Here is a 138,053-nt window from a genome sequence, read left to right as displayed (position 1 = left end):
ACAGGGAACAAGCATCACATGGCAAACTAGATAAGGGAAATTTCTTACGGAAAAAGTGGCCACCTTGTGCTACAAGGCCACGCTGTCCATATGCAGTCTGCACACACTGAAAAGGAGGGATCCAGGGCTAGGCAGGGAGGCAGGCTGGGGCTGCTGCCCAAGGGTGGCTGCTCTATGGCTGAAAGCAGGGCTCCGGGCTGGCCACCACAGCAGCTGCAGGGTCTTCAGCTAAACATGTGCCAGGAAATAAAGATTTGGATGCATTTAACCTCATAGTAAACTGCTGTCAAACTTGTGTAATTGTTGGAAACTGGAAGCTTAAAAAAAATGAGTAAATCCCTTGTTTGGGATTTAAAGGAAGATTTCACCCCAGAAAGATGTTTCATTTTGGAATTTATGCATTTGTTGTTAAATGGAAATTGAAAACATTTTTCATTTTTTAAAAAAAATGTACATTTGGATGTTGAATAGGGAAACTTGATTTTTCTGTATTTTTCCATACACAGAGAGTGACGATTCACAGCAATTTCTTTTTTATTTTTGGGCAGTAAACAAAGAAACTGGCTATTAATCCAGTGAGCTGCTGAATGCTTTTCATTCTGTCTGATGCTGAACATCTCTGAAGACCGAGTACTGTATTCCCTTGGTTACTTTTTAATTACACTGCAATAAAATTGCAAGGAATCTAATTTTGTCAGATGAAGCCCAGGGACTCTGTGGAAGGTGATGGGGGTCCAGCTATTTTATACACTAATTACACCAGCACAGGCCCTGGAATACTGTGCTATTTTTATTCATTCATTGAAGAAAAAAAAAAAAAAAAAAAGGCAGCTCTTTCGTCTAAATCTGAGTGATTGCCATTTCATTCTCAAAAACAGTCAGTGTGCTCTTCATTTCTCAAAAAAACAGCTGCCCTCTTCTGTTTCCAAGGGATATTACCACCGTTTGAAATCCTAATGGGTGAGCTGTTGAAATCAAAATAAAATACTATCACTTCACCTGCCTCAGAACAACAAGCCAATATCAATAAAGCCCCGTCACCTTTGTTAAAACCTCTGAAAACGGGGCAATATTAAATAATAGCTTGAAATATGGCTTTAAGAAGGGAATTGTTTGGGATTTCTATAAGTATGTCTGCAGTGCCATCAGGAGGTGTGATGACAGCAAGGGAAAGCTGGTGTGAGCTGAGGCTGAGCCAGCTCAGGTCGGCAGCACAGCTGTCAGGACAGACTGACCCTGATGCATGGATGTGGGGATGGGCATCCTGCACACATCTGTCAAGGACAACTGCATCTTGGCAGCTCCAGGTCCCCATGAGAGCCACCATAAGGTACAGCCACGGCCTGGAACCACCTCAGAGCCTCAACCTGCCTGAAGACTGGTGGAGCTTCTGAGATCAGAAGGTTCAAAGGCATGGAAACCTGTGGCCTCCTAAGGGGCTACAAGACTTTTCAAAATTTCATTCTTGATTTTTTGGTAGTCAATTAGGAAACCACAGCCTGAATCTGCAATGGGTGTGAGGCTGTTTGATGCTTCCCAAGCAGCACATCACAACACCCAGCAAAGATGCTGAACCCGCAGGTAGCTGAGAAAAACACAGCCTGGGGAAAGTGGAAAACAACAAGTATGAGTTATTTTGGAATTATGAATTGCTGTGACCCATTTCCTCCGAAACTGGCCTCAGTTCTGTTTTGTTCTAGATTCTTCAGTTACTACAGCCACTTCTCCAGGGAATAAAGACTGAACACTTGTTAGAGCATTTCAGGAGGGTGACATGATCTCACACAAGTGCTCACCTGTCTTCTCTGGCCCATAAAACACCTCAGAAAAATGCCTGAGCTGTCCAGTAAAAGTTCTTAGAAGAACTATCAAGTGCATCACTGCATGTATGTGAATATTCAGCACAGTCAGATTTGCCACTCATGTATTACACCTCATATATTACTCATATTCTTATAAAATAGCAATTACTCCAGTCAGTTCGCACTTGCTCTTTCCCCAGAAGGACAGGCAAAATTCCCCTGAGACAGAGAAATATCACAGCTTCACAAAGGTCCCATTAAAGACAAAGGGATGGTTGGAACAGGAGAAGATGGAGAAACAGCTGCTCCCCATTCTCTGCTCTGAAGACTAGGCACAGGGATGCTGATTACATCTGGCCTCTTGCTGTGTACATAGATACCTTTCCTGAGTCATAGAACCTGTCTGGACTCAGTGCACCTGGCTTTGTACAAGTCCTGCAAATGAACATGATTACCCTCAAAAACACTACATTTCACCACCAGTTTAACTTCAGAACAAGAACCTCCACTGTGGTTGGTGATTCTGGTTTAAAAAAGATAAAACAATAAAAGTAGAAAAAAAACAGAGTGAAGGTAGGTGGACATACCCCTGCTCAGCTGGGCTTGGGCCAGCACAGCCCTGGCATCCCTCAGCTCCTGTTTTGCATTTCCTTCCATGAGCTTTCCATGTGCTTCGCTTGACTTCCAACACTTCCTGCAGCCTCAGCAGCAGACTTCCATGCTTTGAGGGTGTAAAAGGGAAACTATTTGGATACAGCCTCAAAGCACACAGGCTTTGTGTCTCCAGTTTGCTTTGGTCCTACAGCGACTCCATGGAAGCAAAGCACTGCAGCCAAGATTTTTCCACAATGCTGTAGGTGGCATCAGCTGTATCAGGTTAAAGGCAGCAATTCCAACAAAGATAAGTCATTTCTAATAAACAGAAATTGGAAAAGCCTCCAGCATCAAAACAATATTAAAGATTGAATCCTTCTGGGAAAGACACATGATACTTGTCTGGAAAAATTGCTGCCAGCCATCCGACGCTGTAATTGAAGAACATTAAGTTTCATCCCAAATGCCAAACATAAGTGATGCGACGCAACTTCATTTCCTTCTGGAGGAAATCTAGATCATCTCCAACAGCACCTGCTGAGAACAGGGTGACCTCAACCAGTCTCCAGGAAGATATTAAAATATTTATAATTTGACTGGGCAGCACTGAGATGATGGGTTTCTACAAGAAACACGTAGCTTGAGATGGGTAAGCAGTGCTGCACCCCCATAGAGATGGGGACCTGCAGTCCTTAATTTTGATGTAGGCAGTACAGGCTTCCTGCAGAGAATTGTCCTGGCAAACTCTAGCTAGGCTCAAACGCTACAACTGTGCCCACTGCAGTTTCATAACCATATGCTAATGACTCCCCTTGTAGGGGTAAATTTTGTAAAAGACAACACACTCAGGTGTCTAAGCCTTGTTTCCGAAGACTTGCAATCAGATTTACAAAAAGTCTACAGCAATTTAAAATGTCTGCTGAGATTTGTGAAAGCACACAAGCAGATTAACGTGCCAAAAGTTGTTAAATGTTACCCATGATCTATGGCAGTCTTGTGTTCAAGGGTTGGCAGGATCCCCCAAGGGAACTTTACATTTTCTGTCTTTCTGTTTCTATCCTAATTTATTCCACTGGCTATTACATTTCCCTCTGGGACATGTACATTATATTCCTTTTTAAGTATTGCAGGTCCTGAAATTTCTCGGGAGGCATGCTCTGATTTGGAAGACCTGTGCTGTGTTCACAGTGGGAATACTAAGTTGTATGCCAATGACAATAAACGTTGGCTGGCATTTGGTAACCTCAAAGCTCTCAGGAACCATTCCCAAGAGCTTGGCTGCCCACCCATTTACCAGGCAGTCTGTGAAGTGGGCAGCCTGACAGTGGTAGTGGTACAGCTTCACTTTCTTCTAATGTCTTCAAGACACTGTTTCTTAAATCAATACAATGCCTTTGAAGTTAGTGAGAGGAGAAGGCAATGCTGGCCTTGTTACCACAATCAGAAATGCAAGTTAGAAGTATGCATGCTAATTGTCAAGACTATTGCCATAGAATTAGCATATAGGGTCTGTACCCAAATTAAGAACAACTCCCTTGGAAGCTTATTATGTCCTAATATATACGCAGCACGCACATACATAGAGCTATGGTCTGATCCATCCTTGCATTTCTTAGCAGCTGTGAGAAGCTGAGTGAGGATCAATGCTAATCTAGATTGACAATGTGTCTTCAGAAATCTGTCCCACTTATTAGATACTAGGCGATGAACAAAAGGACTCCAGGCTGATGTAACTGCCTCTCAAACCAGAGACCTACTAAGAGGAGAGACACCATTCCACCTGTCCACACCCACCTTGGACTTCTAGTGCCTCCCTTCGTACTCTGTTCACCTGCAACCTCTGACACCTCCTTCTAAGCTTCAGGTATGTGGCTACATCTTACTTTTTAACAATTGTACAGCTCAGATTTTATCAAGAATTATTTCAAGGGTATAAATGAAAATATGGCAGCTGAACACCCAGCATGTGTCTTGACACTGTGGAATTGGTGAAACACAGACTAGTACTATCCACTGCTGCCTCCCATTTCTACCTGCCTGGGGTCACTGCAACCTTGAAACATCTCCCTTGTTTTTATTTAAATTCGTCAGTTACCACTTTTGTTGTACTTTTCAATAACACTCATTTGAAATTACTTGGGTTTTGCATAATGAAAATCCATGCTTCACACAAATGAACAAACTTTAAATCAAAGTCATTAAACAAACAAATGATAAAAGCTGTCCTATTAATTACATTTCTGTGACTGTGTGACAAGGTAAATCAAAGACAGACTAGTCAAAAATATACCTCCCCAAAGATATATTCACAGAGAGAAGTCGTAAGAGAAGAAATGAGAAGCACCTGACTCTCATGCCTGGCTGCTTTGGTGCCAGCTACCAGACAGACCAGCAGAATGTACAGCAGCAGCCCATAATCCCACCTGACATAAATGCACGTAATACCCTGGGTATTAATTGCATTGTTCCTCTGTCTGAATTTGGACCTGCTAATCCAAATAAGCTCCGAGTATTCCTGTTACATGAGTAGCAGGTGCTCACCAGCTTTCACAAACAGAAACTACTTGTCTAAGACTCCCATGTATTTGGTAGTTTGGCTATTTCCTACTTAAGCCCAACTTGCTGCTTCTGAGATACTGCAAATAGTACTAGAAGTAGCTGCAATAAGGAGCTACTGGAAAATGATCTCTTATAAATAGTGGATAATACCATGGAGGAAGAGTCCTTAAAGCGACTGCAAATCCTCCCGAGTCTGTGTCCAGCCCTGCCTCACACAAGCGCTTCTGCTCTTTGCCAAACCAACCCCACCAATACAAGCTCACAGACCAAAAATGAGCCATTTTCACAAACAAGATCACACTCAGCTCCAAAACTCTGTAGTCAGCTGCAGTCATAGGTTTTTGGCTTCCCGCTGCTGCTTGTTACAAGTCCCTGACTCCGAAGGTTTCTTTACAAACTCCCCAAAACATCAGGTATTAACCCATACATCATCATCTGGTGCACGGGGACTTTGCCATTTGACTTTTAACAGGCTATTTCATACCTATGTTTCATCTTTTAAAACCCAGGGTAATACAAAGGCTCATGTATAGTGTTTTTCATACAATTGATCTCATTGCATTTAGTTATGTACATAGACTGACTTCTCCAGGTAAATACTGCATCCCTGCATAGAACTCCACAGACATATCGGATGCAGCGCATCTGTTTTATCATGCAGCTGTGTTCATATCTTCTTACAATCCTACACCTTGTTTTTTACTTCACAGTACCTCTTTGTACCTCGATACTGAGAAACAAGCCTCAGATTAATACTTTTTAAACATCTTTATATGTGCAGCAAACACCAACCAAAGACATTGTCTAGTCTCAGATAATGCACTGTCTTTACACTTGTGTAATTCCACCGACTTTAAGCAGATCCACACTTACTTCCTGCAGGTAGAGGTGAAACAAGCCCAGTGGAACAAGGCCAGTTGAGTGTCATTCACTGAAGGATTAGGCCAATGAATCCTAGGTCTTATCTGTTACAGCAGCTCATTACTATTCCAAAACAGCAAGTAGCATTCAATCCAAATGCTTTGGGAGAACTACAAGTAGGAATAGAGAGATTCTGTGTGAAGTGAACGTAAATGAATTCAGAAGAGGCTCCAGAACCCGCACTTAGCAAACACAGACCCTCTGCAATCCTCATAAAGAGCTGTTATTTTTTCACCTTTCCACCAAAATTCAATGGCAGAAGCAATTTGGAGAGCTCTCTCTGCCAAGTTTTGTTGTTTTTAAACCACATGCTAAAGTCCATTTCCTAATGTATTGTAACTCCATTATATAAACAACAAAAAAACCCAAACTATTATTAAATATATTTGTTTAAAAAATCCACTAATTTTCATCAGTCTGTGAACAGAGAGGCTGAATGGAGATGTGACAGGGTCAGGAGTCCAGTATTTAAAGACCTTGGGTTTTCAGCCACAGACTTTCTGGGTCAATCACTTATTTTTTCCAAACTTTACTTCCTCAGCTGTAAAATGTTCAAAGCCACTAAATGAGATCCTTAGACACCAGGTTAATTACAGAAGTGGTAGGAGAGCTATTTATGCTTTCAAATCATACAATTAGTGTTAGATTTTGGTCCATTTTTATATTATTTTATTTGCTGCCTAATTTAACAAACACCTGCGAGTCTGAATTAGGTTGCCCAGGATTTTTCACATCACTATGGTCTGGCTGTACCAGATTGCTATAGAATTAATATAAAATACAGCCACCCCGTGTAAATATTAAAAAGGCAGTGCCTTAACATCTGGTAACAGGCATATGCTGCTCTGTGGAGGTTTGCTCCTTTCTGGTTCCAAGGATAACTGAAAATTACACAACGTGCTTGGGCACAAGACAATGAAGGGCTGGGGTCAGATTTAACATTAAGCTCCACTTACAAATCTTTATGACCCTACTTACTATAAATGAGAACACATAAAACCTCCTATATTTCATTGTTAGCACAGAAGAAGTCACCTACGCACTTAGGCAGCTTCCAGCCCAACAAAACAGAAAATCAGACTAATTCCAGCCCCGTGTCACTATTCCCAATGCCTGGAGGACAGGGGAGTGCAGGGACACATCTCTGTTCAGAGTTGCTCATACACTCAGAGCTGTGCCTCAGTGGCAGCCACACACCCTGGATGTCTTTTGTGTGCCACCAGGATACTGCCCCTGAGGTCAGCGGCTCACTGCACTAACAGCATGGCTGCTGCACCAAGTGAGGGCAATGTTCTTCTCTCACCCAAGTTGAATCCATCCAAGCCCAGATTTTCTCTGCTTCAAGGATCCAGTTCAGAATGTCCTTTCTCTTTAGAAAGTCATTTATGCCGCATAAGCATACGCTCTTCTGGAGTCCTCCAGTAATGAAAGAGGGAAAGAGCACACTGGCAAAAAATGTGCAAATGTAAGTACTGGGCTCAGCTTGTTCCCACCTTTGTACAGTTTGAGTTGAAAGTCAGTCTGTGGTTCAGCCTGGGGCTGTTCCAGGGCCTGTGATGTCTACTCAAGAGAAAAGCACAGACAGAATCAACCATTCCCATACCTTCTGGTTCCCATCCTGTCAGATGCTGAGTGCTCCCAACGTTTCCTGAAGCTCAGAGGGAGAACTCAGTTGGCTTTCAATAATAGTTAATAATAAGAAAGTAATAATACTTTCAAGTACACTGACCCCACTCTAGAGTAACAAATGGCCCATACTCCTTTATCAGTGTATAAAAACGTATTACTCATGTAGTGGCACTCAGTACTAGGCTAAAATCAATTCAGTCATGCATAGTCTAGCCATATCACAAGCAGTAGCAATTCCAAACACTAAGGCTGTACAATGATAAGAGCAAGATTATTTATTATATTCCCTCACAGGGGTCAGTACCATATAAAGAAAATAAGGACAAATGTACAAAACCAACCTGACAAGAAGGCTCTAGATGAAACACGTTCAAAGCACTTGCAAATGATGTTGCTGGACAAATGCAGAAGGAAATTAAATCAAGTAACTTTTCCCCTGAAAAACAGACCGAAGAACTGATTTTATATTTTTTAAAAATATACAGTCCTGCCTTTATCTGCAGATACTTCAAATAAAAAAATGAAATAAAATTGTAACTTTGATACATTTTTTAAAGGAAAGATTCCCAAAACTACTGTTTGACCACATTTATTTGAAAGTAGATTTGATTTTCACTTCCAACTTTATGCAGATGGCAAAGAAGTCAGCCCAGCTCAAAGCAATAGGATCTTAGCCACTAACTTTCAATGAACTAGGTTCGTACTTCTCCCATTTTCTATCAAAACTTTGGCAACCATGGCATTTGTTTTTCCATAATCAGCAACAGATGACCATCTCATCCAGAGCATCCTTGTATATATGGATTTAAAAAAACCTAACAACAAAACCAAAAGAAAAAACACATATATGGGAAAACATCAGCAGTATTAAATTCCTGAAGGGTTTCAAGGCTTGCTCCTACTCAATTAAAGTCAACGTACTTCAAACAATTTTATCTGGAGCAGGACCAAATCTGTACAGAACCAGATACACATTCCTCAAAAAGCAAAACCTTAAGAGTTGTTGTAACCAAAACATAGGAGTCAAAGACAAATTTTAGCACTGTACCTTGCCTGGCCCTAGCCAACATACTTAGCTAGGCTATTTAATTTACTCCTGATTTGGGCAAGATTCCCATTGGTTACAGTGAGAGTGTTACCTCAGTAACCTAGCTAAAGGACATCATGCACTAGTAAGCTAAAATATCTATCTGTGCTCATGGCAATAGCTTTCCCTTCTAATTCCCTATAATGGGCATCTAGAAAAGGAAAAGAGAAGAAGCTGTACAGGAAAAAAAATAAAATCTGCATTTTACTACTTTGATGACCATCCTAAGAAACTCCACAGAAGTTTTCAGGCTTCCTTTTGATGTGCATGAAGAAAGCAAAAAGTCAAAACCAGACCAATGTTACGCAAGATTATAACACATTTACTCAGTGCAGAATGCAAAATAACAGCTAATGCTTCATACAAACTAAAGAGTAGCACTTTCATATTCCTCACAAATACATGAATTCCACATAGCTTACTTCCTTGCCTTAAAATAAATGCTTAAATGTAGAATGAACTTTGTGTGTCTAAAAGTATCATTAGGAGTTACCAAAGGAACCATTGCAGGAAAGAAAAAAACAACACCAACTCCAAAACAAACCAGAAATTGACATTTAGGAGCAAGCTGCAAGGAAATCCCCATTTTGATTGGCTAGAAAAGAAACAAAGAAGATGCACTGCTTGGATTTGGGGTTTGTAGTTGTTGTATTGGGGTGAGGTGGTTTATTTTTCTTTTTTTTTTTTTGCATCAAGGGAAAGAAAACAATACATAGGTTGGAAGGAAAACATTTTCACAAATACAATAAATACCTGTTCTGATTCAAAAGCAAAGTGCGATGTAGAGTTTTCTATTTAAACCAAAACAACCTACAGAATAATGCCTTAAATATTAACAAATCAATTAGTGGTCAGCACAGTAAAATAAATATGAATACACTGAGTTATATTTTGTTTCTAGCAGCAAAGGTCATTAAACTACTGGCCAATGTGACAGCGTCACAGAAGTCCTGTTTCTTAGGTTTGGTACTTTGTTTAACACAAGAAAAAGATTCAGTGGGTCTGGAAAATGGTACTACAGGTGTACAGTATTCTCCCCAGCCCATATATGTCAAATAGGGTTTGGCCAGGATGTGTTTTCAATATGTTTTGAATACTGATTTACAGAACAGCTCTCATCAAAAAAAAAACAAAACAACCCAACAAACCCTAGATCCACCCAGTTTCTCATGGTGACAAATATGATTTTGGATTGGCCTGAACCCTAGTATTAGTGAGGCAGGGTGTTTTGTCTTTGCAGTCAATAATTTTCTATGCTGGAGGGAGAGTGGGGAGATCACAAACCATTAAGCAATGCTAAAGAGGGAGAGGTGAGCTTTGGTCACTTGTAGGGAAGCGCCACAACAGAGCACTAGGACAAAGCGATGTCTCAGCTGCTTCTCCCAGCAAACATCTTTCCTCCCATGTAGGAAACCAGTCCTACTCTTGTTGCTCGAGTCCACTGTCTGCTGTATACCTGCTATATAACCCACTGCTTTGAAATTCTCTGGATGATGTCACTTGTACTTCCTTGAACAACATAAAGCAGCTACAGGCCTCTCTGCTCAGGGCAGACTCGAGCCATTCCTCAAAACCAGACTCAGCCCCACGCAGAAAGGAGCCTGCAGGAACAGCCCCTGCACCTCCCTTGCACACCCTCCTGAACACACAGGCATGCTGTGGCACCTTGGAACCAGCTTGTACCAGGAGGTAACAGCACTTGGAGCAAACAGTTTTGGTACCTCCAGCAGTTGCTGGAAATGCCACATGAGGAACAGATTGCTGGGCTGGGAGCAGGAGCAGCAACCAAAGCAAAGTTGTGAACAGTTGCTTTTTGGGACACATGAAAGCAGACAAAGATGCTTTCTTGGTCCTAGCAATAAGCTAGATAACATCAGTATCTACAACTCATCCAGCTCTTATTTTTACAAAGTGTTGTTTTGCTGCTACTAATTGCAGCCTGTGGGAAACGCCATGCTTTAATTTACAGCAGGAGAGATGTTTAACCATAATGCAGGGATCCCTCTGGTGAGACACACTATGGAAAGGCTCATCCAGCTCCCTCTGTGCCCGCACAGTGGTGTCAGACTAGCAAAACAAAAGATAGAAAAAAAACAGAGCCCTTCTTTGACTGCCAAAGATGAGGGGAAAAGGCTGACAAGATTTTTTGCAAGGGGAATGTTCTTCAAGGCAACACAGGGTGAGCCAGGGCCAGGAAAACAGAAGAAACAGACTCACAGGCTGTCAAAACTGTTCAACTGGTGCATTGCAACCTGGGCACCTGTTCTCCTACCTTCTAAAGTACTCCAGTGCACAAACCCTATTTAATTGGGCTTTGCACAAAGGAGAGGAGGGAATCCCATTCAAGAGGATGGCCACTGCTCTGCCTGTATCTGCAGAATAAGAATCAGGACAGAATGATATAGTGGGTTCCTTTCAACTACTGTGCAAGAGCTCACCTTGTCTGGATTTAGGAAGGCTGTGCTAAGGTTGCATGGCTATCTGATTCTCAGGTAGCTTAAGATAACAATACTTGGCTTCTGAGGAGCAGCCAAGTGCAACAAACCTTTTTGTGGTGGACAAGAAAGATGAAAAAAAACTGCCTGGATTTTGTTTACTCATTTTTCATTTTTTAAGGCAAGCAGAAAATACTTCTGGAATGCAAGAGGCAGGATCAGAATGACAAAAAGAGGAGGTGGAGGAGCTACCTTCAACTTTATGCACTAGGTAAAATTTAACCCTGTTAAAATAGTACTGAAACCACTGGAGCTGCATCTAATTCAACTTACTGCCTGAAGAGGAGCAAGACAAGCTATGATGCTTCCTTGACTCCCCATCTGCACCTGCCACTGAAGCCAATGAAGCTCTACCAGTGTACAGCTGTAGCAGCACAGTGGTGAGTTAGGTCCAACAGGGGTTACCTACAGGTGCTGGGCTTAGCACTAGCACAAACAGTTTAGAAACACTGTCAGCTGGATTCCTATCACAGCTCCTCACATCTACTGAAATGAGTGGAAAAATAAATGTCAGCCCTGCTCCTTCCTGCTGCTGTTAAGGAAAATCAAAACAGACACACACCCTTTGGGTTTGTCTACACTTATCAAGTTGCTTAACAAGTTTCATTAATACTTCTTCATGGCTAAAAAGCTGTTACTCAAGCCATTAACCCTGACATTTAATTCCTACCTAACTTTGGATTGTTGATGGTCCCTAGAACAGTGAAGTTCACACCAAGGAACAGAATTAAAACCCATTCTGAGATGGGAAAAGAAAGAGGGGAAAAAAAATGAATCCAATATTGATAACTCTAGTCCAAAGGAGCATTTCATCTCTCCTCTACAACTCATTGGGTTTTGCGTAGGACATGGAATCAGGATATAGAGGTACCTGCTCCTCAAGGCCCAGGCAGCCCTACTCTCCCAGAGCAATAGAGCTGCAGGCCAGAGACCAACATTTGCTCTCTCCTACATTAGTGTGCAAGGAAATTACCACTGTAAGTTCCTTTCAACCTAATTCTCAACCCTAGCCAGTCTAAGGTAGAATCAGAGCAGAGCACATCTCATCTGAGCAGGTTTGCTTTCCGATTCACTTAATTAAGCCACTGAGATGAGCTACACCCATGGTGCCTCAAAGTGCCCAGCCAACAACACTGAGAATCTTTTTTCATTGTTAACTGGTATAAGAAACTATTTCTGGATGTGGCTAATCAGCTGATATCCAATGTCAGATCTTCAGAATGAAATTTGCATCACAGAGGATGTGGCAAGAGGCATGACCCTCCAAGGAGGAAAGGTATGCACAGCCTTTCTACAGGGATGTGGAAAGAACTTACTCTGAGCTGTAATGGAGGCCAAAGCAGCAATTTGTTGTGGACAAGTAGACCACCTAATTCACACATTCACAGGCCCCATTCTTGCCCCTTCTTTACAAGCTGCCCAGAGATTCAGTCTGGTGCAGGGAGGCATTCTGGAGCACTGCTCTGGGGTGTGCAAAGAGGGGCGTGGGCTTTGCACAAGGTCCACCTGTGTAGTAGAACCACAGAAGTTCCCAGCACTTCTTGGACTTTGCATATTCATGCAGAAGGCTGGGGAGAAGACATTTAAGTCCTCCTCCACCACTCAATACAATGAAGAGCCTTAGATAATTAGCAAACAAACACCAAAAACACTTCATGTCCCGCACAGCATCATCCTGCCAACTATGACAGAAAAAAAATCTAACCATACCAGTAAGTTTGCAGGTGTTACATGTATAGCTCGAGAGCATACTCCTATCAAATGGAGCACAAAGCAGGGCATGTGGCAAACAGCAGGCGAGAGACAAGCTGCTCTATTTGCAAACTACTACCAAGGGTGGTGCGTCATTGTACGTAGCCTAGGTTCTCCATCTCGTTCCTGTACCGCTGCTCCGACACCTTGCTTTTGTGCTGCTTGCTTTCTAAGTGCTGTCTGAACTCCATCTCCTCGCTGGCTCCAGCGTTGCACATGGAGCAGTAGAACTGGCCACTGGGGGTGACACACATGGCCAGATCCCGAGGAATCCTCTGGCGCGAGCGGGGATTGAAGTAGGGACCTGAGGAGACAACAGAAAAACTTGTTTAATCTATAAGAAAGGAAAGCTAGAGGCAGCTCAGCAAGAACTTCTAAACCCAGCCAAATTTTATAAAAAAAGCAGTCCAAGACTAGCTTCTTGAAACAATTAATCTAAACCTTATTGACTTCTCTACTGAGAACCAGGGGTGCAGCACATAGGGGAGCAGTACTTGCTGGTATTTTATAAAGTAGCAGAGTGGGCTTAGTGTCCTGGTCTTATCAAGAATCAACAGAGAGTTGAAAATTAGGAGTCTAACCATTTAACTGATGAGTCAAGTTTTTTGGTTTTTCCCTTAACCCTCTAATTACAGAATTAGAACAGTCTTTTGATTAGAATAAGCTGCCTCAGTTTAAAATTTTCAGAAAATTGTATTTAAAAGAATTTTTAAAGATTCATCTTTTCCACATTGACAGTAGTTAGAATCACACAATTAAACCAAACTTCATCAGGAATCAGGGTTTCAGCTAATATGTGCTCATAACAACTTAAAATTAAAAAGAGAAACAGATGCTGTACTGGACACTATAAAAACAATTTAAATCATAGTAAAGAGTATCTAACACCTGAGGATAGACTCTACTCTAGGAACAGATGGTCATAGAGGGAGGCTAACTCACACATTCTGGTCATGGGAGTGGAAGTACAGGTTGATGTGCTACAGTAGGAGTCAAAGCACCTGGCTGCTTGCCAAGAAAATAAAGCAGGAAAATTGTCACCACTTAGAGCAGCCTTAGAGACAGGCAGATGGCAAATGAAGTTACAAACTGAGAAACCGAACTAACAAGCAGGCTGACAAAACAAAGCAACTTTAGCAGCTGGGAAAAAAACATGCAGAAATGAAAGATCAGCAGAGTTAGGACCAGCTTCTTTCACAACCTGTCTGCTAAAACAGGCCTCAGAAAGAGAAGAAAAACAAGCTTGTTTATTATTCATTATTATTCCAACTATAGAACAGATGCAAGCTCACAGTTACCTGTGTTGTTTTGAACTGTATACATATTTCTTCTGTTCTGCATCATTTTGTATTCATTCCCTTCTTTCCTTGCCCTCCGTTTGCCTAGTTCTGATGCATCCCTAAAGATTAAACAAATACGAACAGCTGCAATTCAGAGTTTTCTGAGAAAAAGACTGCCAGAGACACTGCCACATGCTTTCAGCCCGAGCATGAAGTTGAACAATACCTACGAGAATGAGTTATTCTGTGCTTCTGCAAGACGCAGCCGTTTGGCATGATTTTTCCCTTGGTAGTGAGCCTGTGCCACAGCTGGAGAACTAAAGGAGGCATCACAAAGCTTGCAGTAATCATTCTCTGTGGCCAAAATCACTCGGCCACCTGGTTTACTGGATCCCATCTAGCAGCAAAGGGAGAGACAGCATGTGAAACACAAGAAGGTTAAATCGTTGAAATATCTGAATCACAAGGACTGAGACCAGTATCATCTCCACCAGGCAACAAGAGAGCTGGAATTAGAGCATATGGATTAGGACACTCTCAAACACTCCCCACACTGTTCTTACAGGAACTTCATTTTCCCTGCCCCAGCCTCCAGGAGAATCTGCAAATTCCTCAAGACCTAGGCAAATCCCTGGCCTCAGATGGAGAGGAAAGCAACCTGAATAAACACCTTGTACCTCTGCAATAGCTCCAGAGGTTTGTTTTCTTCACAGTAATGATTTAACTCCTCTACCGACTGCTTGGAGCTGATGAACAGTGACTTTCACACTGCAGAAGACCCACCAAAAGGTAAAGGTTGCTCCCATATCCTATTTACATGAGTATTTAATCTCTCCACAGTACCCTGTCTCTACACAGCTCCCTGACCACTCTAGAAGATTTTTTAAAAGCCACCAATATCAGAGCTGCCAAATCTCCTGTCCTTAGCCTTTAGGTAGGAGGACACCTGGATCAAGACCTCAGAGGAAGGACCCAGCATCACATGAGCAGTTCCTGCCATATAAAGGATACTCTCCCTGTCAGGCCAGACCACACAGTGCTCAGAGCAGCAACCATGTCTCCTCACTGTGTATCATCCATAGAAAAGAGCTTTGAAACCAGTGCAGCAGCAGGGATTCACACAGCCACGTCACTGCAGCATTTGCCAAGTTGAGTTTCTTTCACATCTCTTTTGGTACTGTTCAAGCTTACAGACACACACACACACTTCTGACTTGTATGTTACAACATGAATCCTCACAAGGCCCCAGAGTGATCTTCTTGTTGCCATGGGCCATTTCTCCTTTAAAAAAAATGCTTCAGATACCCTAGCAGGTACAGCACCCACGTCCCACTGCCTAGGACTGTATCCCAGGCCCCCTCGATTCAGTTTCATGAGCCACAAAGTCATTTTACATGGGACCGAGTCTCCCTCTGCTGGCTTCGACAGCAGGTATAACAATCTGCCGTTCACAGAGAACACTCCTGGCTTTCATACAGACAACCAGAGGCTTTTGCTTTTTGGAAATGACAGACACAGCTTCGATCCCTGCAGCCCTGCTGTGGTTCCCTGCACAGTCACATGCAAAAGCCAGGTTAGCTGTTATGTCCCCACGACAATAAGAAGTGATGAATTCTAGAAGAAAGGAAGAATCATCTCTTTTGCTTCTAATACGGCTGAGACAGAATTAATCCAGATCACTAAGGGAACCATCCGTTCACCCTACACACTGCAAAAGGCACAAAAGAGGAATTAGGTAACAGCCCTGGGCAATGGGTGTAGGAGCACCTAAGCACTTTTTCCATGTAGGCTTTCCTCACACAATGGAGGGAATGATTCTGCAGGGTGGATGCCACACCCTCATGTTCAAATCCAGCTCCAACAATGCTGTTTTATACCTGCCCTTAAACAACCATAATCAGCAGCTCATCAGACTTACCTAGGAATCAAAATATTTGCCATACAGAAATAGAACATTTCAAGTCCAATATTCTGCTGCAAGGGCAGATCAATATCTGCATCTTCAAAGGAAAGCAAACAGCTGCCAACAGGCCATGGGCACCATCCTATGCCATCACAAGGAAAATTCTTTCCCAACTCCTGCAGTAATCCTCAAAGCATGAGATCTAGTTATCCTCACTGGGGGGTTAGGTGACAAGTAGGCAGCATGATCTCGTCACCTGCCTATGCCTTACCTGAGCTGGAAGGGAGACAACCTGAGGTGGGGCAGGCTCAACCGAATTACTCATTCTGGCAGGTGCTGGACAGCTATTGGCAGCATAGTAATTTCGGAGTTTCTTACTGTGGTTTTTACCCTGGAAAGAGAACCCAGATTAATCACTGTCCTAGTAACAGTATCTTACATTGGAGAAAAAAAAAAAAGGAAAAAAGAAAAAAAGAAAAAAAAAAAAGGATCCAGGGACCTAAATGAGAAAGTGGCCATGAATGAAGATGGTGTCTCAGGTAAAGGAGCTGTCACTCAGAAAATAACAGCTCTGAACTGCAGATGCTGGCATCCCCTTTTCTTCAAAATGCTCCTTATCTAGAACAATTTGGTCTCATTTTCAACCAATTTTCTCAAATCAGTAAGGTTACAATTAGTACGTCAACATGCTTCCACTTCACTTAAAACCAGTATTTTGTATTTTAAATGTAAAACATTTACTGCTTTGCACAGTTTCTTGATAAGCCTGAACACACACGCACCCTCCTTCATGAGACTGCAAGTATTAGTTACAACATGAGATTGAATGCAAAAAACCTCTTTAAAAACATACCCTATAGTTCCTTTCTGTTCTGAAAACTAGACAAAGCTACATAAAACTATGCATATGCAGTGTGGATATATAGTAAGGCATATGCATAAATTCAAGTTATCCACTATAAATGCACTTCTGTCCTCTCACGGCAGAAATACTGCAAAAATCAAATGCTGAAGTGTAACACTAACTCAACCTACCCCTTCACTGGCAGGATGCCACTTTTTCAGGGCCAACAGCAAATCTGAGATCTGCGTTTGGTGTCCTGAGGGCATAAACAGTCAACCTTTTGGATTCACTGGTGGAGAAAGTCACTATCTCCACATCTCACATGAATATAGCACTGGGCAGAAAGGGTACTGGTAAAATGGGGTAATGTAAGACTATGACATATTCAATCTCTCAGCAAAAAAGGGTATGTAAATAGTCCCCAACCTATTTCAGGCAAGTCAACCAGATCAGCTTGAAAAAAACTAATTTGGTTTGAGCCAACCCTGCTGATGAGAGCATTTGCATAAATGGCCTCACCAGATCAGTGGTGTATGTAATCCCAAAAAGGAGACAGTGATAAGCACATGGCAATAGCCCTCTTTCCTAGTGGCATAGCTGGATGCAGCAGAAAACATCTGTCCAGGTCTTACAAATTTAGGTATGTGGAATCAGAAGTTCAATTTTATTGGAAGAGTGTAAAAGGTGAAAAATAGGCCAGATGAAACAAAGGAAAAATCACAACTGTCTCCTTTTTCACCCATGCTATCTTGGTACTACTTCTCTGTCCCTGTGCACAAAGATTTTGCAAAAAGCCTCAGTGGTGACACTGGAAATGAAAGCACTGCAGCACGTCTGGACAACCAGCAAATTCAGGCAGGGTGAAGATATGTCTACAGAGCCATTTCAGTCCATTAGTTGATACAGAGGTAGCTCCAGATGAACTAACTTCACGGCTGCTGCTGGTGTGCAGCCACTTCAACACAGCATTCCAAACCCCCTTGAGAAGCTGTTAGTCCTTGTGTGTCAGCCCACACTTGGCTCTGTGCTACCACAGCAACACACTGGCAGTGCACACACTGGCACAGGAATGTCTACATAAGCTGCAGAAGCAGCAGCCCTGAAATCTGTGCCTCCTGCTACTCTCCTCACCTGGTAATGAGCCTGGGCTTGTTGTGCCGAGTTCAGAGTGACATTGCAAAGCTTACAGCACAGAGGCTTACATAGTTCCTCCAACATAGGGTCCTGCTCCACCACCTTTGCAAGCTCTTCTTCTTGTGTGTTATGAAAGGAAGGCCCCAGTCCGAGAGATTTTGGTGGGGACAGTGGTGAGCTGGCTCTTGGCCTTGTAGCCACTGACATAGGAAGAGATGAAGGCTTCTCAGGATGAGGAAGAAGTCCTGCTTGCTGTAGAAGAATCATTGGCCAGGAAGACTGTGGGCATGCTACTTCTGAAGGATGAGGAGTCTTCTTCAGATCTAGACCAGAGAGAGACAAATGCTGAAATAACCAGCACTCACAGGAACATCAACAATCCAGCGGACAGCTCCTGTAATGTCACTGTCTGTACTTTATGCCTTTTCACAATGCCAAGCAGGATACAGTCAGTTCCTAACACTTGACTCTACAGGAACACCAGCACCTCAGACAACCAGACCCAGGTTAAAAGACAGGCATGTAGGAAGCAGATTGAAGTCTGAACTGTAGTACCCTAGGGCACCTCCTGCACAGGTGAAGATTACTAGCCACCCATAGTACCAGACTGACAGCATGCACACCCCAGTGCTCCATGAGCATGAGAAGATGAGACACACAACCTGCACGGCACATCAGCTGTGTTAATGGGAACAGGAGGGATACAACCATTAACCACATCCTCTTTTGGCAGCCTAAGGACAAGCTCACACTCCAAGGCCTAAACAAATATTACAATGTATTACTGCCACTGATGATTTAAGAAGAACCTAAAAATTTCAAAGCAGATTTATCTGATATAGGTAGATATAAAATACAGGCAGTCACATGCATCCCTCAAATACTCAAAAAGACCTGAGGAAAGATATTCTACAGTTAACATTTTAAGTAACTCAACAAAAGCAGAAGATTGTGAATCAACCTGAGCACACCCTTGTTGTACACAGCTCCCAAGGACTCTCTTCCATGGTCTTGTTGAATGACCTTGAGCTATTTCTCCTATTCCCTTTACTAACTAACTAAAACCTTTGCAACATTTAAAGCTGTATCTTCTGCAAAATGGAGAGCTCATCCGACATTAACCTCTATTTAATTATTTCTCAGTTAATTCAATTCTTAGAACTAACCCTACTTTTCCAACAAGGGGTTCTGAGAGGCTTATTTAATTAAAGTTTATAAATCACATCTAAAGCCTGGATGAACACTCCTGGAAGAACGCATAGCAGTGATATTATGAATCAAGGCTCAGCTACTTTTGTTAATGTCTTATTAGCTTCTTATCATAACAAATCCTGTTCACTGCTACACTGGGATCCAGAGAAGCATTATCTTGGCCTTTGCAGATCACTTCCAGCTGGGGCTGCATTGGTAGCAACCATGCTTCTGCTATGGGCTTTATTTGTTTGTTCAAGCAAATAACGAGCCACATCTACATATTGCAAAAATAACACTTCTGGAAAATTAAGGAAAGGTACTCTAAATGCCACCTCAGACCTTTGTTCCTGAGTGGCTTTTGAAAATAGAATTTGATTTCAAAGTAATTTAGGACCCTGAAGAAGCAGAGAGCATTTATCTGGGATAACTTCTGGGATTTACAATCTGCTAAAATTAGCAGGTGATAAATACCTTGCTACATTCAAGTGCTGAAAAATCCCAGTTGATGCCTGCAGTTTTAGGTACTGTAGTGCCTTTGAAAGTCAGGCTCCAGAGAGGTCTAGTTCTATTAGCAAAAACAAAACAATAATTAAAAAAAAAATAAATAAGAAGATCAGTGAGACTGAAGCATTTCTGTGCTTCAGTGAGACAAGATTTCTGTAATGTTTACATCTACAAATAATTGTAGATTGGAGGCAGTTTAGTTCTTACTAGTAACTAAAGGTAAAGAAAAAAGACATGGAAAACAAACAAACAAACAAAAAATGAGCACTCACTGCTTGTGGACAAGCTTTTAAGACTGTAATAGAGACACCAGGATTTTTTATGTTTTTCAATAGCCCTCCACCACCAAGGCCCTGAGAAATTCCAGGAGAGCTATACCTAACATGAAGTAACCATAAAAACAAAAATCAAAACCACCATCGTGAAAACTAACCAGAACAAGATTAAATGGAATCCACCATAAAGAAGGGAGTCAGGACTCAGGAATGGGGTGGTGAAAGTCATCTATCAGCAATGTAAATGCTGTAGTGTTAACTAACTTCTCTCCAACACACAACATATGCTTTCCTGGTTATGCAGAACTATGGAAAAAGATTTTGTTATTTTAGTTTCATAGACAGTCTAATTGATTTTTGTGGGGCTACTGCTACTAATGGAAGAAGTTCATATTCATGATGGTTAAATATACCGCAGGTCTATCAAGGTAGTTTGGATCAATTATGTGAGCAGGTAAGCACGCCATCCAGTTTCAAAGTTTTATTACACCAACACAATGTGCCTCCTACCTTAAAATGGGAGTAAGTTACAAGTAAATACTCCACAGAGTAATATAAAGAGATCTACAGTAAATGGCAATCAAGATCCATCTGCTTAATTTTGTTTGAGTGTTTGTCGCATCAAGTCTTCTATAATCAACTGTCCCATATGACACGGGATTTGTCATATACAAGACAGGACACAGGGCTTACAGGATCTGCATCCACGGGGAAAAAGGTATAACATGACATTCTTAGAAAATTTGTCATTGTGAGGTTATTTACTGTTTCTCAAAGTAAACAGTAGTCTGAAGATAAAATTAAGGCTGCATGGGCAATTTTGAAATTAGAACAACTTGACCTGGTGTATACAACTCCGATTTTCTCCTAGTGGTCATCTTTCATTATTGAAATTGCAAAAATTTAGTTGGTTTTATTTCTTACAGATGCTATTTAAAAGAAAAAAAAAATTTAAAAATCACTCAATTTCTCCTTGCCTACATTTCCCTTTAACCCTCCACTGCTGTTGGCTACAGATACCCCTCCAGAAGATGGTAACAGGACATCTTTGACTCCACCTTTCCCTTCACATGAGAAGCTGCAGAAACAGCAAAGGAATGAGAAACTTCCATCACCAAGGACAGCTGAGGCAGGATTAGGACCAGCAGCTCTTCAGGGTGAGCCCAGGAGATACTCTGCTTCAAGACAGCATCTCTCAGATCCCAACCATGCCTCCCACACGCCGTACAGGGAACAATACACTTCTACTCTGTGCCAGTTGTTGTCAGGTGGGTGCAAGGGAGACAGGCGTGCAGCCCTCACTGCTTTCAGGTTGGGGCATCCCAAGGGCAGCACTGCAGGAGAAGACCCAGCCTCCAAGCCCTGAGTAACACAGCCTGGTAGTACCTAGGTCTTGCTAGTGGCACAGGTAACATGGGAACAACCTCCCCAGCTGCCAGCAGCACAGTTCTGGGGAAAAAAAACTGGTCTGGCTTTACAATGGGGCATGTACACAATGTGACCTTCCTTGGCCATAAATGTAAGCCCCAGTGAGTCACCTGTATGCTGTGTGTTCCCCCCAGAATTAGCTTTTAAAAGCAGCCAAAACAACTAATAACAGCTGATGGAAATCTATACAAATGATGAACCAGATGTGGGCTTGATGTTAGCTTTTTTTCCAAGACAGGAAGCATATTTCTTCTCAAGTCCACTTGTATCTCAACACACTGACATCACTTAACCTAACTTTACCAAAAAGTTTACCTTTGGCCATAGACTAGGCCTACAGAACTTCATCCTGAAGACAGCACATCAAGACAAACATGCATCACACACACCTCTACCTTAGGGCACAGGGCCCACTAACCCCCTCACGATGAGGATATGTACTTAGCAACCCAGAAGCAGAGGGCATTCAGCATCTCCTACGTCAACGAGCTATCAAGCCACAGCGTAAACCCTGACATCCCAGCAGACATTTCTGAAAAGTTGCCTGCCTTGCAGTCCTGATGATGGAGTCTAAGGGAATTAAATATATATAGAGATAGATATAAATAAATAAAAGCCCCGGCAACCTGAGCAAGAACTCGAGGCGTCAGCACTCCATGCTGGCAACGCAGAAATAAAACTAGCGCAAAGGAGAGGAAATACCGACGCCCGCGCCCCCGAAGCGGCTCAAGCACGGCAGGAACACGGCGAGCCGCTCGGTAACACCGCTCAGCCCCCAGCCCTGCCGCCGCCCGCCGCCCCCGCCGAGCCCAGGGCCCGGCCAGCACCTACCGCGCGGGCTGCGAGCGGCGGCCCCGGCCCCGCGGCGCCTCCGGCCGCTGCCCCCGCACAAGCGCTGCCGAGGCCGCGGGAGGGCCGGGGCCGGCGGGGCGGGCAGCACCGGCACCAGCTGCAGGAAGTGACCGCAGCGCGGCGGGGCGGGGCGGGGCTGGCGGGGCGGGCCGAGGCGCGCACGGGCGGCGTCGCGCTTCCGGGCCCCGGCGGGGTCCGAGCGCGTTCCGTGCCGGCCTCGTTCCGTGCCGGGCGCTGCGCTGGCGGCCCGGCAGCTCTCGGTGTCACCTGGCACCGGGGGCTTTTCGCTGCGCTGTGACCCTGGCACACCGCCGGACACTTCCATGTTCCCCTCCACAGTCCCAGCCAGCTCCTCAGACCCGGCTTCTTTTGAAATAATCTCACAGGAACACGCACGCGTTGAAACACGCTTTTTTTTTTTGGCTTTACAGGCTAAAATGGGGTTGAAAAGTTGCTCCACGTATTTAACGGCTCGATTTAATCCCGAGCTGTGACTTTGCACAAGGTTATTTAATCTCTTTTTGCCCTGGTACTTTGTGTTGGGCAGCAGAAACTGCAGCTAACCTGAATTTGTACATCTGAACATCACCAGCCAGTGCACGTTCCTCCAACCCACCTCTGATGGCAGCGCAGGCCTCGCCTTGACAGCTGGGCCACCCTGTTTCAAAGCATTAAGAGTTCCTGTTTATTTTCTCCCATTTCACTGGAACAACAAAGCACTGAAGGGTTGCTACAAGCTGGAACCATCACCGGTGGAGATCTCTTCCAGTACTTGAAGAGCTTCAGGGAAGCTGGGGAGGGACTTTTAGCAAGGCCATGTAGTGGTAGGAGGAGGGACAACAGTTTTAAGCTGAAAGAGGGTACATTTAGATGAGATATTAGGAAGAAATTCTTTAGCGGTGAGACACTCAAACAGGTTGCCCGGAGAAGCTGTGGAAGCCCCATCCCTGGAAGTGTTCAAGGGCAGGTTGGATGGGGCCCTGAGCATCCTGATCTAGTGGGAGATGTCCAGCCAGGGGGGTTTGATCTAGTTGATCCAACCTGTCCATGCAGGGGGGTTGGATCTAGATGATCTTTAAGTCCTTTCCAACCCAAACCATTCTACCATCCTATGACTCTGTGTGATTCTGTGTTTGCTGGGGTACGTTTTACAGTGGCCTGCAAGGCTGGTGCCTTTGCTCACAACTTGGCTCCTAAACTCGCTTATGCCATCTCTCCTGGTGAAAGGATAAATATCCCTTGAAAACAGAATGATTAATCAAGATACCTGACTGATTAATCACCCAGGTTATCCCTGCACCCTCCCTCCTGTCATCACCTCAGTAGGATCCTCACTGTTGCATCTCGGCTCTCACAAAGATAAGCCAAGCCCAGCATTCCTACTGCAGACCCGAAACACCAGGAAGCACACATTTAAAATGCTTCAGAATAATGGAATAATAAAATCGTTTTGGCTGGAAAAGCCCTTTAACGACACCCGTTAACCCGGCGCTGCCGAGCCCCGCGCCGAACCTGCCCCGGCACACCTGCGCGTCTCCCCAGCACCTGCGGGGATGGTGGCGACTCCACCGCTCCCCTCGGCAGCCTCTTCCAGGGCCTGGAAACCCTCTCGTTTCAACCTAAACTTCCCCTGGCACAACTCGAGGCCGTTTCTTGTCCTCTCACTTGTCACCTGGGAGAAGAACCTCCCTGCAGGGGGTCACAGAGAGCGGCAGCGCGTCCCCGCACGCTCCTTTCCCACAAAGAAGCCCAAGCTCTCTCTCTCTGCTCTCCCATTTCTACGGGCATTCACCTGCGCGCCCGCCCTTGTTGCAACAGAACACCAGAGTCACGCACAGTGACCTCAGCCCAGCGGCAGCTCCGATGTTGAAGAGAATCCGAGGCGTGATCCAGCGGGGCAGGGGGCAGGAGCGCGCTGGACTCGGCCACTCGCGCCCTCCCGTGCCTGGCGCCGGGCGCAGCGCCGCGGTCCTGGCGTTACAACAGTGAACGGGACAGAAAACTCGCCTCCAGCCGGGTCACTTCCCGGGCCCCGGTGCTACGATCCTGCGGTCCCGGCAGCTCCGGCCACGGGGAGGGCGGAGGTCTCGGCGCAGGGCCCCGCCGCGCCAGGGGGCAGCAGGGGAGCGCGGCGGCCGCGGGGCACCGGAGGGCGCGGACGGGGGAGGCCGGAGCGGAGCGGAGCCGGAGCGGCCGCCTCACCGCGCGGTGGCGGCAACCGACCCGCCGCGCTGCCCGTCCCCGCCGTCCCCTCCGCTTCCGGCGGGCGGCGCCATCCCCATCCGGGGTCAGGGCCCCGCTCCCTTCCTGTTATTGCCCGTGCGGGCGGTGTCTCTGCGGGAGCGGTGCGGGGGCTGCGGCGCCGCTTCCGCCAGCGCCCAGCGGGACGCTCACCCGCCCGGGGCTGTCGCCGTGGCTGCGGGGCGGATCGAGGGCCTGCGAGCTCTGCGGGGCGCGGCCCGGCCCGGCCCAGCCCTGCCCTGCCCGTCGGGGCGGCGGCTGCGGGCCGGCAGGGAGGCCGCGCTGTGCGGTGAGTGCGGCGGGGGTCGGTGCTGCCCTCCGGCAGCGCGCTCTGGGCGGCCCGCCGCGGTGTCGGGGCTTCCCGGCGCTCCGGCTGGGCGGGGGCGGAGGGGAGCTCCGGGCTGCGGGGCGTCCTGCGGGGCTTGGGCAGCCGGAGGGGGAAGCGGGACCCTGGGGCCGGCGGGGAGGCGGCCCGGAGCCCGTCTGCGCCCTCCCGGAGCAGCGCTGGGAGAGCTCCCCGCCTGCTCCGCCACAGCCCGGGATTTGGGGTCACCCTTCCTAGGGACGTGCCTTGGAGGAGGAAAACCGTAGCGGGTTGTTGTTGCTTTCGAGGGTGGCTCCCCCCCTCCCCGCCCCCGAAGTATTCCTGTTTTTTATAAATGTGTCTCGGCGGTTGGTGGGATGGAGGGAGTGTTGGCTGGTTCCCGGCGCCGGGAGCAGCCTCTGCCGGCCGGGAGCGTGAGGCTCCCGCTCCTGCAGCCTCCTTGCAGGAGCCGTGCCACATCTCTGCTGCTCGTAAGGACGCCTTTCTGGTGTCACGCCATCTAGAAGTACGTTTTTATTTACGTTAAATATGAAACTGCTATGTCTTCCCAGGGTTTGTGTGTTCTTTGGTAGACTGGATGTTGACAAACTTTGAACAAATTGATACAAACTGCATGTTTTGTTTTTCTTTGGGGCTTTGTTGCTGTTTAGATATTCCTGAAGTTACTAAGGTATCAGGCCTCTTACTGTTGTGTTTCTCTGTTGTTTTTTTTTCCTCTGTAACTCTTCTCTTGTTGACTTTAAAAGCATGATTGAACAGAGGTTGCTTTATAAACACTGCATAGTCAGAACAAGCACAGGGAAAGTGTATGTTTTGAAGTAGAGGGTATAGACTGTAAAGCTTTGTTTGAGTTAAGTCTGCGGTTGTGAGCGTTCTACAGCAAACTTGTAAAGGAGAAAACTAGTTTCTGACTCTGGACTTTGTAGTACTTAACAGAAGAAAGCTGGTCTCTGATCTGGTAGTTACTCATGCTTTGAGCTATAGCAGGCTTTCAAATTCATCACAGTAGATAAAGTCAGAAACTTCCCCATAATTATCTGAAACATTCTTGAATTTATTCAGAGTTAATTTATAGAGATGTTTTCATGCTTGTTGCTTCCATGCTGCAGTTCTGTAATGCAGTGTAATAATCAAAGTCCACCTCCTGTGTGTAAACATCATTAGTTCCTAGGAATATTCCAGTAGTCAGGATGATGGGATTTAATGGTTTCTCTACTGTGGGGAACTGACTAGATAAACTGTTCTGAAATAAAGCCCCATGGGAACTCCAGTTTCACAACAAGTAACTTTATTCTCAAAAAAATTAAATAGACAAGCTTTTCCAGAGTGCTCAGTTATTTGGAAGCGTATTTTAGCCAATGTAATCACGTAGACAAACCACACATCAGCCAAGCTCATAGTGTTTACAGAGGAATTAACGAAACCATGCAATTCTTTATGCCATCTGTGAAATACTCTGTTTTTTCTTTAAGACAATAAAGAAGGCCTCAGAGCTGCTGTTGAAGTTTGGCTGGAGCAGATGCGCTTCATTTCTTAGGTGTTAACTTGATGCCAGTCTTAGCAACCTGGAGAGAATGCTTTGTGTTTTTTTCAGAGCACACTGAGCCCAGCATACAGATCCTTACCAAGGTGCTTTAGTTCTTTGGCTGCTTCAAGTTGTCATTCTGTGTTAATAGGAAATCTGGTTTTGCTCCTTGTTGCAGTTTACTTGCATGAAAAGTGAAACTGAGAGGGTTGTGTTTTTCTGGAGTATTCTTTGGTAAAAAAAAAAAAAATAGGTGTAGCCTAGCTGTTTGCAAAGCAATTGTGCTTTATTGGAAGTAATAAAACAGTTCAATACTTAGGTAACTGTTTCTCTGACAACCAGTCTATACTTGCTTTCTGGAAGCAAACAGGGGAATAGTTATCCTAGGTTAACTCACTTTTTCAAAGTTGATGGAAGCTGTAGAATATGAATTCTTACTGCAAGCTTTTATGCTTCGTGCTGTCTCTCACAAGACCAAGTAGATCATAAGAGGCTTCCAGTTATCGCAAGAAAATAGCATCCTTAGAAGTTGTTACTGGCTAAGGAATCTAGTAAATCTCTCAGTTGATGAAAAATGTGGCGTATGTGCTTTTTCTCTGTGTGTGATTGAGTTGGAGAGGGAGCATTGTGAATTGGCTAACTGAAGAAACAGACTTGTGGTTGTTGTTTATGCTAAGGTAGTGTTTGGTTGGGTTTTTCTGCAGCTTTTTGTGCTTTACATTCCATGTTTGTTGGAGTTTTGTCTCATCCTTTTTACAAGGCAAACATCCAGCTGCTCCAAATGATGCTGCCTGTCTGAAACTGTAACTATGACTAGAAGAGGCCACAAAAATACTTATACTAAAACTGGATGGGAATTTTCTTTTGCCTTTTAAGTTGAATGTGTCATGGCAAAGAATTCTGTTACAAGTTTCTCTTTGTAGTGTCCTAATCCAAGTGTGAGCAGGGGAGAGAGATAATGGATTTATTTCTCTAGATATTTATTTGGAAACCAAACACATCTGAGTTCTTTTGAGTACCACGTTGGTCCAGATAAATTCGGTTGGAAGGAACCTCTGGAGGTTATTCTATAAAACTATTTCTGAATGGTTAATGGAGTGTTAAATGAACCAGAAAAAAATGCTCTGAAATATTAACTGTTGTTTTTGTTGATTTTTTTTTTTTTTTTTTCTGCAGCACTGCTCTAGTTTTAACTATAAGAACAAAACAAAAAACAGGCAAGATAACCCAATGCCAAAAAGTCCAACTGGGGGTTAGAGGGAATTAGTGTTTGAAAAAAAAAAGGCATTTTCATAAATTTTGTGAGTTAACTTGTGGTCAAGGGGAAATGCAGCAGACAGAGTAGGGTTTATGTAATTCTGGATCTGTCTTCTCAGTCTAAGCAGTACTTAATGGTTTTGCAGCCAGTATGTTGTATTATTGTATATAGCTTGCACTTTAATTATAGAAGAGCATTTTTTCTAGTTAATTCTATGTGCAGATCTTGTGGAAGGCCATTTAAGAAGCCTGTGTATTTCAAACAAGAAATGAGAGGGACAGGGGGCATCATCACTCGTTCTCTGTTAAAAGTGTTCTTAAAGCCAGTAAAGCAGGGAAGAAAGGCACTGAGCAGGCATAACTGCACAAGTCCACCCGCTGGGAATATTTGGAGTCTGGTTTTGAAAAACTGCTCAATGTCTGAACTCCAGAAATATAAAAACAGAATTCAAATAAACCAGCTTACCTCAATGAAATGGAAGGGTAGAGAGTGATGGAATACTGATGAAGAAGCTTTTGCCTCTCTGGTGTGTTGCTCACTTGCAGCAGTAGAAGTAAATGAATGCTTGGGTCAAACACAGAACTTAAGGTTCAGTGATCTCTTGTTTCATGCCCCATTGCTTTTTACTCCTAGGATGTTAGATATACTTCAAAGAGATTGTTTCTTAGCTTGCGCTTGGTGTTGTTTTTTTTGTCTACCCGTTAACACTTTCCTTAAATTAACTTACCTAAATGGATTTCATGTAAGAAAAGTTTGGCAGTTTTGCTTACAGCTTCTGATTAAAGAAATGCTTGCAGATGTAGCTTTTGAGGATTATGAACCACAAAGCCTATTTGTCGAATACAGGAGACTTAGTGAGTTGACTAAGACTTACTGTAAAGTTTTCTGAAATATTAAGTCAGCTGAGTCACCATATTGGCTGTACATTATGACCCTCTTCTTCGGCAAAGAAATGGAGAGAAAAATCCCTTGGGTGTTTTCTTTTAAAGTCCAAACAGAAAAGAAAGAAAACTGGAAAGCTGCCTGCTAGATTGTACAACACATCAAAAAAACTTATCTGTCACTGAGACTTAACTGGTTTTGTTATTCCCATACTAATTAGTCAGTTTTTTGCCAATACTTATTGTGGCAGTTCGTGGTGATGAATGACTCTTGCCCAGTGTGTTCCAAGACTGTTCCTGATTTTTAACTCTTGTTGTTATTTTGGTCATGGTCCTTCCAGAAGTGTGGATTTTCTGCTGAGGTTGCATTTGTTGCCTTGGAAAAGTGTCCTAAACTATCAGCTCTCTAGCTGTGGTTCCTTTCAGAGGGCGCTAAATCTGTGAGCAAAAAAAAGTTGCTTCTTGTTGCAACCTTGTTCCTTCTTATGGCTATTAGCAGTCAATGAAGAAACAAGTTCTTGAACATCCTCAAAATGCATGGAACCTTGAATGTAACTAAAAAGAAAATATTCAAGATTCAGCATTTCATCTCGGACTAATCAAGCATAAGTAGAAATACCTGCCTCTCCTGTGATCTGAATCTAACAAAATAAAATTTTCTGTGCTTTGGGGCTTTGACATCTAATATACTAGAAAAGTTACGAGACCAATCTCTGGAAAGATGTAGACAAACTAACCACTTGAAAATGCAAGCACAAAAAATTAAGAATGAGCAAAGACTGGTGTACTGGGCAAGCAGAGCAGAGAGGAATTGTTACTTTCTCAAACTCAACAAATATGCTTTGTGTAATGAGGTAATTTATTACCCTACTTGGGTGCTTGTGCTGTTAAGTTACTTTTCCTGAAGAAGGGAAAAGACAAACTCGACTCCTGACTACAGACATACTTGAAAAGATTAAAGTTAGTAGTGCTAACATAAGGAGAAGTTTCTAGATAGAGCTAGCTTCCTTTGGGAAAAGGGAAGTAAAAACTTCCATTCCAAATAATACTCTAAAATATGCTGCTTGTGGTTATGAAAATGCTTAGATTATAAACATTCCACTTATTCTTTAGTTTTGTATTTATGTTCCCAGCTCTTAGCAGAATAATCAGCAAATGTTGTGGCTGGATTATAAAAGTGGAAGTGAGACTAATAAAACTGGAAATTGCTCTCTGAAAAAATGTTCTGTGGATGTTGAGCAACCAGTTCCAATTAGCAGTTCATTAAGGCAATCTCCACAGGTGGGAGGAAAGTGATTAGTATGTTGTATTATCTTCTTGCAGTTTCGTGCTGTCACCTCTGAAATCTCCTTCAGTGTTGACATTAAGTACTGTAGAAGAGCAATATGTGAAAGAGCTAATTTTTAAGCAACATCCAGACCTTTTGCATAATCTTGTGGTGTACGGAGGATGTGTCCAAATAGGATGCTGTGAGTGCCACATTTAGTCTAGCAAGTTTCTTATAGAGAGTGATTTATCATGACACATGTTTGTGTTTCGGTGTGGGAGAGTGATGTGTGAAATTGAAATGCTGTCAGTGCGCATGAGAACCAGTTATGTGAACTTTTTGAAAAGTGGTCACCAACTGAAAGAGAGCACTTCAAGTTGATTTTTAACATTTTCATCAAAAAGGCCAAGTTTAACTTTTTTTGATGTTTTAACTGCTTACCAAGGCTATGGTGAGCAAAATTCTAAAAACTTGGCTTCCTTTTCACCTTGCTCTGAGATGGAGGATAAAGCACATCATCACTCCTCAGCAGCACTCCCTTGATCTTAGATACTCCAGCGTGGAATGTTTTGACATGTAGAGGAAAGATGGCATGACTACCACCCAGAGATAAAGGGTGGAAACAGAAGCCAATGAGCAATGAAACAGCAAAGTTGATAGATGAAGGATAGCAAAGCCAATTCCTGACTGTGGAGACTCTTCTTAAATGTGTTGTCAAATTAATTTGCAATCCAGCTCTTCAACTCTTCTTTCATCACCTCGTTTTCAAGCCTCTCATTGTACATCACCAGACAGGATAGTATCAGAAACTGCTGCAAGGTGATACGAGATGTGTAACCATTATTATAGTTTCAGATTCCTTGCTGTCCTGTGTGTGAGCAGGTTATTTATGTGAAGAACAAAAAAATTATTTGTAATATAGTCACCCTTCCCTAATTGGTGAGTTTTTATGAGTTGAAATGAAATCCAAAACATGTGTGCTTCTGTGGTCTCCTGTTTTATCCCAGGGCTAAACTTCACTAGGTTGAAAACTGCTTTCAATCTTCTTGAATATACACACCTATAAAAACATGAACAAAATGTTTCCAAAGAACCATGTATTGAAATACTTGCTTGTTTATGCAGTTGTGTAAAGTTCTCTTAATAGCAGTGGCTGACTACTACCAGTATCTTTTTGGCTTTTTTAAACTAAGTCTTGGTTTTTTATGTATCCCTTTTACAGAGCTTTGATTGTAGTAGTAGGCAGCATGTACCTTAGTCTCAAAGTGTTTAATATGGATATGAAAGCAACTTTCCCAGCTGGCAAGTTGAGAAATCTGTAAACTATTATGGAGATGTTGCTGGTATTCACTGTTTAAATACCTGTGAGCTTATGTCACTTTCTTCTTTGGAAAGTTCATGTTAATTGCAAACATTGTCTATTTAGGCAAATATTAGCTATTTCTTTCAGATGTAGTAAACACAAATTCCTGGTACCCTGACCTCGTTGGAGAAACTATTTGGGTAACAGCTTGAAGTACAGGAAAAAGAGATGCACTAACAACAAGCTTAATGTCTTAGCAGCCCCACACTTGAGATCATGATGCCATGTTTGCACAGCATAGGGTTTGCAAAGCAGATGCTTCTAGCAGATGCATACAGAAGTCATAAACATGTGATTAAACATGCTGAAGAACCATTTGTCACAGTTTACCGTAGCTGTTTTTATATTTCAGGCTGAAGCATGAAGGATGGACACGCAGTCACAATGAATCATGTTTGTTTGCGCTTCTTGAATGCAAATGTAAATATGTTAGTGTCTCAGAGTCATGGTTGTTGCTGGGGCATTCAACCTGTAAATGCAGAGGAGTCTTATTCATCCAGCCTCAACAGCTAGAACCTGAATAAACCTGCACTCCATAAGGTCTTACGGAAACTTTGGTTTCTTTGTAACTTATTTGAATCAGTTAAATGTACTTCCAAAATAAGTAATTCTGTCAACAGGATTGTTTCACATAGAAGGCCCATTTTTTTGATGCACTTAGGTGCATCATTTTTTGATGCAATACACCTATGTGATCTGTGACCTTTAGGGAGAGAGCCTGATGGGAACATGTAGTGGTGCTAACTGCTTTGCAGCTGGATAGTTTCCCACTGTGCCACTTGCACACTTGCTGTGTGGTGTAGGCAGGACAGGCTCAGTCTGCTGCTGCAGTAATTAAAGGTCTGTTGATAATCTTTTATGGATAACTGTTGGTGCTTACCTTTCAAGCAGGGTTATAATCTACTGCTAAATAAATACTGAGTTAATCAACGTAGACTATCACAAACAAGTCAACTACGGAGTAGTGCTTCATTATATCTAACTGACTCTTGAAAAGCCATTATATCTTCCTGTTGTGATTATAGCTTATGTGGAAGTAGGCAGCTACTACAGGGCAGAGTTTGCAAAGAACTGCGTTTGTTTGCCTTCCATTTTGTGTCTTTGTATAGGACAATGTACTAAGAACTGCATTAATTTCAGCTGTTTATAGGGCAAGAGTATTTAGCTGCAGAGTTGTTGTTTTTGTTGGGTTTTTTTATGGCTGTCTTTGTGTTAACTCTGCCAGAAACTTCCTTTTCTCAACAAGTGGTTTTAAAAAGGGTTAAAAAATAGCTCGGAGGAGACTGTGTTGTTCTGTTTTTTGCGGTGTAGGAGCTGAAACAAAGAAAAAAAGCCAACACTTCCATGGCTCTTGCTGAGACATGTGGTCCTTAAAAATGCTCTGTCAAAATTGAAGCTCCATCCCATCCTCAGTTTGCCAGTAAATAAAACATAATTATTTTTGCTAATGGAAATCAGATAGTCCATACAGACTAAACCATACTTTTTTCTATAAATGCTATTTGGCTACATAAGTTAGTTCAGATAGAATAAATAGAAAGCTATTTTATATCTGGGTTACGGAACAGAAACTTCTGTCTTCCAGTTCACTGCTCTATACTTAAAATTTAAAATTTGCAAAGTGGTGAAAATACTGCTATTCACTGCCACTGGAATCCGTCTTGTTTGTTTTTTAGACATTAGTTGCTTTCAGGATCTGGAGTAACTTAATGCAGAAGAAATCCTTCCTCTCCATTTTAAGTTACTCTCAGACTCCATCCTAAGAAATGCTGTGGGAACTACACCGTATGCTTTAAGTCAGGCTGAGTTTGATGTCTTTCTCAGCTGCTGTTTAGTAAGGGGAGGGCTCACATGGTGGATCTTTTGAGTAAAGATGGAAGTAAATTAATAAAGAGAAATAGGTCTCATCTCTGAGATTTTCTTAGGAACATACATTGCTCTCTGTGCCCTCCACCCGGAGGAGCTGGTCGGTTGAGCATTGTAGATGGAACCCCCTTGATCCTGTTGCTTGCAGCAGAGAGACAAGGGTAGCAGTGTGAGGACTGTAGTCTCCTGTGTTCTACTGCAGTTCTTTCCCTGCCCTTCTAGGTACAGACAGTGCAAGAGGCAATCTTCCCTCTTTTAGTACAACTGGATGCTCGATTTGCTGCAGCAGAGATACTTCTAAAAGATAAGTTGATGTGCCTGGGGGAGATGAGCATCAGGAAAGGCCCATTAGCCGAGTTACAGCTCTGCTGCACAGCTGCTCAAGTTAGGTGAAGATTCAGGCTAGACCAGAGCACAGGACACCTGGATTCACTCTGCTCCGGCTTCTTGTCCTTGTCTTTGTGCCAGCACTTCCTGTTTTTAAAGATCCTGTTTACTGTCTGGGTTCCAAATATCCCAGGAAGGTGGGAGGATGGGAAGAAACATGGAAAGAAAAGTAAACAGCATTATTTAAGGTGGAGTTTTATATTTTTATACATATATCCACTTGTTACCTATCTAATTTAGTTTCACAAAAGATGTTTTAGGGTAATCTATTTACGTTATCTTGCCCTAATTTCCAAAAGCAGAACATCTCTGCATGTGAAAGCTGACAGTGAAGTCCTTAGTACTTGTAGCAGGGAGCAGAATATGGTTTGTTTTGTGTTTTTACTTCATGTTCTTTCTGATGTTTGTCACTCTTATAAAACAGTATTAAAGAAAAATATCTAATCAGAGAGAAGCCTCAGTTATTTTGGTACAAAATAGCATGTTGCTCTGATTTTATTGTCAAACTTCAAGGCCTTTGATTTAAAGAGCTGGAAAGAATTTGAGTGCTGCTCACTGAGCTTCAGAGTGTGCATGTTGCTGTGGAGGAGCAGCTCCAACCAGAATGGAGCCAGGTGGGAGACTAATTCTCATCCTGCTACACAGTAAGCCAAGCTAATAATTGAAATAATGAATAGGCAGGGATGTGAAGTGTAAAGAGTTGCATTGCTTTTCTAATTCTTTGTTGTGCTTTATGACTACTAGTCTTCTATAAATAACAAAATCCTTTCCTTTGAGATGAAGCTAGAAATGGAATTACTGCATGGTTTCAGACTAAAAGGAATATTTAATTCCAGGCTTTTCTTTGTGTAACAAAGAGAAAAAAATCCTTCTTTAACTGGAAGAAAATGTTCTAGGACAGACATTACGCTCTTGGTATATCATGGAATCCCTGGGGAAAAAGCACAATTGTAGTGGGAGTTGTAGAGGTCACCAGCAACTTGCAAATGTTTCTTTCTCGTGATCCTGTTTTCATGGCTTCCAGATAGTCAGCGAAGCTATAAACAATATGTGCATGGATGGGGGAGGGTGAGCAAGGGGATTTGAACATGACAAAGGTCTTCTGGCTTTCTTGGAGGAAAGAGAAAAAAGACTCCAGCAATAATCTATTGAAATTGTTAACCTTGTTTTCATTCAGCTCTTTGAGCCTATATTTTTTTCTGTAACAGATAACATATGTTAGCTTTTGGATAACACTTTATAGTGAGTTGGTTTTTTTTCAGGATGACCTCACCATTAATTTTATTCACTCTATATGAAAGTCACTACAACCAGAATCCAAGAGTATTATATTCTGAAACAAAAATAATGAAATCTGTATGTCAGATAACTTTAAAGAAAACAGCTTTGAAATGTAGTCAGCTCATGTTCTCATATTGTAACTAAACTTGTTTTAAACTTCTTTTCACTAATTTCCAGTGAAATTTACATGCACAGGAAAGAATGATCCTGAATTTCTGCTGTGCTGTAATTCTACAGATGCTACCAATTACATTAGGTTTTTTAGCACTGCCTAGACCAAGTCCGAGGTGCTTGGCACTGGTTTAGGCAGGGGGAAAGAAGTAGGTAACTACAAATAAAATTGGTAGTGTTTGGAAATACTTGCCTGTTTCAGAAGGAAATGAAATGCTAAGAAGATGTGGTTTTGACCATTAAAGCCTTGTGTTTGTTTGTGTTTCTTGAGCTGCTGTTTGTGATCAGATAAGCAATTCTGCGTATCTGTGCCTTTTCTGTGAAATGAGGAAAGTAATGCGTAAGAAACATGAAGACGTAACTGCACTACAGCAGTCTCCTGGTTTCTAGTCAAAATAAAGCAATATTGCTACTGTTTAAATCTGCATGTAATAATGTTTCCATAGAGGACAATTTCAGACATCTTTGTACTAGTCTTCCTGGGTTTTGGAAAGACACCAGCTTGGCAAGCAGGAAAATGACAGGGCAGTACTGAAAATATCTAGTCTGGGACAATCTTACTGTCACCACACAGCAGGTTTGCACAGAAGCAAAGTTGGACAGGAGACTGCCCAGTTTTCTTAATGGTGAGTTTTGGAGTGTCTGATGTGTCTGAAGATGAGAATAAAGCATTTTGGTCTTTAGAAAATTTGAAATATCTGGGACATAGTGGAATATGGGTTTCACGTTCTGAAGTGTTACTCTTGTCTCAGGAATTTATTATTGTTTCCTCTTACAACCCCTGTAACTTTTGTTGTGGGGTTTTCACAAAAGTTAGAGGAAAAAAAAAAAGCTTATTTGGGGACATATCTGTATTTGATGTTCCTGTCAGTTTGCTAGAGAATCAAGAAAATTGTATAACCTACATGGAAATGCACAGGAAATTGCAATCTATAAACATAGTTGGGTTGTTTAATGAGTAGAAGACTCTTTCTTAAGACAATGTTAAGAATCTAGAGGAAATGTCTACTTGGAAAAGACATCAAATCTAGACACTAATCCTAATGAACAGCTCTTTGATACTAAAGATACTGCAAATTATTATAGAACTTTATGCCCTGTCTTTGAAAGCAATGTAATAAGATTTGTCTTATGACTGTAAACACTAATGGACTGCAATTAGAGTGTAGTAGTTAACTGAAAGAGTAATCCAGCTTCAAGTATGGACTGATAAACTAAATACTCGATACAATTTTATCCTTTTGATACTGAATCATTAGCTAATGCTTATAGCAGTTTTTTTGCTTATAGCAAAAAGTTCTCTATCAGTGGAATGTGTATCTCTGCGTAAGTGTATCTGGAAGCAAGTAGGAATCAGTATTGTGGGAGGTATGTTTGACTTCCCTCTTTCTTACTCCATCTGAATTGAGTGGAGTTTCAAAATTTGATCACTTCTAGGCTGGGTGCTCAGCAAGTTTAGTGATGTGCTGAATGGATTGGGAAGGCTGTAATGAGTTTAAAAGAATGCAATTTGATCAGTGAATGTATTTGAATTTGGCCTTTCTGATCATCTGTGCTATCTTAAAGCTTTTGGCAGGGGAATAAAAAGATTAAGGTAGTTTCGAAAAGTCAAGGATTGCAGGTGTGATGCGTGTTGGCGTGTGTCCTTCATTGGCTTTAAATGACATCTCTCTAGAATTCTCTTAAAATGGTGGTCCTTTTACTGTCAAAGAACATAATTAATTCTGTTTATTCCAGGCAGCCTTCCAGATTTGAAAGTGTACACAGAAACACAAGCTGCCAACTATACTTCAGAACTGTTTCTGTTTACGTTTTTGCTTTCCAAATCCAAAGCCTGGAGGTGTGCTTACATGTGCAAATAAAATGAATGTGTACACAGAATGACTGCACCATTCCAGCACGGCTCTATCCCACTTTAAAACAAAAGCTGCTGTTTTGGTGCAGTTGCTCTAAAGAGAGTATATAATTTGGGTTGTCATTTCTGGGCTGTTAGCAAGGATGAAAAGAAATGGTACTGAGTTGGCAGTTAATGTTTGGAATTTTTAAAAAGCCAAGGTTGAGGTTTATTTTGAAGAGATACTTGTCTAAACCAATTTAACATGTGTCTTTTAGCCCTGTATTCTCTTCTTTGTTGGCAATTATTGATGGGGAGGGAAGGAAAATTTGCAATGGAACCTCCATTTTTTGAAGCTGAACTGGCTCAGTGCTGCTCCAGTTGTCTTCAGTCTCTAGTGTAGATCCAGGTATTCTGACCCCTTGGTGGTCACAATAAGGCAGCTAAACCAGAAGAAGCTAACCCAAGAAAGGAAAAGTGAGTAGTTCTCTGCCACTTTAATCCATCTGACCCTGTAATGAGCTGGTTCAGGGACCCCTGGTGCCAGCATGAGGGGACACACCTTGTGCAGGGAGGAGATGGGCTCTTACAACCATTAGTTCAGAGGAGCATCATCGGGACTGTGGAATTGGATTTAAAAGGCTGCGGGTACACACTCAGTCCATGTTGTCAATAGTTAATTTGGTTGTGGTCCATCTATATTACCACTGTATGTGTGGACAGAAAAGTTCTTAGGACTGCATGTTCTTGTCTTGGTGGGTTTTTTCAAGCTGGTATATGCCTTAACAGTAAGGGGTTTCTGCCCATGCTTGTAATTAAGAAATGTGATTCACTGGTATGGAGAAGGAGTCTTGTTCGTACTTTTCCTGATCAAAAAGATGTTTAACCTGTGTGTATTTCTTCTTGTCTGTAAACTGAGGTTGTTTATCAATGGTGTTACTTGAGTTCATTTGTAATGTAGTGTAACTGGTAAGCTTTCCAAGTTTGGCTCTTTAAATACACTGAGTGTGCTTAGAACTTTCCATTTCAGCATCCGCTTTCTGAGACTATTGCAACAATAAGAAAAATAAAACAGCTTCTTTAAGCTTTTTTTAAAAAAAGAACACAACTCAGTTGCAAAGCCCTTCTAAATACGCATGAGGTGTTACTGGGGAAGTGTTTTTTTAAACCTTCAGTGGCGCTTTAGTACTTTTGTTGATGTTTTTAAAAGCCTAAACTACTGCTACAAAGGAGGGATAAAAAAGACAACCCTTATTGCTACTCTGAGTTGCTTAGGAAGCAGTGGATTTGGGGAAACAACATTTTCATTCTAATGCTTCTTAAAAAGAACTGAAGTGTGGCAAAAGCAGGTACTGGATGTACTTGGAAGAAAGCCTCTCAGAAAATATGTACCAAGGCATGGAAGTGCAGAAATTAGAATAATTATTTTATTACGTATATATGTATTATATATTTATAAGGTTATATATAGATATCTATACATATTCTCTATATTTATATACATAGACTTTTTTTTAATAGCTGAGCAAGGGCAAGCTGAACTTTCATTGCTTTTCCACAATTGGAGCTTTTAGAAAGCTGATGAAACAGAAGAGGTGTGAAGCTGTTGTTTTGGGGTTTCTCTCCTACTTTCTGCTATTAAGAAAAGAAACTAAGAGGGATAGAGAGAGATAATCCTGAGAGTGTTCTTGACTCAAAAGAAGACTGAGAGTGGCTTTAGAATAGTAGCCTGGTAGTTATCCTTGCCATGTGCTTTCAGGACAGTGGGCTGACGGGAGGAGGTGTGATGGATGATGGTCTGCCCTGTAGATGTCTGTTGGTATTACCTTCTCTGATAATGTACATGCTGAAGTTAATGAAATTATGGAGTAAGTGAAAGTGCATTATTAGAGATTTGCATAATGCATAATTTGCCTCTCTGGTTACTTACTGTTCTGTACTGACTGTTTAGGTTTGTGGTCTTAGCTCAGTGAAAATGTCTTGCTGCACAGTGACAGTCAGGAAAGCAACTTACTAGGAAGGCAATAGAAAATGTCACTTTGTAGATGTGTGCTCAGTTTGGACCTTGAATGTAGTTTGCAGATACGGTTGTTCCACCTCTACCTTGCAAAAAAGGTATGGTAAAGGTGGAAGAAATACAGAGAAAGTGGCAGGGATTAACAAAAATATGGAATGAGTTTCGGGCAGAGAAGGACAAAATAATCTTTACTGTTCTGGAAAAGAAGTGCAGAGGTCTTGATGGATCTCCATAAAATTAAGAGCAATTAATGCAATAAGGAACTTGGTTTCGTTTAGGAAATCTAGGATGTCAGGTTAAAGTAGCAGGCTTCAGAAGAACAAAATGCAAATGTTTTTTTTAATGTGGAATGTTCTTCACTGTTCTCACAGGATGCCCACAGTTTGTGTATGAAAACCTCTTGGACAAACTCAATAGTTATTGATGGATATAAATCTTGCCTCTAGTTAAGGAAATTAAAACTAGCTAGCAATTAGGAGAGTTTATTGATGAAACAGGTGTGCCTCCCTATTTCTTCTGCTCTTTGTTTGGCATCTGTTTTTGGCCACTGAACTCCAAGACATCTGCTCTGTCCAGAGACAGTATTTCTTGTACCTGCAAAAAACCTGAAGCATTAATTTGCCTAACCTGAGCAGAACTGATTATTTGTATCTCATCTAGCCTAAGGCAGTGCTGCTAGAAGGTCAGACACGTGTTCCCCTCCTTTCCTTTGGCTCGGGAAAGATATTTGTGTGGCTGCCAAAGGGAACTAGACCAGGGAATTGATCCTAAATAGAACAAGCCCAACCAAAAAGTATTAATGGAGCTCAGTTCTTCCGTCTTACTCGTGGGAAAAAGTTTGTTGCTGGTGTAAGTGTAAGCTGAGGCCAAGTTTTGTGCGTACATAGATTCTTAAAATCAAGTTTAGAGGGTCTAGTAAATGTTTTTATGTTAGTGGTGTGTGAATACTTGACAGGATTGAGATGAGAAATTAATATTTATTTGTTTTAAAGTAAAGCATTGATTTGACTGAGCTGAGCAGAACTGATTATTTGTATCTCATCCAAATGTTAATGTTTCCCTTTCCAATTTAAAAATGAGAAGAACTGGGTTTGAGATTTGCTTCAAAATGCTGTATAATAATCTGAATATCAGATTTTTTCATCCCCCATGCTATTTATTTGCTTTAATCATAAGTTATAAACTTCAGGTTAAAAAAAAAAATCCTCTCTTTTAAAAAAAAGAAGTGTTGGCATTTTTTCCGAACTGATCTGATTCTCCTCTTAACTGTATTACTTGAGTATATGTTTATATTAAATACAAGTTCCTTAGACATCAGTTTTGCCAAGTTTTTTTATGAATTAAAATAGAGCCATGAATATTAATCTACAATTATAAGCAATATTTGAACAATGTTATCTGAAATTCCTGTGATGTTCGTATTTTAAATTTTAATACTTAAATATCTGATTTTTACCCAGGTTTGCTTGCACGAATCACTGCTTGACAAACTTTCAGTACCAAGTTATCTAAAGCCTTCAAAATGCCTCCACGACCATCATCTGGGGAACTATGGGGCATCCACTTGATGCCACCGAGGATCCTTGTGGAGTGTCTTCTCCCAAATGGAATGATAGTGACTCTAGAATGCCTCCGTGAGGCCACCTTACTAACTATTAAACATGAACTCTTTAAAGAAGCAAGAAAATACCCTCTTTATCAACTCCTTCAAGATGAATCTTCTTACATTTTTGTAAGTGTTACACAAGAAGCAGAAAGAGAAGAATTTTTTGATGAAACGCGGAGACTTTGTGACCTGCGATTATTTCAGCCTTTTCTAAAAGTCATCGAACCAGTAGGTAACAGAGAAGAAAAGATTCTTAATAGAGAAATAGGTGAGATTGAAATTCAAACATAGCTAACCTGTTTAACCTCTTTCTCCTCTTAAAGATCAAACAACTGAGTTGTCACCTGTATCTCTCAGTCTACATTTTGTAATTGTCACTTGTTGCATCAAATGTTCAAAGATGCTGAACATAGTAAAGCCAAAATTCATAAACTGTGAATTGGTCTTTTGCTATTGTGTTTCATTCACATGTTAAGTCTTTGCTTTGTAAATGTTTGTAGTTGTATGTGGGTTAGAGCATGTTTTTTGCTTGTCTTTTATTAGCAGGATTTCATATTATTACAGAGTGAAGCCTAGTTGTACCTGTTCTGTTGTTTGGGAAGTCAGCTTGTCTTCAAGCTCACAGAATTACAAATTCTGGATTTAATTACAAGTCTTAAAACACATTTGCAATAGCACATGTTTTAATACTGCTCTATATTGTTTAGAAAGTAAAATTTCAGAAATGCAGTGTTTTTCCCCCCCTTCATAGAGAAGGGAGGGAAACAAAAACACCTGCTGTGAGGCAAGAAGATGAATTGTGATGTTTTGAATCATCTCTAGAGTTTATCGTTTTCCATTATATGTTGAGAATGCCCAGGGAGACCAGCAGGCATTGCAGCATCTAACTTAAGCACCTAAACTCAGTCAGTGCAGGCATACCTACCTGTTCAGATTCTAACAGATGTGTATTGCAGTGGTAGAGATTTGTCAGCTGGAAATACTTGTTTTGGGGTGATCCTAATTGTTAAATAATTTAGTTGTTGCTAACACATCATAGGTAAACTGCTTCTGTTTTGTGAAGCTTAACCTGCTCAGGTCTCGGGGAGAACAGTTGTTAGCTAACCATGCAATAGGACAACTGAAAGTTTTCATTTGAATATTGGTGCATATATTATTATTTATGCAAGCAATCTCATTAAAGTCAATGGAATTACATCTGAGGCTGAGGACCTGAGAAAAATAGACTCTTTGTCCACAACAATAAGAGTTCATTTAATACTTCCATTAAGTTCAGTATCTCTTGGAGTATTTGTCACATTCTTGCATAGCATAGTTTGTTAAAAAAAAAAAAAGATTTAATAGCTATCACTTGTTGTAAGCGAAATTGATTATGGTCCTCATAGCTACCAATAATCCTTCCAATGTTTTTGAAAAAATCTGACATAACAACTGCCCTCGTCCACTTAAGAAATGTTGTGCTGACTTCAAAGGAAGCTTGTTCCTGGTCCTTTTTCTCCAGGAGTGTTAGTTGTGAGAGTGGTGATTTAAAGCTTCCAGGATCTTCGGTGAATATACACCTGTGTTCTAACCTTTTTTGTGACTGCTGTGTGCACTTAACTTTAGAACTGTGTTCTTGAATGTTATAAAATAATTATGTATATGAGTAGAAGCCAGTGGTCAAAATATTTTGAGTTGTGTTTTGCTTAAAGCGTGTTTTCTCTGCTGCTCATAGGAGTCTTTAGCTTTAAATATCAGCCCTAATTATTTCCTCATGCTTCTTCAATACTGTAGGTTTTGCTATTGGCATGCCTGTCTGTGAGTTTGACATGGTTAAGGATCCAGAAGTACAAGACTTCAGAAGAAACATTCTTAATGTTTGCAAAGAAGCAGTGGATCTCCGAGATGCAAATGCACCGCATAGTAGAGCATTGTACGTCTGTCCTCCAAATGTAGAGTCTTCATCTGAGCTCCCCAAACACATATACAATAAACTAGATAAAGGTAAGATCAATATCTACAGTAGAAACACTGATTTTTTTATTTTTTTTTTTCGGTGACTGAAATCAGAGTACAGCTGGTGACTCAGGAAATTACTGTTAGGTACTGTATTTAGTACACTCTTGCAGTGTCTTACACCGTATCAACTTTCTTGATAGTGTCAAAGGAAGACAACAACACTTAAAATGACATTTTACTAATTTAGTAACTAAATCTTAAAATGCAGCTTGGTAAAAAGAGGTGTGGGTTTTTTTAATGTGCAGAAACAGTTTCTATGCTTCGGATTTTTCTTTTTTCTAGCATTCAGAAATCAGGAATTAAATAATGCTCAGTCACTGAGTTACCTTGCAGTCCTTAAATATGAAACACTACTGCTGTTTTCTGGAAGGCTAAATAGTCAGTAGTATTTGGTTAATAAAAATATTCTTAACCTCAAGGCATAGAAGTTTTTTGAATTTACACTAGAGTCAAAAATAAGCTGAACACATGTAGTTCCTTGCAGAATTTATAAGCACTCTCTTGGTTTGGGTTATGGGTGAGAGGTGAGTTTGGGTTTTCTGGAATTTGTTGTTTTGTTTTGAAACTGTGTACTGAAACTGATAGGCCTAACATTATTTTACATTTATTCTAGGGCAAATTATAGTGGTGATATGGGTAATAGTCTCACCAAACAATGATAAGCAGAAATACACCTTAAAAATCAATCATGACTGTGTGCCTGAGCAAGTTATTGCTGAAGCCATTAGGAAGAAAACACGAAGTATGTTGCTGTCAACTGAACAACTAAAGCTTTGTGTCTTGGAGTACCAGGGCAAGTATATTTTAAAAGTTTGTGGCTGTGATGAATACTTGCTAGAAAAATATCCACTGAGCCAGTATAAGGTGAGTAACACGATGGATTTATTTTGACACTGAAATAATCCAAAGTTGTGAGGGTGAAAAGTGATCAATTCTGTGACTGACTTGCTTTTTCATTAATCCAAAACATAGAAGGGAAAAGTGTGTGCTTCTTTAACTGGCTAATGCATGGATGTAGTGTGCCTATTTGTTGCTGTATGTGCTTCAAAAAAGGAGAGGGACGAAAAGGCAGTTCAAACTAGGATTTACATCACTGGTGTAATTTGTCTTCTTTGAATGAGCAGATTACCTCTAACATTAGTGATAAATCAGTAGCAGGTACTTTCAGAAATACCCTAGATTTCTGATGGCAAGGGATGAGTTATACTTGAATGGGGCTGATGTAATACGAAGGAAATTTGATCAGCTGTGGAATTATGAAGTAACAATTGCTACTATTGAATATATGAATACTGTGAATCCCTTCCCACTTTAGGGGGTGGAAAGATCTTAAACTGTGTTCCTCTTACTTACATCTTCAAACTTTTTGATCTTATCAAAGGAGTAATAAAGTTCCAGCATTATATAAATCATTGTTAAATCTTCTTTGTGGCTGTCTGCCCTTCATTGCCTGGGTTTTGTTAGTGCTGTGAGTGTGAGACAGAACTGCTAACAGAGGGGCCATCTGAGCAGCTGCCTCTGGAGCAGACAACAATGTTACCCTGTAGATTTCCTGACAGACTGCTGCTGCTTCCTCTTTGAGGAATGCATTGTTGTAATAAACAGCTTCCATTCCTTAGTCTAAAATGGTTGATGATCTGCTCTCCAGAGCAGTGGGGGAGAGAGAGAGGATGGGGGATCCTGAATAATGGGAAAAGCAGCTCTGTTCTACAGGAGCTGAGGGGCAAGTGCAGACATACATGAATGATTTGCACAGTCATCTTGAGATCAAACACTGGCTTCTTCAGAAGTATCTGCTGTGCCTTTTCTATGCCACAAAAGAGCCTGCTAATTACATTCCAGGGCTGGACCTGTCCTAACACATTGTATTTTGAGGTGCAGTTGCCAGCCTAAATGCTCTTGGCACTCAGCCCTGAATGGACACCATGCAACCCTACAGCTAGTGTCTGTCAGGATCAGCGCTGAGTTGAAGGTAGTAAACACAACTGAACCAAAAGTTAGTGCCTCTGCCATTTGTTGTGTGCTCTCTGTCTGCTGCTAGGAATACAAGAGTCACCAGAGCTAGGTCTGCGCAGCAGCCTGGTCCAGCAGCTCTGCAGGCACAGCTGAGCTGCTCCCAGAACAGCTCTGATCTGGCAGCAGTCACTTGGTTCGTGCTGCGCTGGAACGGAGGAGCACCACCAGAAACCTGACTGGTCATTTTGACAGCTCTGTTTTGTCTCCAGTTCAACCTTCCACTATCATAGATGTTGTTCAGGATCTGTATGAAGCCCCAGTGAGCAATCCTACCCAACAATATATTTAAACTGTTGGATGTCATAACTGCAAACGCTGTACAGGATGTGCATACAGGGACAATGATAAGCTTTTAAATATACTTTTATAATTTCCTGAATATCTTTAGAGTGCCAAGAGTGTACACTTTCAAAACATACTGAATGTAGGTTTTGTTTTCCTGCAGTATATAAGAAGCTGTATAATGCTTGGTCGCATGCCCAATCTGATGCTGATGGCTAAGGAGAGCCTGTACACCCAACTACCACTGGACACCTTTACAATGCCATCTTATTCCAGGCGTATCTCTACAGCTACACCCTACATGAATGGAGAAGCTACAGCCAAATCCCTCTGGACTATAAATAGTGCTCTCAGAATAAGAATCCTCTGTGCAACCTATGTAAATGTGAACATTAGAGACATTGACAAGGTAAGGCAAATGCTGTATGGCATCATGTATGATTTTCAGCCAACTCGTACTTTCCCTCCTGAGTTTTTTGTTCCATTTGCATTGGAAAAGAGGTGTTATTTAACATGGTAAAAAATTAGACCAGTTATTAATTTTTAATGGGGAGAAGAACAAAACCCATGTTATTCATATTCTGTTATTATAATGTCTAAGAATGTGTTACAGTAATTGGAAATATTTTTTATGAGGGGATGTTGGATATTGTGCTGCTATCTTTGGTTTTAAAATGGATATAAGAGAAGATCAAGGAGAAAAGGCAAGTAGGCTTCAGTCATACTAGAAGCTGGGCTCTCAACTTCTGCAGAATACATTCGGCCTTTGCTATAGGTAGGCACAGGAAGAATTGAAAAGAAATTCCAGAGGTTTTTTTAGAGTTCCTTTCAAGTTTATTACTGTATTTTTAAGAACTAGTTTGGCAATTAATGTGGAAAAAGACTGAGCCATTTTTTCTAGAAGGGCATGTTTATATACCGTGCCTCATCCCTTGCAGAGCATGAATTAATTTGGGTTGAGGGTGGTGGGGCTGTTGGGTTTTCAGTTTTGTTTTTTGTTTTTTGCTTAGTGGAAATTAAGGGATAATGTTTTGTAATTATAGTGTGTGTTGATAGCAGTTTAAAAGTTTGTTTATAGTGACATTTCAAAGATAGTACTAATATTAACATTGTTTTCAGATCTATGTTAGAACAGGTATCTATCATGGAGGAGAACCTTTGTGTGACAACGTGAATACTCAAAGGGTACCTTGTTCTAATCCCAGGTAAGCTAGCTAAGTACATCAATAGCTACAGAGAATCTGACTTCCAGGGCATCATAAACAGTAGTGCTGATGAACACGCAGAAAATTTATGCTGTTCTTGGAAACTGCTGTGTTTTCCCACTGAGAAAATTCAGTGTGGCAATCCACTTAGGAAAGCAAACAAATGAGAAGTGCCATGTCAAAAACGTAGCTCTACCACTTGAGAGCTAAAGCCTACTTAGAGAAATTAATTTTTAAAAAGCATATTCCTGTAAAACCAATCTGTGCTCTTACAACTATGCTAAATTGAGTAATATCTGAGCTAGGAATATTGTTTTGGATTTCAGTGTTACATTTTTGTGTTGTATTCCTATCTTGGAATTATCTTTTTTAACAGTTCAAACTTAGATGAGTTCTGAAAGTATGCCACAGTTTTTTCCCACTGGCTTTTTTTTTTCTTCACGAGCTAAACCTCACAGTTGTGTAACACACGCAGATCCAGTGTCTTGTGGTTATACCTGAGCTCACAGCTGCAGGCAGGAGAGAAAGTGACCAAAGCTATTACCAAATTTGCAGGAAGTGAACCTATTATGACTTTTTTAAACAGTGTTGGTGCTAAAATGCTAACTGGGGAACTTCCCATTCCCAGAAGCAGAAGTTGTCAAACCTGTGTAGGAAGAACCTTCTAAAGTAAGAAAGTGTACTCTTCATGCACCTACACAGTTGAGGTAGGAATGTATAACAGTTGTCCTTTAACCTGGTTGTGTTCTGCTTGTTAACTGTTCCAGGTGGAATGAATGGCTGTCGTATGACATGTACATTCCTGACCTTCCCCGCGCCGCTCGGCTCTGCCTTTCCATCTGTTCGGTTAAAGGCCGGAAGGGTGCGAAAGAGGTAAAATGGCTTTCAGACACTGATGAACAGGAGCTAATTAAGTTTAGGAAGATACTCAGTAAATGCTGTCTTGGCAATGAGACTTAGTGTGATGCTTCAGTTGAATCTTACTAAAATAGGGGTTTTCTTTTGTATCTTATTCAGACAACCACTTTTTGTGGTCAGTAACTAAACAGCATGGAAAAAAGCTTATCCATTCAATAATGTAAATCATATCTGTCCTGTGATGCCAGACACAGATCAGTGTTAGTGTTTTGAGGTGCCAGTGCCTTTAGACTCACATTTCTAAGCCCATATGTTACTTACCTATTTATTAAAAAAGAGCAGTGTCTCTATTTGCTTAGAGTTGATTTTTAAAGTAAAGGAAACTTGTGTTGCTTTAGCATTTGATGCGAGATCCTAAACTTTAATTTTTAAGAATACACGTACAGTATCTAATTCTAGCCACCTGCATCATGATGTTCTGAGTTTCAGAGTGTGTCACATATTATATAGATTTTTTTTTTTTTTTTTGTCTACAGACAGGTTCACAAATTGGATAGAATCATAGAATGGTTTGGGTTGGAAGGGATCTTTAAAGATCATCAGAGTCCAACCCGCCTGCATGGGCAGGGACTGTTTCAGTTAGCCAGGTTACTCAGAAGTCCCACCCAACCCAACCTTGAATACTTCCAGTTGATGGGACATCCACAACTTCTCTTGGCAACTTGTTCCAGTGTCTGACCACTCTTATAATAAATGAAAAAAAAAATTATGTCCAATATACACCTATTGTATTTCAGTTTAAAACTGCCCCTTTTTCTGTCACTACAGGCTTTGGTCAAAAAAAACCACCTGTCTCCATCATCTTGAGTTGATTTTATGTGGGGAGAGTGTTAGCCTATGTTTGCAAGTGTTTTGATATCATTCTGCAGAATGACTGCCATTACAGGCATCCATAGAAAAATACAGCACTTCTTTCTGCTGATCTGGGAATGTAACAACTTGCTCTGGGGTTGAAAATCTTTTTCCTGACTTGCTCTGCAGAAATTAATAGATAACACAGAAAAAAATAATCCTTTAATCTCTTTAAGGAGCACTGCCCATTAGCTTGGGGAAATATAAACATGTTTGACTACACAGACACTCTCGTCTCTGGGAAAATGGCTTTGAATCTTTGGGCAGTACCTCATGGACTGGAGGATTTGTTGAATCCTATTGGCGTTACTGGATCAAATCCAAATAAGGCAAGTATTTGCATGCCAGTTTCCTCTTCAGGAGTACATTTTGAAAAATTATAATTAGTATTAGTCAACAGAAAAAGTAATTTAAATTCCCTTTACATAGGAAACTCCATGTTTAGAGCTGGAATTTGATTGGTTTAGCAATCCTGTAAAGTTTCCAGATATGACGGTGATCGAAGAACACGCCAATTGGACAATATCTCGGGAACTGGGGTTTAACTACAGCTATGCGGGGCTGGTAAGGCAAACTCTCCTTCTCAGATTAGCTACTGAAATACAACAGTATTGGTTATTTTCCTTGGTTTGTTAGTGATAAAGAGCCTTTTTTCATGTATCCTGATTTATTGTAAAAGTGAGTAATCAAATTTTTGTTTTGTGTTATTAACGGAGTAATATATTCTCCTTTCTTTGTGTCACCAGTAAACTGACCTAGGGCTTCATTGACCAACCAAAACACTTCAAAAAGAAGCTTTCTCACTGTGCAAGCTCTTAGGGCCTTTTTGACATTTTTATATTGTGAATTCAGATGTCTAAACTATTTAGTGGAACTTTTTACAAGTTGTAATCCTCCTTCAATGGTGCTGTTTTATTTTGTTGCAGTTTCATGTCTATAGGTAGGCTTTCTTTTGTAACCTCAGGGTGCTTATAAGTCTTCACTGGCTGTTGACTGGGCTAGTTATGACCATAAGAACAAGGAATTCTGAGGGAATTAATTGGCATATATCTGAGCATAGTCTTTTATCTCTTCCATGAAGAAGACCTGTGCATTGAACGTTGTCTTTTTGGTGAGGTTTGGAGCTTCCTTAAAAGCAGATTTTTTTTTTTAATGATTAGAAGGAGAAAAAAAGGGAAGCAGTAAGCTAAAAACTGGGCTGTGAAATTACTTTGTATGTTTTTACGTTTTCTTTGGGAGGCTGGTTCAAAGACTTGAGAGTTTCCCCAAGAGAACTTTGTGGTCTGTGAAGAAAAGTCTCTGGGTGGAAAGTTTTGCTGTGCCAAAAAAGTGCGTAGGTGTCAGCTTCCAGTTTGGGAATTCTTAGGATATTTATAACAGTCCCATCTCAACGTTCTTTCAACAAAGGGCTGTAGGCCATTTGATTTCTCTTAATACTCTACAGGAAGTCCATGACAGTGGTGTATCTCCTTCTGTTATATATTGTGACTGAGCAGTGCTTTAAGTGTTTAAGGACAGCTGGCTTTATGGTAAATAACATTCCTTTGCTATGAACCAGCCAATTACCTGGGCTTATATGGGCTCAACTCATGGTTTTGTTCCATCTGTAGGCAAAAACAGAAAATGGTGAGGAGAATAAGCTCTCACTTCAGTGACAAAATAATGATCAACTTAGAGTTTACAATTAAAAAACCCCAACATTCTGAGGTAGTCTAAAGTCTCATTATTGCCTTTTATTTTTGTGATAACTCTTACAGCACTGTAGAAGAAAGTCATAGTAGTGAATATGGAGAAAGCCTAAATGCATCAATGACTAAGTTGACAAGGAATATGTCAACTGCTTTCTTTGTTCTTTCTCATTATTCATGCTGCTTTTCATTCAGCCCACCTTGTTGTCTGCCAAAGTCCTCTTATTATCGTTTCTCAAATAATTTAATTAAATGTTTTATAAGTTGGAACATGACTAGTTATCTCAGTATTGTGTTGTCCCCTTTATCTTGTAGTGTGGGGTGTGTTCAGGTCTGAAGCCAAACTTTCTGTATTTAGGTACTGTCCATATTTATAGTTGTCTGTATTATCAACTGTGTTTAAGGAGTTAAAAGGCAATGTGTTACTAATTAAAAAATCAGATACTAGATTACTATGTAGCACTGCCCATATCTGAAAGAGCTTAGAAAATGCTTGTCTGAAATGGTCAAAATCAGCAAAGCAGTCACTAAGGTATGATTTTTATATAAATGTTTTTATGATACAAAGAACATAACTTTTTTGTTTAACTTTGAAATGCATTACCCTGCATTTAAAAATCTATTAATACCTACTTATAAGAGATCATTCATAGGTCCATAAATACCTCAAATATGAAAGAATTTTTCAATCTTAAATCTAATTTACTGTCCCACAATTCATAGAATGTCAAGTTTTTGATGTTGACCGCAACAGGATAAATGCATTTTCCTTCTGGGCTTGACCTAAACTATGATCTTTGTGACTCACTGTGCAGGTACATTTTCTACTTTTTTGACTTTCACTTACTATTTAGGATGACTCTTTCAGAATCAAGATGAATATGTACAATTGATCACTTGTTTGATACAAGTATTTGATCTTACGTCATAAGAGTAGGGTGGTTATGAAATCATTTATCTGTTAACTTCCTTACAGAATTACTCTGTTTGTTACTTGCTTTGTTACTTGCACTGGATCTGTTTTCATAATATTTGAGAATGTGTTCTCAACATTTTCCCGTGCCATGTAGACTCTTGACTAATTTCCTCCCACATCCAAGTCCAGTCCATGTGCTTCAGAACAGTAATAAAAAATAGTGTTGGTGCAGTAAGATCTCCTACTAGCACACTACTAACAGGGCAAGGTACTAAAGATCCTGTGAGTTGATTGTTTTATATCTTAATATTGGCAGATGAAAGCTTCAAGGCCAGAATATTCTTGTCCCATGTAATAGTAGTGAATCCATCATGAAAACATACAAATTATGTAATTAAAGATAGATGTGAAGTAGGGAACTTTCAGTCTGAAGTAGGTATGATGTGGTACGATCTGGCAATTCTGTCTATAAATGTGCATATTCTTAGAAATAACACCACTCCACTTTTTAAAGGGTGCCTTGATCTCCGACCTGGAAATTTCACATGGTTCTTTTCTTCGACCTTTGTTTAAGCTAGATGTGTTGGAAAGCTGTTCTGTAAATGACATGTGGGTATTTCTGTTTCTAAAGAACTTGTTCAACCTGTTGAAAATCTCCATCAACAAAACGGGCAGACCAAGCTTAGTTTCTTCTGATTATCTTGTTTAATGTGCTCAGACAAAATTGCCTGGGGAAAGAGCAGGGTGAGGATTCAAATACTGTGGTTCTACATTTTGTGATTTAAACATTTTGAACTTGGAAAAGTTACCTTATTCTTCTGTAGTAGTAAGTGTTACACAGGTGTGAAAATACAAGTTCATTATATAGCCACTCTTCAACTCCTCTAGAATTCCTGGGATTTCAAAAATTCTTGGGTATCAAACTTGTTTATTACAGTTGTATTTTAAAGTAAAGGCAATAATAGAAGCTGCTTATGATTCCTCTTCTGCAGTGCAGTAGATTCTGTAGTTGGAACTTCAGGAACTGTGTAATTTCATTTGTTGCTTTATGGAAAACATATTAAAGGAACTAAGAAGCGGAAAGTATAGGAGAAAATGAGCTTGGAACATGAGCTGTGAAAAAACAAGTAGCAGTACTTTCAACACCTCTGCTGTTGGTCTAAGCTGGTTCTAATAAATGAAGTCTTATGTAAAATTTCAGCATCTACCATCTGTGTTTTCTGTACTTTTTGGGGACTGTCTTTTACTAATTCTGGTTAATGTTTTCCAGTCTTCCTGTTATTCAGCCTTTCCTACAGTGTTCCACCTTTTATTTGCCTAGCTTCATTCCCCATATCCTGCTTTTTCAGTTCCGATTCTTTTTCACTCCTTTCAGCAGCTCTCAGCAATCTCAAAACAGGAGTCAGAAATGACCTGTTTCATTTTGTGCTACATTATGTTGTTCATCAGATGTCAACTCCTGCTATTTCCCCACACAGCTGATTTAGTTAAAATGTACCTCTTCTTGTCCCAGTAGTCAATAAAAGCAGTTGCAAAAATAAAAGGTCTAGTCTTTAATCTCTCTCTGTTTTTATGTTTTAAGTCCTCAGTTATAACAAAAGGAAATACGATAGTATTGCATGTCATAGGCTGTAAGAGTTGATGCTGTTGAAATGCTTGATGTATCTTGTATGAAAACAGAAGGAAACGTGTGGAGGGTTAATGGATCACTTTCTCTCTGCAGAGTAACAGAATAGCTAGAGATAATGAATTAAGAGAAAGTGACAAGGAGCAACTGAGAGCCATATGTACACGAGATCCTTTGTCTGAAATCACTGAGCAAGAGAAGGACTTCCTCTGGAGCCACAGGTATTCAAAAACTAAACCAATGAAAAACCTGTGTTGGCCCCATCACATTTCACCCCATTCACTTCAAATTTGTCTGATTGTCTTGTGTTTTGCTCCCTTTATTCTGTTTTGTTGGTGTATGTCTTGGCTCATAAGCCCATGAGGAAATGTAAGTTGATGAATTAGCTTAGTTTTCCCTATTACTGCAGTCTTCATGGATGGATCCTGACACCACCTTATTGTATTGATCAGATTCTGCTTGGCAAAGGAAGAAAAAAGGTGCAAGACTGAGTAGATGGCTATGGAAGCAAAAATGACTTCCTGTACATACAACTTTTCTCTCTTTTGCAGACACTACTGTGTGAATACTCCAGAAATTCTGCCCAAATTACTTTTGTCTGTTAAATGGAATTCTAGAGATGAAGTGGCCCAGGTAACATACAGCACTGAAGAAGTTTTAAGTTTTGAAGAAGCTTTTTAAAATATGCTACTGTAAAGAAAACTGCTGGAAGTTAAAAAGATGTTGTGTGTGCATGGCACATTGAAAGTAAAGGTTGAAGTTGCCACTATACTGGCTGGTCAGTCTGGTCCATAGTTCTTTAGCTCGTTTTGAGTCTTAGTATTTCCTCTCAGGGGCATTACTTGAATCCTTGTTATGTTACTCATTTGTCAATTACAGTTAAATGTGAAATTTTGTTTTCATTCTTTATATAGTGGATAAAATAACAAAGCCAGCTGGCAACTAAAACAAAATTGTTAATTAGAGAAGACTAGTAAGTGAACAGCTTCTACTCAGAAGCAGTTTGTCTGATGATATTTCCTAATGGCTGTGTGTTATAACTACTTTCTAATCTATGCAAACATGTAATGTGCTTGGACTTCTTGTCCACAGATGTACTGTTTGGTAAAAGATTGGCCTTCAATCAAACCAGAGCAAGCAATGGAGCTTTTGGACTGTAATTATCCAGATCCAATGGTGCGAGCTTTTGCAGTCCGGTGTCTAGAGAAGTCCTTGACAGATGACAAACTGTCTCAGTACTTAATCCAGCTAGTACAGGTATGTAACATTTTGATACACTTGATGTCTTGTGTATATTTAATGATCATAGAGGCTTAAAATATAACAAAATGAAGATTATGTGAAAAAGAGGTAATCAAAAGTATGTTTGCATTGCAGATTGTTTAGTGGGAGATGAAATGTAGTTCATTGTCTGTAGTGCTTGTGGTTTCGCTTGTTGATTTGAAATACCAAAAATCTGTAGAGATGCAGAATATTCTACCAACTGGAATAGGCAGCTATTTCAGCTCTCTTAACATATGGGAAAGTATGAGCAGAAGCATGTTCTTCAAATTTTGAGCAAGTTGAGACTAAAATATTTGGTAACTGTAAAGGAAGCATCAGATGGTGAGTTTGTGAAATAGAGGCAGCTAATGCACTGTTAGCAGATACTGCTCAAATCCTAGCATGTGCAAGTATTAATACCAGATCATTGTTTTACAAAATCTCATGTAAAACATAGATTGCTTTTTATTTAATTGTCTTTAATCTCTTTGTTGTTTACAGAAATAATAACTGCAGCTGATACTTTTTGTTTTCTTTTTCCTTAACTAGGTTCTCAAATATGAACAGTATTTAGATAATCAGCTTGTGAGGTTTTTACTCAAGAAGGCACTGACCAATCAAAGGATAGGACACTTCTTCTTTTGGCATTTAAAGTAAGCTTAGTATCATGGTAAGGGTTGGTGGGATTCCTATTAGTTGTAAACAATCAGTTGTTCTAGAGGCTTGGCATACTAAATGTTCTTTTTTAGGATAAATATTACCACTTAAAGTTTACATTGGTTAAAGAGTTTGAATGCATAGTTTGGTAACAGGAGTCACCTCTTACAGTTTCAAAAGCTAGTCAATAATACTTGGTCTTGTACTTCTTTATCTAATGATGATTATTCTAAAAGCATAGTAGTCTTAAGATTGCTGGAAGCCTCCCATGTTTTTAGCTGTTTAGAACTTGGACATTTTTCTGCTGTTTGAACTTCATTTTTGTATGCCAGATCCCCCAACTAGTTTTTTCCAGAAAGTTTTAGAAATGGTTGAGGCCACCCAAGTTGAGCGATAAGGCTTTGAAAAATAACTGTTGATACTTGCTCATTAAAGACTTTTTAGAACTTGATATCCAAAGTATCTCAGTGTTCTTCCCTATGTATAACATGGGCTTTTGTAGTTCCTGGTGTTGAGAAGGCTGAGCATAAATCAACCTGCAGCATCCTGGATTGTAGCTAGGTCTCACCTAGAAACGCTGTTCTAAGATAGTGTGATCAGACACAGAAGTAGAAGCAAGGAATCTTTGTTGTGCTTTCCATTTTCTACTACCTTTGGTAATCATCAAGGATAATGGAATATGTTGCCTGGTTAACTTGTTTGAGAAAATGTATTTTTAGGACTGTGTGAGAACTGAGTAGATAAGAACAAAGAAATTAGAGGGAGCACAGCCTGGGACTGGCTGTGAGACAAAGAGTAAATGAAACAGGTTAGCTTTGCTCTGGAATTTGAATGGTCTTGTCTTTCAGCTATAACTGTTCTTTCTCTCTGTGTAGGTCTGAAATGCACAATAAAACTGTAAGTCAGAGGTTTGGTTTGCTTCTGGAGTCCTACTGTCGAGCATGTGGAATGTACCTAAAGCATCTGAGCAGGCAGGTGGAAGCTATGGAGAAGTTGATTAACCTCACAGATATTCTCAAGCAGGAAAAAAAAGATGAGACCCAGAAGGTATTTTAAGCTGTCCATATATCAAACTATTCCTGTTGAGTCTCAGGAGTTACAGAACTGTGCTTTATTTCATTAACTAGAAAAGTATTAATGCTGAGTTCAGTAGATAGTGTGTTATCCTAGAAGCTGTAATACTTTGTGTGTTGCCACTGTCTGCCTCTTAAGGCAACAGAACTAAAATTAAAGGTTTCAGCTGATGTAATATGTGGCTAAGCAGAGTTGCATATGTTGGAACTGTACAAAACCATGCTTTAAATTCAAAACTAAAACCCAATACTTACCTTCACTTTTGTGTAACTGGTGTTCTGAAAACTTGAATGTGATTTTATTATCAGGTACAGATGAAGTTTCTTGTTGAACAAATGAAACGGCCAGATTTTATGGATGCTTTGCAAGGTTTTATCTCTCCTCTTAATCCTGCACATCAACTGGGAAATCTTCGGTATTGTTTTCCATTTTGAAATGTATCTAGATACTTAAATGCTTAGTAATGTTGACATTAACACTGTTAAGGTTGAATGCTAACATACTAAATGTAAGTACTGTCCAAGGTAGCTGGATAAAATTTGTAGCAGAGTAATTCAGAGTTTTTGAAGTAGTTTCAATCTAATTGTGTGGTGAATTAGGGAGCAACTTGACAGGTATCTGGTCCTTTAAGGTGATGGGAGCTTTTCCATTTATAAGGAAATGTACACAGAGTAGATATTAGCCAATCTGCAGTCCTTTTTCCATTTCTAAGCAACACACTCTGCTGAAGGAAAATTTGCAGTATAGCCAACTGATCCGTTGGGCTTAGCAAATGGTTAACATTGCACTTACCAATTTAACTTTGAAGCTAAAAATAAGTGGTTGAATGTTGGTTCCCCATGCATATTTAATTTGATACAAGCTGAAAAAGCTTGAAAAAACAGGGAGAACTTAATAGTATTACAGAAATGTGGTATGAGAATCAATATGTGCCTATTTCATAGAAATTTTATCTCTTTTATTATAGGCTTGAGGAATGCAGGATAATGTCCTCTGCAAAAAGGCCCTTGTGGTTGAACTGGGAAAACCCAGATATTATGTCTGAATTGTTATTTCAGAACAATGAAATAATCTTTAAAAATGGAGATGGTAAGGAAAAATAGCTGTAATCTCTTTATTTTTCTAACCTACTGTTTAGTATTTTTCCTAAGCATATAACATACACATTGAAATAACAAAAAAAACCCACCAAAACAAACAAACAAAAAACCCCAAACAATTTAAAACAATAAACTCATCTGGACAAAGCAGTTTTCTTTTCCAGAAGAACTAAGTATCCACAAATAAGTATTTGTCCCAGTCGTACAAATTTTGTATGTTCCAAGATGCTCAATCTGTTGAGTTTTAGTGTATTATTTAATATTTCACTTTTTTTACTTGAACATTACAGATGTGTAATCTGTAATTCCATTGTCATGGTTTGAGTGTATACTTCTAAACAGCTTTGAAATCACCTCCACAAATTTTATATATTAATTCTCCATTATTTTAAAATCTGCGTTTCTCTAAACAAAAACCTACACTAAACTATGCAAGCCTCATTTCCTTTAGACATACTTTTTGGGGGAAAAGTAAAATAAGATGTAACAGTGTTTCAAAATCTGCAATCTCTGTGTATTTGACTATTCCAGACTTGCGTCAGGACATGCTGACACTTCAGATTATTAGAATTATGGAAAACATCTGGCAAAATCAGGGTCTTGATCTTCGGTAAGCGTGGGAGGTCATTCTCAAGCAATACTGTTCTTAATGGGGTTTGCATTGCCTTGTTACCAGAGGTTGCTTCTGTTGTCTGCAGGGTGATAAAGGAAATGCTATAAATAGGCATGTTAGTACATGTTAGAGCAATTTTAAAATTATTTCTTAAATCTTCAGTTAGCTACACTATTGGATTCTGTAAAGATAAGACTGTATTTGAAACGATATTTAAGTTTCAAGTGGGTATGAGGAATCTACAAGCCAGGAATGGCTACAAGAGCAAATACACTGGCCACACTGGCCCACTGATGGTGTCTGTGGGATTTGCTTTGAACAGGTTGCCACACGTGCAGCCCTGTTGAGCTATGACTCTGTGTTGGTATCTTCATTCCAGTACATGCAGCAGGTATTACCCAGTCAGCTTCTCCACCTCTAAATCGTCTGTGGGTACAGTAGCTTCTGCAGAGTGCCACTCAGGGTAGACTCTTCTGCTTCTGGAAAACTGATGCTAGACAGGTTACACTTCCATATACATGTTTGCTGTGTGGTGGATTTTTAGGTGGTGGCGTAACAGAGCTGCCTCTGCCCTGTCAAACCAAGAATGTTCTTTGCACCCCTAGTTCTCATTTCCTCATCATCTTGATGAAAAGACCTATTGAGCTACATCATCTCTCATGCATCTGGGCAGCTGTTCTGTCTCTAATACCATAATGAGTAACAGAACTACAGCTTTGTCCAAGAATAGTTTGCAGAGTTCACAATGCTCATGTCTTGAAGAGCAGCCAGCCATGCTCTGCAAAAGCACATCTTCTCCCAGCACTTGCCACTATTCTTAAAGATGCAGCTTGGAGAAGAGAAGTTGAGTAGGTATGGTGGAAGTGACACCCTGATTAAAAAAAAAAAAAACTAATTAAAAACTCCCAGCTGTCAGTCTGCTATACTGAAAGACAGAAATGAGCATGCAAGATGAGGCAGCTGGATGGACTCTGAATGTTGATCAGACTAGTTACACAAGTGGACAAAAAACATCTTTTGAGGATCTAGAAATTGCGATGTATCTCACTAAGGCTTCTAAACTCTGTGGTACAGAAGGTCTAATGGTCCAAAGTTTATGCCACAGCTGGAAGAGAACATGTGGGCCTTGCTGTTTTAGTTTGAACTCCAAATCAGACTTACCTGAAAATGCGAGTGTAGATAGACACATATAAATATCCTTTTAGTACCTGCAGATTAAGTACTGTTAGTCCAGAGTGGAGAAGCCCACCTCCCAGCAGCGCCAGCAGTCAGCTCTGCCACTGGCTCCATGTTGCTGTGGTATTCCATAGAGTCTGAAGCCTTACACAAAGCCATGCTAGCTTGTTTTCTCTGGGTTTTTTACCATGGCATCACACACAATACATTTTTTTGTACTTCAGTGTTCCTAGAAGGCTGTCACACTCTGTAACACTTTCCATTCAAAAAGGAAACTTCAGGAGAGGAAAGGGCTGCTTTTAGGTACATGATGCTCTCTCCTAAATCAAACATGGCAATGGCCATGTTGCTTTCAGTCTTTGAATAAAAGACTTTGTTGTCTCAGATAAAATGTTTAGACCCAACAGAAGAAATAGAGACTTTGGGTGAGGGTGAGGAAGAGACCTGTGAAAGAAAAGAGAGGCAGAGGAATTAATTTCTTCTACTTGTAAAGAGAAAAATTATCCTTTGAGTTTCAGTTACAGACTACCAAAAAGTGATGTATGATGCCCTTTAAAGCATCCATGAATTAACATCAGTTTACAGTTAGTCCATTAATGTCTGGAAAAATTGTGATGTTGCTGACTGTAGAGTCCAGTTACAATTTTGCAATATGTTCATGTAGTACTTGGAAACTCATTTTGAAGGTCTCATGCTGGTTTTAAATACAAAGTGGTACCTTCTGCTTGTTTACAGTAATATATGAAATCCTAGCATTTGTTTTCTGAATGCTTAGAATCTGTCTGTAGCACTTTGAATGTAATTGAATAGATCTCATTAAGTCATGCTGAATGCCTTTTTAAGGGTTTTTCCACTGCATTCCCCAAGGCTTCCCATGTTAATAGAATAAGGTAATAGAATTTTGCTTTAACATTTTTTCCTAATGTAAAACTGAAGAGCACACTGGTGGGTACAGTGGCTGGCACATTACTGTACTATTATCTAGTATGTTTTTTCCATAAGATTTTCATATCTTTAAGTAACAGATTACACTTATCTGATAAGGGTTATCAAACATGCCTGTTGCTTGCTGTCTTAAAACTTAACTCTGTAAAAATCAAAATTGCTTTGTCTTTCAGGATGTTGCCTTATGGTTGTTTGTCCATTGGTGATTGTGTGGGGCTCATTGAGGTGGTGAGGAGCTCTCATACAATCATGCAGATCCAGTGTAAAGGAGGCTTAAAAGGAGCGTTGCAGTTCAACAGCCATACATTGCATCAGTGGCTCAAGGATAAGAACAAAGGAGAAATGTGAGATTTCCTGTTGCTTGTTTTTCTTGTTATGTGCTGTTTCTGGTGGAGACTTGCAAGAGACCTAAAGTCTGTCAAGTGGGAAATTATGTCCATCTGGTTTAGGTGGTGGTTTTGGTTTTTTCCCCCCGGCCCTCTTTTGTCTATTTTTCCTGCTGGTAGCTCTTTTAGGGAGTTTAGATGGTTGTGTGACTTCTCAGCAGTAAAGCATAACTTGGAGGTAGAACTATGAAGATAAAGCCTGTAAGTACAGATAAATCTGTATTTTAACAGTAGCTCATCAAAGTGAATACTGCTGGTCTTCAGAAGAGGGACAGTCACTTTAACAGCTAGTTTACTGTTCCATCATCTAATTGTAAGTACTTTGTTTTCAGAGTATCCTGAGTTTCTCCCTTACTTTGATAAAGGAACTCTGCTGCATTGAGAAAAGATAGAAATTGACTCTTCCTTTCTGGGGAGGGGGAAAAAAAAAATCTTTTTTATTAGAATATCTTTAGGAAAATGTCTCCTTTGTTTGTCTTCGCTAGGTATGATGCAGCTATTGACTTGTTTACACGTTCTTGTGCTGGCTACTGTGTTGCTACATTTATACTGGGCATTGGTGATCGCCACAATAGTAACATCATGGTCAAAGATGATGGACAAGTAAGATACATTTTTCTAAAAACATAGCCTAATGTCATCTCTCACTTTGCTATGAGTTTGTTTTCTAAAAAAATCCATCTTAACTGATCAATTTTACCATGACATTATTTCCACAAGGAATTGCTTGCCTTTAAATACTTTTCTGTCTTTCCAAGCTGTTTCACATTGACTTTGGACACTTCCTTGACCACAAGAAGAAAAAATTTGGTTATAAAAGAGAGCGTGTGCCATTTGTCTTAACACAAGACTTTTTGATAGTGATAAGTAAAGGAGCCCAAGAATGTACCAAAACAAGAGAGTTTGAAAGGTGAGCCTTTTTTGAAGCTTTCATCTTCCAGGGTATTTTGTACCTAAAATGCACTTTACTACTGGTGACCTTTTAATAATTAGGTTTTTAAACTGAAAAATAGTATATTTAATGGGATAGCAGTGAGTATGTGCCAGTTCTTTAATTGAAGATCAGCCATCTACTTGTAACACGGTGATCTTTGTGCTTACGTGGCTTTTGGTTTGTGAAACCTGTTTAGGGTCAGCGTACATGTGACTGAAGATTTTTTTTAAAAAAATATCTGGTTACTTTTTTATTTAACACTTGCAATCCTCTCAGGATTGCATAGCTGCAAAAATGGATAGTTCTTAAATTTCAGGTGTGGTGCACATCTGAGCCTTGTTGGTTACTCAGCAGTACTTTCTCATTTAGCTGCTGTGCTACCAGCTCTTCCGCTGGCTTGTGTTGTTTGTGACATTCTGCAGGACCTGATAAGAAAGGAGAAATTGAAAATAATAAACGTTGTTGCTGTAGCCTTTCCTATTTATCTGTATTTCTAGAGGTCAAATCTTTGAGAGGTTTCAATTTTAATCTTAATTTCATTATGTTGTGAGGAAGGGGAGATGGATTTTAAGTTACAGTGCCTCTCTGAATGCTGCAGTGAGGGCTTTTGCATATTTATTTTCTTAACCCGACTTAAATTAGTGATTTCAGCATAAACCAGTATTTCTCACCCAATGGTGGGGTGTAGCCAATGCTCCTGTCTCCAGTGCATTCTCCAGAGTATTTAAAGAGCAGTAGCTGCTGCCCTCATAAAACTACAGGAGAGAAGTGCACACTCTGAGGACAACTGGGGAAGTGCAGTTTGCAGCAGTTTATCCTGACATGTGCTCTGAAGCCTGCATCCCAGTAGCAAGGACTGAAACGGCTTGGTCAACTCCCATAGACGTGTGGAACACCTGCATGAATTGCAGATGAAGTTTAAGGCCAGAAAGCCTGTCTTCAGTTTGGCTGTTGTGTTAGTCTGACCACTACTAATTCTGACAAATGAAGCTAACCTAAGTAGGAAGAGGAGGATGTTTACTCAGCAACGTTATGGTGTTCTTAGTAGGTTAAGACAGTCTCCATTTTTTTTTCATGTCCAGTTACTGAAGCATCTAATGGGGAAATACACTGAGTTTGTTGGGTTTTGTCTCTTCCAGGTTTCAGGAGATGTGTTATAAGGCCTATCTAGCAATTCGGCAGCATGCCAATCTCTTCATAAATCTTTTCTCCATGATGCTTGGCTCAGGAATGCCAGAGCTGCAGTCCTTCGACGATATCGCGTACATCCGAAAGACCCTTGCATTGGACAAAAGTGAGCAGGAAGCTCTTGAGTACTTCATGAAGCAAATGAATGATGCTCACCATGGTGGCTGGACAACAAAAATGGACTGGATCTTCCACACAATAAAGCAGCATGCTTTGAACTGAAATGAAAGCAAAGAACACAAGAACTGATGGCCCGCTTTGTGGGAACTGCACTGTTAATACCCCTTAGCAGCAAAGACTGGTTGCATAGGAATTGCACAAACCACGAACAACATTAGCATTTATGGCAAGGAAAGAGATGAACTCTTCAGACAACTGTCAAAAAATAATGTAAAACAGGGTTTCAGATAGCACTAAAATTGTACACTTCAAAAATTAAGCTTTAGTATGATGTGTGACTTCATGTTATGCCTTAAGCCCGAAAAGGTAGACTTGGAAGAGTGTTTCCTTTTTCCATTTGGTAGGATACATTAGAAGGAGAAAGAAAATAGTGCTAGCATGAACATAGAGTCCATCACATATTACCTTAGGTCTGGTACAGCAGTAGGGACTATGCTGGATTGAGTAGAGTGGGAAGAAAATTCAAGGGATAGTGAACATTTAAATGCAGCATAGTTTGAAGGGAGAGAGGTTTTATTAAGCTCAAAGATCTAAAAACAATAGTGAGAGGACAGTGCCTTTTAAATGTGCTCAGAGGCATGAACATTTACTGGGTTGAGATGACCCTTTGATTTCTGGGTCTGTCATCTGCACAGTTTTTGAAAGCAGTAGGAAATAGGCCCATTCAGTATGGTGTTTCTTCTGCTCAGTATTTCTAGGGGTGCAATTCATACCTTCACAAAGAAACTCCCTATCATCCCCAAAAACTGACTAACCTGGAAATTGAATGGTCAGAATTGGGTATAGTGCAACAGAGTGTTGTAGTGTTCATACTAGGTTTGCTTTAATCTAACTTGAACTGAATAGATTTTTTTCATACATGTTTTCCAGAACCTAAAGAAAGGTGAGTTATTAAAATTATTGAAAGATTATTTTTTTATAAAGGCTATTTATATAATAGGAACTATTATTAATATATATTCTTTATTTACATGATTTGTCCAATATTCACTCTTAATTTTGCAGCCCAGTTCTATCTGTCCAAGACTCCCGTTTCCATTAATGTCACTGCAGGTGACCAGATATACTCCTAGGACCAAATTCAACCCTGGTGAAAGAGGACACAAGTACCATTGAAGTAGTGGGAGACAGACTCACTAATGCCAGAGGTGAACTTGGCCTAAGTTTCTTCAAAATTTTTTGGGCATCACTCTTCACGTTTCTGAAGTGATATGCTGGCTATTCAAGGAACCTTCATTTAAACCCTCAATCTTTGGGTCCACCGTTTCTCCTCTTTCTTCCTCCCTTGGAAGTGGTTGTTTAATCCAGTAACAGAAGAATCAGAAATAGCAATTTAGATTTTCAATATGATCAATAATAAGCAGTTCAACATACAGCAGATGTGCTGGCTAGCTCAAAGCATGCAGAGTTACCAAACGTTTTATAGCTTTGTCTGTTTTGTGTGTGCTTGTGTGTAATATGTATTTGTAAATCTAGTTGTTGTCCTCTTACACAATTCCAACATGTGCAATTGATTAAATTGGCACCACTTCTTGAAACTGTTCAAAGTACCGAGGATTTCAGATTGCCCTTATGCACAACTTCAGGTAGGACTGTTTTTCTAATTATTAAACAGGTTTTTGAATTAGTGAAGCCCATGATTCTGAGGGTCGTGTTCACCCTGACATTTTAAACTTGCTAGATTGGCAGCACTTGGAGTGAATTCCAAAGGTCTGGGGCTTTTGGAGGTTCAGCTCGTTCACTTGCAAACACGTGCCAAGGTGCCACTCAAAGTGCAATACCACATGTAATATAAAATATGTTGACAGCTGGTTTTAGATTAGAATATAAGTATATAAATAAACTGTACTTTGTGCAGGCTGTACTGATGAGGCAATGAGTGGTTGGCTTCATTGAGCAAACTGTAATATACTAAAAATGTGCAATCAGTTACATTATGAAAGACTTCGGGGATTGTAAAGCCAAGACTTGGTTTTCCAAGACGCTTTCATAGTCAAGATCCTGCAGTTGATCACTGCATATGTGGATACTTGATGTTGTGGGAGGAAACCTGTTTTTGTGAAAACTACAGAAGTTCCAATAATAGTATGGGGGGAATGTGAAGTGTTATTTCCTTCTACTAAATATTTTGGAATAGTCCAATAGACTTCTCATTACTCTGTTTTTTGACTGTTACATATTCCTTTCTGTTCATAAGAATATTTTGACTCCTGCTAACCTTGGTCATACTTTCTAGAGCAAAATTACCCTTGTATATATTACTTTGCAGTCAACACACTCTAATGGTTTAGCTCTTTTACACATGGCTTAGTTTCAGTTTAAATTTGGTTCACAAATCTGAAACCCTGTTGGCTGTAACTCTTAATTTAACTGAGTAAAACCTGTACAAATGCCACATTAGGTGCTATATTATCCTTATTTATCTGGTATTGAAACAATGCTTTACCTCATTTATCTAAGAGATGGTCAGCCTTTTCTAGCCTGGATGAAAAGATCAACTCAAATTTATTGGATGTTATGAGCCCAACTTCTTTTGTAATTTGCCCTTTCGTAGGCATTTACTTCTGTAAATAGAAATGTCTTTCAGATCAAGTATTCCATGTTCTGCACCCTTTTTTGCACAGAGAACCCAGGCTCTGTTTCCAAAAGTCATGCAACTACATGCTGTGCACAGGCTGTAGGAGTTAAGAACATCAAATAGTAAAAGAAAAGCAACTTCATAGTGATACAGACACAATGTGATTTGGGATAATTGTAGCCTTTAAATACTAAAACAAAACACCAACTTGGGAGAAGCTGATGGGCTTTAGCAGTTGTTCTTACCATAACCAGGATGGGCATTTGGAAAACATTCTGCCAGTGTTTCAGGAGAAAATAAAAAAAGGAAATCCTTTTTTAAGCTTCAAAGTGTTCAGCCCTAATTACCTTACTGTATTATGCCAGTTTTGTGCTGATGTAACTTCACTGAAGATAGTGGAGGTTCTGTTCACTTACATTGGTGTAAATGAGAGGATGTCGCCTGTTCTCAGTGTTAGATGATCTGCTTACAGACTGAAAGCACCTGTAACTGAGCTTTAGACTTTGTTACAGAGATTGCTTGGAATTTGGATTTTCATTTTTGAACTATTTCCACTTCATGCAGATTTGAAAATGTTCCCTTTATTCTGAGAATCAGCTACATAAAACACTAAGTAGCTTATTTTGAGCTTGAACTGTATCTGAACACCTTGCTCCTGCAGAACTTTGTAGTAGGACAGCCAGAGCAAGGAGCCCAGGATGGGGCCACATGTTTTATTACAGAGCATTAGGAAATGGTGATTTAGTGAAATGCAAATTTAAAAACCAGTCACTTTTTCAACTGTGAAGCTATGTTTGATTTAATGACAGAACAGGCTGCTGCTGATTTAGCTTGTCTTAAAAATATATTCTTTGCTTTCCTAAAGATAGCATAAAAAGCACCTGTACTGACCTATAAATGCACACTTTTCTGTCCTGAAAGGGTGCATTAGTCGTTTTTCATAGGTGAAATGGACTTTAAGTATAACTTCTAAAATAATAGAAAGCATTTAAAGGAAACCAAAATTGTTAGAAGTTTGGCATCTTGTGGAGGAGATCCAAGCCTGCCTAGTAAGGGCAATATAGAAATCACCAAGCTTGTAGAGAACTTGGTATGTGTTAACTGGTGGTGTAGAGGGTTGGTTATGGTTTTTTCCAACTTCACTTTTAATGTAAAATACTAAATGCCCTTTAGTGGTCAGTAGCCTGTGTTTTTGACAATTTGAAGATATTTTCTTTGCTTTGTCATTTTATAACTGGCATGTTCTAATGTCTGTTCTTAGTAATAAGTGTCAGTTCCTCCTGTTTTGCATGTCTGTACAGGTTGCAGACCTGGGCTGGACCCATTTGAAAAACAATTATCAAAAAAAGCCACTTGAAATTACTGTTTTGTTGATGATTTTGACATCTTTAAAATGCTTCAAGTTAATGAAAATGGTGTGGTATTACAGAAAGAATTGTATCTTGCTGCTTCTAAGATTTATTTTTTTTAAACTTCCATTGTTCTTTCTCTTGTTTTAGTTTTACTTGAATGGAAGAAAAGAACCACACTTGTTTGGTTTTGTTGGTTGTTTTGGTTGTTTTTTAAATACTATATAGCTGTGGATGTTGTTGCAGATTGTTGAATCCCAACTTCGTTTTGCAATACATGTTCCATACAAATAATGAATTTGTATCTTTTTATCTTTTTTTTTTTCTTTGTGCTGAAAGTTGTCTCAGTTTAGGTAAGGCTCTATCTGTCCAAAATCGTGTGTAGGTCACCAATCCTGTAGTTGGTTTGGGTTTTCTGGGTGTGTGTGTGAGTTTTACATCTGTTTAAATGAAGGGAAGCCAACTGGAAACTGGATATAGAAGTTCTCTATCTGTATATGTGAACCAAATCTCTAGGTGCTCTGGGCTTTGGGAAATTCTGATTCCTCTTTATGCTGATGTAACACGGACTTCATCAGAACCACTCTGGGTTCACAACAGCAGATGAAATCAAAAGTAGATTATATGTTAAAGTCACAGATTACTTATTCATATGGCTTGGTATGAAAGGTGCTCTCTAAATGGAGGCATGTTTACTAGCAGCCCAATTTAAAACTTCACAATTTTACTTTGAAACAGCCTTTATTAACTAGCCTTTTCAGCTCTCCAATTCATAACTACTGTAATTTTGCCTATAGTTACTTTAATTCTTGAGACTTCCAAGATTTTTATTGCATGCCAGCTTAAATGTTTCCTCTCCCTGCTCTTTTATAGTATAATGACATGTTGAACCTGCACGCAGGAAAAGCAGTTGTTCTTCATCTGTTCTTGACTTCAGAACTATATGGGTTAGACTTTCAAATGTATGAGGCCTTACTCTGTTATCATTCCTGACCCAAAGCCAGAGGTGGATCTCTGTCCCTATATTTTTCACTTTCTTCTCCAACACCCCTCTTCCCCAAAAAGGGACGTGTCCATGGCGTAAGAGCAGCAGCATAAAATATTTGTAAGAGAAGATCAGTTGAAGCAATGCTCTGCCTGTACTTTAAAGATAGCATTCCTATTGGTTTGTATCAATGTGTCTTCAGCTTAAGTGTCCTTACTGTCAGATGCAATGTTCCTGAGGCATAAAGAAGGCAAAAAATACAGTATGTTTTCTTGACTCTTCTGATGCCAGTTCCCAGCTATAAACTGGTTTAGGCACCATTTAGTTCAGTCTAACTGCATCAGTTTTGCTAGGATCCTATTAGAGTAATAAAATTAAACACAGTTAAACTTGACTTAATTTACTCTTGAAATAGCCTAATTCAAGCAGAAGTTCTTTCTTCTAAGAATCTTGTGTCTGTTGTAACTTGGTTAACCCTGAAGAGCCAAACACAGATATTCATAGGTGCAATCTCATTCTGCTTTATTTCTTTGGTTTAAATACTCTTAATCTATTTCCAGGCTTTAAGTGTTCTGTATTCTGAATTTTCAACTGCTATCCAAAGTTTTGTTTCATTTGGGGCAGGGGAAAGAAAAGGAAGGGAGAAAGAGATCAATCTTTCTCTTCCAGCTGCTGTGATCCAAATTCTTCTCTTGTGAAGATAAATGTGGAACTGATCATCTGGGAATATCATCCTTTCCCCTCTCTGCTTGTACCTCTGCAAGCTCTTAACTGTGAATATCCACATATACTATTGAAATCTACTTCTCTGGTGTAGAAAAGGATTTAGTGTATATAAATGGCTGCAGTCTGATGTCCTGGATTCTTAGGCTTAAAATTTGGGACATATTGTTGTCATTGCAACTGGCACCATAATTGCAAGAACTTTTCCCAGAATCGCACAAAAAGGCTGAAGTTGTCAGAGACCTCTGGAGATCGTCAAGTCCAGCCACCCTGTTCAAAGCAGGGTCAGCTAGAACAGGTTGCCCAGAACATTGTCTAATTGAGTTTAGAGCCTGCCCAAGAAAGAAGAGTCCATAGTAAAAGTTCTTTTGTTTGTTGTTTTTTTGTTTTGCTTAATGTTTATATGGAAGTTCTTTGGGTTCATTGCCTGATGTCCTTGCATTGGGCAGCTCTGAGAAAAGCCTTGCCTTTTGTCTTTACTCCTCTCTGTCAAAAGGAGAGTTGGAGCACCCAGCAGTGCTTGAAATAGCTTTTTAAAATGAGACAATTATCTTTGAAATAACCACTACTGGGGGGTGGGGGGATGTTGCTGTGTGTATGTCATTCTGTAATAAAGATCCTGTGGTAAAGTAGTTAGAATGCAAGACATTTTTAGTAATACTGGGCCAAAAAAACCCTATTTAAGATGCAGCAAGATGCATGTGTTGTCATACTGAGAACAGTCTTGCAGTACTCTTTTTTTTTTTTATATTAAAGAAAACAACAACAAAACCCACTCCACAACCCTTTCCCCTCTCCCCCTTTCAAGCAACACAAGTTTGGCCTATGATACTATTGTAGTTCATGTTCATGGGAAACTGTATAAAGTCTACTTTTTATTTATCTTTGCTGTCTGTATCATATGCTGTTTATTAAAAAAAACACTTTGGTTTTTATTCCACTTTTGAGTGTTAATGTATATACTAACAACTAAATTAAAATAATATGGTTGGTATGCTTGTGAATCCTGAACTGAGAATTTAAGGAATCTTTAGTCTTGATCACTTGGTGTTGCAGCTCTGCTCTTGAAAAAGGCCAAAGGAAAGGAGAGAAATTGGGGAGGGGGAGCACAGAAATAGAATTTGCCTTATTTATGGATTGGAAGTCCTAGATGCATGTGGCATTCATTCTTGTACTTGTTGGTCCTCAAAAGAAGTAACTAATTTTAACTGTAGGCTGTAAAAGTTGTGATAAGAGAGTAGATGCCTTTGAAGTTTCAGCTGGATGTAATTAAGCCCCTGCCAAATCAGTTATTTTGTTTTATGAAAACATCCTTCATATTTTCATTACCAAAGCTATATTTAAAAAAAAAAAAATAAATTGACAAACTAGGTTGTATTTTTATATCCAATATGAATTTTGAAAGTGTGAGAAACACGGTTGGGAAATTACTAGCAAGTACAAGAGCCTGGGGCTGCAATGGAATTGTTTCTGTGGATGTGTTGATCTACTTTGGACTTGAGTTGCTAACAAACTCACAGAGAGGAGTTTGAGTTTTCCTGCTGAGAATTTCACTTTCTTGGAGAGATGAGGGAGGTGTTAGGGTTTTTAATCAGGTCACTTCTATGCATCTCTGTCCCCCAGTAAGTTGCAAACTTTGCAGGCTGAAGAAAACTGGTGCTAGACGAGGTATCTCAGATAACCTCCTGTATGTCCTTTCAAACACAAATCTACCTTCAGCAGAGGTTGTTGCCATGACCTACACTAACTGCTTTCACTGAAGAAAGAGTTGACCTTGCTCTTCCTTTGGTAAGGATACATCCGTACTGATTGAGACGAGCACTGTCTGTGTTGCTCATTTAAAGCACAGGATGCATATCCCTGTTTCCAGTTGGAATGGGTTCTGAGTGACTAAAACCTGACCCAGAGCTGCCTGAACATCCCAAGCGTGGGATGGTTTATAAAGTGAGACTCATTTAGACTTTCCTGTGTACAGCATTGATGATGCTGCTTGATACCCATGACTGAACTGCAGCTGCAGAGGGAATCTCTCTCAGGTGTTTTTCTTTGTCTTGTCTTTTTCTCTGGCACAGGTGGCGTTGGGCTGTGCTGCTTTGTGTGGAGAAGAAATCAGTCAAAAGGTACAGAAGATGTGTTGTACTTCTGTGGAAATGACTTGGTTATCCTTGTTCTGTCTTGCCTAGTGGGACTGAATTCAAAGGAAAGGGCTTGAGTTTGGTTGTATTTTGTTTTTTTTTTCCTTTTTCACTTGGCAAATTATGGATCGTGTTGCTGTTACTGCCCTCCGCTGGGAACTGGAGAAAGTAACTTTTTTATTATTATTTATTTATTTTTTAATATTTACATGGAATACTTTTTGGTGAATAGAAGGAGAAATATGTGGGCATCCACCTATTGGGGTGGCTGCAGCCAATTCATGAGAACTTTAACACAAGCTGTCCTGGCCAAACCTCAGCTTCTTAGTTGGAATGAACAGGTGAGAACAAACTGAACTGGGGTGCCAGGATCTTTATTTGATTGGCAGTTCAGCTCAGGAGATAACAGATTCACCACATGTAATTTCTCAGGGCTCATCAGTGTGTCTTCATGAGGATACCTTTGCTTGTATCAATGCTGCTTTCCATCAAAACTTGTGTGATCACAGCTGAAGCTCTTTCTATGTGACTTTAATCAAATCAGGTCATCCTGAAGTTGTGGTTCCGATGTTCAGGACAAAAGCTAAAGGTAGGAGTTCGTAAAGAGAGTAAGTCCTGTTTCAGCTTCCAGCTACAACTGAGGCCAGAAGCAGAGTGTGATTTACTTATTTTTTACTAATCTCAGGAATAACACCAGGAGGGCTGTGGAGTCTTTGCTAAGTGAAAGCTTGATCTTAAACTGAGGTAGCCTGGCTGAGCTGGAACAGAGCAGCCCGTGAACAAAACGCTTGGCAAAATCCCAGGGTCTGTTTCAAGTCATCAAATAGAAGTGGCTGTACTGGTCTCCCTTGTGTCTTCAAATAAATTACTTACTCTTTTGACAAATAAGACGCTGTCTGAAATACTCTGTGCCCAACTCTCACGTACTGCTCTGCACTGCGGTGTAAGCAGGGGCTGGAGCGGGCGAAAAGAGGCGGTGCCTCGCGATTCTAGATCGGGGAAGACTGGAGAAGGGGAGACTTGCCGCGGTGTCAGCCTCCCCCCGCCCCCCCATCCTTCCATCCTTCCCTGCCTCTTCCCGCCTCTTCCCGCCTTTCCTGCCCCTCCCCCCGAGCCCGCCCGCAGCTCGGGCCGCCAGGGGGCGCCCCAGCGGCGCGCGCCCCGCCCCGCCCCTTCCCCGCGGGGCGCGGCTCCTCCCGCGGCGGCGGCGGCGGCGGCGGCAGGTGAGCGGGGGGGGGGGGGGAGCCCCGGGGGCCCGGGCGGGAGCGGCGGCCCCGGGAGCCCCGCGCGGCGCCAGCGCCCGCCTCCCCCCGGCCCTTCGCCCCGCCGGGCGCGGCCCCGGCGCCATTTGGAGCGCGGCCCCGCGCCCGCCCCGCTTCGCGCCTCCGCGGCGCGGCCCGGGCCGCGCGTCCCCCCCCGCCTGAGGCGGGCCGGGCTGCGGCGCTCCCCGCGGGCGGCTCCCGCAAGGGCCCTTTGGCCGCCGCCGGAGCGCGGCCTCGGCCCTGCCCGTCGCCGCCGTCCCGCCCGCCTTGCCCCGCTGCAGGCCGCGGCCGGCTCGGCCGGGCTGTGGGAGGGAGCCGGGGGTCTTGGGGCCTCCCTGAGCCTCCCCCCCTTGCGCCGGGCAGCCGGGAGGGGCAGCGCCGGGAGGAGCCGCTGGAGAAGAGTAGCAGGAGTTGGTGTCCCAGGGGCCGGTCCGAGGGGAAAAGGGTGAGCCGGGGTGCAGCTCGTTCTCTCGGTGCTGCGCGGGGTCCTCCCTCGCAGCCAGAACAAGCCATGAGGGTGTTTGATGCTTCTAGGCCGTGTTACCATCTGAGCAGTCTGGGGTTTTCCGTGTTATTCTCCTCTTAAAATAAAATTTTAACCCAGACGAATCTGTCTCACGGGATCAGCATTTACTGTATGAGGGGCTTCTTTTCCTGCCCTCACCTGGGGTGGATGGCGTTGGCTTCAGAAGATCTGGTGTTATGTCAGGTCCCACGCTTGCAGCCTGCTCAAAACGGGGCCAGTACACGGCATGAGTGTGTTTGGGGTTGTCTCCAAGTGTTTTTCTCTTGTTGGGAGCTGCCGTGTGCAGTGAAAGCAAGCTAACCTGAGAAAAAGAAAGTGAATAAACACTATAATAATGCATACCTTGTTCATTTTTATACTCAAAACCAAAGTTCAACTTTTAATGTTGTTTTCTAGCTTCAGTTTCCGTAGCTTCATTCTATATAGTACTTGTGTATCTGATTTTGATTGGGCTTTTTTAATTTTGTGCTCAAGTTTTAAAGTGTTTTAAAATTCTGTCCCTCCATAGATGAGAATCTTCTGGAGCTGATGCATTCACTACGTTTGGAAGCTGTGCAGCCATCAGCTTCTTAGCTGCTCTGCTTGCTGATACTGAAGAGCATTTCAGGTAAGAGAGCGTGACTTTTGTTAATATTTTCAGCATTAAAACTTTATCAGAGGGACTCTGCCTCTGATCTCTGACAAAAGGCAACAGAGTGTTGGAGAATTGCTGTGTAGGTTGGACAAAGTGCCTCGAGTCCAGTCCTGTCTGTCTTTATGGTGACCCTTCTTTTGTTCCAGGGCAGGAATATGAAACTCGACTTGAGCAGTCCTGTGCATTTAATGTGTTGTTAACTGTAACAGAATGGACTAGGGAGGAGGAGAAAACCTTTTGTGTTTAATATGTGGGTTTTCAGAATGTTTATGTTGTCTCATAAAGTAACGGAAGATAAGCTACATACAAACAAGTCTGTCTAACACAAAAAGGTTTGCACTTTACTGTTAATTTAGACTATTCAAAATGAATGAACATCCTAAAAAGAGGAAAAGGAAGACTCTACACCCTTCTCGATATTCAGGTGAGTCTAGAGCTTGAGTTACATACACTTTAGTAAGTTTATTTATTCTCAGCATAATTACTTTGTTAGGAGAAGGGACCACATGTCCCTTGTAGTAGCACATCCATGCTGATACATGGAAAAATGGTAACGTAAGAGGGTGGGATAAGAAACTTCAGTCCAACCATATTGAGTCCCTGCTCTGTGTGCTGTGTTGTTAAACCGCTTCCAGTCAGTGCATCTGAACAGCCTTGTTCTGTACTTCCTGCAAATTGGGAAACTTGCTCAAGCTACTAAATGAAGGTGATGCTGCTAACACACCAAAGGAGGAATTTTGTAAAAGCAGGGGTGGGAGTGTTCAGCACTGAGGGCCCTGTGCTCCTGTGGTGGGAGCACACTGATAATGATGGGAGCTGATACAGTGTTACCAGGGCAGCACAGAATTCCCTGAACACAAGAAGTAAAAATGTGGCTGGTGAAGGGAATTTTTGGGGAACATTAAATACATATGTAGCTACATCAGTGTGGGAGTATTAAAACTTTTCCTTTTTTTTGTTGTTTTAGATTCTTCAGGTGCCAGCAAATACATAGACAACAGTGGTATTTTTTCTGACCACTGCTATAGTGTCTGTTCTATGAAACAGCCAGATATGAGGTTTTCTGAAAGCAGAGGTAAGGCTACATTTTGGGTCTCCTGCAATTCTCTACTAAGTGTGTCATACTCCTATTCATAGAAATAAATATAAAATAAGTAGTGGGTGACTTGTGAGTAGCATTGTGATCTGATATGCTGTAGCCTGGGGGGAGGTTGTTTTAAGTGTTATAATTGAAATACAGTTTTTGAAGTAAAAAATGATGACAAAAAGATCCTTCAATTTTACAGCATTTGTAATTATTAATAGCAGATATTTAGATTGTTGTCTAGCTGATATAAATAATCTGAGGGTTCAGATGGAATTTACCAGCACCTGTTTTGAACTGTACTTGTACTTAGAGAATGCAAAATGCCTCTACACTGCATCCACTGCGGGATGTGAAGTTTAGCAGAACAGATGTGATGATGTTTTTTTGTTACTTTTACTTTTCTTTTCACTCTAATACATTAACCATAAAATCCCCAGAAGCCTTTTAAAGTATTGTGTTTTAAAATATGTCGTCCAGAAATGTTTAAGAATTTTTGCTTTAATTGTGTATTTCAAATTAAAAGTTTCATTTAAGGATTTTAGGGTTTTTTCCAGTATAAGCAACAGACTATTTGCTGAAGTGTTAAAGACAGAGTTGCCACCTTTTGAATTATTTTGCTTTTTGTCTTTTGTATGTATGGAAATATTTTATAAAGTATTTATTGTTACTTTCTTTAATGCAGGTAGTAATTTGATTAGTATATAAAGGTTACTTTATGCAACTAGAATAAGTAAATAGCAAATAAGAAATGTGGTTAAAGAGTCAAGATGATGCTAGAATAGACAATGACAAGAAAATCCTTCTTTTCTCCTTGCAGGTAGATTCCACAGTCCTGTGCAGAGCTTAGACACAGATGATGATGGGAGTCCAGTGCATGCTGGGACTTCTCACTGGAGTGGGTCCCACTCAAACGTTGTGGGGTTGCACTACACAGACCCTAAAAAGAAGGACAGAGGTAAAGGTCAATGTGTGTTTGCAGCTGAGGTGCTGAGAAGCTGGAGAGCACAGCTGCTGGATTTTAATGTAACTTTTTTGCTTTGATGAAGGATTTGTAGTTTGTTTATTTGTTAGTTAAACATAAAACGTAGTCTGGCTGAGGAATAAGAACTGCTTTTTTTTTTTTTACATTTGTAAGCTGCTACAATTCACTTACAAATGTTGTGTTTTTATTATTTTTGCAGGGTTTTTATAACTTTTTGCTTTTATTATCTTAATTTCTCCTGCAGATAAAGGTACTAATAACGGAATGTGCAGAGACTTATGTGATTCACCCATATTCAGTGACAGCCCTACAGAGGAAGAGAAACCTCTAGATATTCAAACTGTAGAAATTTCTACAACAGAAGTGAATGCTGTAGAAGTTCACGACATAGAAACACAGACTGTGTCTCCTGAGAAGTTAGAAGCTGAGGACCTGGAGGAAATCCCTCTGGAAACCAGAATTTTTGAAAAGAATCAGGCTTTGAATATCACAGCTCAGCAGAAGTGGCCTTTGCTGAGAGCCAACAGCAGTGGCTTATACAAGTGTGAGCTCTGTGACTTTAATAGCAAGTACTTCTCTGATTTAAAGCAGCACATGATCCTGAAGCATAAGACGTGTGCAGACACTCACGTCTGCAAAGTTTGTAAAGAAAGCTTCTCCAGCAAAGTGCAGCTCATTGAACATGTAAAACTACACGAGGAGGATCCCTACATCTGTAAATACTGCGACTACAAAACAGTGATATTTGAGAATCTGAGTCAGCACATAGCAGACACTCACTTCAACGACCACCTTTATTGGTGTGAGCAGTGTGACATGCAGTTCTCCTCCAGCAGCGAGTTGTACCTGCACTTCCAGGAGCACAGCTGTGACGAGCAGTATCTGTGTCAGTTCTGTGAGCATGAAACAAATGACCCAGAAGACCTGCACAGCCACGTGGTGAACGAACATGCCTGTCGACTGATAGAGCTGAGTGACAGCTACAATAACAAGGAGCGTGGGCAGTACAGTCTCATAAACAAAATCAGTTTTGACAAATGCAAAAACTTCTTTGTCTGCCAAGTGTGTGGCTTTAGGAGCAGGCTGCATACCAATGTCAACAGGCACGTAGCTATTGAGCACACCAAAATATTCCCTCATGTTTGTGATGACTGTGGGAAGGGCTTTTCAGGTATGTTGGAGTATTGCAAGCATTTAAGCTCTCATTTATCTGAAGGGATTTATTTGTGTCAATACTGTGAATATTCGACAGGACAGATTGAAGACCTTAAAACTCATTTGGATTTCAGGCATTCAGCTGATTTGCCTCATAAGTGTACTGATTGTTTAATGAGGTTTGGAAATGAAAAAGATCTTTTAAGTCATCTTCAGATACATGAGACAGCATGATTACTTTCTTTCCTTGTAACCAATCTATTAGAATTGGAATTCAATTTCAGTCACTGAAATGTGATATTAAATGCAATTTTAACAGCAATTTTACAATTCTAATGTTTTCATCTTCATCATCAAAGCGTGTATAACAGCTTGGTGGTGTGAATTTCCTTACCTGAGGGTTTCAGTAGGAATAACTGCATTTACAATGTGATGGATCAGATATTGGGGGGTGGGACAGTGGGAGTAGTTGCATGTTTTGAGAGCAATTCTGATGGTCATCCCACACTTTCACATCTAAGGTACAAGACCAGGTCTCTTCAGTTTAGAAAGGGACAAAGAGAAAGCTAACATCTGGTTCCATGCTGAAGTGACTCCATACTGATCTGAACTGTGTACCCAGCTCATGTTACCCTCTGTGGCAGCAGCTCCCTGTGCTGATATTTAGCAAATTGAGCCAGCCTGCCAAAGATAACGGTGTTCCAAAAATTCCCAGGCAAGGACGTCTCCAAATTCACATACCAACCCTGCATTTCCCACCTCATACTTCTGATAAGCTTTTAAAATTATCTTGTTTTTTTTCTCTTGGGGCACCTATCAGACCTTGTAATTAATTTTCTTTGTTTAGTGTTTAATTTCAACTCCAGTCTGTGGGATTACGCAACAACCCTTTCTTCCACACATTTACTGTAGAACTTCCACATAACTTTTGTTTCCTTTATTCACTTTCAGTTCCTATCTTTTAATGCACCAAGGAGACACCATGTTGCTTGTGTGTAGACTGGGTCACGTTTAATTGTTAGGGAATTTGCAAAGTGATCCAGCTGAAAATGTACAGAGTGGGATTTTCATATCTAAAACTCTAATTTAGCTCTCACTGAAGCAATGTATGTCACCAACCTCATTTAAAGCAAGCCTCTGTTAGTTTATAATTATTATAATTCTGTACAATTACAATGAGCTTTCCACTGCTAGTAATTTAGGACAGTTATTTTAATGCTGTAAATTTTAAACTTACATATACTGGCTTAAAACACTGGTACAGTACAAAAAATTGTAATAACTTTATTAACTTTCACATTATTTCATGCATCTGTTCAGATTAGATAGTGCCATCCTGCCATTATAATCTTTAGAAGTGAATTTTTACAGTTCATTCTGTAGCTGTATTTCTTTCTGAGTTGGTACTTGGACAGATAAAAATGAGGGTGAGGTCATATAGATTATGCTAGTTGTAAGGGTGAAATTACCCATAAATTAGTGGTGGAGTTTACATTTCTTTGTTTATCAGTTGTAAATTTGTAATGGAAGATTGTCTAATGCAAGCTTTGTATAGATATAATGTATAAAACATTTCTTGATGAGTGAGGTTTGGTGTTACCAGCTTCAAGGCATGCAAAGGTCTTTGCAATTGTTTTTTAAAGCTAAGGATAAAAACTGGTACGGAGCTTCTGATTGTAGAGAAGGACTTCTAGAAAGTCTGCTATGAACCAGTTAGTGTAAATTTGTAGGAGGCAAGACCATTTTTGTCAATTTGGAATGCTGATATACTACTAAATTTTCTGTGTAGACATTGAGAAGGGCAACCCAATAGTGTCTTGACTGTACTTTATTAGTCTGTTGTATAGAAAATGACAATGTCTGTGGTAGAATAGCTGATTTCCTACTTTGAACACATTCATCATGGCTGCCTGACAATGGTAGCAATAATAGAGTTAACAAAGCACTAATAAGCTTTATTTTATATATGGAGAGTTCATTTTTTTCATATGGGTATAACCGAGAGGGGGGAACACTGGTTCTCTTAAACTCTGCTTTTGGTGATGACACACAGGTGGAATGGCACAGGTGAGCTCTGTAGAGAAAGCTGCTCTAGAGGACAGTGACAAGAAGTGGAAAAAGAACATTTTAAAAAAAAAACACCCAAATAAGTAGGCTTAAGAACTGTGTGTGCTTGTGTACACCAGCATCATGTCCTGTACAGGAGAGGGGGTCTGTTGTAAAAGGAGAGTCCTGTGATACAGAAAACCTGCTGGTTGATTCCTGAGTAACTTGATGTCTGACTTTTGAATTGTGTTATTTCTAACCTCTAAACTGGGAATGAAAAAAATACACCATGGGAATGTTGTGAAGCTAAATAATTCCTAACTAAAATACACTGCACACTGTCTAATTAGGAAATACATTCAAGTTTGTCTTAGGTTGAATTTTATAAATACATGACTAATGTTAGCTTGAGTTTTTTTAATATCTATCAGAACATAAATAGAAAGTAGAGGAGTAGCTGGTCTCATTTTACGTTAGCAGGAACACCAGTAGGATATCAGCTTCCACATGATCAGCATGCTAAAACAAGAAAGATATTAAGTAGTAAAAAAAAAAAAAAAGGTAATGAGTGGAGTCTGTCTAGAAGTTGGAAGGCCGAAAGGAATGACTATACATGCCAAGGACAGTGTGTTGTTCCCACGGAAGGGAAGACTACAGTTGGGTTTATTTGTGTCAAGTGTGTAAGTGGAAGGTCAGTGCTCTGACCTTGCTGCACCAAGGTGAACGGAGCATGGGAATGTGGGAATGCTGCAGGTCTGATCCTGCCAGAGGCTTCACAAGGCTTTAACCCCATGGCTGGAGCAAGTCATCTCAGTCTTGAGGGGGAGAAGTTAACTGTAGTAATCACAAGTATGAAAATATTCATGTTCTGTGAGGTACTGCGTGATTCCAGTTCAGTTGTGCATTACACTGATAACCTGCAAGGAAACGGTAAAAACCATGAGGTTTGTTTGAGCGGTGTTTTGTCTTTGGGAGTAACTTGTATTTGGCACTGATTTTTCAGACATCTGAGGCTTTAGGTTAGGTGAGTGTCATGTATTTCAGCTTCCCAGCTACTGTTTGTTAACGAGGAGCTCTTATGTCAAAGATTCTGTTCACGTCAAAAACAGAACTGGGATCCCACTAATGATTGCAAAAACTGGAAATACAGTAAGTTAGTAATTCTCAAATAACGTGTTCTCTGCAAAGCTTGCTCCATGTCCTTGGTTGCTCGGTGTGTGGTTCTGGTGCCGGTGAGCTCCGGCGGGACGTGCACACGCTGTCACACTCTCCCCAGCGTGCTGCAGCCTTGGTCGTTTTCGCGGACCTTGATTAAACCGTGGTGCCGACAGCACGAAGGAATCCCAAGCCACGCTTCCTTGTCTTTATTCCGGCCCGGCGCTGGAGCTGATCCCTTCGGGCGCACCGCGGCAGCCGCGCCCCACGGGGCCCCGCCACAGGCCGGGGCGTGTTCCCGCCCAGCCAGGCGCGGTCCCGAGCAGCCCCTGCTGCCGGCGGGGCCGGGGCACGGGCCCGGGACGCGGGGCTGGTTCCCGGCTCCCTTTCCCCAGCGGCCGCGCTCCCCGCCCGCCCGCGCCGAAGATGGCGGCCGCCCCCGGGCCTCCCTGAACATGGCGCCGCCCCCCCCCTCCTCCGGCGGGTCCGGCAGCGGAAGTGACGTGCGCCCGTCCCGGCGGCGGCGGCGGGCCGGGAGGCGGCGGCGGGAGGGAGGGAAGGGGAAGGGAGGGAGGCCCCGCCGCGTTGCCGGGGAACGAGCCGGCGCGCTGCGAGCGAGCGGGGCGGGCAGGGCCTCGGGCCGCCCCTGCGGCCTGACCCCGGGCCCTCGCGGCCCCCTCAGCGGGCGCCGCGGCACCTCCCCCGGGGCTGGGCCTGTCCTCGCCGGGCCGAGGGGACAGCGCTGACCTCCAGGTGGAGGGGAGAGCGTGAGCCGCCTCCGGTGGGGAGAGAGTCGCGTATTTCGCCAGCAGGCCGCACGGAAACGGTTCGGACCCGTCCCCGAGCTTGGTGAGGTGCTGCCCGGATGGGTGTGTCGGGGTGACAGCAGCGGTGAGAGCCGCGCCGTGGGCTGGGGCCTGGGAGTTCTGAGGTGGCTGGATGAGAAGTGGGAGGCTTCTCGCGTACCTGTGTCTGGGGAGTGCTTCGGGCACTTTTACATAACTTCTGTTGCAGTTGCGTAATGGCAGAAGCTGCTGTCTCTCCGCTGAAGCACTTCGTGCTGGCTAAAAAGACCATCACGGCCATCTTCGACCGGCTGCTGGACTATGTCAGTGAGGGAGCAACTTTTGTGGAAGGTCAGCTTTCATCTTGAACACGAGGCCTTGCCTGTTGCAGCACAGAGGGGTTGCGTGTAGGAAAAGCTGATTGCACCGCTTGGGCTGGTCCCCTGACCTCCTTCCCATGGGGGTGAAAGCTTAACCCCTCCGGCGTTTATAGTCCTGCTGTGGTTTCTTTTGCGTAGCAGAAGGGAGAAGCAGGTTCCTCCATTATTCAGTAGGAAAGCAGATCAACGTGTTGTAATGCAGGGAACCACTGGTTGCACCCTCAGAAGTTTTAGCAATGTGGAAGTGTGTGTTGCCACATGGAGTTGGTTGTTCATCACCTCAGTGAAGACAGCCCAGCCTGGCTGGTGTATCCGTGGAAGATCCTGTCTTTCCTTTCTGAAGGAAGCAGGTGTCTCAAAGAGCAGGGCAGATCAGGCTGTGTTCACAGGGTTATTGGAGCTGGCAGTCAGATTGGTGATTTATCTGAAGTGATCTGTGCCATGATATCACAAATGCTTGTGGTGGAGCTGCTGAATGACACGAGCTAACATCAGTGTCTGTAGTGGGGTTTTGTTTGATTTGTTTTTTTACCACTGTATAGTTAAAATTTGCACAGATCTTTGTTGGTATGTGAAGATAAAGTGTCTTGTATCCTGGAGCATGTACTCTTTATGTGATTGCTTTTATGGTGTTATTTTTCTATGCCTAGCAACATACAGGAACCCAGAGCTTGAACACGTGGCAACAGAAGATGAACTAGCAAAAATACAGGCCTATAAAAAGAAGTTAGCAGTCATTGGTGAGGTGCTTTCACGGAGACACATGAAAGTGGCATTTTTTGGCAGGTAATGAACAGAATTATTGGTACTTAATTTGATCTCTTTACTTCACTTGCAGGCCTTAGTGTCTGTATTGCTAATTTGAATGCACTGGAATGAGTGCTTCACTGTACAATTATTGTTTGAAATACAATATATCAAACCATGTTCACTCTTACCTAATTGATGCTGAATATTTCCTTGATGTTGTTTTTCTTCATGACTGTAAATTAATTATGCATGTTTTGTGAGGTGTTTTTCATTGATAAACTTTGTAGAATAATCCTGTATAGATCTGTTCTTTGACTTAAGCGAGTGTGAGTTGTCATCTTCTCAAGAACAGCTTTTCTTTTTTAAAGGGGTGGTTTTGTTTGCTTGGTATCTTTGCTTTGCTGGAGTATTATTGTTGAGAACTTTTGTGTTTGATCTCAAGTGCTTGAAAAACTAAACTGTGAGCTGTTTATGTTTCCATCTACAAGCAGCTGAAGGAAAACTGACGTTTAGAGAGGGTTGCCTTGTTGGTTGTATCATTAGTCTGATAGATCTGTGTGATGATTATAGGGGACAACAGTAACAATGTAGTGCATGGCTTACAGATCAGTCTGAATGAAGCTACAATCATCTGCTTTCCTGAGTCACTAATTGGGAAAGGTTCTAGTTCAGAGTCCTTGGTGACATTATTACAGACCAGCTGTCAAAAGCTTTTGCATACTTAAATAGCATTTACAAAGTTAAGGATGATTTAAATTACCTTCTCTTCTAAAAAAAAAAAATAAATTTCAGTGTTAGAAAAAAAAATAATGTTGGTTAGTTGGGCTCATCTCAGCTATATTTTTTTAATTATTTTTTCAGCCAGTAAAGAGGGAGTTAAAAAGAAAGGTATTTCTTGCACCAAAAATGTGCTACTACATAACAAGTATTATTATAAAGAGATGCTGTCAGGATTACAGACCCCAAGCACTGAGCTTTTATATGTCTCTGCTTGTATGTGTTGTGTTTGGGATTTCAGTCTCATCTTCATGGAAAAGTCTTTAGTTTTCTGTGAGAAATTTTGAATGGGTCTTAATGCTTCCAATAAATGTCTGTTTTCCAAATCTTGTGCCATTCTGTTCTCATAAAATCTGGAGAGTGTAGAAAGATGATGAAAATCTGCCTTACTGAATGTGAAGACAAATATAAAATAGAGAAGTCCTTCTAAAAGACTGTGATTACAGTGCTTTCAAATGCTTTTTATGTGCCTGATTAGTCTGGGATCTGTTAGTCCTCTTTGCTTCAGGAGGACTGATTTTTCTGTACTTAAATTTAAGCAAGTGGTAACCTATTTTGTCTGGAGTATAAATTTTTAGCTCTAAAAACTCTGTAGTAGTATTGGAAAAGAGGTGTACAGTAGCTGTCTTCATTTCCTAAAACTCATTTAACTATTTAAAGAAAAACAACTAAAGATCTGGGATATAGAAATTAGTTATATTTCAGCCTTGATATTTCACAAAGTTAAAAGTTGAACACATATACAAAGTGTAATATGTGATAACAGTTGCTTTTGCAAAGGGCAGAAGTTCAGAGCAGGAAAAGAGAATTCACCTCTCCTGATGACATTTTGAGTGAATTTGTAAACTGTTGTACAGTGAGCACTGAACTTTTTTCTAGAAGCAGCAGCTCAAAAATTAAAGTCTGTGTAACTTCATACTCTTGTGCAATAGTTAAACCTCAACTATATATGGGTGAGGGGTAGAGAGTTAGTGCAAAGTAGGACATTGCTGAGAGCTTCAGGTTGTTACTGAATCTTGAGTTGCTGACTAGTTCTTTTTAATCAACAAGATTTTTGTTAATTTAACTGCCTCTTCCTTCTGAAATAAGGACAAGACTGAGTTCCGTTATTAAAGACAGTTTTTGAGTTATAAGGATTCTGCATGAGTAGTAAATATGAAGGGGGTTTGTACATTATTTCACATCTTAAGAATCTTCATTCACTTGAGGTTATAATGCAATAAATTGTTGAGTCGCCATTGCTGGCTGTGGTGAGAATTCCCAGACAGCAATGCTTTGAAACATGTCTGAAGGCAGTAGCACAGCAATGCTCCTTTGGCACAGCAGTTCCTTTCTGTTTGGTGATCAGATATTTCTCTAAAGAAAGGTTGAGTTGTTGAGGAGGTCGTTTCAGGATTGTCACCAGAGAGGGTAGTTACTGTGAGCAGGAATGTGGAGTGGTTGCCAGAACATAATTCTGCCCAGAATGTTACGTGTATTTTCAGTTGGTTCTTCTCTACAGGAATGGCAGGGCTAGCACAGAGAGGAGGACAGGCTGCACCCCTGTGTGGGACAGCCTGCTGGCATTTAGCAATTGGTTTCAGTTGATCTAAGGGATCTTTTTATGCCTGATGCTTTTTCTGGGGTAGTAACATTGAGCCAACATGTTTTACAAATTCCTTAGACAGGTTGAGGCATAGGGAATAAAGCATGCTTCCCAGTACAGGTTGGGCTTGCTGAGCCAGGATGTGTGTTGCAAATGAAAATTGTTTTCCTTGGTTGAACAGACATTTTTGATAGCAAGAAAGATGTTTTGGAATTGCTATTCCGATGAACTTTTCCTGCATTCCCTGTTCTTTTTTGGCAAGCTACGCTGTACTGGCTTGAAGCCCCATCACCCAAAACAGCTTGTAATATGTGGGTCTGATGCAATTAAATGGGGGAGCATTCAGTTCAAGACAAAGGTATGTTTAAGGCTGCTGTACTGTGCTCAGAGTGCTTTTATTTTCTGTCCTCCTAGAACAAGCAGTGGGAAAAGTTCAGTCATTAATGCAATGCTGTGGGATAAGGTGCTTCCTAGTGGGATTGGCCATACAACTAACTGCTTTCTCAGTGTGGAAGGGACAGATGGAGATAAGGCTTATCTTATGACAGAAGGATCAGACGAAAGGAAGAGTGTCAAGGTATGGTTTCTGAATATTAACACCAGTTTTTGCAGTACCTGTTTCTCAAAATACCTGCCCTTTAACAATGATTTCAAGTCCAACAAAAGTGTAAGGCTAGTTAATTCTGCATTTTAAAGTTATTATTTAGGAGGGACTTAACTAACAAACTAAATTGTCTACTTGACAATTTTTCTTTGATGTTTCAGAGGAAAAATTAATGTGTGTCTCATTGTAGCTTTGCGTATGCCAAGTGATTTATTTGTATAGGACGGAGAAAAAGGTTTTTTGCTTGTTAAGGATTTGGGAAGTACCTCTCATTTTGCCTGCATGCACTGCAGCGCTGTGAAGAGTACTGCTTGTGGCTCCAAAGAAGCCCTTGTCTGAGTTTCAAGGCACAACTAATTCATTAGATGCTGTGAGCTTTAAAAGGCTAAAAAAATATAAATAAAAAAATTTAAAAAAATCACAAGTATTCACCAGAAGGAAGTATGAACTGTTCTGTTCAAGATAGATCCTGTCCAGGTTTGCTTGAGTACCAAACTAGGCTGAGATACAGGCTCGTTTGTGGTGCATATTCATGTTTGTGTTCTCTTTGTGCTCTTTATAGACAGTTAATCAACTTGCTCATGCACTGCACATGGATAAAGATTTGAAGGCTGGTTGTCTCGTCCATGTCTTTTGGCCTAAGTCAAAGTGTGCCCTGCTGAGAGATGATTTGGTTTTAGTGGACAGGTATGTTTTCTGGTTTAGTAAATACTTTCTTAAATAAATTAGCTCTTACATTGTTTAGAAAAGAGACTGGTTTACTAATTGATGGTGCTCTGGTTGTTAGGTTGCCAAGTTATTGAAAAGCTTGTTTTTTCCCTTTTATTTTTTGAGTGAGTAGAGGGCTTGTTCCTTTCAGTATATTGCTGCTTGTCATCACCCCACTGATTTTGGCCTTGCAACAGTTGGAACAAACAAGTGTCTCATGATTGAGCTGAATAAGGGACTAGCTTTTGGCTGAGGATGCTTCCTCCCTTAAACAGTATGGAAGTGTGAATAGGGTTGTTGCAGCAACAACCTTTTGCCCATCTCCTGTATTTAAATGCTTCAGATAAATCATGTAAAATGTAAGCAATCTGGACTTTTTAAATTTAAAAAGCGTCTGTTAAGAGCTGCAGTGCCCACATGTTAAAGTAATGGGTCACCTCAAAATGTAATTGTGACTTGTTTGTGTGCCCATGTGTTGAGCTAACATTTTCTACAGTTCATGTATTTGAAGAGTTCTGAAAGCTGTTGGGTTTTTGCCTTATTTTTAAAAACCTGAGAGCACTGTGGTTTTAGCTTAGTTTTACTTTTTTAGTAAATCTGTGCACAGTTTGCATAGCGTGTCATTTTAAAGAAGGCCTTAATTAATATAAAAAATATTTCATGAACAACTGTCCTTTTTCATTAAAATCTGAAATTGGGAATATGGGGAGGGGGACCACTCTGTGAGACTGCTTGGAGTTCCAACAGACTGCCTGTCACTTTTCTTGGCTATAATGTTCTGCACATTTCTTCATTAGAAGCGGCATTTTGTAATTAGTAGATGGTCCAGTGAGTGACAGACTGATAAATGCTATCTGGTAATTGGCTTTTGCTCTGTTTGCTTTAAGCTTAGCAATCAGTCTAAAGATACAAAGCTTTGTATCTTCTTGAAACACCCTTAGGCAGTCCTGCTCTATTTTTATCAGTTTCTAAAACTCAGATATTCCTTTGCTGGATAAATACAAGTTTGTGGGTTTTTTTCTTCTCAACAGCCCTGGCACAGATGTCACTACTGAACTGGACAGCTGGATTGACAAATTCTGCTTAGATGCTGATGTTTTTGTCTTGGTTGCCAATTCTGAATCAACTCTCATGAACACGGTATGATGTGCAGTGGTTTTACATTATCTCTTCATTTAAATACTCAGCAGTTCTTTAGCTGAAATGGCTTCTCTTACACCTTCAGTGAAGCTCCCACAAATCATTGCATTTATAGCTTGTGAGCAGGATTTAGAGATGGGAGGCAGGAAACAATATATATATCCTTCATGAGAGAAAGGAGGACCAGTTTTTTTTCTACCTGCATTGCTTACTCTGACTTGAGCATCGCATTTGACTTCTCTCAGTTTCTTTTTTGATACATGGATGATGTCGTGCTTGTCTTGCATTACAGTTTCAAGTTATTTGGTGTTTGTCAGCTGAAGACACTTGTATTATCAAGGGAAAGATTATGGAGTATTTCAAATCCTTAAGTTCAGTAAAATATACAAAGCAGGTGAAGGAACTTGAATTTCTGTCTTGTTCCTCATGTGTTCTTGTCTCAGAAAAGAATTAATTCCCTTGATATACCTTGTGTTGAGGACAAGTGCTGCAGGTTGTCCTCATTGGACTGTGTTTGTTCTTCTGGAGATGCTAGCAATAAGCATTCATGTTGCGTGGTTCTGTGCAGCGTGGGGAGCTGAAGGTGCTTTAACAACTTTGCTCTCTCTTTATTTCAAGGGAGAGAGAAGATTTCTGTATCCCTTGCAGCCTAAATATCGTATGACTCGTAGAGGGAGAGCATCCAGAATGGCCAAAGGAGCTGTTGTGATACGCGAAATAAAACCCCAGAGATTTGCTTTAATTTTCTAATGGTATCCAGTTTTTACTAAACTACATTTGTGAATGTAGAGTCTCAATATAAGGTTTCTAAGTTGCTGAAAGTGGGGCTGCCAAAATGTAGTATAATGCTACTGAGAAATCTCTTTTATTTAAGCCTACTGTAGACAAATGCTCTGATTGTTCTGAGCGTAGTTCTGACATGCAGTGCCCCAACTTTCTAATTATCGATGCAATTTTTAATTCAACAAAGAACTCAATGTACTGCAACAGTGGTTGTTCCTTGCTTTCTAGTAAATTAGATTAGTTTTGTAGAAAGAGAGAAGAACTAAAATGAGTTAAAAAACATTACATTCCATCTTCTGAGCCAAATCCACAAAGATTTGGATTCAAAAGAGATGTGATTTAAAAGGCAAAGACAGAAGATTCTGACAGCATCGAAGGCCCAAGGAGGATTTGGCACACCTATGGCTTTATCTTATCCACTATCTCACATGAAGGTTGCTTTTTGGCTTTTATTGTCGAGGGAGTCTGGAAGTGGTTTGTTTTATGTGCATACCATAGCTGGTTTGTTGTTTTTTTTTTAATAAAAGAGGAAGAAAAAAAAAGATTGGGGGAGTTGAGTGAGCAGCTGTGTGGTGCTTACGTGTTGGCTGGGTTTAAGCCACGACAAGTGAACACATTTCTATATAGAAACAATAGGGACCTGCCAGGTTTCAGTTTGGTGTAATGAAGTAACAGAGAAAAGGCCGAATTTTATGTGGTTGTCTTATTTGCTCAGAAGAAACTAACCCTGAAAAACAATCTGACTGAGACAGTAAATATGCAGGAAAAACACGTTGGCTGTATATCTACTGGAAGATTCTGTTAACCTTGTATTTGATTCTTAGCACCTACTTGCAGAAGTGCTGCTGTGCTTTTTCAAGGGATTTTTTGCCAATCCTCATTCCTTGTTGAGCACGGCTGAAAGCTGCTAAATAGGTATAGGTTAGACTTGCCATTTGGAGCATTAAAGTCTTGCTGAGTGTTTTTGGTTGCCATGCCTATAAATCCTTACTTAACACTGAGAACCTTGTAGCTATTAGAATCTGGAAGTAACCTGTGTCCAGGGTGTATGTTGGAGGGTAAGGAAATAGATCTTGCATGTGATTGAAGCTTTGGCTCAGTAAACATCTCTCTTACTCTTTCTTCTTTTTAATTCTTTTAGTGTGGAAAACAGAAATGGAGTTGTCTTTAACAATTCTGTGACTGCTCTAGATAATGTGTATTTTGCTTTGCATTGTGGAAAAATTATAATTTCTTTCTTAATCTGCACAAGCTTATTCTTCAGGTAAATCATACAGTGACTATCTTCTCATCCTCCTTAGGCATTATATTTATTTACCTCTTACCATAACGCATTTGAGAATATTTGGTAGCTGCTACTCAACCACACATTTTTTGCATAAATGTGATTTTTCTAATATTTCCTCATAAATTCTCTTCAAAGTTGTTATTTCTGTAGCAGTGGTCTTGTTTACACATGCTTAGTCCCTGGCTGATGGAGACTTAATGTCTCAAGTGTTGTGTCCAGAATATGTGGTGGTGTCCTGCAGGGGATTCAATAAGCTTATGGCAGCACAGAGATTTCTTCTGTTTGAGCTGTGCCTGTGGGGATTCACTCCATCACAACATACCCCTTGTGACTATGAAAACAGCAGTGATGGGTGGTAGGTGTGGGCAAGGGACCTAAGGATATTTTCAGGTACACACATGTCTCACTTTGAAAATTGAAATGTTCAGCAATGGCGCTTTTTTCCTGTGGCTCAAGCCATGCATCCTCATGTAGGAAAGGTAACTCGTCTGTAGTTGGAATATTGCCTGGTTGAAGAATATAGCCAGAGGATGTTTTTTCTGGATATAGAAACCAGATTTGACAGGGTGAACAGAAGCATCTTGGTAGTTTAAATAAGGAAGACTTAACAGTTTTAGCCAGATGTCTTATTTAAAAAACAACATGAGCAGATATAGTCATGTTTTGTGTGACCTTTTTCCCTTCCTCTCTGTTCCCACACAGTATTTTGAGTGTCACATAGTTGCAAACAAAATGAATAGAGAGCTAGAATTGTCAAAGGAGGTGGAGTTCTGTGATAATAAGGGTGAAAGGAGACAAAACAAAACAAAAAAGACAGTGAACAACATAGTTTTATAGAAAAACAGGCTTTCTTTTCCAATGTTTTCTTCATTATTTGTTTTGAAAATTTTCTTAATGTGTACCTATTTTTAGAGTAGGTTGCAGTGTCTTTGACTTTTAGCATTGACATTAGTTTTAAGACATTTGATGACTTTTGAACTATCTTAAGCCTTTTTTGTGTGTGTGTTGGATATCTGTGGAGTTTAATGCTAATGAGTTCTTTTTCATTAAGTTTTAAAAAGCTGGATTAACTTCAGAATCTGTTACAGGATAATGCATGACTCTGGTTTGGTTGTCTGGAGAATTTGCTGTTTCTGCTTTAATTCTTAGGAAAAACATTTTTTCCATAAAGTGAACGAACGACTTTCCAAGCCAAACATCTTCATCTTGAATAATAGATGGGATGCCTCTGCATCAGAACCAGAGTATATGGAAGATGTGAGTGACTTATTTGGCTCTTAATGGGTTGATTTAAAAAAAAAAAAAAAAGTATTTATATAAAGAAAAGACCTCCATAAGCATAGAAGCATGCTAAGTTGCCTAGGTAGTGCAGTTACTAATACGAAAAAAACACCTTTGTTTTAGTAATAAGGAGATAAACTATTTGGTCAGAAAATGGAAATAACTTTTTCCGTGTTCAGAGCAAAAAGCAACCTGCAGTTCAAGCTACAATATGTGCAGGAAGGTAGTACAATGGGAAGCTTGTTTAGATCCTTTTTCGTCCATGGTTAAACTTGTTTTAAATCTTCTTTGTATTACATTGTATTTCCATAATGGTAGCACAGCCTGAGGGTGCAGATTGTACATGTATCTACCTGCAGAGGAGCTGGCACAGTGCAGTGCTAGATGGTAACAGTGCAGTGTGCTCTTCAGAGCTCTCCAAGGGCAACCAGCTTAGTGAGACAGAGACACTTGTAGAAGAAATTGTTGCTTCCCGGGCTGTTTAAATGGTTAAAAGCACCTGCTGCATCAGTAGGATGAGAGGGCATCTGCTACCTAAGGGGTTGTCCAGCAGCTGTTTGTGACTCTGATGTTCTGATTTGCTGATGGCTCATTTTCTGCATGTTTCTCATGAGCTCTTTACCTTTTCCTCAGGTGCGTAGGCAGCACATGGAGCGCTGCCTGACTTTCCTGGTTGATGAGCTCAAAGTGATTGATCCTGTAGAAGCGAGGAATCGCATCTTTTTTGTTTCAGCGAAAGAAGTTCTGAGTGCCAGGAGACAGAAGGTCCAAGGAATGCCTGAGGGTGGTGTGTTGGAACTCTTTGCTTTTCCTCAAATACAGAAAAATACCATAAAATCTGATAAAAACGTTTTAAATAGTCAGTGCTGTGAGGTACTGCTCTCTCCCTTATGATTTGTTGTGTTTCACAGGTGGAGCACTGGCTGAAGGATTTCAAACGAGATTACAGGAATTTCAACATTTTGAGCAGATATTTGAGGTATTGAAGATGGGCTTTTTAGACTGCCTGTTTTTTAATGCAAAGGTGGCTTTTACTTACACTTGATTTTACTGAACGTAACCTGTGTTAGCAAGTGGAGGAGTGTAAGGTGTTCAAACCATGTAACAGCTTTGCTTTCTCACCTTGAATTGCAGGTAGTTGTTAGAAAGAAGTGTTGTTCAGCAAGGGAAGAGATCAAAACTCTTAGCTCATTTTTTGAGATCTCAGTATCAATACAGTCTGTATAAAAAGAGACAATGCTCTTAGAAACAAGTATATCATTTATAGCAATGAGCTGGTGAAATATTTGCTGCATAATAAGCCTTATTTTGCTCTGAAGTTGTAGCTTTGAAATGAATCATTGTCATTCAGGACACAAATAGTAAGAAATTCTGTTTCACCAATGTAAATCTGGATATTTCCTTGCATTTTTAAAGCCAGAGTTTTGAAATTATCACCATTACCTACCTGTCAGCTCTGATATTCTGAACACTAACACTATTCTTCTGTCCTTTTTGCTGTACAGAATCCATCCATCACGCTCAGTTTACCTATATTCATAGTTGGGAGTTTACAGTTTGGTCTGAATAGGGCTGGGTAGACAGTCAAGTGGTTTCTTTGTGATGAGATCCATTTATCATGCTGAATCTGATAACTAAATTTTCAAATCCATCCTTGGGATATCTTAAGGGGAGGCATTTTGGGTATAACTCCATGGTTTTGTGTGACATATATTGGCATATCTTGTGCAACATGAGCCCAGAGGGTGTGACTGTAGTTTGCACACAGAAAATGCTGAAGGCTGCTCTTGCATGCTTCAACCAGCAAGTCCTTCTTTGGTGTATTTTTAAAAAAAATCACCCTGCCTGTGTGGAAAGTATTTCTTCTCTCATTGCAACAAACCCATTTGACCTTAGCAGAACCAAGTTACATAATGATGTGTGTGTGACCAAAGGTGTTAAAATAACAGCTTGATTCGGTCTTACAAAAGCAAGAAAATGTCAGACTAAATTTTAAGTTTAATCCATATCCACACTCTTATGATAGATGAGTGAGTTGTTGAAATGATTGGTTCAGAATACTTCCAGGGCCTGAGTCCATGAGGCATGGATTTCTTGCTTGAGTCACAACCTCCAGCCAAACATGAATTTTTATTTGTAATTTTTGTCCCTAGAATTACAGTTAGGAAACTCAACCAGTAGAAAAAATGTGGAACTTAAGTTTCTAAATCAATTTTTGTTCTTTAACCTATTTTGCCTTGTGCTGTACCCAAATCTTTTTGACAATCTTTTACAATGACATGAAGTACTCAATACTTAGGCTAACTCAAGATTAAGATGGATGTATGACTTACTAAATTATGAGATGCTACAGGTGCTCAGCACATCTGTAAATCAGGTGTCACAGTCTTGGCCACAAAACAAGAAGCATCCGTCACAAGGTCACAACCATGAAAAGTTTTCTTTCGCAGAGGCAGGGGCAAAAAAAATTTCTGTGGCAGCACTGAATGGCCTTAAAAACCAACTCGTTTCACATTCTGTGTTTCGTTTGTTGTGCACCTTCTAACTCCAACAGTGAGAGTGGGTTCTGTGATCTTTTTCCCTGCTCAGCCCTGTTTCATCCTGAAAGCAAAATGGATGGCTTTGAAAAGGAGTGTGATCACATCACTTAGCATGACAACATGTGCTAAATTAACACTGCCAAATCAATTTGAATTTTGAGTGTTTGACATTGCAGCCTTTTTCACATTCAGGTTCTGTGGGCAATTTCCTAAGTTATAGTGGCATTTTGTTTGCTTTTAAAGCAAGGCTGATACTTAAATGGTTCACCAGGTCTGAAATCTTCAAACTTGGTACTCAAATTACTGTCACTTGAGATGATAAAGTAAGGATGAGAGTAGTATGCTGGTGTCAGATATGTTTATCAGCACTAGGCTATACCAGCTCATATATTAATGAGCAGGTAGAATTTTCTGTGTTCAGTCTGGGAATTAAATCCTACTTGGCACCACACTTGATGCACTGCTGAACCAAGTTCAGATGCTGTCTAGCCATGGGTACAGCCTCAGTTCAGCACTTCTGGCTAAAGATTTTTCCATGGGCTCTGCCCTGACAGAGGAGCTGCAAGCCCCGAGGCTCTTGGATTACACTCCAGGCTGTAAAAGGAAAGGGACAGGAGCACAGATGCTTCTGTCTGCCCTTGTCAAACACTGACCCCTTTTTTCCCTCTGTCTGCTTTGCCTTTAGGTCCTTCTCCCTGTTCAGGTGCCATGCTCAGTCTTTCCAAATGCCTCTTGTGCTCTTTTGTTCAGTTCACATCTCATGCCCTCATTTATAAACCCTCCCACACATTCCATGTTCCCACTGGCAACATCTGCTGGTTTTGCTCCTCCAGGATTCTCTCACCCTGTTTCTGTCTTCAGCAAAATTGGACTGCTTCTTCCTCTTTTCCCCCAAAGGCTGAGAGGAGGAACTGTTACTTCTTTAGTACTTCCGCATTCCTTATTTTAGTATCAGTTGGTGATGGGAAAGCCTCTTCATCCCAGGACAGATATGAGCTCAGTATAGCTAGAATCATAAAAACAATCTAGAAACAAAGCATTTGATATTGAAAAAAAATTGGGACATTTTTTAAAGGTTTGTAGCTGCTTTTATGTAAACTTTTGTGTGAGGGCAAAAGACATTCCAAAAGTAAATATAACATGTTCTTCTCCAAAGTACAGGGTGGTTAAAGTTGTTAAAAAAAACAAAACTAGTCCAGGCTTCCTAGAAACACTTGTAAGCAGAGGTGAGATTAAAATGTCATAGATTAATGTAGTAGCTTTAAAAAGTGATATTACTGTGTGTGTCAGCTGTGGAAAAAACAAAGCAGTTGTCAAGGAAAGGGTTGGATTAGTGAATCAATTCTAAATTTTTATATTGTGGAATAATGAAGTAATCTGTGTATGTTTGGCCTGAAATTTTACAATGAAATACATAAAAATGCCTTGTCAAGACAGCAAAGATGTGCATGCACAGTGCACTGGGTGCAGTAGTCCTTAGTGGATATTCAACATAAAACTAAACCCCACTGTGCTTCCAGTTGTAGTGTTTCCCAACTTTGTTAAGAAAAACAGTAAAAGAAATGGTGTGGGGAGGAGTGGAGCAGGGAGGCAGGGCAGAATAGTAATGGTGGCTGTACATTGGAGGGAATAAGACAGCCTGAATTAGTGTGCAGCTGCAGAGTCCTGCCCGAGCACTGTACAGCAATGCCATGACCTGAGTGCTTAAAGACTGTCTTGCTGTACTAGGAATGGGCTGGAAGGTAACTGGTTTTGGTTATGCTATTTTGATAAATACTTGTTTACAGACTAACAGCAAAGCTGCTGCTCTCCCCTACGCATCTTTCCCAGTTGTTTAACTAACTTTTATGTTTTCCCTAGTGCTCTAACTTGGATTTTCTGATTGTGTTGTGAGTGACTGTCATCCTTTAATCTACCACATACTAATGTTGGGAAGACTCTTTCCTCTGTGTCTAGTCTAGCTCTTACAATGTGCTGATATTTATGAAACTCTGGCCTTTCATTGCTGATTTCTAGATCTGCTTCATCGAGGATCAGGGAATATCTTTCACCCATTTTGTTTATTTTGTTTTGATCTATTATTTTTAGATAGCTGTAAATTTGTCATTACAGCATATGCTGAAGTCACAGGCAAGTCTTTTAAAAGCAAACTAAAGCTTTTTTTGCTATGAAAGGTGCATCCATTTTTTGGAACAATTTAAAAAAACCCCACATAGATCTGGTGTAAAGAAACTAGCTGCTTGATTCCTTTCCCTCAGACAAAGAAGATGTTGCTACTTTGTAGTAACTTAGTGCAGGTTGAATTCCATCAGCATTTAATTGGCTACATAAATCAGGGTGTGCAGTTGCTTGAAAAAAAGTCCAAGTCTTAATTTATGGTTTATCACAATTGATTCGCATTTGCCCAAATTGATCATCTGTGTAACTCTTCAATCAGTGGTCCTGTAATTTGTGAATCACTTTTACAATATTCAAGATTGCAGATTAGTTAGAAATTGTGTCTTTAGAGCATTCTGTAGTCATTCATGTAACACCTCAGAAATCTGCCAGTAAGATAGTATTTTAAGGACTACTTAACAACAACTTTTTTTTTTTTTTTTTTAAATCCTGTGAGATAATCTTTGCTTCTTATTCCTAACTATATATTTTATTCCTGGATGGTCAGTATTGACATGAGTATGTCAGATTTTATTGAGAAAACTGCTTCTTGAAAATATGTATAATTACACCACCAAAAACTCAGGCCAGGCAATATTGCCAGCATTCATGCTAGACATTTATAATTCCAAAGAGGTAGTTTGGAAAATTTTCTGAAGAGTCAGATTTATCTTACTTGTTCATCTGCATTTTCTTTTTTCTTTACCCCATTGATTTATTTGAAGAGTAAAAACCTCTGCACATTACTGTGAGTAAACATGGAGGTACAGACATGCTGCCCTAGACTCATTTCAGATTTGAGTTCTGTTCTCTATTGATTTCTCTATGTTTTCTCCCTTTTAATTTCCCATTGGTTGAAGTTCATGGTAGAATTAGCAGCATGTGCTTTCTGACAGTGAAATTCCTGGGTGTGTTGGCATGGAATTGCAGTAATGTGTTGTGGCTTGGGCCCCTCGCAGGAGTGTATCTCGCAGTCAGCCGTGAAAACCAAGTTTGAGCAGCACACTATCAGAGCTAAACAGATCATAGACACTGTGAAAAACATTATGGACACCATAAACGTAGCAGCAGCAGAGAAAAGGTAGGTGGGTTGGAGGGCTGGTTGGCTTTGCTTTATCCAGATCCTCTGAAGAGCCATTCCTATGCTGCTGATTTTCTTGGGCCATTGTGGACTTCAGAATTCACTTTTCTCATTTGGTAAGAAATAGAGAATTTCTCTGGTGTCTCAGTCTTATTGCTGCTCACTTGCACCTCTCAGACTTGTCCTTGGTCTGTGACTTCTGTACAGGGGTCTTGGTTTAATTTCTTATTCTTCGTTACTGACTTACAGTCCCAAAGGCAGCCTGTGGGTTTTCAGATATTTTGTCAACAAGATTTGTCCATGTTGTTTTGCTTTTTTTTTCAAATCTTTTATGAAAAAGATTTGATACTTTAGGTTGTCTAGCTGTGTCCAGCATTGCAGGAGTGATGTTTGGCCTGCTTTACCAACATTTTTTTTGATAACAGTAACACTAAGAAAATAAACATGAGGATATAGACACAGTGATTTGCAAGTGGTTAGAATACTGTAAGGGGTGAGAAGAGCCCAAGCTCACAGAAACCTGGCCCTTTCCAGATTGTATCCTTAAATATCTTTATTCTCTCTTTTGTCATGTAATCCTTTTAGTGCTGATGATAGCAGCTCATCAGCTCTGTCTGATAGTTTTGTATGTTCTTTGAGGTTTGCATCTATATGGTTTTTCCCCTCACTTTTGTTGCTCACTCTCATCTCTCTTGTAGACAGTGAACTTGCTGTACTGTTTAATCCTTTCTACCCATCTTCTCTCTGTGTCTGCTAATCGTGTCTTTATGTTTCAACAGACTCCACAGTGCCCATCAAACACACTCATCTTCCTGAATATATCAGCTTTTACAGACTGTGTGTTTTCACACTCGTCTCACATTGTCAGATCTGATGAAAACATGCTGTGAAATGTCTGAAAATATTCTGATACTCTACTTCTTTCTGTCAGTTGACCTGCCAGAACCTGTGTAGTGACCCCTACTAATCTGAATTACTGTTGATGTTTCTGCTTGCCCTTCAAGATACAACTGCTTTAGCCTTTAAGCAATTTTTACTTAAATGATAGATCAGGGACTTGTGAAGACAGTTGTTTGTGACAAGGTTAGTTTCTTCCACCTCCCCTTGGCTTTGCAGAGTCATCAGACCCAAGTTGCTGCTCAGGAGCAGTCGAGTGGTGCTGGTGAGCGGCAGTAGGACAGTTGGATCAGATTTATCCTTTTTTAAAATTATATTTTATTTTTAAATCAGGATAGACTGAAATATTCAAGGCCCCTGATTCCCCTCACCTTTCGTAGTTGTAACTATGTGCAGTGGTAACAACGTCAACTCCAAATGCTGGTTTTGCAAATATATCAGTAATTTGAGTTGTGTTTGATCAGTGCACCCTTTAAATGCCCCTGTGGATTTAATATCTCTGTTGTAGTTACCCTGAAGCAGTGGCTCTGCTTTGTTCAGCCAGAGTCACTTTGGATTCTGTTTGGCTGCTCAGTAAACCATTGGCTAGGTGGCCCATGCCTGGTTGTGGGGCTTGTTTGGTTACTGGGTGAATACCTGCTGGTGATGGTGCTGTCCATTCTGCTATGCTAGAGTCCATTCCATGGAAGAGCGAGAAGATCAGAAGGACAGGTTGGACTTTGTTCGAAATCAGCTGAACATCTTGACAGAAGATACTAAGGAAAAAATCAAACGTGTTACGGAAGAAGTAGAAAACAAAGTAAGTAAAGGCAGCCTTGGGAAAACCTCCCAGGCTCAGGTGCTGTCTGCTCTGTGAGGGAGCTCCTCTAGGTGCCCCCACACCTTATGAAGTACATTTGAAATGTCTGTTATTTTCCTTTTCCAATATTAAAAAAAACCCAAAACACCAAGAACAACACCCTCAAAATGGCAGTCTTTCCTGACTATCAGGTCATGGAATCATGTAGTGTAACAGTTGATGCAGTGGTGTTTTTTCTGTCTGGCTGGAAGAGGTAGGAGAAACATTTCATGTCTTTACCTGTTCCTTCAGGTCTCCTCTGCCATGACCGATGAGATTTGCCGACTTTCAGTTTTAGTGGATGAATTTTATTCAGATTTTCACCCTTCTCCTCAAGTATTGAAGCTCTATAAGACAGTAAGTTTTCTTACATGGTTTGAAGCCTGACTCTTTGTCCTTTATTTTCTATTTCTGTATTTTCATAATTTACGTGTTATGTGACAGTTTGTTTCAGCATTGCAGGATTTTTACTTTCTGACATATGCATGTCTCTGTTTAACAGAAATTGGAAAAGGTGGAAAATACTTTCTGCTTTGTTTTTGGGAGGAAATTAATGTTTGTTTCAACTGCCTTTTTACTGGAGTGGTTACTGAAACTAATTCACTGACATCCTGATTTGTAGTCTTTGCTTCTAGTAAATAAAGACCTTGCATTAACAAGTTTCATTACTCCTAAAACTAAATGGATCTAAAACAAAAAATACTGCTTGCAAATACCCAACACTTTATGGTTTTCAAAAACTTTTTTAAGAAAAAAAAGGGTGGTTTTTATTAAACTTCTACAAATTCCTCCTCAAACTTAGTATTTTAAAGGAGCATACACATGCACGTGTTTGCCTCTTACCCTCAGATGTTGCTGGTGAGTGACTGCTGTAACTCCCAGCTGTTTCAGCCTGGTGGATCAGCTGGGAGGCTGCAGTTTCAGGATGGCCTGTGCTGTCCTGGATCTGCAAAACGTCCAGAGCAGACACCTCCAGAGCTGATGGGAGCCCTTTACCTTTGTACACAGCAATGAAATTGACTCCCACCAAACGAGGACAGTAAAGGCTCTGCAGGGTGGTATGGCAGTGGTATGCTCTTCACTGTCACAGTTTATGGAAAACACTGAATTTTCCATATGCCTTTTAGTGCTAACAGTCATGGAGCAATCTTTCCTGTGTCACTTTAATTAGGTCTTCAGTCAGTGTGCAATTTAAAAGCATATTTCCATGGTAACGTTCGTGTCTTCCCACTGTAAATAACAATGCTTAGTGTTTAACATATCTCTGCTCTGTATAATGAAATTGATGAGCTAAATATAAACTGGTGAGCATATATTCTTTATAAAATTTTAGGAACTGAACAAACATATAGAAGATGGTTTGGGAAGGAACCTGGCTGATCGTTGCTCCAGTGAAGTCAATCAGTCAATGTACCAGTCACAGCAGGAGATGATTGGTAAGATGAGGAAGGAGGAATGTTAAGACTTTTTGTTTAGAGGAAGACAATTCAAGAAAGCTTGCTTTTAAAAGAATTTCCTTTCTGATTGTGATTTAACATGAATGTGATAAAAGAAAAGCCATCCTAGATTGAAACTGTTCAGCTCAGTAGCCTCTCTCTCGTACTTGCTGATAACATGCCTGGGGAGAAGCATAATGAGCCTTGGTAAATATAGTGATCCATCCCCAATTTAGGGACTTCTGAGCCAAAATACTGCATCTGGATTAATGGCTTAAGAAAGTAGTAATGGACTTGTCCTCTGGGAACTTGTCTAATCCTTATATAAACTCATTTAAACTTTTGGCTTCCACAACAGATACATAAAATACACTAGTGGTTAAATAATGTTTCTGCAGTTTAATCTTCTCCCCTAGATCCTTCCAGATTCTGAGCACAAAGTATTTGTGCATTCAATTTTTTAAAATTCTTTTTTAAAAAAAGTTAGTAACTTTATTGCATATCTGTGTTTCTCTTCTGATCTGTTTCTATTAATAAAAGATTCAGAATAAGATCATGGAATTACATTAAGCCTTCAGTCATCTTACGCAATAATGTTACTTTTTCTGAATGGCACCACAACTGCTGGATAAACCAGCTTTTTGTTAGGCTATCCTTACCTTTTGACCACTTACAGAGGTCTTCAGTTAATTTGACCATTTTGTCCAGTTGCCCAGTGGTCCTTCCTCTATGAGTTGATTTTGGATGGCTCTTTTCTTTTATCAGAGCAATAACGTGCCTGTTATGATCACTACTGCTAAAATGCCTGCCAAGTTTACAAATAAATGCAAAAATTGGTCAGTTTGTGTTCTTGTAGTTCACAGAGTTGCTCAGAAGTGTTACTTGTGTATACACTGCAAAACTCTTAATGTTAACTCATCTTCAATATTCTGTTTTATTTCTAGAAAATCTGAAACCGTTGTTGCCTTCTAGTGCTCAGAATCAGCTCCACTTGCTAATTCCATGCAGGAAGTTTGACCTTAGCTATGATCTAAACTGTCATAGTCTGTGTGCAGATTTTCAAGAGGATATCATGTTCCACTTTTCCTTGGGTTGGACTTCACTTGTAAACCGTTTCTTGGGTCCTAAGCAAGCTCAGAAAGTGCTGTTGGGACTAGCAGATCCAAACTTACAGGTGAGTGCTTCAGAGATGAAGCTGCCATTGTGCCTTGTCTTGCCCTGATGGGAATGTATTGATTTTTAGTGTATTTGCCTCTGCTCTTTACACCGTGGCTGCTACTTGCCCCTAGTCCCCTCGTGTGAAGTGGTTTTGGTGAGGGTTATTTTTATTGGATTATATTCAGGGTTAGATTGGAACAAAAAACCTTTCCTAAACTTTCTACAGCATTTACCTGAGTTTTGTTTTCTTTTGGATTGAACCCTTTTCATTTCTAACTTCTGGATCCCTGCAGCAGAGCCAGTCCTAGGTAGAACCCTTATTCTAACCTAGTTCCCCATTGGGCAAGGAGCTGTCAAAACTTCCACTGCTTATCAGGAGCAGTGTTCAGACTTCTGGGCTGAAGAGTTTCCTTTTAGTAAATCAAACCCTGAATATATGAAAATAAAACAAGACTGCTGGGTAGTTCCTCAATGCTTTTTACTCAGGCTGCCATATTCCACTCTTCTAGATCCCTCATCCTTTAGCTACCACCCCGTCTGCTGGCCTTCCTGCCCGAACTCCGGAGAACGTGTCGCACGATGATTTTATGGTTCCCTTGGTCATGAGTTTAGCTTCACTGACATCACGGACCTCTATGAGCATCATCATTGTTGGTGGAGTGGCAAGTAGCATTAGCAATGTTCACTGGACTGGAAGTGAGGGCAAAGACTACTACCTCTTTGGGGTGCAATGTGAATGTTCTTAATAACTGGGCTGGATGAGCATGTGCAGCACACTGGATGCTCACAGTCAGTTTGCAGTGAGAAAATCAGTCTAACTGCTCTGAACATAGTTGGACAGATTGTTCGTGTGTTCAGTTTTGGAATTAAAGGATGATGTGATGGCACCTTTTTCAGTTTGAGTTAAGTGGGAGCTTTGCTTTGTCCTTCCTCCTTCATGAAGATGTAGGGAGGCTCCTGTAACCTCTGTGTTCTTCATGCCACTGGGGTACCAGCTTACTTGAATAAAGCTGTATTGCTCTGTAATAATAATATGGAAATAATATATTTTTTCTTAAACTAATTTGGTGAAAGAGCCATGAAGATGATCTAAAAAAATTGATGGAATTAGATTTCATTCTGTTGGGCGATTTACTTGAGCTAATGAAGAATCCTCTTTTTCAGATTTGGAGAACAGTAGGCTGGAAACTCATCTCTGTTTCCCTAAGTATGTATGGGTTGTTATATCTTTATGAGAGACTAACTTGGACCACTAAAGCAAAAGAGAGAGCCTTCAAACAGCAGTTTGTCAACTATGCTACTGAAAAGCTGCAGATGATCGTCAGTCTTACAAGTGCTAACTGCAGCCACCAGGTGCAACAGTGAGTATCACACTGATATTTCCCCTCACTGGGGACAGCAAATCCATATCCCTGTGGTCCTATCATGTTCTGGGAGTGGGGACTGGCTGTACATGACATGGGAAGGCAGCTTTAGTGTCCCTGGGCATTTATAATGAGGGAGTTTTACAGTGTTTGAAATTACCACCTGAAAATGTCAATGCGTACATCTGTCTGTGCACTGGGAGAGTTGGTGTTACTGTGCAGGTTGTCCCTGTCCAGCACCTTCCTGTGCAGAGGCAGGAGCTGCCAGGGTTCTAGTGGGGCTGACTTGGTCTGGTTTAGGTGAGCACTGGAGCAGCCCGAGGCAGGAGCTGCCAGGGTTCTAGTGGGGCTGACTTGGTCTGGTTTAGGTGAGCACTGGAGCAGCCCAAGGCACTTTACTGGGGACCATTTGTTCTGCCTCAGGGGCCAGCTTGGGCAAGTTCTAAGCAGCCAGGCCTGGCTCTCCTGCACTGCAGTACAGGAACCTAAGAACCTTTCTGAACTGTTCCATTTTTTGTGTGTTTCTCTGTCCCAAGTACTTGTCCACCTCTCTCTGCAAAGTAACATCTGGGTGATTGTCTCCCTCTGCCTTTCCTGTTGAAACTGTTTTGATTAAATTATTATTGCAGAAAATTAGCCCTGCTAAATGAGACTTCTAACCACCAGGGTGCAGAACACCTCTCCTGTGTAGCCCAGGGAATACTTTACTAATAATACAAAGTTCAGCTTCAGCAGAGGAAAGAGAATCATCCCCGTGTCCAGCAGCTGTGTGTCTCTGTGAGGACATGGAAGAGCTGAACTCAAGCCAGTGCTCCAGTGAGGTGAAGTAGAGAGGAAAGGAGATGTCTCCTCTCCATGGGAGAGCCTGGTTGCTGGCCCGGGGTGGTAACTGGGTTGTTTTTTTCCTTTGTTTAAGGAGTCTTGGAACTCAGGTTGGGAACAGGTGGCTGAGCAGGGCAGGATCAGGTGCCTCAGCAAGTCTGGGGCCCTCCTCCCCCTGCAGAGGGCTCATGTCCCCGTGAGCAGGGCCCTGAGCACGACACAGGGGAGCGTGTGGCTGCTCCAGCAGGAAACTGCCTGAGTCCTCACCTCAAACTTGTACCTGTTGATGCTCAGTGAAAAATTGCTATAGACGTGATGTGGGCATTGAGCAAGGTGCATTTTTTGTGTTTAAGGCTACTTTTTAAATTTAAAGAATAATTCTTTTCCTGTTTTCTGCTATTCTGTAATCCCTCAACAGCTGGGAGACTTTGATTGCTGTGTTCCACTGCACACTGCAATGCCATGTGACTGGGGGGGTTAATTCATGTGTTTCTTTTTTTGTTTGTTTTTTTTACTGGTAACAGAGTCTTCTATAAAGCATGATTACAAACTTCTTTTCCCTGTAGGGAAATGGCCACTACCTTTGCTCGGCTCTGTCAGCAGGTGGACATCACCCAGAAAAACCTGGAAAATGAAATTGCCAGGCTTTCAAAAGAAATAGATCAGCTGGAGAACATACAGAGCAGCTCCAAGCAGCTGAGGTAAGTCTGGGTGTGACTGGCCATGAGCAAGTTCAGTGGGATTGGTGCTTGCTGTTAATTCCAAGGTGAAATGTGGCAGGCACAGGAGCAGAATGGCATGCAGCAGGGCTGCTTTATTTACTGCACAGCTCTGGTTAAGTCGAAACATGCTTCTACCTAAGCGAAGCTCCAAAAATACACTTTCCTTAGATTGTCTTTGCCCTTGGCTCTCTTCATTGAACAGGAAGGATGGCTTTCTCCAGAGCATTACTCCTCTGTAGGTAAAGATTAGGGTGGCACCTTCCCAGAGAACCCTCCCCATGGGACACAGTGCCGCGTCATTCAGTGCGATACGATTTTTCTTCTCCTACCACTAGTAGGTGTTTCCAGAAGAGAAACTTGCAGCAGTCGGTGGTTTAGGGACTTAGGAGCAGCCTCAGCCTTAGGTTTGTGTTCGTCTCCCCCTGCTATAAGCCTGCCCTGGCTGTGGCGGCCTCTTGCTTTGGGCATTCAAGACCATGGTTGGAGGAACGTCTCGTCCCCGGTGTGCAACTCTCCCGTTACACACTGAAAGAGAATGGCCAGAACTGGGGAAGTCCCAGATTGACCTGGCAGAACCCCTGAGGAAAAGGAAACATGGGGCAGAGCTGGTGGCTCTACCCTGCTGCCTGGTCAGGTCTCACAACACCTAAGGCTCTGAGCAGAGCATCTGTTTAGGTTTTCTTAGTGCTGTAGGTTTCAGGAATAGAGGAATAGAAATTAAACACTGATGTTGATTCTGCCTTCTGTGTGGTTTGAGTGCTCTGAAGTAAAGCCATTGCTTTTGTTTGTTTTACAGAAATAAAGCTCTTCACCTTGAGAATGAACTGGATCACTTTACAAAACATTTTCTTCAAAAGAGTAAATAAAGCATCGTACTGACTTCCCGGTGAGCCTTTGTAGGACAAAGTAGAAATTTTACAGATGACACTTCTCCTCTGTGGAGTCACATGAAATGATTTATATTTAAAATGTTACTTTGATTACACTTGTTAACTATTGTAAAACTTGGTTTGGAGTCTGATGGGGAACCAAACTGAAGAGCTGTGGTACTTTGAGTGCTATGTTTGTTTTACAGATTTTGAGTTCAAAGTTACCTTTAAACACTAAATTTCATTGGGCACTTGACAATAAAATCCCAAATCCTTATTGGTTTTCATTAGTATTTAGCAGTGGCAAGTCTCACTTCCTGGCATCCAGGATTTCATGCAGGGAAGAGAGCTTATCACAGTTATCACTGTCTCTTGTGTTCAGTCCCTTAGGAAGTAGCCAGGGATGGACAATGCTGCTTGCTCATGTGTGTGTTTTTGTTTGATGAAAGGAAGTATAAACTGTGGTGTGGGGAAAGGGCTCTGGACTGTTTTGAGAGCAAGTGAAGTTGTGCTGGGCAGCAGTTCCTCTTCCTCAATGGAAGTGAAGGAGGATAGTAATGCAGAGCATTCACTAAGGAAATGCAGTTGGCTCTGGTTTCCCCTCTGGCTACCACATTTAGACAAGAAGGCATTGATGGACAAGCTTGTCAGATTTCTCCCAGTTGGTCAAGTGGTGAAAATGGTTATTTGCCCATGGGACCCATGGCAGGAACCCATGTTCAAGGGAGCTGCAGGGAGAGGTGTGTGTGTCACTACCACCAAGCGTGCATCCAGGCAAAGGTGGGTTGGCCAAGCAGGTGGGCTTGGCTGGAATTCTGCATGTCAGAGAGGCTGTGTTGGCCAGGGCTTACTTATGGGATATCCTGAGCAGTCCCTTGGCTCTGCTGTAGGCCCAGTCTCTTCTAGGTGAGACTCAAGGCAGGTGTGTTGCAGTTTACCTTTGCTCACCTCTAGCAATGCAGAGCCTCTTTTTTTTTTTTTTTTTAAAAAAAAAACAAGCCAACAACACAAACCCCCAAGTTTTTGCTGCTGCCATCTGCAGATCTTTAACACCTACTTTTTTTCTAACTATACTTTTTTAAAAAATAACTTATTTTAAAAGAGAAAGCCTTTTCAGAATATTTATATATTTTTTATGAAAGTGTTAACATGATGAAATGAAATACTCAACTTTAAGACTTGGGGATTTGCTGTTTTCCAGCAAATAAGGGCTATTGTAAAGAAAATAAATGCAAAATCTAATGCTAGAGGCAGTTAATTATTTGAAGCCAAAGCACTGTTGTCACCACAATGTCTTTTGGTGTATGTTCTGACTGCTGGCACAAGCCCCACTCTCCTGGACCTTTCAGTAGCAGTTTGCAGGGTTTTAAGGGAACCTGTGAAATACCACCATGAGGAACAGCCCAGCCTTCTTGTGTGTGAGGTAACAGATGTGTATTAATGCTCTTTTTCTGGAGCATTTTTATGGACATTGTATGAAGATAAAACTTTACATGCATGTGTTCTACAGTTATTTATTAAAAAAACATACTACCCCTTTGCTCTATTAAGTTATTTGGCAGCTGTACTACAGGTGCAAGAATTACTCCTGGTAGGTATGGCTGGTCCCTCCCCACTCCTCATCCTGAGGACAGGGGTTGCTCTTTCATACAGCTCTCATAAAACACCCACAAGTGACACAGTCTGGTTAAAAGCACTTGTTTATTGGTTACAATATCAACTCATGGCAACATCTTTCACTGAGCCACTGTACAAATACAAAGAAAAAGATCCATCGTGGAAAAAAAAAAAAAGCTATAAACAGAGTTCATAGCAAGTGATTTTTTTTTTCACAGGGAAGTCTTTTTACAACAGCACTGTTAAAGAACAAATGGCACAAGTCCCTGGTTTTTTTTTTTTAATAGCTTAAATAAAAGCTTTAAGACTGTTTCTGAATACATACACAATCCAAAGGCAGTGCAGAATCACTTCATAATTGGTAACATTACTGAAGTTTTCCAAAGTAGTCAGCAACAAGTAAAAAAAAAAAAATTAAAAAAAGGAACCTAGCTGATGAGAAGTGCTGGAAACTAAAGGCAAATTAAAATCAAGCATGTTTAGAAGCATTTTATTTTGGACTCCTTTGGATGTAATATGTACTACGAGTGTTCAGATGCTTTTATTTTAAAAAAGGAGGAAAAAAAAACCCAACACAAATAGAGCACCATTGTGTAAGTAAAACAAAGGCTTGAAATATCTAAGACTATTCCACCGAAGTCCATATTAGTTAAAACCTAAACATACTGTGTGGTATAAGAATGTCAGGCACATGTAATCTCTTATCAGTTATATCAATTAGTAACACTGTTCACACATTTACCATAACAACACTGCATTAACATTCTGCATGTATTTTACATAACCAGCAATTGGATAAAAAGGCTTGTGGTGCCTCTGAAGTGTAGGAAGTAGTTTTACCAGCATGCACGCCAGATTACTGTATACAAAGTGCACCATCAACCCATGCTTAATTACTTTTACAGGAAATGCTATCTCAAAAATCAGTCATTCTGCTACACAACCATTTATACCAACTAGTTGAATTAGCCAATACTCTCACCAACATCTTAAAGCACAGCACTAAAACCTAGTGGAGGTGACAGTGTCCTCAAAGAGGAAAGACTAAGCACTCTTGGAATGTTTTCACAATGTTTTCATTCCACCTTAAAAGAAATATGAACTTCATCGTGGGACAAGCGGTTACACTAACTGAATGAATTAAAGAGTTAACTATTTCCAACCCATGCATTACAGTAAGCACACTAGGACCAGCTGTTACAGCCTTAGGCAGGGGGAAAAGCCTATTTAATCCATGTTCCATTTCAAATGGTGTATGACAGTGTTGTCAATACATTGAACTATCTGTTCTGCCAGATTCTGCAACAGAACTGCAATTTGGCAAGGCAGAGGATAGTGATATTTGGGAAAAAAAAAGGTCTGGAGACTGATGGAAACGGGCCCACGTTAGCAGGGGAAGCAAGTGTACATCAGCAAGGTGCCACCTAGAAGCTTTTTGTGGTTTCCAGAATCACAACCAATCTCTCTACCAATAAGCAGACATCTGAGTCCACATGGGAACAAGCCCAAGTTGGGCACTCACCCTATTAGTATCCTCTATGCAAAGTTAAATCAAAATCAGAGAATGCTGACAAAAACCTGTACCTGACAAAAATAAACCTTGTTACATAAAGCAGGTAAGTTTGGCAACAAACTTTTCCAGACAGGTTAAGATGTAGCCACTAGTGCTGCAAATCTGCTGTCCAGGGACGGAGGGAGGGTGATGCAGCTGCCACGCTGCACTGTTAAGAGATCACACAGGCTGCCAACTTGAGCCTGCACTGAACTGCAGGCACGTACTGTTTTCTTTGAGATTCAAAATTGGGACTAAAATCTGCTAAGTGAAACCTCTGAAGGGTCAGTGTAGTCCCTCCCTCATATTAGCAGTCTGAGCTTTTACCATTAAAACTACACCCATTTTAGTAAGGCAATCAATCTTGAAATACCATGGATCTCCATTTAAGAGGGAAAAACCACACCCTGTGTAAGGGCATTATTTGGCCTCATATGATAACATGATACATTAAATCTGTAGGCTCTAAAAAAGAAGAAAATGCAAAACTATATTCAAAACAGTTTAAACAGCAAACATCACCTTGGCAGTATCTATCACAAGCTTTCTACAAGTCCCTAAGAAGCATCAGATACTGTTTCCTCAGTTGTGCTCGGGCTTCTTCCAGGTCTCCTCATGCCCTGACGCAAAAGGACCTGCAGCACTACCAACCCTGGCTATAACCCAGTGGCAAAACCCACCAGATAATCTGGAAACCTCATTAGCAAGCACTTGGCACTCATTATTTATTTTAAAAGCAGCTGAATCCAACAGACAATCGCCCATCAAATGATGACAGTGACATGATTTGCAGTAACACCTGCAGGAGAAGCCGCTACCATTCACCATCTACCTGAACTGTTAAGAAAAGTTATATACATTTGTAAAATTGTTTCTGGAGTCACACAAGTAGAAACGAGTTTTAACACCAGAACATAAAAATGGCACCTATCTTTGCAACGGTGTTGGCTAGGAAACTGCTTCAAAACACACTTCTATGGAAAAAAATTGTTTAGAAAAAGAATATTTTCTTAAAATTCCTTAGTAACAAATTTCCAGAATGATTCACTCAAGGCAGCTGTGAGTTAAAAAACAATAATCAAGTGCACCACTGAAAAATAAACCAAGTCTGCAAGATCCCAAGAGCTGCTCACTTAAGAGAGTAACAAGAATTCCATAATAGTTTCTTAATGCAGAGAGACCATAAAGCAAAATGCTGAGGAATTCCTGTGACATACAATATAGTGTGATTTTGGTCCTACACCAGTCTGCTGTTATTAAATGTTTACTTCTCCAGCACAAGATGCACATTTTTCTTTATTTAAAAGTGAATTTACTGTGATTGACTGGTACATTTATTGGCACCTTCACCATTAGAGACATGGCAAGTTTACAGGCACAGTATGGAAGTACTGAAATTTAGGATTACAAATGTCAAGACACTTGACAAATAGTCCTCTCAGCCATAAATCTGTTTTGGTATAATACAAGATACCGGGCACTTATATTTACTACCTGATCCAGAGATACCCAGACCCCCTGTAACTTCAGATGAGGGCAGATTAACATCCAACCTGATTTAAAATTCACGTTATCTTTAAAATAAGTCACTTAAGAGAAGCCAACAGACTTCATTCCCCCTTCCAAAAATGCCACAGATGTTCAGATTCCCAAGAGAACATCCACTGCAAGCACAGGCATGCTGCCAGGCACAGAAAAGTTAAGCAGTCTTCCCAGTTAGTTTCAAACAGGATCAGCCACTGGAGTTCCCTGTATCTGTGCTCAACTGTACTTCATCAGAACCTATCATTTATAAGCCATTGATATCAAAATCAGAATAAAATCAGGAACAGGAGAGGAAATGGCTATTTACAGTGTCAGAGCTGCAGAGCAATTAGCATCTAAGAAGCCACCGTGGCACAGACCTCTGTGACCACAGGAGGAGCAGCAAGTCACTAAGTTTGTAGAATGAAGTTTGGAAGGTCCAGAAGGTGATTTGGTCAATCGTAAGTTACACAATTCTTTTGTAATTCACACTGCACGTCAGTGACAAGAAGCACTCCCGGTTGTGGCAAGCTTTGGCAGCCCCCTGGTCTGGAGGGGGATTACAGGTGACTAACTGCACATTTAAACCTTCTTTAAGAACTTAAGGAAGGTCCTGAATGTCTCAGTGCAGGGTGGGAAGGGAGCGAGCTCTGCAGGCTCACTGCTTCCATGTGCCTCAGGCCAAATGGGTTGGTTAGTGCGAATCAGCTAGAGCTTGTGATGGACCCAATCCACCCCATTTAGTTAGAGCTGATTTCTCCAAAGGAAAAGCACTCAGCCACTTTAATGACAGCAAGGCAGGTCACTTGGCTGCCATACCCAAGGACTGCCTGGGACAGCTGATGCCAAAAGCTGCAGTAAGGAAGCTAATACTTCTGGAACCGGATTTTTTATATATATTTTTTTTTTCTCATTATTTTTGCTGTTGTTGCAAGTCTGCCTGGCATTAACTGCTTGGTGTTTGGAGGCCATGACTGCCAATGGATGAACCAGGAACCACTGGCTTGAAGGAAGAACCCCCATGATTAAAAAGAGGCAAGCAGGTCAAGTGTGTGAATAAGGCGGTAGGTATTAACTGGGAGTCTCCAGGGCCTTTAAAAAAATTCAAATGCCTTCCATTATAAAAACACATACATACCATTGGCTTCACTTTATCTACAGTAAATTCACAAAAACATTTAAAACAGCAATCTAGTTCATCCACTACAAAACTCAGAAGTGACATCTCAGGTTAAAAGCAAAGCTATAAATGTAGTTCCTTAAAAAATGCCAACATTTTTTTTTTTTTTTTACACACAGACAAATGTTACGATTGGCTGCTATAATGTGTATATTCTGTTATGTACAAAAAAAAGTACATGATTAGCAGACTGAGCACAAGCAAAAACCCTTCAAGGACAATCTAACCAAACCACCAAAAACAAAAAGACTGGCTCTTAGTTTGTCGGTCACCATGATTATGTGTGCTGGCCCCTTTTAAAAAGTCAGTGATTTCTTCCCCCCTCCCCTATTTCTTCACTTGAATTTTTTTTTTCTAGTTTACAGAAAGCCTTTTTGTGTAATAATCAGTGAATAGAAAAACTTCACCTGCAAATACAAGGTAGAAATGTTATTTCACAGCTATAGGCTGCAGCATTGATCTCTCCAGATCTCAAATGGAGAATGTACATGTTTGGCTCCCAGTTAATTCCAGATTCTGAGAAAACTGTCCCAAGACCCTGTAGCTACAGCCATGCCGTCATCAGTAACACCTAAACAGCTGACACGGTTGTCATGGCCAGCAAGGACACCTGGAAAAAAAAGAAGCAATTAAAATTCATATTCTGAGGATGCCAAGGACTTCAGCTGTTACTCTGCTCTCCCAGAGTCTTCAAATTTGCTAAAAAAAGGCATCATGCAAGATCTAATCATCCTCTTTGTCTTTACCCTGAAGAGCAACACACATTACAACTGCCACATGAAGAAACTCAACAACAAGTTTTTAAAAAGACCAGCACTGCCTCCATTTTTCTCTCTGCCCTTATGACTTCTCCTTCTTCCTACCCCAAAGACCACCTCATCCCCAGTCAGGCTCTCTACTTCTCCCTGTTTTCAGCAATGCTGTCCACTATTTCAGTGTGTCATGTACTTCCAAAACCAAATGTGATGTTTTCTGACAATGCCTTGGATGTAGGAACTACCTTGAGTTTCCCATGTTTCCCAAATCCCAGACATTAAAAATCCCTCACGTATTGTGCCAGGCTATTAAAAAGCAGCACTGTACCCTGCCTCCTGCTCTGTTTTTGCTTTCCTTCCACCCATTCTTGCACTTGTCGGCTCTCCCAAGGTTCCACATTCAGGCCTAGTGAAACCCAACCCATCCATGTCCCTTAAGGAAAAGGACAATTTTTCAGCCTGAACAGAAGAGTCGAGGCTCAGAACTGAACCAGGCCCCACCATTTAAACCACTGTGTGAAGTGGGAAAGCTGTAGCTGTGCTACAAGCATGCTGTCTATCCTGACAGATGTGACTAACTCAAGCACTAAAGGTATCCACTTACTACTGTCTGAGTTGCTTCCTCTGATGGGTGCAAAAGCCAACACAAACGTCTAATTTTGCATTACTTAATTTCATACAATTCAGTGAAATAAATTTTTGCAGAGGTAAGATAATTTTGGAGGCTGATGCTTAGATGCAAGCGCTGGTATCTTCCAGCACACAGGTGAAGAATGGCCAGCACCCCACAACCAGAGGACCTCACTGACTGGAGCAGTTACCCCACACATCACACAGGTGCAAACTGCAATGCAATGAAACAACTGGAAGATAAAACCAAAAGCAATAAAAAGGTGCCATTCCAAAAGAAGACAGTGTTACAAGGAAGCAAGCAGATTCAGCAACATCAGCAGCAGCACTGGCAGTGAACTGGCTCTGCATTTTGCACTGATTTTGAATATCCATCTTCTGCTAAGGAAACGGAAAACTTCAGCTCGTTGCAGCTCTGTGTACTCACCTGCTCTCTCCCCTTTCAGAGTATCCCACACGTTGCAGTTGAAGTCATCATACCCTGCTAGCAAGAGGCGGCCGCTTTTGGAGAAGGCTACAGAAGTGATCCCACAGATGATATTGTCATGGGAATACATCATCAATTCCTGATCTGCTCGGAGGTCAAAGAGTCGGCAGGTGGCATCATCAGATCCAGTGGCAAATGCATGTCCATTAGGGAAAAACTGAAAGGTTTAATTAAGAGACAGGAGTTTGAGACTAGAAAAATACATTGTTTGTGCATGATTTCAAAGACATCACAGGATTGTTTTGCCAGGGCGACCAGATAGTGGCAGAATTATTTACTTTTTAAAAAAAATCTGCACGTTGGAAAAAAATGCATACACAGAGCTGTGCAATGGAACACTTTCAGATTAGGATTGGTAACATCTGAATGACTGGAATTATACCCAGACAGCTCCTGCATGCAGCAGAACAAGAGTCAACAGGGATGCAACTAACTCCTACAAAATGGAGCAAAAAGCAGTTGTGTGTGTCCTGGCTGTGGGCCAGGAAGACCTGGATGAAGTGGAACACTGTGTTCTGTCCTAGGCTGGTCAGCCAGGTTGTCTCAGCCAAGATAGAAGATTGCAAGTAAGCAATTCAATGTCCAAAAAAAATCTACTCCACAGCAGAGTCATTCTTACAACAGCCAAATTGATTGAAATGGGAATGAAAAGAGCTCAACGCATCTGAGGATTCAGGTCTAAGTATAGGAACTGCATTTCTCTACTGGTCATGCTTCTGGTATTTCTCAGCCTTAGTAATTTTTCATGTTTATCAAAACCAGATGCAGCTTAGACTTAGATTTCATTCCCTATTTATCAGAGGTTGTATCTTGTAGATCAGAACATAGTGTTACTATGACAGAGAGGAAATATAACCCAATTTTTAAATATTACAATACTATTCCAGGGATGAATATTCAATGTTAGTCCTGATTTTAACTTTGCCTTTGCTCTTTTCAATAGATAATATCAAATGCACTTTCATTCAACAAAAAACTTCCAAGATGAGGATGCTTGGTTACTTTGCTCCCATTCAGCATATTGTATTTGTCTACAATTGTCAGTTTGTAACACACTGCCACAGTGCAAAAAGTTCCCCCCTTGATTCTTTGCTTCTTAAAAAAAGGTCTCAGATACTGTACCAAAGCAAAGGTAAAACTATTTCAAGGATGCCTCAATGCATCACAGATAACAGTAATACAAATTCTGTTAAAAACCAGTTCCTAAGTTATTAGACAACCTTCTTTGTTACATACAATTTAACAGTATCTGCCCTAACCAAGCGAATTATTTTAAATCAAGGTAACCCAGTAGACTGTAAGTTGAATTCATGCAACTACTCCTTTTATCCTGCCCCCTTTCTTCCCAGGTGGAAGTACAAATGATCACTTACACAAACTGCATTAATATCTGACACATGCCCTGTGAACGACTGCCTGCACATTCCATCTCGTATGTCCCAGAGCTTTGAGGAGGCATCACAGGCACCCGAAACAAAAGTCCTCATGTCTGGACTCAGAGAGAGACTCATCACATCGCCAGTATGCCCAGTGAATGTGGTGGTCTGTTGACCAGTTTCAATATCCCACAAAGCACTGCGGATGAAGTGACAACATCAACAAAACGTACATGGTTATTTGAGAGTTTAAGTTTAAAATACAAATTAAGGCATTGGAAAGGAGGGGAAAAAAAAAAAAATAAAAAAAAGAAAAAAAAGGGGAAAATAAAGACCAACAGAGAACAAAAACTCACCAAGTGGTGTCTCCTGAGCTAGTGACAATTTGGTTGTCATCTAGAAAGCGACAACAGGATAAGTATCCTACAAAAAAGAACCACAAAAAACCAACAAACCAGTCATGTTAGTTTCAGACCCAGGAGTGGTAACTGAAGTTTAAATGCAAGAGCAGTGACTAAAGATCACCCACAGCTAGTCTGGAAACAACAAAAACACTTCTTCACAGTTCTCAATACACCCCAAAGCGAGACAGTTTCATGTGGTGCAATACAAACCAGGCAAGAACATGGCTGACCTGTATGTCCTGGCAGCTCCCGGCTCACCCTCACGTTGCCCTCTCTGGTCTTTAAGTTGTATATGGAGCAGATGTTGTCCAACCCACCACAGGCAACATAGTTTCCAGAGGGTGCGTAGGCACAAGTCATCACCCAGGAGGATCTCAGAGGAATGGCGTGCATCTTCAGAAAGACAGAGCTCATGAATCACTTTCATTTTTCACTGAGGTCATTCATATCAGTTAAGGAACTTTAGCAGATTAAACACATGGAGTAGATTGCGTGATTTTGATTTTAGAACATATTACAACCCACATTCATATTTATATATATATCTTGGGGTTAAAAATACCAGCAGTCTCCAGGGTAGATAGAGAGAACTTGAGCATAATATTATTTAATAGCAGAGTTATTCTAAACTTAAATATTTAACATTTGTTTATTCTATTTAATTTCTTTGTCCACTTCTATATCTCTGAACTACAGGTTGTAAAATGGGATGGATGTACCCATGAAGACTAGACAGTTTAGAGCAGCAGATCACCACTCTACCTAAGCTGTTCTTATTTAACAGCTTTTTTTTGAAACAAAAACCAACCAAAACCCCAGAAACCCCCCCAAGCTTTCTCTGCCCTCAAAAGCAAAGCATCCTTGTAAATTCTGAGGTTATTTATTTCTACAATTTAAAACCAAATTAGTTTCAGAAGCAACACCACACAGGCAGAGAGCAACAGCTACAAGCTACTGCACTAGCAAACTACAGAAAATACATCACATACTAACCAGAACCACTGCTTCAGAGACACAACCTGCAACATATTTCTAGTAATCAGCTACTCATGAAAGGAAAAAAAGGATTGTGTGGGAATTAGAAAAAAAAGCTTCTTTTAATTTTTGCCTTGCTAACACAGAAAAAAATAGACACAAAGCCCCTCAAACACAAATGATGCATGAATTGTTGACAGAGATTATAAGTAACTCTACCTTATTTGTTGTATAACTATCCCAAATAATTAATTTTCCATCTTGAGAAGCACTGACTAGTAGCCTAAATATAAATACAAAATAAAATATGTTAATATAAAACAAGCAAATAATATCTCAAAATAGTCACACAACATGACCAAGTGATTCAGAAATGTCATAATTTCATTATTACCCTCTTTTTTTTTTTCTTTTTTTTTTTTTATGGGGGGTGGGGGTGGCAACATTTGTTGGAAAAAACCTGCAAAGAGCTATATATTACCTGACCAAAGATTCCCCATGTCCACAGACATGATTAACAATGGACAGAACTAAAGAACTTCCTGAAAACACCTTTTATGAACTCTCTCCACAGCTGCTTTTATTTCTCATATACTAACATTTTAACTATACAGCTACACAATGTAAACAAGAAATAAAGGGGAAAATAAATCTTATTCTGAGAGCAGATTCTAGATCCTTTCTGGACTACAGGAGGGAGAACAGACCACGAGGCTCTAGCAACATCTGACCATCAGTTGCCCTAAAGGCAGCACGACAAAATTCCCTTCTAGAAGCTACAGAACTTTTCCCATTATGTACAAAGTTATTTTTTTCAATGAAACAGAATTTGTTCTTAAAAGTTGTTATATCTTTGTTATCACAGAAGTTACATAATTATTCAACACCATGGAAAATACAATATCCATCATCCCAAAAATATGCCTGAGCACATATCCTCCTCTGGTTAGACAGACTCAAAGAACTTAGTTAAAACTAAAAGAAGGAGAAGGCAAAATGCCTGTGGCAGGAAAAAGCAAAGTACCTCTCCTTTCAATCAAGGATTCAGGTTGGACATTAGGAAGAAATTCTTTACTGTTAGGGTGGTGAGGCACTGGAACAGGATGCCCAGGGAGGTTGTGGAAGCCCCCTCTCTGGAAGTGTTGAAGACCAGGCTGGATGGGGCTTTGAGCAACCCGACCTAGTGAGAGGTGTCCCTGCCCATGCAGGGGGGTTGGAACTAGATGATCTTCTAGGTCCCTTCCAACACAAACCATTCTATGAATCTATGAAGGCTTCTCTCTTACCACTGTGTAATGTTTTAAAAAGGCAAACTATAACTGAAGACAAAAAACCCACCGCAGCTGTGGTCTTTGATCCTCTTGCAAGGGCACCAGGACCATACCACATGACTCCCAACACCTGATACTAATTCTGAAGCCTACAATTCCAACCCTTAAACTAGAGGTTTAAGGATTGCTTTACTAACCTTGAGTCAGATCCCCAGTGCATAGCATAGATTTTGGCTAAGTGACCTCTAAGCGTACGCCTTGTTCGCATTTGGATTCGACCCACAGAGTCCAGACTTGTTGTGATCTAAAAATAAATAAAACAAACCTCTGAGATACTGAGGACTATTTTTAATATACAAGATAACTATACACATTTGAACTTTGATAGAAAATAATCTATCTTGGCATGCAACATTAAAAAAAAAAAAAAAAGGATATTGGTGTACAACCCAGAATCAGGCTGCAAGCAGCACTGAGGAAAAAAAGGTTTACAGAAGATACACAAACACACTTCACAATGGCTTTACCTGAAAGCTTCAGGAAGGTTTTTACAATAATACAATGTAATACTGAGGCTATTTCATATTATTAAATCTGAAAGTTTTCAAATAAAACCAATGGTAGAACTGTTACTGCACTGTTACTTTTTAAAGCATGACAGAACTTGCAATGCAAAATACTTTTGTTTCCAAACTACAGATAAAAGACATTTATTTAAGTCTTTCTAAACATATTAAACAAAATAAACAGACTATTTAAAAGGTAAACTGGAGGTAGGACCCACTATGATGGTGGGGGGATTTTATGACTGGTTGTATTTTTTTGCTGGTTTGTTTGTTTGGGTTTTTTCATGGTGCTGTTTTGTTTTATGTAACTTTATAAATACACAGTACATTTCCAAAGGCTTCTTTCACTTTATTCTTCCAGTTACTAAACAGGAACATGTTACAGTAATATATTGTAGGGAATTTTATTTTTTTCGATATATCAAGTAACAGCCTAAACACAGAATAAAGAACATACCTGAGCAAGAGTTGTGTCACTACATGCTTTCCTTGCATCCTAAAACAAAAGTGGAAGAATTTTAATCTAAAAGGCAACAATGAGCATTAACTGAAAGTGTCTAAAGGAAAAAAATAACTCTTAAGCTAGATTTCACCACACTCAAAAAGCCACAAGCCAACAACAACTTACATGCCAATATGCCTTCTGTCACCTAGTATGTTTTATTGTCCAAGGGATCTAAAGCACTGGCACACAAGCTAGATGGTAGTGGAGGAAGAGGGACTTCAGAAGAATCATGCCCCAGCAACCTTTGAATCTCCCTTTCTACAGAACATGTGATTCAAAGGCATTTGGTGGCATCCTGAAGTCCCAGTGCCTACCCTCTTCCCTGTACTCCTTCCCTGGTGTGGATATGCTTGCTCAGGGTGTGCTGAGCACCAAGAGAAGAGGAAGAACTGATCCACCTGAAAAAGCAACCACATATTACACATGATTAGCAAGCTTTGTGCTAGAGGAGGCTCTTGCATTAACCCTCCCTGCCATCCACCGCAGGCGTGACGGTGCAAGGTAGGAGAGGCGGGATGAAAACGAACAGGCAGGATCTGGAAGGCAGGACAGCCAGGAGGCTCACAGAAGCTTTCATGGAATGGATGGTGCTCAGGTCTCCACACAGATACTCGTCTTTTTCTATTTACGACTCCACGGTCACATGACTTACGTTCTGTGTATTACTCAGCCCTGCCCAGAAAACAGACTTCCCTTTCTTTTGCACAACCCGAGCGCCAGGCGGGAGGCCCGGCAGGAGGCGAGCGCCTCAGCCGCATTCGCAACGCTCCGATTTGGCAAAACGTGGTTTCAGTTGCAAGGGTGACTGCGCTCTGCTCCTGCAACTCGGACGCCTCTCCTCAGGACACAAAAATAGGCACGTGGTCAGCACCCTCTTCTGAGAAGCGCAGTCTAAAATAATTGGCTTAAAATTAGACGGGGACTCTACAGCCCAAGCTGGAGATAAAACGATCGACAGCAGCATTGAAGGACTGGCCACAAGAGCCCCTCTGACTCCCTGTAAATTCTCCAAATACCTTCCAACTTGTGTGAGCAGTGAAGCAGGCAGCCCACAAATGACAGATGGCCTTCACCACTAATTTTTGTCTCCCCCCTCCTCAGGAAAGTGTTCAATCTGTTTACTAATAGTAATGTTCTCTTTGAGAGGAAGAAAGGAAACATTTACTCACACATTTTGGAACTGCATCAACACATTCAGACTAGGATTTTTTTCAAGCTCTTTCTTGAGAGTTACTTGATGTTGCAACTTTAAGGTTTTTTTACTGCATGTTTATTTTGACCACCCTTTATAGCTTTCCTCCCAGAAAGCAAGGCTGAGAGTGGATTAAGTCATCTCCACTTATTTTTAAAATGTCTCAACTGCAGAAATATTTATAAAATGTTGACGTCTGGAATCAGGAGGGGTTTAAAATACCAGAGCAGCAAATCCCCTCCCTAGCACTCAGGACTTACTTCATACACAGGAAGAAACTCACTGGATTTTAACCAACTTTAATTGTTTAATTTAGCTGAACCACTTCAGGATGTTCAACATAAATTCTGAATGCAATCGAATGGAACAAAGCAATTTTTCTTAAAGGGAGTTCTACTAGCAACACCTATACTTGAGGCTAATAGTTGCCATACAGTTGGCAAAGTTGCAGGAAAAGCAAAGTTTCAGCAAGCTATTTGAATTCTCACATTTAGGTGTCATTTCTACATATGCATCATCCTAACAGAATCATTAGTGTTGTAACATAAAAAAGTTCCTTTGCATAACTGTAATTTTTCTCAGTTCATGTAGTAAATAATGCAGAATTTGAGAGAAAAACTGGTCTGTGTGCAATCCCACAATTTTCTAGTATACACACTTTTTTTTTTTTCCAAAAACTTGCCTTATTTGTTCAGAACATCACTCAGTTTCAAAGGACACTGTGCCAAGTATGCAACACTTCCAGAAATCATATCCTAAATTTCAATTCTCAAAGTGAGGACATGCAGCACATGCAAACTTTATTGTAGACAGAACTAAGAATCAACTTCAACCAGAAAGCCACCCTGCTATATAATAGTTCATCATTTACTGATGTTTCAAACTTCTGGCACTAAAAATGCATGCAGTCTTACACATCAGGTAAAACCAAGGAGTTGTAAACAAATAAAATAGCAAACTGCTGCTACATGTAAAACATGAAATGCTGTTAGTGATCTCACCTCTTTTTGGGAGTGCATCAAAAAGAATTCCTGCAAATTACCAGGCTGCTAGATATTCTATACACTTAAACTTGTTTTTTAAATCCTGTATCTCTTTTTTTACCAAACACCTACTTAGAAAGAAAACTGTGCAATGATTTAATAAACAGAAAAATAGTCACCTATACAAATCTGAAACTGAATTGTTTGGTTGGAAAGCTTCTTGAATATTAAGTCATCAGGAGCATTTTTTAAATTGCATAGTAACCTGAAGCTGAAATTAAGGCTAAGGTAACCAACCCTGCACTCAGATTCAAAGAGGCACACACGAATTGCCAATGCTGAGCCAAAAGACTCCAATGGCAAAGCTGTGGTTACACATGGTTACTCAGCTATATCTGCACAGATCCAGTTACAAGTTTGGGTGATAAGTGTTACAAGGCAAATGTTCAATCAACTTCAAATCACAAAACGGAGTGCTTATACAAAGGGCCAATCTGATACTTATGCTCCAAAATTACAAAAGTAAACATTCCTGCAACACAGTGTAGCTCTCTTACTTGCCTGGTATCTCCTTCTTCACACAAACAAACTTTGCATAAAACCAGACTGGTTGATTACTAAGACTGAAATAAAACTGACTGGCTCTCCCCAAAATAATGTAATGAGAAAATCTTCACACTTCAGGCAGAGAAAAAAATGAGATGTTATGTATACCTTTCATTTGTTCAATGCTGTAATAAAGCTTACATTTAAGAAAAAGTATTTTATTTGCATTCCTCTACAGAGCTGCTAGAAGGGGTACCCAGTGCCACAACACTGACTGAGCCCCACCTTATTTTTCTTGAGTGTGTTAAGAGAAAACAACAGCAGACAGTTCTTCTTGGACAATACTGAAGGAGTAACCATGAAAGCAACATTTGCCCCCAAAACATGGAGCATGTTTATCAAATGGCTGATACTAACAAGCAGCTGAACATGCACTGCAACAAGCAGCAGACCACCACAAAACAACTGCTGCCAGCAGATGCCATGCTAACAAAGTCAGTGCACATGCAACATATTCTCAGAAACCCATAGTCTTAGCTGACATGAATGTTTGCAAATAAGGCGTTCCAGTGTAAATCAGATTTATGAATGCTTCATGTTTAGGAAAAGGAAATTTTAATGAAGAATAAACAGACTTTGAAGATCCTTATTCTTCCCTCTCTACTGAAGACTCCATTGCTGAAATGCACAGGCACGTTGCAACAGATTCCTGGTAAATTGACTTCAGGCACATCTTCAATTAGCAATTTCAACAAAAAATTAGCACATATGGCAGGATCCGCATTTTCAAAATATAAGTAAATTCAACAAGAAGCAAAGAAATGGGCCCTGTACAAATGACACCCACCCCTGGAAAGTCTTCTCTCACACTTCATACGTTGACCTGCAGGCTTAACAGGAGTGGCAGTACAGTGGCCACTTTTAGCACAGAAAGAAGCTTTTCTAGTACCCTTAACCCCACTTTGTCATGCCTAGGTTCTAGAAGTTTGCTGCTCACTTTGTCTTTAACATTCAAAATAAAAAATTTGCAGACACTCACACCTCCCTAGTAACAAAACATTTCAAACTCCAATAGGAAATACAACACTTTGTTCCAGAAACGTTATGAACACATTTCACTGAACCACTGACTTACTTTTCTGATTTTTTTTAGCAAATATTCTGAAAATATTTTCAGGTCTGCACAGCTTACAACAGGAGCAAGTAATAGATGCAAGCTTTATTCCTCTAAAGGAGGAACTTTATAATGAAAAATAGGCAATTAGCAATTCTTACTCTGATTTGGTTTCTCAGCTGCTCGGCCTCCTGCCGTAACTGTTCCAGCTCACTCATCTTCAGTCTCTATTTCTCACACTCCACTGCTGAAGAAAACCTGTCAATAAGAGGGAAGAAAAATATGTTTCAGCATTACTTTCTCCTCTTTAAAAAACAGAAGACAAAACCTTGCAAACCTATACATATATATTCTGCCTTTAGAAAGACTTCCAAATAGATATTTCCTTCAGTACCCTATTGAACAAATTTTGCAAAACCTAAGTTGTTTCAATTCCTGAACCTCCAAGAAAAGCAGGATTAAATTAAGTATATTTTGTATATAGGAGCAACTGTCAACAGAATCACCTGCTGCACTTTAAAAACACTGTTACTGAACGCATTTGTAGTATCAGTCTTCATCCCGCCCCTGAAACCTCCAAGACCGAGTCTTCACCCCAAGATGGCAACAGAGAGCAAAGACTGCAGCGGTGGCCTCAAACATTTACCTTTGAGCTCAACAGTGCTAAGATACAAGCACTTTTGTACATGACATCCAAGGCGAGTTTTGTTTTAATCAGAGTAAAATTTTCAATCCTAAACCACAGCCGAAATAGAAGGCTTTCTATTTTTGTTTCCTATTTCCTTAGGCAATGTTCAATGATGTTTAATTTCAAAAGCATCCACAGAGTGAGAAGCGACAGTAAAAACTGATCCATCCCTAAAAACAACCTCATGCTGGTACAGGCCACAGAGCCCAAAGCAGTTCTCATCTGAACAAGGACTCAAAGCAATCTTAATAAAAAGATGACTACACAGTAAGACCACATGTAAGCACACTTTCAGGATAGTAATTGTTTTAATCAGATTTTACATTTGCTTTTTTTCAGTGTGTGGAACAGTTTCCTCAATTTTCTTCTTCATCAGTACAGCAGTGCAGCCAAACACCAGTGCAGAGTTAAGAGTTTTTTAAGACTATTCACATATGTGTAGACTTCAACATCCTCGCAGTAAAAGTAAAATAAGCTATTAGCTTATCAGTAATAAACCAGGCACTTGTATTTTTCTCATGATGGAAAACGAAACCACCAGAAAGGTGGTGGTCCTACTACGTTACCTAAAAAAATCTAAACACTTCTAAGCTTACAGAAAAAGAAACCACTCACAAAACAAAAATCAAGGGAGGAAAGAAGTGGGGATAAGAACCTAATTCAAAACATCATTCTAAGCATTTCATGTAAGCATGAGAGACAATACAGTAGTGTCCTCCCAACGTAGTCCCCTGAAAAATGGCCGAAAAACAGAGGAAGAAAGGTCACAGTGTGTCTGGTTAAGTTGTAGACCTCTAGGGAAGCTTCTTTATTTGGTCTAACTACTGGCTCTCTGTAGTTCAGTAGTGATGAGCTCTGGTAAAACAGATTCTGGAAGGCTTTTTTCCATCTATAAAATGCCACACCTCATAGCTGTAAAGAGTGAAAGGTTTTGTTTCAAAGTAACTTAGTAATAACCACCCCTGGAGTAACAGTTTTCACAAGCCTTCCAGAGCAAGAAAATCTATCTCCACTCAAGAAGGAAAGTGCATTTTCATTAATTAACCAGCTACTGTTTCTTCCATTCTGAACCTTCATGCTTTCCACAGTTATCACTTCAAAGTCCATTTCAGAATAAAGCCACAAACATACACAGACTGGATCACCTCCAAATTAAAATATATCCCTATTGGTAAGAGCACAGTGGTGACTTTCAAGGTCTAACTGGTATTATTTTCAGCTACACATAAACAAACTAGGAAGTTCACACCTTTCCCTTCATAAACCTATGCTCTGTTCAACTATCAAAGACATTATAATCCATATGTGAATATTCTAGGGACCACTTTATACACAGTCATCTTCCTATTTCAGCAGCCCAGACTATTTGACATTGCTTAATGCACAGCAGGCTTAAAACAGAAGTCATCAACACTAATGTCCAATTTCAAAAATCAGGTATTAAAAACTGTAATTACTTTATAATGCATACTAATCATATGCCTTTAGAGTATTTGAAGTTTAATCACAATTTTAATATATTAGCTCATAATACCGTATCTCTATGAAATACAGCCACACTTTCAGTTCCAACGGAGTCAGATTATCCCTTTGAAAATATTTTCCCTTTTTTGTTCTAGAATCTACACAAAGGTAACACAGACAAAACAAGACTCAAATGTCTAAGGCAAGCCAGCCATGATGCCTGCCAACATTCCAGCTTCTTGCATGCTATTTTTAACAGAAGATAAAGACTCCTAACAGAGAAGTTGATGTATCTCTCATTTTCTAAGAAAGGAAGGCAGCTTCTGCCCTGTGATGTGCCACACACTTCAGTGCTCTGTAAACAGTAATTTCAATGCAGATCATAAAGAAAGTGACATTAGTATTCAAAACTGGAAGCATGCATGGCTGGTCACAAGTAGCTGAAGCCAAGACAATTTTTTATTGATAGGTAAAAACTGTGAGCATATTGGCAAATTAACTGCAGCATTGCATTGGCACTCAAAGGCCGTCAATGACCACTCTGCAAATCAACCATAAAGTCAGTGTTAATTATTTTAATGTCATTCATATCAGTACTGTTCATCATTAATGCCATTTCTGTACCAAGCTGCACCAGCAGCTAAGCAGCTGCTAAGCTTAACAGCTTTAAATCATGCTATACCTGCACAAGTTCCTACAGGGATAAAACCCAGGTTCAGAAGCCTTCTCAATCACCTGCCTTTAGCTTAAAAATCAATTCCTCAGCAAATTAAAGGACAATGATCTTTCACACTTTTTAGAAAGAAGTAATTTTTTTGTAGTTGAAAAGTCTTACCTACATCAGTATGTTCTACATTTGCAAGGTCATTAGAGTTATTGCTCATCAGAAACATATCAGTAGTTCAAGGTCAAGCTAATCTCAATTAATATAATGGTCTCCAAACCAGTGCACTTTCTACAAAATCTAGATTCATTTTAGAACTGGATTATTCTAGCTTTAAACACTGAAGTTTCTTTCCAGCATGCAGTAGCTGAACAGCAAACTGAGATATTCTTAAGCTATATATAAACACCGGGATACTACAGTAAACAAACTAAGTGCAGAGTTTAACTGTTACATTGAAGTGTATCCAATGGTCTCAGCAGCTCCCAACACAACTGCTCCTGTGTTCAGATGAGCATCCACCTTAAAGTACTTAGGAGAACTGTGCTTCCACTTCAGATTTTTAATTTTCTAAGCACTGAGGAGCCCACAGGAAATTACAGGAATGGAGTGGGTAGGGAGGAAGGTCTCATGGATGCCTTTCCAGATTCACACTAACTCTGCAAGCAGCACCTCTGAACTCCTTACATGATGCCATACTCAAGACAGCAACGCAGGAAGATAAGCATGTGCTTGGAACTTGTGGACACACCTAAGTCATTTTAATGCTTCTGATGCTACAGTGATGAGGTTAAAGAGAGGAAAAGAGAGGAGCCATCGTCAAGATGCAGTTATGTGTGAAGACCATTATCTAGACTACATTTACTTGCTGCAACATTGTTTTTGAGTGTATCCATGAGGCGACCAGTGAAGCACAGCAAGAAGATAGATGGTTGGCAGCAATGGCAAAGCAGAGGCTGCATCCTATAAACCTGTCCTCAGCACAGAGAAGCAGGTCATCACCACAACCTTGAAGCACACTATTTCCCAATGCTACCAGTCATCAGATAAAAACAAATTGTTTTTTATCTGATTAAATGCTGGGACTGCTTTCACAGGGCTTACAGGGGTTGCAAAGAACAGAGGTGATCTCTCTATTGCAAATTTTTCCTCATACAAAAAAAATCACTCAAAACTTCAGTGCATTCAACCCCAACTTGTACTAGGTTACAAAGGACACATTCCTGTTCATTCTGCCCTCCAGGAAGGTCAAAATACTACAGCTAGGAGTGAGCACTGCTCCACATCCTGGAAAATTCTTTATTCCAAGCATTAACTTGCCCAGGAGCCCAGCTGTACTGCATCCAGCTGTGCATGCAGCAAAGCCATCAGCTCTTGCCTCTCTACGGGCAGAGGGTCAGGATTCCTCCTGCCATCTCAAGGAGGCTGGGGGTAATGTAGTGTCTATCTCCCTAACTTATAAATTTTGTTTTAATAAATATTTAGTCAGAGAAAAAATACTCTGAGTTACCTTTTCAACATTCATAAGGTAGAAAACTTGATGAAGAATCCAGATGCTTCTCTTCAAATGCAATTCATGATATGCTATGAATAACATAATTGCTATGGCAAGGAGGCCTTGAGAACACCTTCTTAACACCACCGGTAGCTAGTGGATGTACCACTGTAGGACATTCAAGCAATTAGGAAACAGGGTCAAGGACACGAGATGCTTTCCCGATCACAAGCAACAATACAGGGAGCTCATTGTGAACAACTACTGTGCAGCCATGGCAGTATGTCTTTGCCCTCATGAAAGCAATGTCATTTGTAGGCTTAACTCTGCCTCAGTGCAATTTTTTTTCTCAGTGGACTTGGACAAGTGAATTTACTGATACCAAAACAAAGTACCTCCTGAGGCAAAATAATTAACTAAGTCAGATTCCACAGCGTATCTAGTGTCAAGAATGCCACTGGCGAGCTTGAGTGCTCCACAGATAAATTACCCCTTACATTACTCCTGATTCAGCAGCAGCATCATTTGCTAAGAGTTTAATTCTTCATTATACAGGGCAGGCAGTGACAAATTACCAGAGGTTCTTGTATTGAAAGTACTTTCCCTGCAATATATGGACTCAAAACATTGTGGCTGGAAAAAAACCCTTTTGTCTGCAAAAAATTCAGACCAAATGCACTTGAGCCTAGGACCTCTGTGACACGCAGGCAGGTAGCAGGGCAGGACACAACGCCTGCACAAGCTGGGGTGCAGGCAGTTCATCAGACAGGGACTTGATGACCCTGTTGCATGGAGCAGGAGGCTGGAGCAGGGGCCAAGAGGTGACGCAGCTCTGGAAAGCCAGGAAGGTGGGCTGATATTTGCAGATTACTTGAAGCAGAATAGTTAAGCACGTAGTGATAGGAAGCATTAGTTCTGTAAAGCAGAGCTACTTCTGTCTCAGAGAAGATTACAGTTCAGAAACTAAGTACCAAGTAATTTGGTTTTTTAAGAAAGAGTCTTCTTCAGTTGCCCTGGCAAGCTTAGCTTATTCTCATGTAAGATCACCATATAGACAAGAGGAAAAAAATTACTAGAGAACTGTAAATATGTCACACTCCATAAAAAAGCATTGCTATTTTTGTGCCAAATAAATAGAGATTAGAGATTGCAAAAAGAACAGTCTGTCTGACTGGATTCTTAAGAACTATCAACCAAATAATTATTTAAGCAAGAATTTAATTTTGTATAAAAAAATTGGTACTTTAGAATTAACTGCTTATCTTAAACTCAGTCTTTCAACTCATATGCAGCAAGATCTCACATGTGACCAACACATAGTAGCAAAAAGTAAGAGAGGAGGTTTCACACAGCTTTCATGTGTTCAGCTCCACCAGTGATCACACAGGTGGTTAAACATAAAGAACGCTAACTATAGTACTTCTCTAATTACAGGAAAAAAATACCGAGAAACACTCCAGATCTCTCTGAAGGGAGTAACACTGGTAACACACACATTCAGGCTTCAGCCCATGAAACCTTTACACATTGAAGGTGCTTGTGTGAAGTTACCTGCTTGTCTTCTCTACCTGCTGACAGCACATGCAGGCTCTGCTGCCTCAACAGTGGTGGACGATGGGGTTCTGGCTCTGAAGCTGAGCTCTGGCAGCATACACAGACTAATACTTATATATTCAGGATGTGCCAAAGAAGATTTTGATAAAACATTTCCTAAGTAGTGACACTAATCAAGACTTCGGCAGCTTTGCCCACTCTTCTATGTCTCCCCAAAACCACGAACAGAGAACAAAAACATATAGAGCTTTTATTTCTCATAGTCTGAAGGAAATGGATTTGACATTCAAGAACAGTTCAAATTCTATAAACTCTGAAACAGTGGACAAAGCCTTACATAAAGTGAAATCTCTGCCAGCATAAGAGCCACTTAAAATAAAACCATTAATGTTATACTGGAGCTACATACCTTCATACATAGAAAGTATTTTAGCTGAAATTTTACATCATATATTTACTATGGTAGAGCTGTTTGAGGACCACACACATACTCAGCTCTCCACTGAGGAAAATTAAGGTTTTTATGCTTGCTTTTTTTTTTTTTTCCTAACTGTATCTTGGCCCTATGTTGTCTCTCCTCGGTTTTTCAAAGACCTTTGCAGCTATTTAGTTTCCCAGTAATTCTTTTTTCTGTTTTGTAGCTGTACTGCATCAATAACAAAGACAACAAAGCAAGGAGCTTTTATATTGATCAAATAATACTTAAAACCAAGTAGAGAGAGGCATAAGTTGAAATAACAGTATACAAGGGCTGTCATTGTGTACCTTGCTCTTTCTCTCTCTTCTCTCAAACCCCTTCAATGCATCTCCTCCCCTCCTGTACCTTTAATATATACTTCTGAGGGATGCATTAGTTGCAGAATATCTTAGACATTTCAGTAAAGAAAGCAAATAATGGTTAAATTTTATAAATGCTGTAATTTAGAAAATAAGCTTGGAAATTCTAATGAAATCTTTTCCTTGAGATTTTCAATTTTTCGTTTTGTAAGACAGAATTAATTGCCACTGATTTCTGAGCTCCCAGACACACAAAAAGGAGAGTTCTCCCATATTCAGGGCCTCCGGCCTCCCCAGGCAGAAAACAGGAAGCAGCCTGGGTGTGACCTCGCTCGCTGAGGTCAGTGCTATTGTTGCACTTCTGCACATTTTGGAAGTGTTTTAAAGTGATACATCGCCATTATAGCTTTGGTACAAAAACAGGAAATAATCAACCAACGCCTCTCGAGAGGAAGGGTATTAGCAGAACTTGAAGACCCATTTCTCTAGTAGATACCATCCCCAGTTTCAAGGAACCGCTGAAATATGTGCTCAAATTTGCACATACAGCTGGAAAGGAGAGGTAACAAGAGATCCACGAGCAAACAACAAACCAGTGGGATATGAAAGCAATCTTGCCTCTTGGTGTGCCAACATGCCCCATGCAGTTACATCATGAACACAACCCCACCCATGAGCTGTGTGGCAGAAGCCGTTTCAAGCCAACAATATGGCTCCTTCCTTCCTCCACCAAAACATCTCGTACCCCTACACATCAAAAAGAACTGAGGTAAGTGTCAGTTTATACACACATAAGTTACTTAGCTTGTAATTTTAATAGAACTGTGAAATACAGCCTGCCATATAAAAATGTCTGTATTTACCACAATAACTACCTGGAGGTGTTAACAGAAGTAATTTGAGCCAGAGAAATATAAGTATCTGCATTCAACTTCAGGCTTCAGTACGGCAAGTATCAACTCTTGGTGTTTTTCATTAGCAAAGGAAGCAGCAGCTGGAAGGTGCCCTGCAGTAGTGCTGCTGGGTCAGAAACCAAAGCCATCTCACCAGCACTGCCCGTGCTGCGCACGCTCAGCTTGCACACCCGAGCAAACCCGCCGTGAGCGACCTGAGCACTTCACAACATGTCTCTGCACTCGACCACTGCTCTGATTATGGTTTCCATGGAAGACAAACAGACCAGCAAATACTGACCTTGTTAAGAGCAATCACAAAACAAAGAAAATCACAGCTCAGATACCAGAGTGAAGTAACTCTTATTAAGTTTACTAGCAAAAAATGAGCAGTGCCTTTAGACTTCTACTCTTCTTTATACAATAGAAGCTGACAGTTCAGTTGGCTGGTGGCTTAAACTCAGATACATGAAAATTTATTTCTAAATCCCAATTTAAAGTCTAAACCAAGTACATTCATAAAACACTTACAGAAAGTCCCTACTCTTCTTTGCCCAAACACACTAGATTCCAGAAAAAAAAAAAATATATATATAAAAAAATCAAGAAATAAAGTGTTAAGCACAAGCCTGAAAAAAGCACCGGAAGAAAGGAATTTTTAAAACTCATTAACATTTCACAGTCCGAAAGAGTGTTTTTTTCCAAAAGTAGCACTCTTGCATCTTATTTCAGTTCCAGGTCTAAATATTTTGGTAGATAAGCACAGATTTATTTTTATCACACTCCTTGCAAACAGAACTTCATGTGAAATTCAAATTATACTGTCTTTAGTGACTGTAATAATGATTCTCCAGTGAAAATTTGGTTCAGTGACCAGAGGACACTCCATCACCGAACAGATTATTACTGGGTTTGCAATTCAAGACATGTACAAAGTGTCAAGAAGGATCTAAATGAAGCAAAAAGCAACCCAAGTAACAACACCGACTGAGACGGTTTCACTCTCATTTCTTGCCTGGGGACAGACAGGTGAACACACACACATGGTGAGGTGAAAAGCTGTATTATTTGCCTCTTCAAACACTCTGCCATACCCTGAAGCTATTCTAACCAGTTTTGGTAGGAAAAGTGTACTGGAAAGTGACAATTCAAAGTCACTTAGAAAGACCATTGGCATTTAAATCTAGCTTTAAACTAAAGTTTGATTTTGGATTTTCTTAAGGGGCTAGCACATCGGTATCTACTGAAGAGGCACAGTACCTTTGCATTTTGTAGAGGCAAGCAGTGTTAAGCATGTAAAACCTGGTTGGGCACCTACAGGCACAAAGGATTACTTAAGCAGCCTCCTGTTTTCTGAGAGCACATAGACTGGATGGTATGTATAAAAGGCACCAAGTACACACAAAAATTTTAGTCAGTGGAGAAGATACACGTTGAGAGAAACTAAGAATGTCAATAGGAAAAGTGTCTTGATTCAACTAAGACGACTGTTCACTTGACTGAAATTAGTTTCTTGCTGAAAGTTCTTGAAAGCAGGGTATTCTTACACACTTCAGAAGCAGAAAGCCCAGCAGTACCAGTTACACATACACATTGCATCCTTTCAAATGTCTCACCAGCTTGCAGCAAAAAAAAAAATGCATTTGATCTATACATAGTCTTCAGCACCCTTCCCTCCTCCTCACCATTCAGCACCACGCACACACTCCCTTGGTACCAAAGCTACAGGGAGGCATTATGCAGTTCACATCACTACGCAGCTGTAACACTTAGCATACAGCTGTACTCTTTCATAACAAAACAAGGGAATATAAACATTTGCTTTTTTTACACTGATTACCCAAAGATCAGATAAAACTACTGCCCTCAAGTTTAATTTTAATTCTCATTCACAATACTTCTCTGGTCAATTATTTGTGATTGTAAGCCACAAAAATTCTCTTCCAGACCAGAGTTCAGGCTACTTTAGTAGTTTTTTCTGTTTTTTGTTTTTGTTTTTAAATGCCTAGTATCATAGTCCTCTAAAAACCTATCAGAAACCTCACTTGATAGACAGACACAGAATTATTAGATGAAATCCAATCCTAGAATTATGAAGACCCTGAGCATTATTTCTCAGCCCTACTAATGCCAAGTATGGGATTGAGAATACATAGGCTCTGTAACTAAAGTTACACTTGTATCTCTTGTGATGAAATAGATATAACTGATCTATACTCTTGATGTTTCTCACACAGTATTGCCTCTCTTCAAATGGTCATTTATTAGAAAATAAACTACACCAAACACTTAAGGAAGTCGCTATGTTAAAGCAACATGTATCACTGTGCTTCTACCTTCACACTTGCAGGGTTCTCAAAATAAAGGGTATTCTTATAGTAGGTGTATCTTTAACATACTGGTTTTATCTAACTGAAAACTTTTAGGCAGGGTAAAAACCTGTCATTAAAATACCCTATCTAGATAAAGGTGGCATTATGTTAAAAGGATGTTGTAAATTAAACTTGTGATACATTATTTTTCACATCCTTGCAATGCACTAAAATCTATATATATCTGTATAGTTCATAGCCCAAAAAGAAAACAACAACAACAACAAAAAGAGTTGTGGCAAAGTCAGAAATTACCTACATGGCTATTGGAAGGAAAATGACTCTATATGAAGTTTCCAACAGAAGAGGACAGAAGAGAAACAAAATGCTGAAGAAAAGATGTCCAATATTCCCACTAGAAACAATCTCCCAGAGTGCCACTTATTTTCTATTTATTTATTTTTTAATACAAGAACAACTTTTCTATTAAAACATGACATGCGCTAGGTTATAAATAGCAGAATTCCCCTGTGGAGACCAAGCCTACAGTTAAAGATAGGAATGTATCTGCCAGGCACTGTGGCCACAAGACTGCCCATGGGTCCACAACCTGCCTTGCTGGAGGTTATTTTTCTAATCCACTGAAACTTCTGTTCTTGTAAATACTTCATACCTATCTCAGGCAAAGCAAACTGGGTCAACAGCAGCCTAGATAAGCACATCATCTCTGCTTCTAGGCTTCACCAAAGAGCAGACACTGTCCATTAAAGTCTTTTGGTTTAAATGTTTAGGACATGGATGCTACATGCTACAATCCTGGAGTCTCCCTCAGCAACTGTGATTGAAATACTAGTAAAAATGGCTTAATATTCTTAAATTCCTGCTTCCAGAAGCTAAGCTCACAGCAAAACAATATCTGACTCAATGAAAAGGCAAACATTAGCCCTGCCAGTGAAACTCCAAAGCAATTTAACTGTTTGCTTAGGATGTTGGCTTTTCAGCAGTCATCTTGTCCAAGTTACGACAAAGGTCTGCAATTCAGGGCCACTAGATTTCTGTAGAGAATGACAACTGAATAGGGCTTAAGCTTCTCACAAAGCATCACCAGGAAAAGTAAATTTTCTTCATTGCACCCCTTTTCAAAGTTTGTGCTTGTAGCAAGCTGTAGTAGAGAGGGGACAAATGCCTTAGTGACTTCCTGTCTCCAACTATGTGACCTTCCCAACTAGCTGCTTTTCCTAAAGTCTTGGAAACAGCAATGAAGCCCTGACATCATTAGATACTAGTACATTTATAGGCCTCTTACTTTAGACTTGTATGACATTTTTATCCTGCTGTACAAAAAAAAAAAAAAAAAAAAAAATCCAGCTCCCTCTTTGGGGCTGCTTCTAAGACAAAAGAGGAGTTTCTCCTTTCCTGTGGCATATGCTAGAGATTACATTGTGTTTGTAACACCCAAAACAGTTCTATTCTTCTTCTTGGCCATCTCATTCTCCACAGTTTGGATTGTTTTTTATTTAGACACCTTTACTCTGTGTTAAATCAGATTTAGAATGGTGTGGGTTGGAAGGGACCTTAAAGATCATGTAGTTCCAGTCCCCCTTTAACAAGTGTAGCATCTATACATGCAACCTGAATATTTATTTCAGCTTAATAACTGAGCTCAATTTAAATCAAGAACTCAAGGGAAAATATCTTCCTTTTCCAAACTAGGGATAAAATGAATTAACGTGAAAAATCACTTGAAGCAATCAGTCATGACAGAAAGGGGCACTAGAAAAGTAGTCAGATCAAAGATTTATTTTAATCAGACAGATTTTAAATACCATGTGTTCTAGCAAAATATCTTGAATAAGCATCTTTCATTTTAATGCAAGACTTTAACTGTATAAAAATATCACATAAATTACATTTCAATGTATAAATAGAAAATTACAACTTATTTTATAAATAATTACTACAATAAAAAAAATAAAGGGCAGCAAAAATGTACACAAAAATTAACCCAACAAGAATCAAATCATCAAGTTATTCTGAAATTGCCTGCATGCTCTGTGCAAGACTAGATACTGACCACCTAAACTAGTAACTGCACTATGAAAACCAACCAAACAGGTCCAAGAGTTGCCACCACTAATTGTGAGGAGGTAATTTGTTCTTGTCAAGGACTTCAAGCTAGTCATCAAGAGTAGCTCCAAGATCTTCAATCTCAGTTAAGAAATATTTAATCCTGGGACTCATTTGATTATTTTAATTTGTTCCCCTCCCCCTACCACTTAAAAATTAAATTCTTATAAATTATTTTAATCTTAACATTACTCAGCTCTTTTAATGTTTCAAAACAGTAGGATTCACAATGACTCAAACACTTGGCTGGTGTTGAAAATCCATATGATTAATATTTATCTGAGATCTAACATAAGGAGGGTAAAACTACAGCTTCTGCAAATTGGCAAACCTCTTTTGCCTCCAAACAACTAATTTTATGTAATAGGTGGAACTTCAAAGTGCCATTTGCTCTACATTACAGTCAGGGACTTCTATCTTTGCCCTCCTTTTCAGTTTAAGTCCTTTCAGAAAGTGAGAGACTGCAAGAGTTAGAGTACCTAAATCAGAATTTATTCTACTGTATGTCTGCATTTCACATACTTTTGGAAGCTGACTTAAAGGAAATGAAACTGCCTCCACTGAATAGCATAACTATTTGCTAGTCAAGGTCCACCTACATTTATTTTAATTCTGTTTTTTATAAACCTTCAGGTTAAGTTCTCATGATGCTATTTCCCCACACTAACTATAGCAATTCATAACAATCAGAACATCAAGTATCACTGATGGCATCGAAGCCGACATCCATTCAAAACATTAGGAAGTTCGCCTCTTGGTCTTTTGTTTCAGGCTCTCTGCAAAGATGGACTGTTTCATGGTTCACACACTGCTGAACACATTAACACTACCCTAAACAGTAGAGGGTTGTTGTTTTTTTTTTAATTAAGGCTGCAGCTTCATATAGCACGTGTTATCTAGAAAGCTCTGTGAAGCGCTCTGCCCTAGTATCAGATACCAAACCACAACCTGAAGGGAAGAGCATAGGCTCGTGTTTGTCACGACCATTTGCTGTAGTTCTGTTTAGCATCTTTCACATAAATTCTATTACAAAACACTGGGTTGCAAAACACAAAGTTTCATACAAGAAAGAAACAGTAACAACTAAATTCAATTACACACTTCAGAAGATGAACTAAGTGACAGGTCTGCATCCAATTAAAAGAGAGAAAAATTTTTGGTGGCACTTAATTTTTTTTTTTCTTGATTAGCAATACTGTGCATTCTTTCTAAACAGCAAGTTCCAGGCACTTGGGAATTGTATTAATCTGAGCATTTATATTCTCAGACAGTATTAAGTACAAAACACAATCACTGCATTATCGTTGTTCCTAAGTGTTTACATTCCATGAGCAAGCACTGCACATCAAGCTCAGAGATTCTGAATTTCTTACTGGTTTGCTGAGACTTTTTAAAGTGACTCCTGAGATAAAATACAATAAACCAGATGATCTTGTCTTCAATAACACAGCAGTTTTAATTTATTACTCCGGCAGAGGAGACAGCAACAGAGGAAGATTTACAATGCACTGCGTATTGTGGTCTTTTTGTTTCTTACTTCACCTTCAGAATCTTATATTCATAAATTTTGTGGCATTTTTACAAGTGCTATAATGTTATAGGAGAGAACTATGCACAGTCCTGTCAAAAATATTTTTGCAAGGTTTTGTAATTTTTGAGTCCCAGGTTTTTCTCTAGTGTTTGGAAAACTAAAATACTTGGACAAATTAAACACTAGATGTATTTCTACTCAACTAAGCAACATGAAGAAATAGTTGAAACTTCCATTATCCAACATAAATGTAACAGATGACATTAACAGCCAGCAATCTTCTACTTAAGATTTAAATGACCTGACCAGTCTATCAAGACTAACTCTTCAAGCGCTCAGGAAAGGGCTATGCATCAGCTAAATGCTGCATCACTTTAACAATATAGAAAAAGACATCCCCGTACCCAAAATTCAAATCTCTCATGATTAACAAAAGAAATATATTATTATTATCAACTGTAAGTACTGCTAATTCTAAAGAAATAATGCTTAATTAAATGTGACACAAGAGGCATACCCATGTATTTATGAGCTCCCTGTTTTTCCTACCCTCCTTCTTCCAAGATAAAATCAGTCTGTTCTTTAGAAGCACAAATTAAGTTCACCACAGCTATCGCGCTTAAGAATCACAAACAAACACTGCAAAAACCCACTGAAGATTCCCATCCTATTAAAAGACTTTCAGGATTGTAAGGGTTTGTCATGTGGTTTGTTTCATTTTAATTTGTTGATATAGTTATTGTCCCTGTTAACATTACTTCAGACTTTCCCCAACTTTAACAATTATTACATCTACTGGATTTATCACTTTATTGTCAGGTTAGTGACCATCTTTTGCATCACTTCCAGCTTTTCTAGTAGATGTCAGAGCAGCTTTAGGTTTTCTCCTACACACTCGAATGACTTTACAGGCTCGTGTCCCTCAGCATTCCCACTACTCCCCATGAGAACTACTAAAAATTTCAGGATCCTCTACTGATACTCAGGGAAGTACATGAAACTCTGGAAAGCACACTGAATGCTTTCTTGGTTAGCCCTGTAGGTGAGGCACAGCAGCCCCTAGGAACCAGAAACCAGCCTGTGCTGACAACTGGCCAAAGCGGAAAAGCACCAGTTACCACAGGGAACGGCTTCTCTCCGAGCAATCGTTCTGATCTCGCCGTTCAGATTCTCAGTAGAGAAGAGACAACACATTTTTCAAAGAAGAGATCAAACTAGAACACGGAACTCCACTGAATACATCTAACCCACCAGACCGGGAAGACTACAGTTTTCATCTCTCACATTCTTGTAGTGGGTTTTAGAGGTTGGTTACCTGTCTCTTCTCCCTATACACTTTCACCATTCTTTTCCCACCCTTGCCTAATACTCTACCTAGCACAGAGCAGCTACAGTTCTGTTGTTTCTGAAATTTATTATTCATAATCAAATTCAACACTAATATTTTTTTCCCTCAACTGATACCTACCTCTGAGGCTTACCACGCTCCTACTTCAGAACTGAAAACCAGCCTGAAAAATCATGCATTTTCCAAACTACAATAAGCAGTCTCATAAAAGGAGACATGTCTGTTTCCAAACTGTGTAACTAACAGGAAGGAACAGATTGGAGGCTTATTTTGCATTAGTTCAGATAGCATTACAGCATAAACTTCACTTGTTGTCTACCAGATATAGGCAATTTAGATGTTTTTCCACAATTTCCAACAAAGACGAAACTGAAATGTAAAGAAGCTGGTAACCTCAGCTCTAAGGGCAAATATTTTAAAAAGGCAGATTTAAAAAAAAATCCTAAATCTGGATGTGGGAACTAGCCGTACCTATGAAGTATGACACAAAAGGCATCTAATGACTTTGCATTTTTTCTAAGGACGGGAAGTACCTTCAGATTTACCCTTGTCACAACACCCACACAACGCATATCCCCCTTGCCCCAAGACTAATTTAGGGGATGCCGAGACCCAAATAAGTTTTACATAGGTCTAGAAATAAAAAAAAATAAAATAGAAGAGTTCTTCTACATATTCCATAAACCTCGAAACTGCCTGTTGCCGCCAGCTGTACGGACTTTTAAATCCGAAGTGCTGGGCCAGCTGACACTGTCGGGATGGCAGGAGCATTCCGACCCCCCCTGTGCACAGGTCAACGTGCCACCCGCATCGTTAATCCTATTATTTTCAGCGTCAGGTCTGTCCTTGACGACCCCCGGCAACAAGGAGGTGCTTCCCAGGGGAGAAGGGGCGCCTCGGCTCAGGACGATCCCTCTCCGTCCTGCACCTCTGGCCGCCCGCACAACTTGCCCCGCAGCCCCCGGGAGCCCCTCCGGCGGAGCCCTGCTTGAGCTGGCGGCAAGGGGCCCGGTGCCGCCCACCCCCCACCGGCAGCTGTGGCCGCGCACCCCCCTTCTAGCCCCTCGGCCTGAGGAAACGCCGGTGGGACGAGTCTCTGCCTCCCTTCCGCTCACCCCCACGCCCGGCACCACCTCCGGGAGCCCCCCCGAGGCCGCGGAGGCCCAGCCCTGCCCCGGCACCACCCCTCCCCGCCGAGGCTGGGCGCGGCGCCGCGGCTTGCCCGCGCTGCCGGACGGCCGGGGGCAGGACGGAAGGGGACGAAGCCAGCGATGCAGCCCTCTCCCACCGGGCCCGGCCGCTCCCGACAGATCCCGGTGCTCGCAACCCCGAGGCGGGACCGCGCCCCGCACCCGCCCGCCGCCCCAAGGAGGTGTCCCAGCGGGCCCCCTCCGTCCGCGGCCGCAGCCTGCTCCCCTGCTCCCCGGCGGGCAGCGCAGCCCGACGGCGGGGCCCTACCTGCTCGCGGGGTCTCAGCGGCGCTGCCGGCCGGGCTGGGGCCGCTGCTGGCGGCGACGCCCGCGGCCGCCTCCGCTCTCACCCCGCTGCGGCTGGGCTCTCCCCGCCGAGCGCCGCCCCCTCCCCCCGGCGTTGCGGCGCGGTGGTACCGCCCATCCTTCCCCCCCGCCCCTGCTGCGGGATGGGGCCGCCCGCGGCGGGCGGGGCGGGGCTGGCGGGCGCGGGGCTGCGGAGCTCCCGGACGGCGCCGGCGGGTCCCGCCGGGGCGCACGGAGGGCGAAGGCTGCGGGGGAGCGGGGGCGGCCCGCCCGGGGTGCAGGGAGCTCCGCGCCCGCCCGGCCCCACCTGGGGGTCGACGAGGACGATCTCGCCCGCAGCCAGCGCGGTCCGAGCAGCGCCGCCCTAGGCGGGACGCGCGGCGCCTCCCGCCCGGCTCCGAGCAGCCCGGCCCGCCCGCAGCCTCTCTCCTCCGCCCCGCGCTTGGCCGCCGCAGCCGCCGGACCAGGATGTGCGGCCCCCCCAACCCCCCAGCCCGGCCGCCACGCCCCGCCTGACCGAGGCTCCCCAGCGCCGGGGCCGGGAGGGGGCATCGCTGGCCGCCCCGCTGGACCGGCCGCCGCCCTCGGGCGGCCCCACCGAGCCCCGGGGGATGGGCAGAGCTGCCTGCCGGACAGGCTTTGCTGCTCGCCGGCGGGAGCCGAGCTCCGCGGGCCCCCTCCCCCCTGCTGCCGCCCAGGGGGCAATACCTTCCGGCTGGCCGCCGCCGGGTCCCGGTGCGCGGTGTCACCGAGCCGCCCCCTCCATGGCGCTCGGTGGCGGCGGGAGCTCCTCCCCCTCCCGCATGGACCGGCCAACGTGACGGGCCGTTGCCATGGCTGCGCAGCGCTGACGTCAGAGCGCTTAAAGCGACAGCGCCCCGAGGTGCCCGCCCGGGGCGGGGCGGGGCGGGGCCGCGCCCCTCGGCCGCAGCGGGGCGGCCGCGTTGGGGCGGGGCGGGGCGGCCGCGGCGCCCGCCGACGCCTCGTGTGAAGGCCCCGCAGCCCGGCGGCAGCCGGGGCAGGAGCCGGCCCCGCGGCCCCGTCAGCGGGGCTGGCAGCGCAGGCAGGTTGCACGCCCTGCCCCCCGCGGGGGCTCGGGGCCCCCGGCAGCGCGGGCTGCGGGCCCGTGCGGGGCGTCCCGTGGGGCGGGGGGGCAGCACCCGCGCCCACGGCACACGGGTGGCCGCTGAATCCTTCGTGCAGCTGCGGCCAAGCTAACCCGGCGCTGCCGAGTCCACCGCTAAACCGTGTCCCAGGCACCACATCTGCACGCCTTTCAAATACTTCCAGGGATGGTGACCCCACTCGTTCCCTCGGCAGCCTGTTCCAGGGCCTGGAAACCCTTTCCGTGAAGAATTCTTTCCTCATATCCAATCTAAACCTCCCCTGGCACGACTTGAGACCGTTTCCTCTTGTCCTATCACTTGTATCTCTTTGATTAGCGGCAGGGGGTATCTCCACTGAGGATGTCAGTAACAAGGTATAAATCGTGTGTGTGAAGGGATACATCTTGTGCATTCTTCACAAAGCTGCCATGCCACATCCCTTGAGGGTGCACCCATCCTTACCCCAGCAGGTGGAAAGCAGGAAGACCATCAGAGACTGACTGTCAGGGGTCTATCAGTCGCAGAGCTGCCTGCCCTTCCACATGCAATGCCCAAATTACAATCAAACTGCCAAACTACAATCGCAGCCAGTCTGAGAACCTAAGGAATAGCTAATTTTTAGGATGCTCCGGCCACAGCTCCCCTGAGTCCTGCCTGCTCCCCTGACCTTGGTGCCACAGGGACACCTCCGTACAGCACTGCATTGCCTTAGCACAGCCAACACAAAGCAGCCCTGCTCCGGGCTCCAACACTAAAGATGGGATACTTGCATCATCCATCTTCTCAGCATGGCTCTGCCACACTATCAGCACCACAAAGTCTCACGATTTTTGTAAAATATTTTACATTAGTATCATAACTACTAATGGGTAAAGCAATCTCTGAGCTAATAGTGTATTATTGACAAATGGCTCAGTGTTAATGGCTGCACACACTGGAAAGATACAGTACGTACTGTAATGAAACAGCTCATTGCTTACCTTAAATCAGTCTTAAAAAAACATTCATGCACTTCCCTTAACTGACTCAAACCTATTATATTTATAGCTTCGTCCTGGTTGCAAAGTCTACGTTGTGCTTTCCCTGCACTGCAATACATCTGTCCTCCGTTTATCCAAGGGACAGATGTCATTCAGCAGTGTGTTTACTTTGCACCTAATGAGTGATTACATAGCAAAAATCGACAAGGTGTGGGTTAGGTTTTGTTGGGCCATACACAAAGAGGAAAAAAAACCCTTTTCTCAGAATCCCTGTTATCACTGCGTGAATTGCTTAACTTTCTATAAAAGGGAGAAATAGCCACAAGGATAGTTATCCCTTAAACTATGCTTGCTCCCTTACATTTTTCTTCATTAAATCTCCAGATCTCTGAGTAGAGATTTCTGACAAGATATGGTCCCAGAACAAGCACATCATTTCTCATCTTCTGTTTTGAAACAACTCTGGAAAATCACAGGTAGTAAACAAAGCCCAAGAAAAGTTCAAACAGTTTTTAGGTAGTTATACATTATGAATGTATCAATCTTTGTCCTCCCAGTAGAGGAAATTAAAACATTTTATAAAATGTGCATATTTTATCCTCATGACTCATTTGGGAGACAGGGAAGATTCTTGTGTTGCAGACTGGGAAAATGAAGCACACAGGACATGGCTCTCAGCAGGGGTGGCATTGCTGCAGCTGTGGTGGGCCCAGCCTAACAGCAAAGCAAAGTTTGCAGGGAGGGCTATCTTTTTGTAGACCAACCAATACAAATGAAAGAAATAGCTTCTTCTTATAAAACTAATCTCACCCACTTTCTAGTCTGTTTCATCATTTATTATATTAAGAAGTTATGAATTCTTAATTAAATGGAAATCCCCAGTTCTTCTACTGGCAATTTATTACAGCCTGTTTTTATCCAGTTCTGCTTCCCATCACTGGTTTCATATGCTAAACCCTGCCCTGCAAGATCAGACCTACCCCTCATGGAGCTATTTTTGTGCCAGTTCAGCAATACACTGCATATTATTTTAGAATTTATATAAGGAATCAATTTATTCTGCAT

At 41.0% G+C, this 138,053-nt stretch overlaps 5 protein-coding genes across 12 annotated transcripts; 3 read left to right on the top strand and 2 right to left on the bottom strand.

The window, feature by feature from the left end:
* Window positions 1-7,757: 7,757 nt before the first annotated feature.
* On the bottom strand, window positions 7,758-24,460 carry ZMAT3 (zinc finger matrin-type 3). 3 transcript variants are annotated; one of them, XM_051626387.1, is made up of 6 exons: window positions 24,047-24,460; window positions 17,999-18,324; window positions 16,295-16,414; window positions 14,350-14,516; window positions 14,138-14,238; window positions 7,758-13,143 (listed from the first exon to the last, which is right to left on the bottom strand). In XM_051626387.1, exons 2-6 carry the CDS (start codon window positions 18,266-18,268, stop codon window positions 12,932-12,934), a joined length of 870 nt encoding a protein of 289 aa, XP_051482347.1. In that variant the 5' UTR covers window positions 18,269-18,324; window positions 24,047-24,460; the 3' UTR covers window positions 7,758-12,931. The 3 variants fall into 3 exon arrangements, with proteins under 3 accessions (XP_051482347.1, XP_051482346.1, XP_051482348.1); XM_051626386.1 differs by lacking the exon at window positions 24,047-24,460 and adding an exon at window positions 22,234-22,333; XM_051626388.1 differs by lacking the exon at window positions 24,047-24,460 and adding an exon at window positions 19,667-19,685.
* A 92-nt stretch (window positions 24,461-24,552) lies between these two features.
* PIK3CA (phosphatidylinositol-4,5-bisphosphate 3-kinase catalytic subunit alpha) lies at window positions 24,553-67,940 on the top strand. 3 transcript variants are annotated; one of them, XR_007890171.1, is made up of 22 exons: window positions 24,553-24,784; window positions 40,131-40,544; window positions 42,050-42,259; window positions 42,888-43,138; window positions 44,736-44,981; window positions 45,692-45,777; window positions 46,545-46,650; window positions 47,724-47,876; window positions 47,977-48,111; window positions 51,875-51,999; window positions 52,330-52,411; window positions 52,871-53,035; window positions 53,591-53,694; window positions 54,574-54,745; window positions 55,081-55,187; window positions 55,740-55,861; window positions 56,404-56,482; window positions 58,780-58,950; window positions 59,478-59,595; window positions 59,751-59,902; window positions 61,066-62,177; window positions 62,300-67,940. XR_007890171.1 is itself a non-coding variant. In XM_051626193.1 (21 exons), exons 2-21 carry the CDS (start codon window positions 40,193-40,195, stop codon window positions 61,334-61,336), a joined length of 3,207 nt encoding a protein of 1,068 aa, XP_051482153.1. In that variant the 5' UTR covers window positions 24,553-24,784; window positions 40,131-40,192; the 3' UTR covers window positions 61,337-67,940. The 3 variants fall into 3 exon arrangements, 2 of the variants coding, with proteins under 2 accessions (XP_051482153.1, XP_051482154.1); XM_051626193.1 differs by having other exon boundaries at window positions 61,066-67,940; XM_051626194.1 differs by lacking the exon at window positions 24,553-24,784 and adding an exon at window positions 35,209-35,445 and having other exon boundaries at window positions 61,066-67,940.
* A 2,306-nt stretch (window positions 67,941-70,246) lies between these two features.
* Window positions 70,247-75,032, top strand: ZNF639 (zinc finger protein 639). 2 transcript variants are annotated; one of them, XM_051626725.1, is made up of 6 exons: window positions 70,247-70,287; window positions 71,361-71,459; window positions 71,843-71,910; window positions 72,454-72,561; window positions 73,391-73,528; window positions 73,800-75,032. In XM_051626725.1, the coding sequence occupies exons 3-6, from the start codon at window positions 71,853-71,855 to the stop codon at window positions 74,942-74,944; spliced, it is 1,449 nt and encodes a 482-aa protein (XP_051482685.1). In that variant the 5' UTR covers window positions 70,247-70,287; window positions 71,361-71,459; window positions 71,843-71,852; the 3' UTR covers window positions 74,945-75,032. The 2 variants fall into 2 exon arrangements, with proteins under 2 accessions (XP_051482685.1, XP_051482684.1); XM_051626724.1 differs by lacking the exon at window positions 70,247-70,287 and adding an exon at window positions 70,294-70,771.
* Window positions 75,033-78,463: 3,431 nt separating this feature from the next.
* On the top strand, window positions 78,464-102,153 carry MFN1 (mitofusin 1). Of its 2 annotated transcripts, none has more exons than XM_051626722.1 (18): window positions 78,464-78,760; window positions 78,926-79,047; window positions 79,727-79,862; window positions 82,603-82,765; window positions 83,355-83,479; window positions 84,532-84,640; window positions 87,861-87,968; window positions 88,626-88,779; window positions 88,904-88,971; window positions 93,649-93,770; window positions 95,340-95,466; window positions 95,758-95,862; window positions 96,839-96,941; window positions 97,886-98,115; window positions 98,609-98,761; window positions 99,264-99,460; window positions 100,852-100,986; window positions 101,804-102,153. In XM_051626722.1, exons 2-18 carry the CDS (start codon window positions 78,933-78,935, stop codon window positions 101,871-101,873), a joined length of 2,220 nt encoding a protein of 739 aa, XP_051482682.1. In that variant the 5' UTR covers window positions 78,464-78,760; window positions 78,926-78,932; the 3' UTR covers window positions 101,874-102,153. The 2 variants fall into 2 exon arrangements, with proteins under 2 accessions (XP_051482682.1, XP_051482683.1); XM_051626723.1 differs by having other exon boundaries at window positions 78,464-78,765.
* A 1,405-nt stretch (window positions 102,154-103,558) lies between these two features.
* On the bottom strand, window positions 103,559-135,690 carry GNB4 (G protein subunit beta 4). 2 transcript variants are annotated; one of them, XM_051626726.1, is made up of 10 exons: window positions 135,611-135,690; window positions 118,715-118,811; window positions 114,671-114,709; window positions 113,845-113,951; window positions 112,596-112,659; window positions 111,632-111,794; window positions 111,354-111,420; window positions 110,995-111,196; window positions 109,562-109,778; window positions 103,559-108,359 (listed from the first exon to the last, which is right to left on the bottom strand). In XM_051626726.1, exons 2-10 carry the CDS (start codon window positions 118,769-118,771, stop codon window positions 108,253-108,255), a joined length of 1,023 nt encoding a protein of 340 aa, XP_051482686.1. In that variant the 5' UTR covers window positions 118,772-118,811; window positions 135,611-135,690; the 3' UTR covers window positions 103,559-108,252. The 2 variants fall into 2 exon arrangements, with proteins under 2 accessions (XP_051482686.1, XP_051482687.1); XM_051626727.1 differs by lacking the exon at window positions 135,611-135,690 and adding an exon at window positions 134,865-134,963.
* Window positions 135,691-138,053: the final 2,363 nt, after the last annotated feature.

This window comes from Apus apus, chromosome 8 (genome assembly GCF_020740795.1).
Source record: "Apus apus isolate bApuApu2 chromosome 8, bApuApu2.pri.cur, whole genome shotgun sequence".
In the NCBI taxonomy this organism is placed as follows: Eukaryota; Metazoa; Chordata; class Aves; order Apodiformes; family Apodidae; genus Apus; species Apus apus.
The sequence above is the reverse complement of the archived record's forward strand: the minus strand, read 5'-3'. Positions and strand labels throughout refer to the sequence as shown.

Coding starts and splice junctions, on each gene's coding strand:
- ZMAT3 (XM_051626387.1), bottom strand. CDS start 18,268: ATGATTCTTCTACAGCAAGCAGGACTTCTTCCTCATCCTGAGAAGCCT. Junction 14,517..16,294: donor TTGTCTCCCTTCCAGCTCAG/GTAAGGCATAGG, acceptor CTTTGCTGCTAG/ATGGGATCCAGTAAACCAGG. Junction 13,144..14,137: donor TACAGTTCAAAACAACACAG/GTAACTGTGAGC, acceptor TTGTCTCCTCAG/GTCCCTACTTCAATCCCCGC.
- PIK3CA (XM_051626193.1), top strand. CDS start 40,193: ATGCCTCCACGACCATCATCTGGGGAACTATGGGGCATCCACTTGATG. Junction 54,746..55,080: donor AAAAAGATGAGACCCAGAAG/GTATTTTAAGCT, acceptor TTTTATTATCAG/GTACAGATGAAGTTTCTTGT. Junction 56,483..58,779: donor AATCAGGGTCTTGATCTTCG/GTAAGCGTGGGA, acceptor TTTGTCTTTCAG/GATGTTGCCTTATGGTTGTT.
- ZNF639 (XM_051626725.1), top strand. CDS start 71,853: ATGAATGAACATCCTAAAAAGAGGAAAAGGAAGACTCTACACCCTTCT. Junction 71,911..72,453: donor ACACCCTTCTCGATATTCAG/GTGAGTCTAGAG, acceptor TTGTTGTTTTAG/ATTCTTCAGGTGCCAGCAAA. Junction 73,529..73,799: donor CCCTAAAAAGAAGGACAGAG/GTAAAGGTCAAT, acceptor TTTCTCCTGCAG/ATAAAGGTACTAATAACGGA.
- MFN1 (XM_051626722.1), top strand. CDS start 78,933: ATGGCAGAAGCTGCTGTCTCTCCGCTGAAGCACTTCGTGCTGGCTAAA. Junction 79,048..79,726: donor GGGAGCAACTTTTGTGGAAG/GTCAGCTTTCAT, acceptor TTCTATGCCTAG/CAACATACAGGAACCCAGAG. Junction 95,467..95,757: donor CGGAAGAAGTAGAAAACAAA/GTAAGTAAAGGC, acceptor CTGTTCCTTCAG/GTCTCCTCTGCCATGACCGA.
- GNB4 (XM_051626726.1), bottom strand. CDS start 118,771: ATGAGTGAGCTGGAACAGTTACGGCAGGAGGCCGAGCAGCTGAGAAAC. Junction 114,710..118,714: donor AGCTGAGAAACCAAATCAGA/GTAAGAATTGCT, acceptor CTTTTGTTTTAG/GATGCAAGGAAAGCATGTAG. Junction 111,197..111,353: donor AGCTCAGGAGACACCACTTG/GTGAGTTTTTGT, acceptor CTTCATCCGCAG/TGCTTTGTGGGATATTGAAA.